Here is a 144,179-nt window from a genome sequence, read left to right on the forward strand (position 1 = left end):
TCCTAAAGCATGGTGCTAAGGCACACACACACACAAACTTACAATACCCCAAAGGCCACAGAATTGGGAACAGTAGCCAGAGCAAAGATTTTCCTGAGCATTTCAGTGATTGTTCATTTAAAGTTGTACTGTTATGTTACCATATGGAGGGGACAGAAGACCTGAAGTGAGTTTCCTCCTCAAACTCTTGACAGTTCAACTCAACTTCCCAGAGTTGAATGAAGACTGAATTAATGTCCTTTTTTATGGCCGATAGAAACAAGATAACTACAAGAAAGGCAGAAGGAAAACTACTGACTTCATGGACCTACTGAAGGTTCACTCCTCCCTGGAGTCAGACCAGGTGTGGTTCTAGAATCTTCTGCCCTTCCTGCCCCTTAGCATGTGCTTGGCAGAGTTTGCAAAAATCTACTGGTTACATATTTTGAATTACAGATTTTGAAATATGTAGTACTGTAACAGTAAACCAGTGAGATTGACTTCACGGAAATACCCTCTAATGGAAAGAATGTTTGTTTTCCTGGGCCCTGGAAATAGAACTGAAGGACTTGGTGGATTGTTAAGAAAGTGTAGGCGCTCCAGAGCCTGACCGTCATTAGCTATGTGATGTTGGGCAAGTTATTTAAGCCCTCCGGGTTTCTACTCATCTGGAAAATAAGAACAGTCTTCACATGTATTCATGAGAACAACTTGAGAGTGTTAACACAAAAGACCAGACCTGCAGCCAGGATTCACCAAATGTTAAGAAAGAAATAGGGTGCATATGTATTTTTCCAGAGTTCTGTACTTTCTGAATCTTCTCCAATGAAGACCCACTGCCTTTATAATCTAAAAAGTATGATAAACCACGGCTTTTTTTTTTTTTAAGGTTATGAGCCATAAAGAGAGAAAAAAACAGTGAAACAGATGCAATCATGGTCAGAGGAGTCTGCTTTTATTTGGAGTAATGACAATATATGACCCTGGGGGTATCCTAATCAGAGTACAGACTGCAGGAAGAGTAACATTTGAAGCATTATGAGTTCTATACTGGTATCTACCATGCCCTGGCTCGGCAAACTTAGATCCCAAAATAGAGCTGTTAGGTCACAAGGTTTCCTGCTTTCCCGCCCCTCTCCGAGGCTGTTCTCTTCCATCAGGTGCAAAGCCTGGATCTCCAGCATCAAATTAAAGAAATAGAACAAACCCATCCCAGGGCTTCTTTAAATATTCAGGTAAACCCATGTGCCCCTATGCCTTAAATTAAGCTTTCCTAAGAAAAAGTAAGTCAATTAGTTCAAAATGTGGGTTAGTGCTTCTGGGTATTTAAAAGGGGATTTTTTTTTTCTTTTTTAGTTCATTTGGAAACATAGCCACAGGGCAGGTATATACCCACTCCTCAGCACATCCTGTGAATTGCCATGATATATCTAGATACGAATTTCTGATATCTAGAGCTTTAAAATCCAGTTCTTAAACTTTCTCAAAGTTGTGAAGATATTAAAATATAAGCTTTAAATTTTATTTTGCTTTTCTCTTTTATTTTATAAGCTTTATCTTCACTGTCATTACCCATATTCATCCAAGGGTGCTTGACATCACCATAGAATATTGAGACGACACAATTTTACCCTAACTGGACTTCTTCCTTCCTTCAACAAATAATTACTCTCTAAAGTTTACAAACAAAAGTAGTCTCCAAGACATTATGCAATGTTGTTCTAGAGCAAACTTTGCGACAGGTACTGAAAATTCATTTATCCAAGTGGTCCGGATGCTGCAAACCAAACCTTACCAAAATATAAGTAAAATTACATATTTCCGAAGAAAATTCATCTTCTTCAGAAGCCATTTCTGGGTCATAGGACACGAATATTTCCATGGCTTTCGAGAAACTGCCTACCTGCTTTCTTAAAAGGCTATCTTAATTGAGGTTGACAATTAAAAAATTTGAGAATAATATTTTCATACCAACATTTGGGCATAAAGTGGTATTTTACATTTTTGTTGTTTGTTTTGCTTTGGGTTTAGTGAATAGGCTACTTTTTTGAAATGTAGCAAGTAGTTTTAGGAAAATTTTATGTTCTAAGACAACTTTAAATAGCTCCTCCATTATTTAAAATATATGTATTTGTGACATGATAATAACATGCAACTTTATCTCCCTTTCCACCTTAATTAGTATTGCAATGGCACAGAAATATATTTTATTAATAAGAGGACTTTAACTTCCACTTTACTCACAAATATCCTTTATTTTTTCTTTAAAAAAATTGTTTTTAATGTTTATTTATTTTTGAGAGACAGAGACAGAGCATGAGCAGGGGAGGGGGAGAGAGAGAGGGAGACACAGAATCTGAAGCAGGCTCTAGGCTCTGAGCTGTCAGCACAGAGCCTGATGTGGGGCTTGAACTCACGGACCATGAGATCATGACCTGATTCGAAGTCAACTGACTGAGCCTCCCAGGCGCCCCTCCCACATATCCTTTAAGGAGATATGACTAGAAGACAAAAAACAACTATCATTAATTTTATGTTTAACTTTGACAGGCTTTACATTTGATTTCTCTATTAATCAGGTGAAGTTTCATCATCACATTGTTATAACAAAGAGCAAACTTTTAAGCTCCACAAAAACCACAATTTACTTATGGAAAACTACATTCTCCACATACATTACTTGTTTTAAAAACAGCCTAGGGACTGGAGGTGATTATTAGGTAGAAAGATCAAGAAATACAGTTACCAGGCAGCACTTAGAAACTAAAAATTCTACTCCTGTCAATCACTGTGTTAAGTTCACTCTGACCTGTTTTTTGACAAAGCATCAAAGATAAAAATAGGTAGTACCCTCCTTGTCCCCAGGAGATTTATGCAGAACAGCCCAGGGTTTCAAGAGAAAACACCTCATTCTAGTCTGGTTGGGTTTGTGGGCATTCCTTCTGCCTCTAAAATTCTTGACTGTCATTTCTTCTAAGACCCAGATGGGTTGCTACCTCTAAAAGCCCAGGAAAATAGTGCTAGTGTTTTAGGTACCAAGTGACAAAGATGATTCCTAGGGCATGTCTGCTCTGCTCACAATCCAAGCTTAGGACTCCGCTTCAGTACTCTTCTGGCTTTGCAAAATTTGATTCCCAAATCAAATGACACACAGGAGTATTTTAATGGTACAAAACTGTTCCTCTGAAGACTTTTTTTTCTTTCATTCTTTGGTTCCTAGAGGCTGTATGTGGTCAAGTGACTAAGGTGTGAGCTGCAAAGCCAAGCTTTCGTGCCCTATAGAGGTCTGGGAGACATTGGGCAAGTGGCTTAACCTTTGTGAGCCCTTCTGGCCTTGCTTTCCTTTTTTACACTCAAACCTGGAAAATACAGCCTTAACAAATATGAGCTAACAGTTGAACACTTACTAGTGTTCCAGACACTGTATTATGTACTTCACTCATTTTAACTCATTTAATTCTTGGCAATAATCCTATGCAGTAGGGGCTATTAACTACAATCCAGATCATAAAATAATGAAAGAACCAACATATTTTTTAAAAAGGCAACTAGATGGGGCACCTGGCTGGCTCAGTGGGTAGAACATGCGACTCCTGATCTCAGGGTTGTAGGTCCGAGCTCCACGTTGGGTGTAGAGATTATGTAAAAGAAGTAGAATCTTCAGGGGCGCCTGGGTGGCGCAGTCGGTTAAGCGTCCGACTTCAGCCAGGTCACGATCTCGTGGTCCGTGAGTTCGAGCCCCGCGTCGGGCTCTGGGCTGATGGCTCGAAGCCTGGAGCCTGTTTCCGATTCTGTGTCTCCCTCTCTCTCTGCCCCTCCCCCGTTCATGCTCTGTCTCTCTCTGTCCCAAAAAAATAAATAAAAACCGTTGAAAAAAAATTTAAAAAAAAAATAAATAAAAGAAGTAGAATCTTCAAAAATAGTAAAAAAAAATTTAAAGGCAACTGGGAAGGGCAAACTAGGATTCAAACCCATGCAGTCCTGTTTCAAAGATGAAGTTTTAACCACTCCGCACCACAACCTTTTGTTGAGGTTAGCTTTCTCCCCACGTATAAATATTTGCGTGTTTACTGAATGTCTACTATGCGCCAACCACTCTGCTAAAATATACTACGGAACTGTATTAAAAATGAACCAGAGGGGCGCCTGGGTGGCGCAGTCGGTTAAGCGTCCGACTTCAGCCAGGTCACGATCTCGCGCTCCGTGAGTTCGAGCCCCGCGTCGGGCTCTGGGCTGATGGCTCAGAGCCTGGAGCCTGTTTCTGATTCTGTGTCTCCCTCTCTCTCTGCCCCTCCCCCGTTCATGCTCTGTCTCTCTCTGTCCCAAAAATAAATGTTGAAAAAAAAAAATTAAAAAAAAAAAAATGAACCAGAGATGCAGGAAGAAATAAGACATAGTTTCTGTGCTCTTGTGGAGTTATTTTTCTTTTCTTCCACTTTGTAGAGTTAGAGTACACGGGTTCTTGTTTCATTTGAATTCAAAACATATTGCTCAAGATGATTTTCAAGTGAATTCAACAGAAATTAACGGTGAAATTTTGAAACAAGGATATATCAGAATGGCTTCAATTTGAATTACTATTTAAACTCCATAGTATTTTATGAATTGTTAAGTAATCAAATCAAGAAAGCATGGCTTGAGAGTAATGAACTAAATGCTTTTTCTGGTCTCTGCCCCCAAGAGCCCACAAAACTTCTTGAATTTATCAATTTAAATCCTCCCAATCCACCTCTTTTAATACATGGATACCTCCAATCCTCTACTTCTGCAATAACTTCCTACAGTATGTTTGTACCAGAGGGTAAATTATGGCAGGAAAACATTAAACCAGAGCAGTCTTCACATATATTTTAAGTTGCAAATAATAATGTTTCCTTGCAGTTGCTGTTTCGTCCTGATTTTTTTGAAAAAAAAAATTTTATTACGTTTCTTTATTTTTGAGAGGCAGACAGAGACAGAGCATGAGCGAGGGAGGGGAAGAGAGAGAGGGAGACACAGAATCGGAAGCAGGCTCCAGGCTCTGAGCTGTCAGCACAGAGCCCGACACGGGGTTTGAAGCCACGAACCGTGAGATTATGACCTGAGCCGTTCAGACACTCAACCGACTGAGCCACCCAGGCGCCCCTCGTCCTGATTTTTAATGTAGAAATTCAGATCCATGATATTTTAAGATTTTTTACCAAGAAGTTTCTTGCTAAATATGGATTTAACTAGGGGCATCTGGGTGGCTCAGTCATTTAAGCATCACACTCTTGGTTTCAGCTCAGGTTGTGATCTTCATGGCTTGTGGGTTCAAGTCCCGCGTCAGGCTCTCTGCTGTCAATGTGGAGCCTGCTTTGGATCCTCTGCCTGCCTTGCTCTCTCTCTCTCTCTCAGAAATAAATAAACATTTTTTTAAAAAAGAGAACTATTTTAAGAAATAAATAAAAATAAATAAATATAGACTTAACTAAATGGAGATCTTCATTCATTGACTGGGGTGCTCACCATGGCCCAGGCTCCAGCCTAAACTACAAAGGTATATCAGTGTAGCAGAGGAAACAGGCAGATAAAAAGCAACTACACCAGTGATATAATAGATGCAGCTCAGTAGGTCGGAAGCAAAAAGGAGGAAGAGCAGAATGTGTGTCTCTATGGTATATAACCTTTCATCAAGTGGGACCATGAAATGGGAGTAGTGGGTTGTAAAATGAGGGGGAGACATTTGGAGTTTTTCCTTCCAAAATAATGTCACCACTTGCAAGTAATCTAAGAAATGGAGCAGCACAAATACATGGATGGTACTTTTTAATGATTATGAAAGAGAGAGAAAATGTGGAGTATCTTGGCGAAGATAGAAACATCTTACCATAGCTTTTAGAGTAATGAATTCTGACAGTGAAATAATTGCAATAAATGTTTCATACAATACTGGGATAATTTGATATAAAGAAGCTATGCATTCTGCACAAGAAATAAAGAAATCATCCTTATAAAGGAGCTATCCAGTTATAATTGGTGGGTGACTTCAATGGATTTTATGATAAGGCAGAATCTAAGTAGAGGAATCCCAACTGGGCTGATAGGCAGAAGACAGACCCTGTTGCCTCTTTACCAGAATAATAACAAAGCCTTTTTGATTCTCTCAGTTTGGTACTGAATGGATGGTGCCGCAGGATGTTTTTAAGGAATCATTTACTAAACCTGGAGTTGAACTACTTTATAAACTCAACTGTAGTTTTGTGTTACTGGGTTTTAAAAATTAAGCAACTTGTTTGTTTGTTTTTGGTGGCGGTTGAGAAGCGTTTTTCTGGATGTTCTTCCTAAAAAATACTGTAGATTCTAACCTGAAGAGGTCTTTCCCAATATTTGATGAAGAATCATTAATGGGCAAAGAATTTTGGTAGGTTTTCAGGAGCTGGTGCCACGAAGCAGATTCACAGTTGCCAGAAAATCAGGCCAAGGCATACTTTCCAAGGTGTGTTTTTCACACCTAAGGTCTGCGAGGGTCCTGCCCGTTGTTTGCAAACCCTTCAAGCAGCATCTGAAACTGTTGCTTTGCTAAGTCCGTTAAAAATTTATTTGCACTTGGGGTTTTTTGGTTCTGCTACTGCCCATCATCGCCCTCTCCCCTCTGGCTTTTGCCGGTAGAGACCTGCCCTGGGGGGTATTTTGTCCTGGGAGCACAAAACTATTTTCTTTTCTGGAAATAAGTTGACGTCAACTGGGAGCTGTTTTTGGTTGCTTTGTTTCCCGGAGCGTCCAACCCAGCACACCGCCTCCGGCAAACTGCGAGCAATTCAAAGCAGCTCGCCCAACAGGGAGGGGAGCTGGCGGAGGTGGGGGGTGGGGGGGTGAAGGGGGGCTCGACTGCAAAAGTGCTCTGCACCGGGGCTGGAACGTGGGCCAGTGTCCCCAGCTCAGCCCCTCGGCGCACTGCGCTCGCCGTGAGGGCCACGGGAGAGCAGCCCCTGGTAGGTAACTTGCTGGGCGCCCACCTGAGGTTTCAACACTGCTGAAATTCCCTAACCGATTGTTCTGGCGGCCGGAAAACTGGGAGCATCCCGGGACAAAGGGCCAGCCGTCCGGAAGTAGCGCAGTGCGACTGGTGTGTGCGCGGGTCGCGCGTGCAACTAACTTAGCTGCCTAGTGCCCTGAGCTCCGGGAAACAAACAAACGCCTTCCTACACATTTCCGGGGACGTTGAGCATTTTTGACAAAGCCGGCAGCACCTCGGGGATGATTCCCGAAGAGTGCAACCACCGAACTCCTCACCTCCCCGGACGGTTCTCTGCGGACAACAGGACGCATGAGAGCGTGTGTCGTGTGTCTGTTTGCCCGAGGAACGGGAGGGGGCCCGGGAGGCACGGACTTGCCCCAGCTTGTTCACACCTGGCGCAATTTCCCCAAAGCTCTGCCGCGTACAGGGTCGAGGAAACACGCGGAGGGCGAACACAGATTGCTGGAGAAGAGAGTCAATTCCCACTTAGACGCCCACGCGGCCCAGAGACCTAGTGCCCCTCCCTTCTTTTTTTTTTAAATTACAAGTTGACGGATGGGTTTCTATTGATGCGTAAAGTTATAAGCTGCCCAGAAAGCAAGACGGGGGAGTCCGGGAGGGGGGAACCGGCAATTGACAAGTCTACAGCCCTAGTGCCTAGAATTCGGTCTCGAGGGCAAATTCGAGGACGCCCGGGAGGGGACAGAGAGGCTGCCTCACAGCAGGGTCTGCGCGCTCTGGGGTCGCGCTGCTGGGACTCGTCTCCGTAGGTTCCCCTTAGCCCCCGGGACTTGGAGCTGGCGGAGCGCCAGGGGACACTTGGGCTGCCCGAGGAGGAGAAAATTAGGATGCCGTGCGAGCTCGACATGGAAGGGGTTGTGCCGCCAAAGAAAACAACCGAGGTCTCCCGCAGCTCTGGGGGCGCTGCCCCTGGGCCGGGAGAGAGGGAGGCGGGGACGCGAGGACGCGCCCGGAGTCTGGGCGCGCCGGGGGCGGGCGTTCGGCTGGAAGTGGGACAGTGTCTCCTATGGGAAAGCGGGACCCGGCGAGCTCTTTGGCCGCCTTTCCAGTTTCGGAGGTATCCGCCCCCGTGCGCCGGAGGCAGCGCAGCCCCGAGGGCGAAAGAATGGCGGTTGGCAAACTTGGAACAAGAGCGCGCTCGGGATCCAAATTGCCGGAATTGTGGCGGCGGCGGGGGCGGCCGAGACCCAAGTTCACTTTTTCCGCCCGCCCGCCGACGGGCCTTAGGGATCGGCATTGCTCTAGCTCCAACCAGGTGGAGCGCCTCGCCAGAGGGAGTTGTGTCAATGTGCTCCGAGGCCCGGAGGGCGGCGGCCTAAGCGTGCGGGGAGGGGTCCCTGGGGTCCGGAGCGCCTCTCCCCGAGTCTCCCCTCCCACCCGCCCCTCCCAGTCTTTCTTTCTTGCTCCTTCCCCAGGCTGGCGGGACCGGCGCAGACTTGCCCTAGACCTACGGGGAGCGCCCCGGGTCTTTAATGACAGCTTAAAAGAGGCTGTTGGAAAAGTCGAAAGGGATGAGGCTGACGTGGGGCGTGTTTCGCTCCTTTGCAAGAGTCGGAAAGGGAGCTGGGAGCCGTGCGGCTGGCCCCAGGCCCCCGCGCCTCGCCGCCAGCAAGTAGGTGGGGGAGCCGCCGCCGCCAGCCCCATCCCGCTCCCAAGCCTCGCCCGCTGCGCCCTGGCCGCGGGCGCAGAGAGGGTGCGGGGCCTCGCCGTGCCTCCTCCACCCTGCTCATTAACCTGCCTGCTCCGCTCCGGGCGGCCCCAGACCCGGCTTCTCCGAGCAGCACCCGCGGCCAGCCCGGCTCTGCCGCCTCCCCGAACCCCCGGCTCCGGGGGGCAATGAGGGGGCAGTGGAAGGGGCACTGCTCCTCGGGCATTACTTAGAGAAGCGAGACCGCCCCGCCCTCCCGCCGGCCCTCCCTCTCTCCCGCCCGGGCCCGCGCGCCACTCCGCCAGAGGGTAAGTTGGGAGTGTTTCACCCCCACCGACAGCTCTCCCTCCCCTTTCTTCACCCCCCCCCCGTTAAAGTTTTCTTAGGAGTGGGGAGAGGGGTGGGGGAGGAAGAGGGTCCAGCCAGCCTCCGTCCTTACCCTCTCCCTGCCTAACTTACCCCCGCCTCCCCTCCCCTCCATCCCCTGCGCGCCGCTGCCCCTCCGGAGTAGCGCTCCGAACTGACAATTGGAGCGCGGCTCCTTTAAGAGCCCGGCTTTGCCTCCCGGTAGCTGAAGGTCATTAAACACAAAAGCTCTCAGCGCTGCGGTCCAATATAGCGCATGCGCCCTGCCCGAGGACTGGCAGAGAGACGGCAATATGGCGAGAATGCCTGGCAGCGGGGACTGTAACACCAGCGCGGGCGGCAGCGCCAGCGCCGCCGCCGCCGCCGCCGAGAACAATGGGGAGCGGGGCGAGGGCGAGCGCGGTGCTGGGGGCCGCGGCCGCCGCCACGGCCGCCCGCACTACTGCAGCGCGGGCGAGGAGGAGGAGGAAGAGGAGGAGGACGACGAGATCCAAGAGGTGCAGATAACGGGGGACGAGGAGGAGGAGGACGGAGGTGGGGGGCTGGAGGAGGACGAGGAGGAGGAAGAGGAGGAGGAAGAGATGGGGCTGGACTGGGACGAGCCCCTGGAGCCCGAGGACTCGGCCGGGGAGGAGTTAGAGCCCGAGCCGGTCCATATGATCAATATGGACCAGAGCGCCGCGCTGGAGCCCGAGGCGCCGCCGCGACTGCTGGCGCCCCGGGCCCGCGGCGGGCCGCCCGGGGACAGCGCCGAGCTGGACCCCGACGTGCTGCAGCGCCCCGAGCGGGCCCGGCTGAGCGAGAACACCCGGCTGGCCACCCGCTACGCCGTGCGCATCTTCCGGGAGTACCTGAGCGAGAAGGCGCAGAGCCCGGACTTCGAGACCATGGACAAGGGGGCGCTGTGCCGCGTGCTGCGCTCCTTCTACGCCGAGGCCCGCTCCAAGAGCGGCCAGCTCTACAGCAAGTCGTCGCTCATCAGCATCCGCAGCTCCCTCAACCGCTACCTCAACGAGCCCCCGTACTGCCGCACGCTCGACCTCACCAAGGACCCCGAGCTGCGCAGCGCCAACCTGACGCTGGCTGCGGTCATCCGCAAGCTCGAGGAGCAGGGCGCCGGGCCCGTGGTGCAGAAGCAAGCCATCACGCGTGCCGACCTGCGCAAGCTCTACACCTCCAGCGTCTTCAGCACCAACACGCCCTTCGGGCTGCTCAACAAGGTCTGGTTCGAGACTTGCATGTACTTCTGCACGCGCGGCCGCGAGAACCAGCGCGAGCTGGAGGAGGACTCCTTTGGGCTGGCTATGGATGAGGACGGCCGCAAGTTCGTCTACTTTAAGTCCCTCGGGCCTTACCATAAGTCGCGCTCGTCGTCGTGGAGCAAGAAGCGTGCCGAGAGCAGCGACGAGGAGAACTTGCCCCGCATGTACGAGACGGGCACCGAGTTCTGCCCCTACGCCAGCTTCGTCAAGTACCTGTCGAAGCGCAACCCCCTCTGCAAGGCGTTCTTCCAGCGGCCCCGGGACCACTGCAGCGAGGGCGATGTGACCTGGTACGAGAACAAAGCCATCGGCAAGAACTTGCTGGGCACCAGGATGCAGATGCTCTCGAAGGCGGCCAAGCTCTCCAAGACCTACACCAACCACTGCATCGGCGCCGTCTCCATCGCCACGCTCAACAGCATCGCGGGCATCGGCACCAAACTGGGCTCGCCCGCCCCGCAGGGCTGCTACGCGGAGGCTCTAAACGGGGCGGCTCGCCACCACTCCCACCACCCCCCCCACCCATCCCTCCCACCACCACCGCCCCCAGCCGCCCTCGCTGGGGAACACCTATATCCTCCCCAAAGACAGCCAGGTCGGGCCCGACGTGAAATCTGAGGCTGCGCCCAAGCGCGCTCTGTACGAGTCGGTGTTCGGGTCTGGGGATATCTGCGGCCCCTCTTCCCCCAAAAGACTTTGTATCCGCCCCTCGGAGCCTGTGGATGCGGTGGTGGTGGTTTCCGTGAAACACGACCCCCTGCCTCTTCTTCCAGAAGCCAATGGGCACAGAAGCACCAATTCTCCCACAGTAGTTTCACCTGCTATTGTTTCCCCCACCCAGGTAACCAAACCAAACTCTATGCATGAAATGTTTCTTTGGTACCATTTCTAGACTAACTCCTGCTAACGCAGGTCTGGGTCCGGGCGGGGAGGAGTTTTAAAAAGTACTAAATATACTGAATCAGATTTGATTTGGTTGATTTCACCCTTAGGAGCTTAACTCTTGTGCTTTTCAGGAAAGTTTATGCCTAACCTTAAAAGATGTTGAGAAGCCAAGGTCCCTAACATTCAGTGCTGAGCTGTAAGGCTAAAACTTCAAAGTTCTCAGAACAAAAGGGTTGGAGGCACCCTGACTCTCCATTGAATGCATGAGTTTAATAAGGCACGGTGCAGGAATACCGCGCATATAAAGGAAATAATTACTTAAAATATATTTGAGTAAAGTAACCATTAAAATACTCTTGCATATTCGCCATAGCTTACAAAGATTAAAACAAAAACGGTTATAAAAAAGAAAACGTGCCAAGCCCACTTCCTGTAAGTGGGCGGGGAGTGGAGAAATTGGTAACCAGTGCCAGTTTATACTGTAATAGGTAGCTGAATGTAAAGTGATGTTTGGGGTGCGCTTTCCATAAAATAAAGTCACTTGTTAATAGAAGGAAGGGGGATCAGCACTACCAGCCAGGCTCCCTGCCCGGTAGTGGGTAGCACCTAGGCAACAAACTTCACTGCCTCTCCCTAGCCCCATGGGGCTCACTATCTAGGGGGCAGGTAACACTTAAGAATATAGGTATTTAATTAAGACAAACTGCGCAGTAGTGTGTCAAGGACATCCAAAGTTAAGAAGTTGTAGCCCAGAAGCTGAGCCCTTTGGGCAAATCAGTTTACCTCTCTGGACTTCAGAGTCCTCATCAAGGATTAGGGAACTGTTTCAATATTAATATTAGTTAATTCTCAGCAGTACCAAATTCTAGGTTGAGATTGAGGACTTGAACGGATGCTTATTATTATTTTTCCTAGAGGAATATATTCATATTACTAAAATTGTACTCATCTTTGGAATACTCTTCTCTGGGAGCCAGAAACGAGAGGTCTTTGGGGACTGTGCTCTATTCTGCAGGCAGGAGTAGCCACTGGAGGTTTTACAACTCTGACCTCCCTGCCATCATGCAGAAGTAGGAATTTCGACTGTAAGTCTGGAGGTGTAGTGCAGGCCCTTCAAGAAACAGATGTCAGGTACCTCTGTGCTTTTTCCAAAGTGGAAATTCCAGTTCTGGACAATCTGACCCTTTCAGAGGTTTACCAGCTAATCATCAAGGCCAACAGAGAAAGGGGCTGCGGATGAATTTAATATAAACAGCAAAGTTCTCTAAAATACACAAGACCTGCCGGCTATGTGTCTTTCTGTACTTCTATGTGCGTGGTACATTTCCGACAGACCAGGAGGTGGTTTTATGGAGTTGTAAGGGCGGAGAGGAGAATTCTTCTTTGGAGAATTTGGGTTTGCTTTTTCTTTGAGAGCAAAAATAAATGTTCACATTCTTCTGATAAAGTAAGACCCTTAAAATGTCCTGGTTTAGAGTGGCACCTGATTAATTGAGGAGTGAAAAGCCTGAGAAAGTTTAACATTAAAGTATATATCTGCTTGGAATAATAATGAAACAGTTTGCCTCCTGGCGTCAGTCTGCTAGTTTCTTGACATCAGTGTCCTATAGAATCGAGTTAAGATTCAAAAGATGGGAGGAGGGAGTTGTTCCGGTCGGTTTTGTTTTGGTCTAAGGAATGCAGTTGCTCTGTCACAGTCTTGTTTTAACTGAGTGAGATAAATCAGTTCTATAAACCTGAATACTGATTCATTTATTTTTCTTGAGTTACTGTCACGTAAATATAGATTACAATTAAAAATAGATTTGAGTGTCTATATGTTGGCTGATTGTTACTATGCAAAACATTATTATAGCTGAGTTCCTTGTAGTTAAAACACTACAAAAAGTTGTTCACGTATTAACACGCCTGCTTTTCACTTATGTTAAAGTAAGTTTTTAACCAGGATTAAGAAGTTTAAGGGAACTCTAGTGATTCCTATAGAAGTCACCTTATGCGGTCTGAGCATTCTAAGAATGATACAAATGTTGAGTTTCTGTAGAAAGCTGATGTTAAACTTTTTCCTCTTGTATTTATTAAAATCACTGTAACCTTGAGGTCCAGGGCATTTCCTGGGGATTAATGACCGGCTGGGGTTAGTGGCCCAAGGCACTGCTTTAGGCAGTCACCTCCTCTTGGCTGGTCATTAATCTTCAGGAAATGCTGTTAGGTCATTAATCTTCAGGAAATGTATGCCTTCAGCTTCAGTCACTATTACTTAATTATGAACACAGGCTATCTAACCTTAATATTGGCCAGACTCCTCAAGTGGTATTGCACAGAACTCCACCGTTGACCATCTTATTCTAGACTTCTTGAGAATACTCACACCCCGATGCTTTGATTCTCTTCTAACGTTGCAAGTTTCTCAACAAACAAAGAGCCTAGAACTTTAAATGCATTTACTCTTTTTACTTCTTGAGAGTGTTCATAAGTGGGTCATTGAAAAATGAATGCATCCAAGGATTAACAATCATGGAATTTGTGATTTTTACTCACGTGAAGTTCCTGATTTTTGTTGGTTTTGTGGGGTGGGGAGGGGTTATGGTAGCGGTTGTGATGGTTGCTTTAAGAAGTTCACTCTAATTCCCTGGAATGGCTGTGGTAAAAGCAAAGGGTAGTTTCCATCTCCCCTCCTCCTGCATAGCTGTTGTGATCTAAGATGATCCACTTACTGGTGCGGCTTCTTAGCGCTCATGGAGATCACATGGTACATTTTAAAAGGCTTAGTTTAGCACAGCCCCTCCTACATTTTCATAGCTGTTCTCTTTACATGAAAATACAGCATTCTTCCTGCCTCAGAGAACAGTTCTGCTTAGATGGATGATAGAGATTTGTAACTTTAGTCTTTTTTATTTGCACACAACATAGTAAGGTTTAGATTCTAAATGTCATAGTTTTGTTGCTAAAGCTTTTATAGACTGTGCCTCTCTCCAGTACCAAAGATGTGAGCATTAGCTCCCTAAAATACATACTCAGGCACCTTTGTGAGCTTGTGACAAAGGTGTCTTCAGTTGCGTGTGTTTGACTTTAACCCATATTACTTCTAGAAATACTTTTCAGGAATTCTGCAAGTAGGAAATCGAGTAGTGGAAAGAGTCTGGAGCTGGTGGTGCACATCCCCCGTGTCTGTTTCATTGACTTCACTAGGAGCCAGTCACACCTTATAGCGTCCCAGCTGAAAAGGAGAGCAGCCTGTCTGTGGGGCACATGCAGTTGTTCCTGACCTTGCCTTTGAGAAGTCAGATGTTGTTAGCACTGGGAAACCAGCTTTCGTTCAGGTGCTTAGTGTGGGAAGGGAGAAGGGATATTCAATCTGTCTGCTTAATAGAAAAAAACAAACAAACACAAGCATTTTATGCATTATTGAAAAAATCGCCAGTCTTATTTTTAATTTAGGAGGGCTACTCTCTTAAAGAGAGAATCCATCAAACTTCAATAAACGTGAAGGGAGTCGTGGGTTTAACAGCCAGAGCAACTGTAACAAGTCTTTTTTGTAATGGTTATCCGGAGCTATTAGGATTAACTGCCTTGTTTAAATCAGGATATTTCCCTGATTTTTAATGTTAGCTGTGGCTGCCTTCCTTTTTTCTACTGTAGGAGTAGTTGCTCTCCCGTTCAGATTGGTGGAAAAAGTAAATGTCAGTAACATTAAGTGTGTAACTTTTTTCATTCATTCAGGAAGCAGTTATTGAGCACCTACTATTTTGGCTTTGGTACCAGGAATCTTTATAAATTAATCCATTTTCCGCTTGGCAAGTAGTTGCATTGGCAAGATTTTGGCCTCATGAAGTATTAAAACCAGATCAAAATAAGGAAAGTTAAAAGGTGATATACTTAATGGTTTGCAGCAGTCATTTTGGGAAAGAAATCTGTATTCTTAACTCTTGCGTGTTATTATTGCAATCATTATGCAAATGAAGTGTTCTAAATTGCTGTAAACCCACATGTATGTCAGCTCACTATCTATTAAATCTGACCCAGGAAACAGGAAGAGAAGTATTTGCTGCCAAATGAGAAAGTGGTTCCCATTCATTTAAAACTTAAATCCTTTGGGGCGCCTGGGTGGCTCAGTCGGTTGAGCGTCCGACTTTGGCTCAGGTCATGATCTCACAGCTCGTGAGTTCGAGCCCCGCGTTGGGCTCTGTGCTGACAGCTCAGAGCCTGGAGCCTGCTTCTGCTTCTGTGTCTCCCTCTCTCTCTGCCCCTAACCCCCTCGCATTCTGTCTCTGTCTCTGTCAAAAATAAATAAACATTAAAAAAAAAAATTAAAAAAAAAACAACAAAAAAAATTTAAATCCTTGAATCATCTCGATTTTAGAATCTGGCTCCCCAAACAAATGTTACCTAACAGGCCACCCTCTTGTCACTGCAGGTAAGAGTCCCTTTTTCTAATAGGACTGCTTGTTGTATGTGAGACTGTTTAAAGCTGGCTCTGCCTTGGCCCAGGCCAGTCAAAACTCCAATTATTTAATAGAAAGTTAAGTTTCAGGTTACCTTGTGGCGTCTTAGCTGCCATTTCAAAAGCAGAATTGATGCAGGAATTGAGACGTGGTTCCCTGTGTTGCAAATCTTGGGAACAAACCTATAGGCTGGCAATCTGTGGGTTTGTCACATGCTAGAACTTTATTTGTTGAGCCTATTTTTACCTCTCTTGATTGATCCTTCACTGTATTATACTAGTTAATCAGGATGCCTTTCTAAAGACTTCTCTGGAGAATTTAGATAGGGTGAAGGTGGAGGAAATTAGTTGGTCCAGAAGGGCGTATCAACTGACCTTGATAAACTAAACTGAGAGAAAACGTAGCTTTCAGATTTGAAACATTGCATGCGCAAACTTTTTTAGTCACCACTAGTGGTGTTCCAAAGACCCTGAATTCAGTTCAAGAACCTCCTTTTACCTGCTAAGTGCTACCTCCAGGAGCAGGATTTGGCCTTTGCCCTCAGTCCTCCGTGGCAGGTGGGCAAGCCAGTGGGCTTCAAACTGGAGTGATTGCTTGATACACAGACACCACAGTGGAAGCAGATGAACTTTTAAATTTTAGGTTCTGTAAAATTTTAGACTCTAAACTTTAGGTTTTCAGATTTGTAAAATTTTCTCTTTGCCTGCTACTCCTCAAGAGAGGATAGACTGTGAATGGTGTTGAGTTTTTAGAACAGGGAATGAGCATAATCTAGAAACAGAGTGTTTAAGCCAGTTGAGATCCCTCATCACAGCAAGGGCTGTATTTCCTAACACCCATGGCTTTAAACTAGACAGCAGACCACAGTGTATCCACTATACTACAGAAGACCAAACCTAATTAGACATGTTTTAGGTTTTCAGCAATTCTCCCGTCCTTCTGGTCAACTTCCTTTACAGTCAGACTTCCTTTCAGCTTAGAGTTTAACAACCTGATGGAGCCATTTTTTTAATTTAATTTAATTTAGTTTAATTTAATTTAATTTTATTTATTTGGTTTTTACTTATATCCTATCCTAAACTCGGTCCAAGCCTGGGATAACCGAATTTTCAAGAACAACAAAGTGGGAGATCTCTTACAGGACTGTAAACAGTCCAGAGCACCTGAACTTTCATCGGGAGTTTTTGTCACAGCAGTTTGCTCTGCTTCGGGAACCCCAGTGGGAACTTCTTTCTTCTGGAAACCCACTGTATTCCGAGATCTGTGATTCCTGTTCAGTGACTACAAACAATTGGGCTCCTACTGGCTGTCCAGGCAGTGAGTTTGGTTGTGTTTCATATGGGGCGGGGGGCGGGGGGGGGGGTGGCAGGGAAGTCCTAAAGCATACTCCTCATACGGGGGGAGCGGTGTGAGGATGGCAGAGGGCTCCCAAGTTGTTTGAGTCCATGTGTATAACCCTGGAAAGCTGAGGGACTTGGGGAGACCTTGAAGGAGAGGATTCCCACATCACCAGCTGGGTTCTGTGCCTCCCACCCTTCTGCCCCTGCCTGCCCCAAGGTAGACATTTGAAAATCCCCTTTATCTTGCAAACCTTTCCTGGGAGGATCCAGCCTCATTCACACCTTGAATTCCTGCTTTCCCCTGATCTCCTGGCAGTGAACCCTGGAAGATGGGCGTTTTGATCCCGTCTGGGAGGAAGGAGGTACCTGCTACCTGAAAGGGCTGACAGATTTAAGAGAGCGTTAGGTTGTAGGCTTCTAGGAAAAGAGGAGAGGAATTCAGAAAGGAATGCTCAAGGATGGCAGAGATAAATGGCGCTTCCTTTGTGAGTAATGTCACAAATTGGAATGTCAGGATTAGTTTGGAAGCTTTTAATCATTATTTTCTAGTTTTACTCTGTGTCTCCAGCTCAGTCAGGTGCCTCACCATTCGGCACCAATCTTTCCTCTCAATCCAAGGAAAAGGGAACTATTATTTATAGCACCCATCTCTTTTGGGTGCTTTCCACCACGTGTCAGCGACCAAGCTAGTAGATATACTATAGATATATATGTATATTCATTTGGTATTTGTAATACATCCCCCCATATAGACAGCATGGTCATGGATAAATACATTTATACAGATATAAATATACACATAATCTGTATATAAACTTGATCCATGAGAAAATTGTCCATTTTGCTGTTGTAGTCAAAGAAAGAAGTGTTTAAGGCACGTTTCTTGAGCTTGTGGATTAGTTATGATACTTGAACTTGCTATGTTTTTTCCCATGTAGTTTGAAGGACTATAACTTAGAAGTGAGAAGTGTTCCCAGCCTTCTAGCTGTTCCCAGCCTCCTAGATGTTCTAGGTCAGCGATTGGATCTGATCCAGGCAGGAGTGAATGAGGGGCGGGCTCTGGCCATGGAGGTCTCATTCTGTTGGGCTGCAGTCTGCGGAGACCAAGGAGGCCACATCCTCTGACTGATTTTGTAGTTATGAAGTGGAGTGTAATTAATAATGACTAACATGCACCAAGGGCTTTACAGTGCTCTTCCGACTGGCAGTAGACCAACCCAGGGAGTTATTTCCATTTTATGAAGGAGGAGACTAAGGTCTAACTAACCTTTGTTGGCTAACTTGGTTAAGGTTTAACAACTGATAGGTAATATGCCTGGATTTGGATCCAGGCCTGTTTGATTCAAGAGTCTCTGCTTTTAAAACATTTTTTTTTAAGTTTATTTATTTTGAGAGAGAGTGTGTGAGCAGGGGAGGGGCAGAGAGAGAGAGAGAGAGAGAGAGAGAGAATCCCAAGCAGGCTCCGAGTTGTCAGCGCAGAGCCTGATGCAGGGCTTGAACTCACAAACCATGAGATCATGACCTGAGCCAAAACCAAGAGTTGGGCTCTTACCCAACTGAGCCACCCAGGCATCCCCAGAGTCTCTGTTTACATCCAGTCTATTGATTTCCAAAATTCTTACCAACTGTTCAAATAGAAAAATCCAGCCAATGAAGGGAAGGCGATGTAACATTGGATTCTTATCACTACCTTAGGTGCTTTCCCAGGCCAATTTACGAAGAGAGAACTTGTTACAGTCAAACAAATAAATAAAAGGCAGAGAGCACAAAATACTATTTCCAGTGAGTTCATGCTTCTGCTTTGCTGTATGGGGTCCCCCGACCATTGGTAGATTCTGGGACTGTAACAGCCTCTTTTGAGAAGCCCTGTCACTTAGCAGGTAAGAACAGATGCCAGTGCCAGATCCCCCGGACCAGATGTCCACTCGGCTCCCAGTCTCCCTATGTTCCAGTTTCCTCCTTGGTCAGTGGGGATGGTGGTCACACCTACCTTGCAGGGTCACCAGTATTAGGTGAATTACTGTACGAAAAGTGCCTAAAGCCGGAGCACTCAAGGAACATTTACTATCCTTTTATTACCTTAGCACAGAATCTCTTACATTTGAAGAACTGCTGATCTGGATGTTAAAGTCTCAGGCTTCAGTTTTCTCTTGTAAATAGCTTGTCGGGGTGCTGTGTGTGGGGTCTCTGCTGTTTCTTCTTCAGGGGTGTGCCTGGACTCCGGCCAGTAGCAGTTCCTCTGGTCTCCTAGTAGATAGGAAGTCTCCAGGTGGCCTCTTGCATGCCTGACTGGCTCAGTCAGAGGAGCCTGTGCGACTCTTGAACTTGAGGTTGTGAGTTCAAGCCCCACGTGGAGTGTAGAGATTACTTAAGTAAATAAAACTTGAAAACAAAAAACCCATCACATCCATGGGGATGCTTTACCCCTGAAGCCTGGTTTTCTCTCCTCTGCTTTTCTTTAAGATTTGCATTTGCTGTGACTCCAGGCGGGCTTGATCTCTACACCTTGTCGGAATAGGTATATTCCGCAGGCTGCTCCCATTTCTCTTTACGAAAGACTTGGAAATTTTCAAGCGCTAAAGAGGGTAGCAGAGAGCACTCTGCGGGGCATAATTGATGCCCAGACTCCATCAGGTTTGCAAAAGTTGGCCTAGGGGTGCTCACTGGGGCTTTTTTACAAGAGATGAAATTTTATCAAAACGGTTTGGGATTCTGGGAGTGATCATCATACTGGAGTTCTTAACGGTGTTAGGAGGGTCATTATAGCAATGACTTTCAGCGTTCCAGAAACAGGGCCTATAATTTGGCTAGTTCCTATGTTATGGCATTTGCATTTCCTTAATGCATAATTGGACTATAATTTTCTAAAACTTGACTCTGGTCTTGGAGATTCTATAAATCAATAGACATTCCACTTAAAGTTGAGGTGTACAAATACATGTTTTGAGCAGACTGCAAAATCAGAGTAATTGGTGGTTTGATGCGGTGTTGCTGACCAATTAATGACCTCTTGTGATTTGTTTTAAGTTTGACAAAGTGGTCTTATAAAATAGAAATGATTGATATGATGATGCAGGGATTTATTACCCCTAATTTAGTTTGCCCTTCAATTACTCACAGTATTCAGCCACCATAGTCCTTACAGGGATAAGTTTGTGGGCTTTTAGAATTATATTAATTCTGTTAATTAATACATACAATTAATCTATTAATTTTATTAAGCCATCTCGTATGAAATGTTGGCTTCTGTTTTATGACATTCTCTCTGACAAAACTAAATAGATTTTAGATAGTTTCTTCTATTGTGAACAAACATCTCATTGTTTTTTACTCCAGAAAAAAAAAAAAAAAAAGACTTGTAGGATGTTTATTTTTCAGTGGATTGAGGTAGCAGTTTAAAATCCTATTGCTGTAGAAACACACAGAACCAAATAAAAATGTAATAAGACCATGACAGAACTGAGTAAGGTAGCTTCATTTTCCTTTCCTTACTCAGTGTTCATTCACGTGTTAGTTTTTTATAATTAGTGGTAGGATCTTCATAAAACTGGTGATTTCACTGTTTTCTGGATCATTTTATTAGGGGAAGGAGAAATGATCAAATGATCTCTCCTCTGCTTTTCTTTAAGCTTTAACCAACTGAGCCACCCAGGCGCCCCCAGAATCTCTGCTTTAAATTCATAGTCTGCTGATTCCAAAATTCTTACCAACTGTTCAAGGCTTTTTCCACTTGCTTTTTTTCTTTTTTTCTTTTTTTTTTTTTTACACTTACAAAGAGGATCATGAGATCATAGATCCTTTCCCTCTGTTTAACTGTCATCTCAAGTGATATGGTTTGGAACCACCTGTGGGGATATGAATGATCTAAGAAGAGAAAAGTCAAGGTGAGGGAGCATGCTATACAGTAAAACTCTCAAAATCAAATTTATTTATAAAAGCATTTATTGAGCACTTGTTGTTTGCAAGGTGGGAATTTGGAGGTAAGGAATAACTTAGAAATAGTTAAGAGAAGATACTGGAGAACTAGAAAGGCAATACCTAGGTAAAGTCAAAAGGAGGACTAGTTGATGAGGAAGAGGGTCTGGCCTTAATGACTCTTCACAAGTAAACCCTGGAGAGTAAATTGTGTGTCTTACTGTCTAAGAAGTGGGACTGAAGGTGGCCTAACCAAACTGAAAGTGTGAACATTTAAATCTTAAAAATGTATAAGGAGAATATGAAAACTTGGAGAAAATAAAATCTTGTCAAAATGTAAGCCTTTTCTTTGCTATCACATTGAGACCTCTTGTGAAAGCCTTAGTACATGGCTAAATTTTAGATGTCCCAGCACGAAGGAAAGGTGCCACGTTTTGCCACGCATCAGCCCCTCCAAATGTTCACCCAGTTGTTCAAGCATGTATTTTAAGGTTGAGTATTCCAGCAGTAACCCAAAGAAATTCAGACCTGATACTTTGCCACAGTTTGCTTTTAATGACAACTTTTGCTGTCACTAGAAGCCTGGCTCCTTTGGTGCCTGGCATTATTTCTTTCACATCTCGGGGACTGTGGGACCACACTGTGAATAGCGTTATACTAAGGTGCACGTGAATTGTGCTTTACTGTTTGCAGAGGGCACTTTGTTCTAAGGAAGCTGTATACGGCTTCGAGTGGGTACAGTGTCAAGTGGGTACAGGGTTAGATAGATGGTGGGGACACAGATAAAGTCCTTGTATTTGGAGGACTGGTAGTCTTGTGGAGGAGGTAGACAAGGAACATGAAGAATAAACCCCAGTTGTGGGTTATGTCCTGTGATTCTCTGTGTACACGCGCAAGCTGACAGGAGAGGATAGGAATGGTCATTGTGCCCATTCTGGAAATGAGAGAAACCCTCAGAGAACTTAGGCAGTTTCTCAAGTTCACCTCCCAACAGAGGAGCAAAGTTAAAGTTCTGTTTCCAACTCTAGGTATAGGCCTCTTCTACAATGGTACTTTTTTAGCCTTAATTTTTTTAATGTTTGTTTATTTTTGAGAGACAGAGAGAGAGTATGAGCAGGGGAAGGGCAGAGAGAGAGTGACACAGAGAATCCCCAGTAGGCTCCAGGCTCTGAGCTGTCAGCAAAGAGCCCAACCCGGGGCTCGAACTCACCAGCAGTGAGATCATGACCTGAGCTGAAGTCGGACGCTTAACTGACTGAGCCACCTGGGCGCCCCTGAAAACTAAAAGAATCTTAATGTGATTTTGTGCTTTTGGAGTTGCAGGAAAATAAAAAGGAACATTCTGGATTAGGGTGAAATAGAATGGCTCCGTCTTCCAAATGTCAGCACACTCTCTCGATGACAGTGGCCGAAAGCTGTAGTTGGATGATTGACTTGGGGGTCTTCCGAGGAGCCCTTTGTGCAGCGGTGGAGGGCCGGCGGCGGCTGCTCATCAGGTCTGACACTCACTGGGGGCAGGGCGCGGGCTCTGTGACCTCCTTCACTGTTCTCTGTGGAGGTTGACTTGCCCCCCAAGGCCTTCAGTCTTTCCCACTTCACTCGGAGCACTTAATTAAAAGAAAAAGTGAGCCCAGTTCTGATGCAGAGTTATGACTAGTAAAAAGAACCAATAAAAATGACTATAAAGGGCCTGACAAATAGAAAATGTTTAATAATACTAAGGCGCTTTATGGAGCAAGGGTTTACCTCTTGGCACAGGATGACAGGCGTTCCTGCAGAGGCTTTTCCCTCGCTGCTGCTCTTGGCAGGCAGTTCTTGCCCGGCTGGAACAGGCGAGGGAGACGGGTTCTGTCAGCCTGGGGTCACCTGACTTCTTACTGCAAGAAGATCGCAGGGAAGTGACAGCCCGCTGACATGTGGCCCTTTTGTTGGTGACAACAGATAACATGAGGGATAAAGGACGCTTAGGTGACCCAGGAGCCGAAAGGAAAACAAGGAAGGGACACAGAAAAAGAAAAAAAAAGGGAAGGGAAGGGAAGGGCTAAGGAACCTGCAGTCTTACAGGAAGTTTGGGGCAGAACTAACATTCTCTATCAGTTAGAGATTATTAGACTTACCAAAGAATAGACCAAGTTAGAGTTAGGAGAATAACTATCCTGAATGGCCTTGGGAAAGTTACTTAGTTTCTCAACTGTTAGAGGGGTAATACTGTTGTGAGTAGTAAAAGCCCGTGGTATGTGCTCAATAACTGATAACTTTGTTTAAAAAAATTCTGTTGGTTAGAGATTATTGGAAAAGTAGAAGGATGGCAATAATTTACAGCTGATCCTCGATATTAATTTTTAATTTTTTGAAGATTTCATTTTTTAAGTAATCTCTATGCCCATTGTGGGGCTTGAACTTACAACCTGAGGGTCAAGAGTCACATGCTCTACCAACTGAGTCCGCTAGGTGCCCCCTCAATATTCTCTTTTAAAGCTAAGACAGAGGATCCAAAAAAAAATCACAAAGTATTTATAAACACAGGTGAAAGGATGCAAACACACAAAAAACCCAGTTGGAGAACCCACATCTGTGCTGGGAATAAAATAATGATCATCAAAATCATAAAAATGAATCATAAAAACTATAAAGTTCAGGGAGAGATAGATACTAAATTCTAGATATCCCTGTTTGAGCCAGTGTGTAACTCACTAAAATGTAAACATAAAATTAAACTTTCAAGCTTTTATTCTCTTTTCATTTATATCATGAAGAAGATAATTTAAATATACTTTGTATAATATGTCTAAAGGATTAATTTTGGACTAACTTTCAAGTAGGTTTTAAACAGAAAAGTTGAAATGAGTTGTAAGTATTGGCAATATGTCTTCTGTATTGAATACAGTTATCCATCTCATTAAAAAATACACCATTTGCACCATTTGATTTTTCCTAATTATAAGCATTGAATTTATAGAAACTGATCTTTTTTTTTTTAAAGTTGTTTTAAATGTTTATTTTTGAAAGAGAGAGAGAGAGAGAAAGACAACAGCAGTGGGGGAGGTGCAGAGAGAGAGGGAGACACAGAATCTGAAGCAGGCTCCAGGCTCTGGGCTATCAGCACAGAGCCTGACGTGGGGCTCGAGCCCACAAACTCTGTGATCATGACCTGAACCGAAGTTGGATGCTTAACCAACTGAGCCACCCAGGAGTCCCAGAAACTGATCTCTTTGAGAGGTTTATTTTATTTTTAGAGAGAGAGAGCGCATGAGCAGGGCAGAGGGGCACAGAAAGAGAGAAAGACAGGGAGAGACAGAGAGAATCTTAAGTAGGCTCCGTGCCCAGCATGGAATCTGACTTGGGGCTCAATCCCGCGACTATGAGATCATAACCTGAACTGAAATCAAGGGTCCGACGCTCAACTGACTGAGCCACCCAGATGCCCTGAAACTGATCTCTTTTTATTTATAATTTTCACACCAGTAAAGCATATTCTAAGTTTGTTTGGATAAACGAGTATCGTAATTCTCTAGAATATATAACTAGGCGGCGCCTGAGTGGCTCATTCAGTTGAGCATCTGACTCTTGATTTCGGCTCAGGTCATGATCTCACAGTATGTGAGTTCGAGACCCACATGGGACTGTGAGCTGACAATAGGGAGCCTGCTTGGGACTCTCTCCCACTCTCTGCCTCCCCTGCTCCTGCTCTCTCTCTCTTTCAAAATAAGTAAATAAATAAAATTTTTAAATGCTGCATTAAATGTTTTTTTAAAAAAGAGTATATAACTAGGATCTTTTAAACTTTTATCATTGAAAATAATACATATGACCAGATGATAAATTGCAGGTTTGTTTTTTTTTTTTTAATAGCTTAAAAAACGTTCTCATGGCCGCTTGACAACCAGAAAATATCTCCTCCAGATGCAATAAAGAATATGAAACTTTCTGGCAACATACTACATAGAACAGTGGCACTCTTTGTGTTAAAGTGCTAATTTGAGAGAGATTATGTCATTCTCTTAACTCTCTTTTCCTGCTTGACAAATAAAATCCTTGCTCAACTGACATAAATCATGAAATAATTCACATTTTACTCTGAATTTAGTTTAGGAATGAAGTCAGTAAATAGTGTCTACATCATGAAGTATGTGTTAGATAATTAGCCTTCAGAGCATTGCTTACTATCAGGCCAGACCTCTCATTCCTGAAGAATTTGTCGCCATGTTTGAACAGCTAATGTATATGAATAGCATGTTACTGTAAATACACAGTTACTCAGTGCACATTATCCCATCTAATCCTCATGACGGTGGTATAGCTAGAGAGATTCATGGCCTGCCCCAGGAAGGACAGGCAATAAATGGCAAACCCAGGACTGTATTCCAAGCGTCTCACTCGTCCATTTATTCAGCACATATTTACAGAGCACCTAGTATGTGCTGATCACGGACAACCCAGTAAAGAGCAAGACAGAAGGTTGGTCTCATTTTTCATGGACTTGACCTTCAAGTGGGAGTGACATCAAAACTAACGAAACTATCATGAATATAAACTGAAGTGACTGGGCAGCTACTGTCTCCCTCTGATGGGTCCCCTGCCCCCCATCAGCTGGGTTGCTCCCATACAGAAGCAGGCCACACATACTGGGCACTTGTGCGAACCTAATTGCAGGTGCGGCTTTGCGTGAACCCAGGGCAGATGGAGCTGTGACTGGCCGCGCCCACACTTCCAGATAAAGATGCTCACTGTTGGGGCGCCTGGGTGGCTCGGTCGGTTAAGCATCCGACTTCAGCTCAGGTCATGATCTCACAGCCCATGAGTTCGAGCCCCGCGTCGGGTTCTGTGCTAACCGCTCAGAGCCTGGAGCCTGTTTCGGATTCTGTGTCTCCCTCTCTCTCTGCCCCTCCCCTGTTCATGCTCTCTCTCTGTCTCAAAAATAAATAAACGTTAAAATTAAAAAAAAAAAAAAAAAGCTCACTGTTGGATGAGCCACATCAGACTTCAAGTTTCCCTAGTGAACTGTCAGGGGAAGGACACCTATAGCACAGGTGTTAGCATGGTCCATTTCCTAAGAACTCAGAGTGGATAACGCCTCTGACCACCTCAGCCTATTAGGTAGGATGAGGAAATGGAGGCCCAGGGAGATTGAACGGCACACTCTGGTCTCGAGTCAGGCATTAGTCCTGATTTATTTATTTTTAAAAATGTTTTTTACTTATTTTGAGACAGAGAGAGAGAGAGAGTGCGTGAGCATGGGAGGCGGATAGAGAAGGAAATACAGAATCCAAAGCAGGGTCCAGGCTCTGAGCTGTCAGTGCAGAGCTGAACGCGGGCTCAAACCCACAAACATGACCTGAGCTGAAGTCAGACGTTCAACTGACCTAGCTACCCAGGTGCCCCAGTCCTGATTTATAGGCTCAGAATCTCTTTCCTGGTGGACAAAGCCCCTTCTCCTCACTTGCTGTAACCTTTATGACATGATTGCTTCAGACTTTACTCGGTTCATACTGACGCTGGACATGGCTCTCCCATGTCACCCAGTGCGGCATCAGCTGCTGAGGGACTGAGGTCTCTCTTCCCCGGGCTACACACTCCCCCAGACTGCCTCTCAGAATAGGTCTGTCGGAAAATCTGCTTTTCTCCCCATCCTGCAAAAGAAAGCACCTAAGGTATCACTAATATTTCAAAAGAAAATATTAACACAAGTGGGCACTTGCCTGTGAAACCCTTAGTCCATACTTGTGGTGCTGAAGAATCCTGGGATTAGCACCTGAGAACGAGAGATGAGCTGGCCCAGCTGCTGGTTAAACTAAACCATATCCTAACCTCACTGGCCGTTAATCAGCTAACTCACCTAAACCAATTTACAAGAAGCCCTTCCTAATAAGACAGCTATTACAGGAACCCCTGGTCAGGTGACCCTTGGAATCCCTTCTCTCTCCTTCCTGTGATTGCACCCTTGCAAAAATACCTGCAAATCAAATTTTTACAAATCAGATGTTTGCAAATTAGATTGCAGTTTAAATGCATCGAGGGAAATTTTGTTTTAGAGCCTTCATTTCTCCTTGATGTGAATTTCAACATCGGGTCGGGCTGTTTAGACATACCTTGGTGTAGGGATAGTGCCTGTCGCCACTTCTGCTTTGGGGATTTATATTTTAAGGATGTGTGGATATATCTTTTTTACAATATCCAACCTAATGTGATGTATAAAGTCCTATATCTGACTTAATGTATTTCAACCTGCGTTTGAAATTTTCTAATTAGTTTTGGGTTATTTTATCTTTTATTTGCCGTATGCAGAGTAGCCCTTCAAAAAATATTGGCTGAATATTTTTAAGAGTGAGAGTTAATATTTTCATGATTTTTTAATTTGTTTTACTCTTTAAATAAGGTCCTTTCCTGGAACATTGTCTCATTTGCTCCCTGCTTTATTCCCAATGCTTGGTACAGTGGTTGGCATGTTCTACATACTCAAAAATATTCATAGAAATGAATAAAAATATTTTATGCTAACATTTTAAGGTTAATTGATAATCTTTGCTCTCTTAGCTTTGAGCAGAAAGGATTTAAATGTTTCACCTTCATTTGAAAAAATGAAGACAAATTCTTTAGCTGTGAAGGTTAGAAACAGAAAGTTCCTCCAATAGCACATTAAAAAACCACCTTTCTTTAAACATTTGTTGCACACCTACTGTGTGCCTCCCACTGTGCTCTGAGGATCAGATAGCTAAGACAGTGCCCCTGAAGGTTAAGTCACATTCTTTTGCTATGTTCCAAATTAATTAATTAATTTATTTATTTATTTATTTTGCTATGTTCCAAATTTAATTTGCCCTCTTGTATTGACTTCTTAGCACATTACGGGAATCACATACACCCAAATCATGAGCCAGGCAGTGCTGGCCTCACCGATGTGTGGGTCTAGCTGGCACCGTTGTGCTCTGTGGGGACGAGGGAGGGACAGCTTTGAGATGGACTTTGCCAAGGTCACCAAACCTGGACGTTGGCCTCTTCTTCCGTGCTTCCAGTCTGGACCAGCATCTTTCACGTCTGCACTTCTGGCCTACTCAGTTTGTCTTTTCTCTCCTTTTTTCCTTTCCCCATCTCCCTCTTGTCCCCTCTGCCTCTCCCTGGCTCAACCTCCAACCCCATAACAGATAAGAGAAACTCTTTTATGAAGGCACATAGTTGATTTCACAGAATCATGTCATCTACTGTGGGATTTGCTCACATTATAAAGATGACAGTAGCAAACTGAGAATTTCTTAATGGAACTCCAACTTCAGGGAGTCAGTGTTACAGTTCGGGTTTAGGGAGAAGAGTTGTATTCACTTGCTTCTCTGTCTGGCCAGCTACCTTGGGTTTTTTGGTTATTTACTCTCTTTTTGCTTTCCTAGTGTTAATTCTATTAATATTAGAATGTGTCATATACTGTATTAGGAAATACCAACGATCATTGTCGTTAGCCCGATTTTACTTTTATAAGATTTGCTCATGGGCTCCAGATGCTTTTTTTGAGTGTTCTCAGCTACAGAATATAAAATCAGCCCTCTCAAGGTTATTTGATATCATTTGGGAATTTTTATCTGTTCCGGTTTTAGGTACAACCTCCTTGGGTTTTATTTTCTTTCAAATTTAAAGAATGATCTTAGAGGATCAAGTACAGTTAATAAAAAGATACAAACCTACCTGTCTGTTTTAACTTTTCTTAGTACTGTTTTTCCACTGGTCTGTTACTTTTGGTTCTTCTTTGGGCTTTACTCTTTGTTTTCATTTCAAGGGGGCGCAGAGAGAACAGAGAAGGGAAGGAGAGACATGGTAGAGAGGGAAGTGCTTCGCAAAGGCCTTGAGGCAGGAAAGAGCATGGAACATTCCAGAATATTCTAGGACTGAAAGGAAATCTATGGGCTTTGACCATAGAGGGCTTTGAGATGGGGAGGGGTGAGAGAGAAAGCTGAAGTGTTCTTGGCAGGACCTTATGTGTCTGGGCCGTGTTAAAAGGTTTCAGACCTCATCTTATGGCCTGGGCAATTATGGAAGGGTTTTATGCAAAGGAGGACAGGATCGAACTTTTTTTTTTTTTTTTTTTTTAACAAGTTCTCTTCAGTCGAGATGTGGACCATGGATTGCAGAGGAAGTAGAACAAGGGTGGACAGAGGAGATGGTGCCTAAGAGCTAAAATAGTAGTAGTGGGGGGTGGAGAGAAGCAGTAGATGATATTTGAGAGGTAGAATCCACAGGGCATGGAGACTGATGGAGGGCCGGGGGACAGAAGGAGTTCCGGTAATGGACCAGGCTACCAGTGGTGCTATATCGGAAGAGGGCCCACAGCAGGAGGAGCCCTGGGGAATAGGGTGAGTTCTGCTTTGGAGATGTTGAGTTTGAGAGGCTCATGGAAATGTTGGATAAGTGGGTAGGTACCAGATCTGGCAAAAGTCTAGGCTGGGGGGGCAAAACTTCAAAGTTCGTCAGTTTATAGATGATAATTGAAGCCATTGGGGTGGGTTGTTTTGCTTAAAAAGAAATCTAGTGGGACAAGAGACAAGAGCCTCAAGACAGTCAAATATTCACCGGCAGAGCAGAGAAGGAATGGATGGCTGGCATAGAGCCACAAGGCTGTATCAGGAGCCAAGGGAGCCGGTGACTTTGTTAGTGTAGCTGTGATTTCAAGTACGATGGGGCTCTGGCTTCTCTACAGGGAGGCTGTCTCTGCAGAGCAGTTTTATGGGTGGTGAGCAGAAGCCCTGCTGGAGTGATGGGAGGGCGGGTGAGAGGCCAGGGGAGGGAAACAGCCCCTGCTTTCAGGTCTGACTGTCCAGGAGAGGGAGGGAGCGGGAGAGTCAGGGCTGGAGATCTGCTGGTGGACTTCAGATTTTGCATGTTTTTAAGATGGGAGAGACCCAAACATGTTTACATGCTGATGGGAAGGAGTCCACAGAGAGCAAGACGAATGACGGGGTGGCAGGATCCAGGATCCGCAGGATGGGTGGAGGGGCTGGCTGCCTTTCAGTTGTTTCGTTAATACTTCCATGTGCTTTTCTAAAATCCCTGACAGAAGTGACTGACCGAGGGAAGACTGCTGGGGAACTGTAGCCTCCCTTCCGCTCCCCTGCCCCCAGCCCTTAGAGCCCCCTCCTCCTGCAATGTGCTCCCTGGGGGGTGTGGATTCCTGGTGAGTTAAGGGTTCCAGCTTTCCACCTAAAGGGCAGTCCTCACTCACTTCCCCTTTAGGAGGAGAACTTGGACATCCTTTATCCTTTGTATTTGAATGGAGTAATTGATAAAGCAGAGGATCAAGTTCAAGATAAAGCCCCATTTTATTGAAAGGAAAGCTCCACAAAATAGGAACACTGTATGAAAATGTTTCTCAGACCAGGGAGGCACTGTAGGAGTTGCATTCTGTACGGCCAGTGTGCTGGGTCTCGAGTTTCTTGGAATTCAGATAGGCTCTCCTTAGCATGACTTTAACTGATTTTAAGTACTGTGCACGTATGCAGAGACAGACAAGTTTTAGACTCCAGTCTGAGTTGGGCCTGAATAAAGTAGGTGCCCAAAGAAAAAGACTTTATTTGCTGGCTTTTTCTGAGGGGCGGGGGGGAGAATTACTATTATTTGCCAGCAGTGTAATTTTTAAACTTACTTTTCTTAATTATTGAGCTTTATTTACTAGAGCCGTTTTAGGTTCCCAGCAAAATTAAGCAGAAAATCCAGAAAGTGCCCATAGATACACCCTGTCCCCAAGAAGCGTAGCCTCCCCGACTGTCAGCCTCCTGTATCACAGTGATGCATTGTTATAATTGATGACCCTGTAGCGGTACCTTCTTAGCACCCAAACCCCACGGTTTACACTTGTGCACATTCTATGGGTTTTGGCAAATGTCCAAGGACATGTATCCACTCTTGTGGTATCACACAGAGTAGCCTCACGGCCCTAAAAATCCTGTGCTGCACCTGTTCATCTCTCCCTCCCCTCCATTTATGTATTTATTTGTTGGCTTGCAGTAATCCTCTTCCACGTACACGTAAAAAATTTGTTTTTCAGTCTCTCCTTTCTGAAGATCTTGATAGAACCCTAATAATAGCTTTGTTTTGGTTTGAATACTTTTGTACACAACAGAAAAATTCAACCACTGACCTGGAATTTGAACTTTAAAGCAATAAGGCATCTAATTGCAGCTTTTTTCTTCTCTCTGTAAGTATTCCCTCCTCTGCACCGCCCCCCCCCCCCCCACTTCTGTAGTTACCATTTCAACAGAAGCTGTTTTTTTTCTTTTCTACTTTGAGGGAGGGATGGAGGAGAGGGCAGACCTGCCCTTGACCCTCGCCTCCCAGCTCACTGTGCTGGGCAGTCAGCTGAGCACGTGTTCTTTGTATTCCTATTTGGCCCCTCCTGGGCGTTGCAGAGTACCTAAAGAGCCTAGAAGGAGAAACTGTGGCTCTTAGAGGTGCTGACAACAGTGTTGTCAGCAGGAACTTTAAAAGAAAGAGGGAGAAAGGTACTTTGGAGATTAAGGGGTTAAAACATTAGCATTCTGGGCTCTGCTGTTTACTCATTGCTGCTTTGTACAGAAAATACGTTGCTTTAAAGCCTAGGAAAACTGGCAGTTGTAAATTCTGCTGTTTGAAAGTTGTTGGGAAAATCCCCATGCGTGCATGGTGGTTTGGATTGAATATACCAATTCTTCAGCCCCCTGCCCATCAGCTTTCCTCACGCATACTCTTCCCCATTTACCAAGCCTTTATCCCGCGTCTCCTTTCCAACATGTTTCTGGATGTCTTGAGGGAGACAGTAGGAAAGCAGGCATCCCTTTTCAGACTTTACTCTGCACCATTGTCCTGACCTTTTTCTCATTTCGCCAGTACTCATATTTACCTAGTATTTTTCTGTTGACTATTTTACACTCATCCCAAGTGATAGTCGCCAGGAAATCACAGGTTTGATGTGCTATCTATATTTTCTAATACTGTACTTACTAAAACACACTTGTAAGTATTTAGAAAAAAAATAGTCATCCCGATACCACCTGAAATAATCCTGCATCTCCATTGTGATGCGTGTCCTGCTGTTTGCTGTGTGGAACACCAATGTAGACCACAGCCTCACAGAGCTGGAAGGAAGCCCCTAGATTTCCTGAAGCTCGTGAATTGAGGCCCAGGGAGGTTTGTTGTACATTCGAGACCTCATTTCCTTCCTTCCTGGGTACCCAGAAATGTCAAGGCAGGATTGCTCCTTTGCTGGTCTCTTACAAGTTTTTTATGCATTTTTGTATTTTCTTTTTCTCCACCCAGAGGTAAATGCTGGTAAAGATGGGTCCCCTGCCTGCAGGATTGTGTAACCTGAGGGCTGCACCCTGGGGATGGGGGCTTAGAGAGATCTAAATAATTTGCATATCTCTCCATCACTCTTTAAACTCTCATAGCAGGTCCTGCGTATGCCCTGGAAGTGTGCTGTCCCCCAGCCTGGCAAGGTCCAGGCCCTTCTGGAGTTTACACTGGGGGGCAGGAGGGGGAGAATGAATGAGAGGAACAAAACAGGGAAATAGGTAACAACAAGGAAATGTCATATAGTAGTAAGTATTCTGCAGAAAATGGAAACACAGGGACCTGACAGGTGATTTTGGGAGAGTGGGGCTGCTTAGGTGTGGCCTTTAGGAAAAGAAACCTTAGGGCATGAAGGGGCCCAGCCTGGGAAGAACAGTCCAGGCAGAGGGAGCAGCTCATACAAAAGTTTTAGAAAATCTTTGGAAATCCCAAGTCAGTTCGGTTTAACTCTGGGGTGCAAAGAAAGGAATGAGGTGGTTGGTTGGACCACACCGAGGGCGATGGGGAGTTAGGACACATCACACTTGGCAATCCTGTCCCAGAATTTAGCCCCGGCATACCGGACCCAGTGCATTGTTACAGTTTGTCTGAGGCCTGAAACAGGTTACTTTTAATCTCTTAACTACATTTCACCTGTGAGGCAGCGATAATACTAGCAAGGGGAATGTGTACCACACCTAGCACAGTCCTGGGGTGCTGAAGCATCTGCAGGTATCTTCCTCCTAACCCCTAAGGCCTTCCTAGAAGGTCTTATCAGTGAAGAGAGTTCCATTATCAGGAATAAGCCAAATTTAAAAAAAAAAAATTTTTTTTTTTAATGTGTATTTTTGAGAGAGAGACAGAGCGTGAGCAGAGGAGGGGCAGAGAGAAAGACAAACAGAATCTGAGGCAGGCTCCAGACTCTGAGCTGTCAGCACAGAGCCCGATGTGGGGCTCAAACCCACAAGCAGCGAGATCATGACCTGAGCCAAAGTCGGACACTCAACCCACTGAGCCACCCTGGCGCCCCAATGAGCCAAAATTTTTTAAGTTGGTGTTTGGATAATTCTGCCCTTTGCTGGACTCATCAAAGGAAGGTGCTGGAAACTGGTTACTGGTATTGGCTGGGTTTTCTAGGAGAAAGATTTTAGGGAAGTGAACCCTTGATATTTAGCATTCTTTCCAGAGGACCTTTTTGGGTGCAGTTTATCCAGGTAGTGAGATCAAGGCATCATGTCACAAGAGAAGTAAAAGTTGCAGCTCGAACAAATACCCCTGGAAGGGCATTTGTGGTTTTGTGCCTTCAGATTTTTTCTTTTTCTTTTTTTGAAATACTTATTTTTGGAGACAGAGAGAGAGAGAGAGTGCACAAGCAGGGGAGGGGCAGAGAGGGGGCGGGCGCAGCGGATGGGAAGCGGGCTCTGGGCTGACAGCAGTGAGCCTGATGCAGGGCTCAAAATCACGAACTGTTAGATCATGACCTGAGCTGAAGTTGGATGCTCAACTGACTGAGCCACCCAGACACCCCTAGATTTTTTTCTAATTTAAATATCTTTTATAATTAACACATATGCATGTTAAAATTTTTAAATAGACCATTAAAAGGGACTTTCCCTCCTATTTCTGACTCCCAGTTCCATTTTCCTCCCTAGAGACAACCGCTATTACATTTTCTGATGAATTCTTTTGGATTCAGACATTTAATATGCATATTCAAATGAATTTCGTGCATCCCATATGATTTTTGGAAGGCAGAGTTTTCCTAAATGTTTGGGTATATGGTATGTGCTCCAAGGTTTGGTAAGACTAGGAGAGTATATAGGGATAAGGTGGGATATCATGGGGATATTGATCCCTGGATGTGAGTGAATTTGGGGGCTCACAGCACAAATCACTGCTAAGGGAAAAAAAAAATCGTATATGCTATTAAGCGTAGCTAATTCTGTCTGTAGGGACAGAGTGTTTTGGAAATAAAATGGGATCTTGAATATTCTCGTTCTGTGTACTTGAGGGGATTCTTTTGAAGTCTTTTCTTTTCTCTATGAAGCCTGAAAGTGATTGGGTTGTTTGTGGGCACCTTCTTCTTGGCGTGCCTGGTAGGCAGCTGTGGCCACGAGTGAGAGTGGGCACTCGCGGTCCTGGGAGCTGTCCCCCATCAGCAAGCAGGGCCCCCTGATGGAAAGCTGGCAGTTGCTGCCAGCGAGGTCCAGCATCCTGCTCGAGTTGTTAGAGTGGGCTCCTCACCTCCAGGTAGGTTCCTGAGTGCACCTCCTGGAGGGGCAGGGGCAGGGTACCCAACAAGGTGGTCTCGGGACATTTGCATTAGAAGCCCTAGGTCACAGCTGAGAAGCCCCTGAGTTAGCACCTCCCTACCCTACCCCTGAGCCACTGCTGCAGCCCCCAAATCCCGTTGGTTCAGTGTTCCTGGACTGCAGACTGCAGTCTGTTCTCTTCTTGGAGCCACTGGTACTGGCTGGGTTTTCTGGTGAGTGTGTCCAGACCGTGGGACCCAGGAGTGGTTCTGAATGGCGCCAGCCAGCATTTGACCACCTAAACCTTAATCCTTGCAACACAAATTGCATTTTCCAATTTGCAAGAAGCTGCTAGAAGCTTTCCTTAAGCGAGCAGAGAAGAATTCACAGTAGATTAAAGGAGGCTCTCCACCACTATTTTTCTAAACTCAAAAACTGTGTTAAACAATAAGATTTTTCACAAAACCATGCAAAGCTTGCCTTAAGGTTATGATTTTTCTGATTTCAACGTCCTTTCACAGATGTTTAACCCTTGCAACAACCGTTGAGATAGTAACTTTGATTATTATCCATATTTTATGGATGAAGCAGTTGAGTCTTGTAATACACAGATCCATGGCAAGTTCAAGCAGAAAGTCAGTCATTGTCAAGGGGCACCTGGGTGGCTCAGTCAGGTAAGCGCCTGACTTCGGCTCAGGGCATGATCTCACAGTTCGTGGGTTCGAGCCCCGTGTCGGGCTCTGTGCTGACAGCTCAGAGCCTGGAGCCTGCTTCGGATTCTGTGTCTCCCTGTCTCTCTGCCCCTCCCACCTCTCCCCCCTCCCCCCACCCGCTCATGCTCCCTCACTCCCTCTCTCAAAAATAAAAATAAACATTGTGCCCAGCTGACTTTCCCCAAAGTAAGTGAGGGGAAGGAAGCAGCAGTTCTGCAGTAATAGGTGTCCAAAAACTTGAGTTCCCACTCAAGTAAGTTTAGGGCTCAGTGCCATCGGTTGGAAGCCCAGATGAAGAAACCTGTTTAACTTGGTGTTTCTCGAATTTATTTGATCATTAACTTGCCACCTTCCCCCACTCGGTGATATTTCTCACAATATTTTAGGAACACAAGTCTACGGCAGTGTCAGGAAGAAATGTGATTTTTGAGGGGCTTTAAAAAAAGATACACCTCTGTAAGGTTACTTGTACTCTTGAAAAGAATTTTCGCTCTAATACAGAAACTGCAAAAGTTACCGACATGGCTGTCAGCCACTAATGCTATTTGCAGATTCATGGAGCCGTATACACGGCCCTGCGGGAGATGCTTAAAATCTGCTTTAGGTCTTGGCCATTCACTGGCATTGTGACTTGGCCAAATTAGTTAACCTCTATGAACCCGTTTCTCTCTCTGAAAACGAGGTTATATTAATTCTTTGTGGTCATGGCAGAGATTAAATGAGATGACTCACGTCAAGCACTTGGCACAGAGTCTGGCACACAGTAAGCGCTCAGAAAATACATTTATTATTAGTTCACGAATGCCACGCAGATTTGCTTTTCAGCAGACTTTGGTGGCCTCTGTCTTGGGGATAGACGTCCTCGAGATTTGATTAATGAGAAACTTGAAACTTGGCTGAAGTGTCCAATCCTAATGTAACTGGAGAAAAAAAGATGGGCCCTATTGTATTAGTTTCCTGGGGCGGCCAATAGCAAAGTACCGAAAACCAAGTGGTTTAAGCAATGGAAATGTATTGTCTCACAGCCCCAGGGGCCAGAAGTCCAAGATCAAGGTGTCCGCGGTTCGGTTCCTTCTGGGGGCTGTGAGGGAGGATCCGTTCCGTGCCTGTCCTTGCTCCTGAACGCTCTTCGGCCATCTTTGGCATTCCTTGGCTTGTAGATCCATCACCCTGATCTCTGCCACCATGGCCACATAGCATCCTCCCTGTGTGCAAGTCTCTCCTGTTGATAAGGACGCCATTTGTATTGGGTTAAGGCCCTCTCTACTCCCTTCCAACCTCATCTTAACCAGTTATGCATGCAGCCAACGATTGTCTCCAAATAAGGTCATGTTCTGGGGTACTGGAGGTTAGGACTTCAACCAATGAGTATTTGGGGGACACAACTCAACCCACAATAGTGATAAAGTAAATCAATCCAAATGGAAACATGCAAGAGAAAAGAGACTTGGTTAAACATCCAGTTGTAAAATTTTGTGCTTGTTTTTTTTTTTCTTGAAACTACTTTTTTTTCCCCCAATCACTTTTATGGAGATAATTTACATACAACAAAATGAATCAATTTTAGGTGTAGAGTACAGTGAGTTTTGACAAGCATGTATACCTATGTATCCACCACCCCAGTCAAGATCTAGATAATTTCCATCATCTTAGAAAGTTTCCTCCTGCCACTCCCCAGTCACCCCCTTCCCCGTCACCACCTTCACCCCCAGCTTCAGCCCATAGGCAGGTACTGGTCTGTACCCTCCCACTATAGATGAGTTGTAATGTATCTTTGCTAGCGTTTCAAACAAGTGAATACATATACTAATTATATAGCATATGTATTCTTATGTCTGCTTTTATGATTTTTTTAAATTTATTTCACTTTTTTAAAAAGTTTGTTTTGAGACATATTTGAGAGAGACAGAGACAGCACAAGTGAGGGAGGGGCAGAGAGAGGGAGAGAGAGAGAATCCTAAGCAGGCCCCGCACTGCCAGCACAGAGCCTAGAGCGGGGCTGGAACTCACGAAGCCGTGAGATCATGACCTGAGCTGAAACCAAGAGTCGGACGCCTAAGCGACTGAGCCATCCAGGAGCCCCTGTGTGTGTCTGCTTTTAAAGTGAACCATTAATCCACAGGAATCTAGTATAGAAGTTTTTAGTATTATAAATCCAGCTCTTAAAATCCTATAGCTAGATGGAGTACAATTTTGATATATCTTTTTATACTATTTTTTAAAGTTTATTTATTTATTGTGAGAGAAAGAGAGCAAGAGAGAGAGGGAGGAGTGAGGGGGACAGAACAGAGACAGGGGACAGCAGAGAGCCCCATGTGGAGCTCAGATTCACAAACCGTGAGATTCTATAACCTGTGCTGAAGTCAGATGCTCAACCGACTAAGCCACCCAGGCGCCCCGATAGATCTTTTAAAAAAAAAAAAAACAATTATTTCCTTACTATGCCTATAGCCCTATATTAGATACCTCATATCCTCATGAAATCCTGAGATCAGGTTTGTGAGGTAAGTATTCTTTTCACCACTTAATAAAAGAGGCAAGTTTTTTTGGGTATTTAAGTCGTTGATTACTGCTACCTGGAAAATGGGTTTCGCTGTGGGAAGGTGAACTTTTGCCAAGATGAGAGCTTTAGAAGACTGGAGTATGCTATAAAAATGGCATTGTTGGTGAAATGTTGCAAGGTCATTATAAAGATTAGATGAGATAGTGCATTTCAAGAGTTGAATGTGACTGGGGCCTGGCACAGCAGAAGGGCCCCCAAGACGTTACCTGTCATTGCTATCATTAGCAGACTCAGAGACTGTCCCAGCTGGAGCCCCTGGGTGATAATCCAGGCCCAAGCTCATCCCCCTTCCAGGTCCTGGGTGGCCCAGCCTCCTCTAGGGAGAGTGGCCCCGGCCCCTTCCTCCACCGCCTCCCCAGCACACTGCCACTAACGTATAAGCTCTCCTCTGAAAAGAAGAAGGTCCCACGGGAACTAATGTGGGCACTCTTCTGAAGGAGTTCAGCCTCCTCACCTTATGGCGGGAGAAGGTTTGACAACCTGCGGCAGCAGGCGTGTGCGGGAACACTCAAATCCAGCTTTCCAAACTCCCAGCCTTTGGGAAATTAAAACAGGGGAGATGCCAGCCCAACGCCGAGATGTTTTCATGTCGTGCCAGTTAGAAGTGGGGACTGTTTTCACCATCTCAATATTTCCAGTAGCAGCCAGGCAGGACTAAATTTTTACAGGCATAAATTGAAAGGTAACCACCTTGCAGTTTCGTGTTTGGGACACACTGAAAACATTTTAGAGCTAAAATATGGAATGGGCAGGCACCACCTTTCCAGTCATTAGTTTTCTCTTGTTTTCATTCTAATTTGTCATTATTTTTCTCATCCCGTATCCTTCATAACACTTTTGAAATACGTGTTGAGTTAAGGTCAGTTAGTGTCTGTGTTTGTTGACATCCACCCCAAACTAAATCTCCAAATTATCTTCATATAGCTCTTGAAGAGGTAGTCATTTTAGCCTAAGTGGCAATTAAAAAGCAAGAATTATAGTTAATAACCTCATGGGGGGGTGTACCTGAAGTCTTCTGTTTGGGAATCTTAACAAATGCTATTCATCATCAATAATTGAGGTGGGATATCATCTGACTTCCATTTAGTTTTACAAGGTGACACAGGACTCCAGGTCTCTCTGGGGAGGTGACAAAAAGAAAAGAGCTGGGCACATACATGCATTGAACCCGTGCTTTCCAGCTACTCCTCAGCGGGGCCCTGAGCAAGCCTCTGAGTCTCCCTTGAGCCTCAGTTTCCCTTTTTGGGGAAATAATCACAAACCAGTTCTTTTCCAGCCCTGAGTTCATCTGTTATTCATTACCAAAATATTAATGTGCAAATTCTGTTTTAGAGCTGCTAACTCAAATACGATCCTGTGTTGTGGGATTAACATTAATTTAGTTAAGTGTATTGTCAGATTTGACACGGAGGACATATTCATGCTAATTAGGACAGGTACAGTGAATAAGCTCCTGTTAGAGCTGTCTCATTAAGACTGAATTGAATTGATTTTGATGCTTTCTTACAGATTTTTAAATTAAGAGTAACAAACGACTGCAATTGGTTCCGAAAGTATAGGCTTTTTACCTAGAATTGCTATAGTCCCTTTCCGCAATTATTTTTTACATTTCAAATATGCTAATTCCTTGACACCTCCTATCTTTGTCTTTATTATCATCCAACTAAATTACATTAGTGCAGCTGAATATTGCTTAATATAGATTTAGAGAAGTGGTAATCGCTGCTTAATTTCTTTAACATTTCAATTTCCATATACCAACTATATGAAACAGGATATCAAGTACATTATTAGTAGATAAAATAATTCCAGGGATGGGATTTATTTTGAGTCTTAGTTTGTATAAATGGTTGAGTGAATATTATTAATACTGAAATCATCTTCTCCAAGTGATAATAGGCCAGGAAGGTAAGTGCCTTTATTCTTGATTTCAGTTGATTACCTTTTAGGATTTCCTTTAGAAGGCCAGTGCATTTTCAAATGTAAAGATTTAGAACTCATTTAGTTTGTTTCAATAAAAAACACTTTTCCAAGGAATGCTAGACTGACCTAGAAACAGGGAGCTAACATTTTTGTGTCAGTCACACACCAGAGTCTTTTCTGGCTTATTTGTCATATTTCAGAACTACAGAAAGGAGGCATGTTTTGGATCTCGAGGGCACTTCTGCTCACGTGGGGATTCTTTAAGCAGTGGCCCTCCAAGGCCATCATCAGGCTCAGGACCTTCTGAAGATGTGTGAAAAGCAGTGACCGTGAGATTTAATGTAATGGCCAGGCACATTTTCGTTCACCCAGTGTCTTCATCAAGATAGACGTTGTACTTCAAGAAATTTGAGAAGAATGTAAAAGCAGGACAGAAGGGAATTACTACTTATTTATTCTTGGTGGTCAGCAATACCAAAAGTTCTTTGATACACATTATGCGTTTCAGATAATGTGTATTATCTTTGCTAAGTTCCAGTTTCCGGATGTTTGTGCAGCCCTGCATAACACATAGTATAAAGTAGGCTGGGATTTCACAGCAAGGTGACAACCACTGGACAATAGAGAACAAATAAGAATGGTTATATAAGCAGCTTATGTGTAGACCTGCATTTTGTAAGTATACCTTAGAAATAATCATGAAATCCTTTAAAGACTGTTTTTAATGTGTATTCATTTTTGACAGAGAGAGATAGAGCATGAGTGGGGGAGGGGCAGAGAGAGAGGGAGACCCAGAATTCGAAGCAGGATCCAGGCTCCGAGCTGTCAGCACAGAGCCCGACGCGGGGCCCGAACTAATGGACTGCGAGATCATGACCTGAGCCGAAGTCGGACGCTCAACCGACCGAGCCACCCAGGCGCCCCATTCATGAAATCCTTTGAAACTAACAATCATCTTTTATAAAATCTTTAAAACCATTATTAGGAATAGTAGCTTGCGGGGCGCCTGGGTGGCACAGTCGGTTAAGCGTCCGACTTCAGCCAGGTCACGATCTCACGGTCCGTGAGTTTGAGCCCCGCGTCAGGCTCTGGGCTGATGGCTCGGAGCCTGGAGCCTGTTTCCGATTCTGTGTCTCCCTCTCTCTCTGCCCCTCCCCCATTCATGCTCTGTCTCTCTCTGTCCCAAAAATAAATAAAAAACGTTGAAAGGAATAGTAGCTTGCTATTTATTTATTTATTTATTTATTTATTTATTTATTTATTTATTTCAGGAACAAGGTAAATGCTTTTTATAACTTTCTACTCTTTATGTGAATTACGGATTTTTTCACAGTAATCACGAAAGGTGTTGTTAATACTATCTTAAAGACGGAGAAACCGAGGGGTCCCTCGGTGGCTCAAGCATCTGACTCGTCATTTCAGCCCAGGTCATGATCTCACTGTTCGTGAGTTTGAGTCTTGTGTCGGGCTCTGTGCTGACAGTGCGGAGCCGGCTTGGGATTCTCTCTCCCCCTTTCTCTGCCCGTCTCTTGCTTACATTCACCCATGTGTACTCTCTCTCTCTCTCTCTCTCTCTCTCTCTCAAAATAAATAAATATTTTAAAAATGGAGGGACTGAGGCATAGAGGGTTAAATCACACAGCAGGCATGTGGTGGACTGAAACCCAGCACGCTGGCCCTGGAGCTCACGATGCCATTCTGCCTCCGTATGCCATTGCTAAAGTGCTAGTAATATTCTTCCAAATAGAATTTATAAAGAGCGGCTGTCAAATTGTTAAGATTATACCATAAAATATTTTACTTCACTTAAAAACAGTATTACTTGTATTACAAAATAAATGTCCACTCAAGTTATTCTTAACGTCTCTCCTGGTCTCTGTGCTGAAGTGACATGTGGCTGTATTGGTGCATTGTGTTACTTGAAGGGTTCTGCCTGTTCCAGCCCCGGGTTAGCTTTCTGTTGTCTTCCCTTCTGCTCCCTATTCTAAGAAGGTGGTTTCTAACAGTTTAGATGGTTATTGGAGACAAGAGAGAGAAATCCGTGTGGAGGAAGGTGGAGGATGGAGGGGGCTTTTGTATACCCACCTTTTGCATCCTCTTCTGGAGTTCACTGTCCCGTTCTTCAGCAAATGTTTATTGAGTGCCTACTGAATGCCACGCTCTAGCTGCTGGAGACTAGGATGCAGTGAACAGAACACCGTTCTGGTCCTCACCAGCCTGCAGTCTGGTTGATTTCCAGGGGTAGTTCTGAACACATTTCATTTGTGAAAAGCACTTCACCCGGTTTGCTGCGGTTTGACGCTCTTGTCCCGGTCGGCCGCCTTTTCATCATTTTTTTTTAAACCTTGGCAACACCAACACCGCCAGCCCTGGCAGTTCCTTGGCAAGCCCTGAGCTGCTCAGTTCCTCGTGGCGCAGGTATTTTTACTGTGCAGTATGACCCCATCAGGCTTCTGTATTGGGAAGAATTATGCGTTTATTTCCACAAAATCCCTGTCACCTCATCAGCATTTAATGTTTCCTTAATTAAAATTTGTGCCTATTAATGCCACGAGATTGTGGGTTTTGTTTATTTTTTATTTGATGGATGGGATGAGTAGGTAACAAATCAGAAAAGCGTTTGAGGGCCACCTGCCCCAAAGGAAAAAAAATCAGTGAGGTCATTTACTGGAAGCTCAGCGCTCAGTTGTAGCACCTTATAGACTTGCTTTATCATCGTCAGTACTGTTAATTCATTTTCTACTGTGTGCAAAAATTTTTAAAAAAAGCATTTCATTAAGTACTGTGGGGGAGTTGATAGGAAAAATAACTGGGTAGCATTCACCCCCAATTTCATTCTGATGGTGTTTGCAGGGCTTTAATTGGTGCCTGGGATCTTCCATTCCATGGGCTAACCCATTTATCCATGGGCATGTGTATCAGTGAACTTTCCACGTGGGTGAAGGATCTACATGGTTCTCTAAAAATTAGGCTTCAGCCCCACAGTCTTCAGAAGGAAACAACACATAGAGGGATCCTTCCAGTTTGTTATAGAGAGGACCGCAGCAGATTGCCAGACCTGGAGAAAAGCCTTTAAACCCTCCCCAAATTTCCTGCACAGCTACCCACGTAGAGGGACCAAGTAAGGTCCTAATATGGAATCAATAAGAGGATAAACAAGATGGGCAGGTGTTAGAAACTGACCTCCTGTCTATAGATAAGTAGATTCCTGGTTGGGAAATGAGATAAAACCAGTCTGGTCCACTCCACTCCCCACGACACGCAGGCTTTTCTTCCTCCTCGATTTTCTTGTATCTCCTGTATTTTCCTTTCCATCAATTTCTCTTTCCATCTGCCTGCTGCATCACTGTCGCTTTCTCACCTCCTGCCCCTTTCTGTTCCTTCGAATCTTCTCATTTCTTCTCGGCCTGACCTCTGTCCCTGTCCTGCTTCCCTAATATGGACCGCTTTTCTTTATGCACAAAACTGCATTTACCCATCTCGCTCTGCCACCTCTGTGGTTGTCATAGCATTGCAGGCTGTGTCTTGTGGTTAAAGAACCATCTAATAAAATCAAGCTGGGGCTTTTAAGAATACCAAAGGCATTCTGCTGCCCGTTTCTCTTCCCTCTAGCGGAAATGCTCCAGTGTGTCTGCTGCCACAGGCAAATGAAAGGCCTGTTTTCAAAGTTGGATCCAGGTCCTAGTGGGTCAGACACTCCCAGATTGCCCCAGAAGGAGACAGCACATTTGAGACAGGAGAATGCAGGCTTAGAGCCCCAAATATTTTGCCTCTGACTTTGAATCAACTACTTTTCTTTTCTTTCTTTTTTTTTTTTTTTAACCTTGGGCAGTTAATGTAAATATTCCTACCTCAGCTTCCTTTACAGAAAACAGTATGGCCCTTACTCTCCTCCCCCTCTGGACCTTTTGGAAGGCTGTGGGTTATGATTGTTCATAAGGCCTTTGGAGTTCTAGGATCTCACAGATAACTGCTTCGTATGCATGGGGCACTAATGTAAATTCCAGGTATGATTTTTGTTTTTTCCTAACACATTTCCATTTTTGTACCAAACTTTTCTTGCCAATCAGGTTGATCTTTAAAAAAGTTGGTTTCTTGTTTTTTTTTTTTTTTTTTTACTCTTGTTGGTGTTTATTTTAAGATACTTCTCCAAGAACACAGATGTCTCCTTTTACAGTGTGAAAATTGTAAAGAATAGCTCATCGCAGTAAAGTAGCGAGGAGGATGACTGTTTGGCTGCTGTCTTTACTGCTCATTCGCCTTCTTCCTAATCTGTGTTTTCAATGCTATCTTCTCTCCCATCTGCTGCTAAGCAGGAAGTTTCATCAGCTGATGTCCCCTCAAAAATATCCTGAGACACGAGGGTGCTGTGCTCATACCAGGCTTAGTGGTTCAGCTATGGGCACGGTTGGGCCTCTTGGCCCCTTAGTTGGCTGCTGGCCGACCCATCGTTGGCCACCTCGCAGGGAGCAGAGCCAACCAAGGTAGCCCTTTGAGTCATCCCTACTTGTATTCAATACCAGTTCCCACTAGCAACTCGAACAGAATGACATGACTAACAACCAGGGTGACTCAAACATCTGGAAGGGGGTCAGTCTACATCTTCTCGTGGTAAAGATCCCACCTGCAGATTTCAACCAGGAGAAGCACTTCTGGCAAACCACTAGACCTCTGGAGTGCCTATCCACGTGATGCACCACCCTTTCGTCTTGGTGTGCACACAACGGGACTGCTTCCTTCCATCGCCCCCCATTTTTTTGTTTATCACCCAGTACATCTTTTTGAAAAGTTGACGCTGATTCTGCCTATAAAAGAGTGTTACTTTATTAAAAAACATCCATTTTCTATCACTAATACAGTTGTTTTCTCTTCCGGAAGGGGATCTCAAGCTGCTTTCAGACAGCTGTAGTATTTTAGAACAACACAAGATGTAAATAAATAAACAATAGCCCCATTAGATGGCACCAAGTAAAGAATCTCTGAAGTAGGCATTCTGTTCATTAAGCACCATATTTTATTGGCTATTTCCTCCTGTTGGTGGAGGCAAATAAAAAGCTGTAGTGATTAAAATTTAATCTTCCTAATCAGCCAGAGCAAATGCTGTGACTGTTAAGGAATCTCTCTGTGTTAGCTTCTTTTTTTTTTTTTTTTTCTTTTTTCTTTTGCATTCATGCTTTAGGAATGCCTTTCATTTCACGACCGGTTCTCCTTGATTTCAAAGAAGATTTGAATTCCAATTCTGACCTCCTAAAATGCTAGCCTCCTTAAGATACTTGAATCTCTATGGCGGATAGTTTTTAAAATTACAGCGTAGTAAGAAATCAGGAGTTAAAAAAGCATTCTAGGCCGTCTGGTCCAACAGTGTATATTATCAATGGGAAAACTGAAGCCAGGTAGGTGGCTTGCCACGGTCCCTGTCCCTCTCCAGTGACGTGGCTTGGGCTCTCCTTTGTCCCATCCTCTGAAATATGCTGAGTTAAGAAACATTTGTCAGCATGAGTAGAAGTACTGCAATGGTTCCCTCTTTTAAAAACTGATTGGGTTGGGGCCCCCGGGTGGCTCAGTCAGTTGAGTATCTGGCTCTTGATTTCAGCTCAGGTCATGATCCATGCTGGGTGTGGAGCCTGCTTAAGATTCTCTCTCCCCCTGCCCCTCCCTCCTGCTTGTGCTCTGTGTCTAAAATTTAAAAAAAAAAAAAAAAAAATTAAATTAAATTAAATAAAAATTAAAAATAATTGTGCCAGAACTTAGTATGATCCTCGTAACATGGAATTACTAAGTATAAGTGTTATTTAGCAGTAATATACTCTGGATTCATAAAGCCAAGTGCATGCCTTGCTGTACCAGAGTATTGCTTGCCCTCAAAAGGATTTGTTGAAGAGGGTCAATAACTCGTTTTCAGAGCATTTAAAGGATGATTTGATTTAAATTTTTTTTTATTTACACGGGGATCTCTTCTCTTCAGGAACTGCCTGTGCATATGGCTAATTCCCAGAGAAGACTGTCAACTCCCTGAAAAATTCAGTTCCACATTGCCCTAGCCTAGCTCCAAATAGAAGAGCCAGCCAACATTTTCTAAATGAATGAACAAGTGAGCAAATGAACTTTTTGAAACATCTGTTGTATAAGTTAGAGTAAGCTAGTATATTTTGAACGCCTTGTGTTCTAATTTTTTATTTTTTAATGCACAAAGGTCAAGCAAATAACCATCTAAGAATTTTAAGAGGAGGTTCCCAGGGATGCAATTAAGGTTAGAAGGAACACATTTAGCTTTTGACACTGCTAGACAAGGAATTTTTATGACCACATCCAAGAAGTCAGTACGTCAAGTTTATTGTCTATTTCGAGGCAGATGTGTCCTGTAGTTAAGATCTAGGACTAGCAGTTAGAGGAGTAAATAAAATGCCAGTTCTCTGTGGTGGGGGAAATACACAGTGTGTGGTGGGGGAGGAGGAGTCCAGTGCTGGGCCAGCTGGCTCCTGCCTTCTGCATGACCACTGACCATCCTCCTAACCCTCCAGCCAGTTGTGTTCATTTTCAAAACAGACTGCGTGGAAGACCATGGATGGAGCAAGGTAAATCTGTCCCTTCTCTTGTGAAAGCCGGAGCATGGATAGCCTAGTAATGGAGCGTGGTAACCTTATCCTGGTACACAGTGACTAGTGTGTCAAATATCGCTGTAAATTCATTACTAGATAATTATAGGCTAAGCCGCTTGACCCCACAGTCAACTTCCTTCTTCGTGAAATGGTGATAATACTTAACATTGTGCAGGGGTTTCTGATTTCAGACTAGGAGGCCCTCTGTGAGCGTTAGATACTGTTTCATTGCCAGCTTCTGCTGCCATTATGCATTTTCCTTCCAAGAGAACGCATGCAGAGCACCAACTTCTGGAAATGTGGGAGGCATGCAGGTACATCTTTCCTTGTCTTGCTCTTGCTGTCTTTTGGATCTGGGAATGGACGAACTTGAGGAGGGCGCAGATGACCAGATAGTTCCCAGGAGTGTGGAAACCATATATTCCTGCACCATTCTTTCAGGATCAAACTAAATAGACTTCTGTGTCAGCTAAATACGAGCTTACCATGACCTGAGGCCCATTTAATTTTTGGTTCCACACATTTCCTCCCTGGCAAGAAAATAAAGGGAAAGGAAGCATTATCCGAACATTTCTGTATTTCTTCATTCAGTCCTTTGTTTTAAAATGTCAGAAAAAAAGAAGAAATCCTGATTATGAAAGTAAAATATAGCAGCATGCCAAGAGTATGTACTAATTGATTTAATTGTACATTTTTTTCTTCTTAAAAATTGTTTTTTTTAAATTTCAAGAGTAATAAATGCTCTATGTCATAAAGCACAAGAGAATAAAAACAAAAATAAAACTTGTCTGGAACATCATTACGTAGTCCTAACCCCTACTAATATTTTGATGTTAATTCCAGAATTTTTTATTGCATACACATATCTTTGAAAAATAGTCTTTCCCTATGGAAAAGGGACACTTTTCCCTATGGAAAAGTCTTTCCCTATGAAAAAGGGACAGTAGGTTCTATTACAAAACCTACTTTTCCACTTGAATGCTATGTTTTTATTTTATTTATTTATTTATTTTTTTAATTAGTAACGTTCATGGGTGCTTGGTGGCTCATTTGAGAGCTTGACTCTTGATTTCGTCTCAGGTCATGATCTCATGGTTCCTGGGACTGAGCCCCATGTTGGGCTCTGTGCTGACAGCACGGAGCCTGCTTGGGATTCTCTCTCTCCTTCTCTCTGCCCACGGGCACACTCTCTCTCTCTCTCAAAATACATAAATATTAAAAAAAAAATAATTAGTGACATCCATAGTTGAGCTGTAATGTATATTTTAAAATACTCTGATGTTTTACATGCATTTAAAAATATCTAAGAAATCTAATTTAAAAAATAATCCAGCTATAATAAGCACAGCAAAGTTCTATCAAAATATTCTGTTTTTTCAAGTTCACTTTCCTTCTGGGGGGAACAAAAAGCAGAGAAATTTTGGCAAATAGTTGTTCTTTTCATGGTCCCAGCTCAGTAATCTAATAAGGGAGCTTCTCAGATACATGTTTCATTTGAAAAAGAAAAAAACAAAAAGGCATGTTGAGGGCACGTACCGCATATCTGGCAGAGATTGTGCATTGAAATAGATAAACATTAGGAGCCCCTCCTCTTGGCCAGCAGCAAGAGTAACATTTTGCTGTTTCAGATTAGGAAGCAATTGCAGATTAATTTAACACAGTTGCTAGTCATTTTGAAACAACTTTGAAGCCTCCTATTTTTGATTTCTGGGATTTTTTTAAATCTGTGAAATTAAGATTTTTGATCCGAAAAGGAAAATCGGTACAATTCAATTGCCATTTCATTTTATGAACATAACTGTGCCGATTTCATTCTCCACTTTCTTTCGTACACTTGTCCACGGCACATAACTAGCATCTTGTTATGCTCTGTCCTGTTTTCTTTTCACTTATCTGTACCCCACGATATAATCCTTTCATCACTGTAAAACGCTGTTTTTCTCACCTGTGGATCTTCCCTCCTCAACTGTCTCTAAAGTTCTCTGTATTTCTCCATTGCTCCATAGAAGTCTTCTCTGTACATCTGGTTTACTGCTCTGTGAGATTTCATTTTTCATGTGCAGAAGGAAAGAAACTTCCTTTGTCCTTCTCTATGCCAAGCCTTGTACTATACGCCCTCACAAACATGTCTCACCCGCTGCTGGCTTTATCTCTCTGTAGGGTGGGAAGATTTAGCCCTGTCTTAGAGATGAGGAAACGAGTCTGATAAGTTTGGAAACTTCTCCGAGATCACACAAAGGGTAAGGCCAGCTGAAAGCGGGTCTCCAGTTTCCAACACCAAGGCTCTTTCTCCTGTGCCTGTAGGGTGTTCTGTATAGGTTACTTTTCCAGCTGTATAAAGCTTTGAAAGTTGTCTTACCTTAAAAACATGTTTTTCTTTACTATTTTTGGGCAGGAATCTTTCTTCAGTATATTGTGTACTTTCCAGTCTAAGCTAGGGGGTTTTTTGGGGGATGATGTCATCTTGAATGATTTTTGTAAGTAGCTATTGTCCTATGGGCTAGAAAACCAATGACTACATCTGTTATAAATGCATGAATTAAGAGTAAATAGGTTCTGTGAAGTTGAAGAGGGCTCCTATGATAACGTGAATGGAAGATTTGATGTCAGATTTGGAGGCTTAGAAGGCTTTGGGGCCTAATTCTCAGGTGTCTTCAGAGATTGACAGAAACTGTCCTCTAAATAAGTTACATATACAATACTCACAGACTTTAAAGTGCTGGTGGGTTTTTGTTTTTATTTTTGTTTTTCTGTTTTTTAACTCGTGAAATTATAGGAGTTTTTTCTCTCTTTTCTCAGGTCATTCTCCTATTTAGTTAAAGTCAATAGAGGCCATAGAGATTGAACGTGGTAGGAACCCAATAAATATTTCTTGAATAAATGAAGAAACAAATGAGATCTCTCACAAAATACGTTGACATTATGGTTGAGAATCTTGTTATGCCATTAAGTAACTATGATCAGTAAACTGATGTTTTTCTACAAGAACCGTCATTATGAGTCCAATAGGATTGTGTCAGTTCTAAAATCACACTCTGAAGGCAACCATAGATTTCCATCCCAGGAACTGGCAACATCCATGCTTAAGATACGTTGAGTACAGTTTGGGTACCCTAAATGGTTGGCCAGCTATCAAAAAATAGAATTCATGAGAACACTCCAGTCTCCAGGCATTCCATTTCATGTAATATAGATGCTACTTGAGTCTCTCTCTCTCTCTCTCTCTCTTTGTGTGTGTGTGTGTGTGTGTGTGTGTGTGTGTGTGTGTTTGTGAGAGAGAGAGAGAGAGATACTAAGGTTGAAATTTGTGGAAAAGTTATGATTTGTGTTAAATTCCTTCACTCCTCTATAGAATGTTATGAATTACAATATCAAATAATATAGATAAGTATTTTACTATTGACATGCTTTTCTGGAAATGTCCCTAAGACACCTGTTTCTTTTCCCAGTGAAAGAGGTAGTGTAGTCCAACTTGATAGTGAAACGTGACATAAGACAGGGGCATACATTTTTAACAAAGTCAGTCATTCAAACTTTCAGTTTAAACTTCAGCTCATTTGTTCCAGGCAGTGCCCCTGGGGCTCCTGTTTGAACAGCACACAACTAGGTTAGATTTAGAAGGCAAATTTTTCATTAGCTTCTTTTGAAAGATGCCTGAAGTCAAATCCCTTGAAGGAGTCTCCTACCAAAAAAATTATTGCTGCTTTGTTGGGTAGGTGAGGTGGATGATTAAGCTAGGGAAGCCTCAGACTGAAAGCAGCCAAGAAATGGAAACTTTAAAGGTAAGCTGATCAACATGCCTGGAAAATCCAGGCATATGGGATAGAAAAGGGGAAAAGAGGAATTTGAAATACAATTTCAGATGGCTGTTTTATGTCAAAGTACCATAGTCAGATTTGGTTTATCCTAGGAGAGGAAATAATTAACATCTTTTTAGTTTTTAAAAAAGGTAATATTTCACAGAAATTTAGATGAGTATTTGAACAGCATGGTGTTTTGATTGGAGTTTTTCCCAAGATTATTTTCGGTTTATTTTCTTTTTAAGTAGAACTTAGAGTAAAGTGAATGAATAAATCTTAAATGTCCACGTGCATACAACTGTGAAACCACCCAGATCAAGATTTAGAACTTGTCTAACTGTCCAGAAGGCTCGTTCTTTACCCCTCCCAGTCAGTAACCCCCACAGGTGGCCAGTGTTCTGAGCTCTGTCTTCATGCATTCATTTTATAGTTCATAACTTCGTGTGAGTGGGCATACAGGACATGCCCTTGTGTCTGGTGCCTTTTCTCAGTGCTCTGTGAGAGCCATAGGTGTGTTTTCCTCACTGCGTGGCTATTAATTTATTTTCATAAAATCAGTAAATAGGGAGAAATAGTGCTGTGAAGTCATGAACTGTCTGTATTCACTTCTGAAGTAACTCTGCTTCTCCATTTAAACATGGCTGCGGGGCGCCTGGCTGGCTCAGTTGGTAGGGCGTGCAACTCTTGATCTCGGGGTTTGTAAGTTCAAGTCCCACGTTGGGTGTCGAGATTACTTAAAAGTAAAATCTTAAAAAAAAAAAAAAAAAACCTTGTAAAAAATAAATAAACGTGGCTGATAGGTTCAGGTCTGTCATGATTTGGGCTTCCATATATTAAGAAAAATTCAAGGTAAGCCTTTACTGTGCTGTCCAGTGGTACAGCCGCTACCAATGTGTGGCTATGTACATTACAGTTTAAATTAATTACAATAACATTTAAATTTTCGTTTTTTAGTTCCACTAGCCACACTTCAAATGCTCAAATAGCCACATGTAGCTGGTGGCCACCCTACCAAATGGAGCAGATCTAGAACATTTCCATTCTTGTAGAAAGTTCTGTTGGACAGTGCTGTTTAGAAAGCTGGCTGTTGGCTGACTTCCTCTTTCCTTTCCTCTTTTCCAGACATAGGATGTTGTAGTGGGTTTTATTTATTTTTTTCATTGTAAGTTGTCATTTACTTCTGTGGTTCTCAGGCCATCATCTTACAAGCTTCTGTTTCCTACATTGTCCCTCTAGACCTTGGGGAAAAGGTAAGTGGGAGAATTCTCACAACGTGCTATACTTTTAATTTCTACAAACTACCGGGTGCTCTCCTACTTCAGGGCCTTGGCGATACTGCTTGGAACCCTTCCCAGCAACCTGCTCGCTGTGTGTTGATTTCTCATCTATCAGATTTCAGCTTAGACTGTCTCCAGGGGACCTTCCCCATCCCTCCTCCCAGCCCCCAAGCCTAGGTTACCGGCCCCCTTGATTCAGCTGCCACAGTAACATGGCCTTTCCCTGCCTGGTAGCAGTTGCTTGTTTCCTGACTTCTGTCTCCCACCAAACAGCGAGCCTGGTAAGGTCAGGGACCAGTGTGTCACGTTCCCTGTTGTATATCCATTTCTTGGTCGAGTGCCTGGCACTCAGGAGAGGTTAGTAAATATCGTGGAAGGAGGGAACAATGGGCTGCACAAGAAAGGGCCAATAACCAAATAGCTTAATGTTAGGGTTCTTCTCTCCTAGGTAGAGTCCGTTCCAGGTGGGAGTTTATCAGAGACAGCTTTCTGTCTGGGCACCTTACAGAACGCTGGGCTGTTTCGTCAGGAGTGATGATGGCACAGCCAAGGCATTTGCGCCCTTTCTGGTTAAAGTTTTTGGTTTGCCTTTCACCGGAAATAATTCTAAGAGATATCCAAACTGAGATGATGATGGGTGAACAATCAAAGGGAAAGGCAGATGGGGAAGTGGAGTTGAAAAGTGGCCATAATACGGTAGAAAATTCTGCATCTGTCAGCAGGCAGCTGTTCACGGCATCACAGGCGGCGTCTCACCAAGCCAGATGACCTCACAGGGAGCCGCGTCAAGGAAGGGTATTCTGTCAGGATAGGTATCAGAAACCCCAACTCAAACTTGCTTTAAAAAGAAAGAGATTTATTTCTCCAAGTAGCAGGAAGTCTTGAGATGGGCTCAGAGTTGGTCGTTTCGGTGTGCCAGCAATGTCCGTGAGAACCCAGTTCTTTCCAGCTCGGCGTGGCCACCCTGGGCATGGGCTTCGTCCTGAGGCTGGAAGGGAAATGGGGGCTGCAGGTACAGGCCTCCCATCTGGGCCTCAGAGACTAGAGAAAGAAGAGAAAGCCATTGGCAAGGGAAGGGGTTGCCAGAATGTGTCAGAGGAAGCATCTGGAGTAACTGCAGTAGCTACAGAGTATCCACTGGAAACGCCAAGACCTTCCAGCCCCAAACATCCTCTTCCCCCATCCCAGCCTATGCATTTTAGAAGTTCTTTCAGTCTGCACCAGTACAGAAAGTAGTGAATGAAAACCCTTTACTCTGTTAGCAAATACCACTTAATGCCTTAGAAGTCATCTAATGGGGACACACCCAGACCAGGGAAGATTCCCAGAATGGAGAAAGAGAGCAGAGGAAGTAGTCAGGGGGCTCAGGGAAGCCCAGTTCTGAAACTTGGGAGCCCTGCCAGAGTGAGCCTGAGCGTGGCAGTCAGAAACCCCCTCCTGGCCCTTAAGGGTTAATCCCCCGCCCACCCGCCGCTGAAGAAACACTGGCTTAATTTTAAATTCAGCAATATCCATACATTTATGATTTACAATGTAAATGGTATATATTCTGGGAAATCTGGAATCCTTCAACCGATCGGTTATGCTTTAATTTTTTTTCTCCTTCTTCTATAGACCTCGCAGTGTTGGAGCTGTGCTGAATGAGGTCACAGTCTAACTACAGTATTAACCCTGCAAATCTGTTCATTTTCGCCTGAGCACCCTCAGGCAGGATACAGAATGTGTCCAATTGAAAGACTATTACAGGCGCTGCAGTCCATGATGGGATGAATTGTAACAGGGTGGAAGGTACTGGGGGGGGGGGGGAAGGGGGTGTCTTTAGCCAGGTAGGAAGCATCTCTCAAAAGCAGAGGTTATGTGATTGCATTTTGAAAGGAAAAATCTTGTTCTCTCTCACTCAAATTTTAAAACGCAACTTTTAATATTCTCAGATCTTAACTGTTTTATATTTTCTACCAACCGTGTCTGTCTTTGTATTTCCCCCCATCCGATACCTCTTCAATTTCTCTTCTCTGTGTGCTACAAACATCCTTTTGTGTTTTTTTAATACCTTTTGCATTATTAAAAATACAGAGGAACATCTAAAGAATAATAGAGTGAACACCCGTGAACCGACCACCCCATTTAAGAAATAAAACACTAGCTCTTTTCCTAGGACTGTTTCTGGGCCCTGTTTAATTCAGCATGGAGAAAAGCACAACACAGATGGTCAGCGTTTTGTGTAAAGGCTCAATCGCCACCGCATTCATGGTAGCTGCAGAGTTTCAGAAAGTATGTGCATTCGCTGTCTTGCCTAGACATGTGGTTAATGCTAAGTAGTCTAACAGTTGTGCCCCAGGTAGCTCCTAAAGCTGTTTCAGATCATAAAATCTATGATGTTTTGCAAATTTATATTTTATCATGCTGGGTTTTATGCACAAAAACTAGATGACTTCCCCTTTATAATCTCCATCAAAGGCATTTTTCAAAATCCCTTTATTATGCCTTGTCACTGGCTTTGCCACGCATTGTTTGCATGTTTGAAAACAATCTCTGGCTAAATTATAAATCTGAGAGTATTGTTGTGGCGTTAGCCTTGCAGAACTGAGGGATAAATGCTATTTTAACTTATTCCTCAATTGTAGACTCTAAATATTTGACCTCTTCATTGAGTGCCAGAGACGTGACTTGACTTGTCTGTGGTTTGGGCCCTATCACTAAGAGAGTGATAGACCATGTTTAGATAGTGTTTGAAATATTTATATTGTATCAATGGAAAGGATGTAATATTTTATTTCCTCAAGAGTACAGTTCCTTCAACATGTTCTCGCCGCCCCCGTGTGATGTCCTCCATCTGCTCTGTTTGCTCACATTGTACCTTTAAAAAAAAGTTTTTTTTAATGTTTATTTATTTTTGAGAGAAAGGGAGAGACAGAGTTGAGTGGGGGAGGGGCAGAGAGAGAGGGAGACACAGAATCCCAAGAGGCTCCAGGCTCTGAGCTGCCAGCACAGAGCCCGATGGCGGAGCTGGAACTCGTGAACTGCAAGATCATGACCTGAGCCGAAGTCAGAGGCTTAACCGACCGAGCCACCCGGGCGCCCCTGCTCACATTGTACCTTTGCCTGTGGGGCTTCTCCATTGACACCTGCCCCATTTCTACCTTGGGAGCTTGATCACTTCAAGAAGTCTGGCATAGAGAAGAGCAACTTGCTCATGCTCACAAGCACATACTTACCACTGAAGGGTACAGTCTTTTCCAAGTGTCCCCAGACCTTTAGTCTTGTACAGAGTGAAGCAGGGAACAAATGGGTAGAGTGTGTGTTGATTTTTTTTTTTTGATCTCTTGACTGATGAACTTGGGGTGCCTGTTTACAAAGTTGCTTTGAGAATGTGTGCTGAAGGCCAGGTTCGTCATACCCTCATTTTCCTGATTTAAAAAATAGAAATCGAGCATAGTTGCAGAACACAAGTGCTGAAAGACCTGTATTTATCCCAACTGCATAGCAATAGGGAAGTTTCCAAAGAGAAGGATAAAGCTTATGTATTTTATTTAGATATGGGTTGTTTTAAGTGTTGATTGTCTTTTCATTTGGAATGAGGGTAACTCTCCATGTGCCATTTAGCAGTTGTTAAATGTGAGAATTCATTAGTAAAATAGGCCGTCATAGAGCTCAGGATGATTGGAAGTGAACATTAGTTCGGCTCCTTGATTCGGAGCTTGGGAAGTTTTCCTTTTCTTTGTTACGGATTTTGTGTTTCTAATGTTCATTACAACAAGAGTGAGAGCCTACTGATTTTTCAAGATTTTATTACCGAAAGAATATCAACACTAGTCTCTGGCTTATTCTTTATGATGCGTGTGTTTCCTTTCTCTCTACCGAAAACGTGTCTAAACTTGCTTATCTCTCTGTAGGACAGTCGGCCCAATATGTCAAGACCTCTGATCACTAGATCTCCTGCATCTCCACTGAACAACCAAGGCATTCCTACTCCAGCACAGCTCACAAAATCCAATGCGCCCGTCCACATTGATGTGGGCGGCCACATGTACACCAGCAGCCTGGCCACCCTCACCAAATACCCCGAATCAAGGTAATCCGAAAAACGGAAAAGTCACACTCGGAAGTGCATGTATTTGATGATCTAACTGTTTTTCCTTTGACCAGCACAGCAGCGTGGACTTACTGGGGCCGGGGCTAGAGCACGAGGGTGCCGTGTGGGCCCCCCGGCTACCCACGCTGCTCTTGGACGTGGCTGTCAGTCTTGTCCGAGTCAGGGCTCGACCCACAGCTTAATCAGGTCTATGTAGACATGTCACATAGGAATGGAGTTCTAGGATATTTTGCCCTGCAGAGATCTTCAGGTTTCTCAATGTAGTACAAAAGGAAGGATGATTTCTATTGCTACTGGCTTTTCTTCTGTCCTTTTCTAAAACACTTTCTGATCAGTTCTTAAGAATTTTCTAGGAGGTCATTTGGTGCACCAACTTGTGAGCTAGAGAAAAAAAAGAGAGGCTCTTATCAATGGGGCAGTATATTTACAACACAATGCAAAAGTCCAGGAAGCCAAGATAGTCTTGTTTAAAAAAAAAAAAAAAGGCCAGTGGGACTTCTGAGGGATCAAGGCAGATAAATAAATATAGAAAGTGTCTGAAGAGGGAGCATGGTTTACAAACAGGCACTATACAGTTCTGCTTTTTTTAGTCTTTCTCTGTTACCTGATATTTTATGAAAGGTTGAGAAGAAAGATAAAATTTTCTCTCTCAGTTTCCAGATTGAATTTCTACAGCCAAAGTGAAATGATTTTTTTAAAAAACAGATGACCATGGGGCACCTGGGTGGCTCAGTCGGTTAAGCGTCCAACTTCAGCTCAGTCTCACAGTCTGTGAGTTCGAGCCCTGCGTCGGGCTCTGCTGACAGCTCAGAGCCTGGAGCCTGCTTCAGATTCTGTGTCTCCCTCTCTCTCTGCCCCTCCTCTGCTCATGCTCTGTCTCTCTCTGTCTCAAAAATAAATAAAAAACATTAAAAAAAAATTTTTAAAAAACAGATGACCATTAATTCAATGACCAAAAAGCTTTATATTTTTAAATGAAATGATTATATCATTCAGTTATTAATATTATTGAGTCCCCACTTTCCCTAAGTTCATTGTGACAGGTGCTACAAGATCATGCTACATGATGGCTATATTTTTAAAGAATATCATATAAGGAAGTAAGGTTTCTTTTTTAAAAAAATACTTATTTCCATTCATTCCTTCTAATCTAATACCAACATCAAAGAAAGAAAATCACCACGCCTCTTCAGATGAACACTTAATTCTAGGGGGCAAGCCACAAAACGTACACGAGCCAAAAAGCAAATCCTTAGCTGTAGCAAAATTCACTGATCTGATCTGGTGGCCTTTTGTTTCATTCAGTCCAATTTTTAAACTCTGATTCAGGAGGGAAGTTAACAATGACCCATGTGCACACGACATAAGTAGTAGGTTTTCTTCCAAGGCTCATTGCAGCTGGGGGGGGGGGGGTCTCTTCCTACTGACTAAAGCCGCACGGGGGTTTGGCATCCGTGAAGCTCCCCCGTATCACTTAGCCCGTTGCAAGGGTGTTGGAGGTGCTGTTTATTCAGTTCCTCTCTCCAGTGATTTGCCACTTTAGAGACCTCGAATAGGTGTCTTACTTGGAGAGTCTTCCTCTGGCCCCTCTGCGTGGGCATTTCTAACAGTCTACTTTCAGTCCCTCGTCCACACCCTGAGACAGGCATCGCATTCCACGATCTCAGTACTCCGGATACACCATCTCATATGGCAGCCACTAGCCACATGCAGCCTTTGAGCACTTGAAATGTGGCTGGTCCAAATCAGAATGTCCTCTAAGTGTAAAATTGCACTGGACTGTAAAGAATTAGTGCCTACCAAAAAAAGTAAAATATCGCAGGCAGACAGTCTCTCCTTTGCTGTCCTGCCCACTGTTCCCTTGCTGTGTATTCAACAAACTTCTGTCTCTTAAAAAAAAAAAAAAAAAAAAAAAGCAACTCAATAGTTTTTTATTATTGATTTCATGTTGGAATGAGAATATACTGAATTAAATATGTCATTAAAATTAATTTCACCCGTTTCCTTTTACTCTTTCAATGTGGCTACTAACAAACCCAAAGTTGCATACATGTCTTGTGTTTTATGTCTGTTGGACAGTGCTGACCTATACACAGATTTTTTAAAACTCTAAGCAAACCCACTTCTTCCCCAACCTGATACGTACATACATGATAACTTGAATTTCTCTTTCACCAACTTCATTAGAAAAGGTGAAATTGTTCGTCTTCCTTTCCCGATCTTTCCCCACACATCCTCGCCACCACTGGGCCACAGTGTCATGGGAGAAACATCAGAAATACTTCATGGTTCATTAGTCCCCACATTTAAATGCTGATGCTGCCATTTAGTACTTGTTTCGCCATGGATAGGTCCAATTTCTAAGCGTCTGTCTTCTCAGTTGTAAAATAGACACGGATAGGTCTTCTTGCAAGGTTATTGAGAGGATTAAATGTGATTACTAAAAGCACGCCATGGCCCTGTGCCCAACACATAGTATTGCCTTTATGCTTAATCTTCTGCCAAACCCAGCAATTGTTTCTTTTCAAACTGCCTTCCAAATTCCAAATATATCCCCTTCCTTCATTTCCTAGACCATGGAAACAGGCTCACTTTTGGGTTCTTGCCTGAATGACTGCAGGCTCAGGGGAGCCCTCGCCTGCACCTTCTGGTCTTTTATCTTGACGCACCTACCTGTCCCAGAACTGCTGAGCTGTTCTAACATCATCTTGATCGTTAGGAGATATTCTTAAGCATATGTTAAGACTCGGAAACAAGCCTTATAAAGTGACTTCTCTGTTGCTTACACCTAAAGCAGATGATGCTGGTTTAGATGTTGAACTGACGATTCTGCTCCCTCTTATAGTGTGTGTGTATATGTGTGTGTGTGTGTGTGTGTGTGTGTGTGCGCGCGCGCATGCATTTGGTAAATAATCCAGTGTTCATTTCAAGGCAGCAGTCAGTCTAAGGGGACCCATACATAAATTTTTGTAGTCAAAGATACAGGGAAGGAAGGGTTTCATGCTTTTCTTATACATGTCAGTTACTCCTCCCACCTTCTGGGAAAATCTCTTGCATATCTTCACCCCTTTGGGGATAAATCCTAGGAGATTAGGTTGCCTGTGACCATAGAGTTACAAATAGCTCCAACTCGAGTTCTCTAGATTCTAGGGTAGTCCGAGCCCTTCTCCCACTGTGGAACCATTCCCTGCCCCCTCGCCCGTCAGCACACCCTGGTTCCTCTCTCACTTGCCTTTTCCTTGGTGTAGCCCAGAGGAGTGGACGACTTTTTCCTTGGTTTTATTTTCTAGAATTTCAAGAAGAGACTTGTAGTATAAAAGCCTTAATTTGTTTATAACAAGTGATCATAAAAAATGTAATGTCTTTCTACAATTTCAAAGGTTCTACATAGAGCCTTTATTCCATTTTGAAATGTTTTATATGACTTTTCATCCTGTCTCTATTTATCGCCTTCTTGGCTAAAGACCACCCTTAGAACATGGTCCCCAGAAAGTGGTACAATGGACCGCACAGCCAAACATTAGAAGCACCTGGGAAGCATTAAAAAGCCATACATGGTCCTGCCCCAGACCAATAAAATCAGAATCTCCACGAGTTTCCTAAGAGATTCTGACTTTCACCATCTGGCTTTGAACAACACCAATGTGGATGGTCCCTCCAAGTGAACATAGGCTTCTTCCTCAATGAATATTTCATGCTATATCATAATGGCTATTAAAATAAAATACGTTTTGATCTTTCTTTAATTACCAAGGTTACCTGTTCCACTGTGTGTGGATACCCCTATGCTTTGGTGTTTTGGGTGGGGGGAGGCTTCTAAGCCCTGAGTTGGGATTCAATAAGCAAGTTGACTTTTTACATTTTACAGCAGAGCTCCACACACACATCATTATTCACATTCATTGTCAGGTGGTTTCTAGCTAAAGGGACTGAAGGTTTCAAATTAACTGGAGCAGGTGCATACATCAGTGATGTGCTGTGTTTTACCGATGTTTTGTGTAAGATGCAGAACAGCTCTTTGGAGGGGTTTATGAGACCGAGGCTAATCCACACCCCCTCAGGGATCAAGGAGATAGATCCCTTGCAGAGTTGCTGACAAGTCTCCAGTTCCAGTTGCTGTTCTGAATTGTAATCACCGAGAAAAACACCTAGTTCAGATCTGCAAGAACAGTACATCAAATAAGTAAAACAACAAAAAAAGTCAAAAAATACATCACTGTCATGAAAAGATTTTTAATGGATTTTATAAAGATAGAACATATCTTACCTGACAGTTTGCTAGCTTGATTGATAAATTATAAGCATCTAGACATGGGAGGTGGGCCTCACCTGTGCTCTTGCCCTGGGCCCTGCAGATTTTAAGGACAGACCTGATAATGTCCGATTTAAAAATTTAAGGCACCCATTATCAACATCATTGATAACAACAAAGTCTAGGTATCTAAATAATTTGTTATAAATAATTAAGATTGGTACCAAATTACATGACATCTTTAAAATCTCCTGTATTGCCACTGAAATATCTTCATGGCTGTGTGTGTGTGTGCGTGTGTGTGTGTGTGTGATATTAAATAAACTTTCTTTGCTTTAGAAGACAGTCTGGGTGGCTTGGTTGGGCATCCGACTTCGGCTCAGGTCATGATCTCACAGTTTGTGGATTCGAGCCCCGCATCAGGCTCTGTGCTGACAGTTTAGAGCCTGGAGCCTGCTTCGGATTCTGTGTCTCCCTCTCTCTCTGCCCCTCCCCTACTCGCACTCTGTCTGTTTCTCTCAACAATAAATAAAACATTGAAAAGTTTTTTTCAAAAAAAAGAAGACGCAAGTCTGAGTTCAAAGTTAGGTCCATTTCATCCTTTATTATCACCTTGCACAAAATGGAAGCTCACTATTAATAGCAGCTATATTGATGGTTGTTCACATGTGGACTTTTTAAAACTGGGAAGTGGGCTGTTATTGCTAATGAGTGAAACCTACCGGGCGGTAATAAGGCAGGGAGGGGTCTTGATTAAAGAGAGCCCTTCAGCCACTGACCCAGAGGTGCAAGACAAGATCTCATGTTACAGTCCTGAGCCATCCGATCTGACCGCTTGACGGAGCTTTTGTGTATTTTAAACCCAGTACATGAGTTGACTCCCACATAAGTAGATTATGCTAAATTGGTCTCTCCTAAATAGCAGCAGAGTTACTAAGCGCACTGGCATATGTAGGTAATTGCAAAACTCAAGAGACCGGGCTTTCAGCCTCACAGTCAACACCCATGGCCACCCAAGGGGTGTGTGTATTTGGAGCTTTAGAATGGAGATGCCAAACACATGTGCCTTGCCAGTACTGCTCTAGCTTCTGGCATGCTTCACTCTCGACATGTTAGCCATTAAGGCATGGTTCATGTGGAGCTGCCCTGAAAGCAACGTCAGATGAGCTCGACATTAAGGGATTGGTGCATCCACTCTCAGGACGGCTGAATTCTAATGTTCGGATTTCCGTGTCATTGCTGTATGCCAACCTAGGGAGTTTTCTGCAATCCTGCATTAGGGCTGGGCATTCTGTGCCGCGAGTCTGTGACTTCACGATTCCAATTTCACATGACAGGCCCTAGACACGAGTCCAGTCCTGTTATCATGCAGGCCCACGATTCAGGATTCCAGCAGAAATGCCAAGAAATCAATGCATCTTCCTTGCCACACAGTTCACTGAGCTTTCTTTCAGAATTCTTGCAGGGCACTGAGTAGAAGGCTTTTTATTATAACCTACCCTTTAGACCAGAGTGATTTAAATATTTTTTAGGTTAATTTATTTTGACAGACAGCACGAGTGGGGAGGGGCAGAGAGAGGGAAAGAGAGAATGCACACCATTAGTGCAGAGCCCGAATTGGAGCTCAAACCCATAAAGCCATGAGATCATGACCTGAGCTGAAACCAAGAGTCAGACACTTAACCCACTGATATACCCAGGCACCACAGATCAGCATGATTTATAATGCAATGTCTATCTCAAGTTTAAAAAAACTCACAGTGGGGCGCTTGGGTGACTCAGTTAAGCATCGGGCTTTGGCTCAGGTCATGAGCTCACAGTTCCCAAGTTCGAGCCCCACGTCGGGCTCTGTGCTGACAGCTCAGAGCCTGGAGCCTGCTTTGGATTCTGTGTCTCCCTCTCTCTGCCCCTCCCCTGCTCATACTCTGTTTTTCTCTGTCTCTCCCTCCCTCCCTCTCTCTCTCTCTCTTTCTCTCTCTCAAAAATAAATAAAAATTAAAAAAAAAATTTTTAAACTCACAGAACAAGTTTTTTGGGGAGAGTGGAAGTCATCCTGAGATAATGTAGCCCCAGCACAGGTGGAAAGAGGGGGCACATCCCTGCCTTTAAAACCCCTATGGAAATGCACGAAATGAGGACAGTCTCTAACCAGTGGTGAACAGTGTTCAGTGTTAAGATTGGATGATCTTTTAAAAAAGGAAATTAGTTTATGGGGAGGGGGGTGATTGAAAAGGAGGGAAAGCATCTGGCAAAGGAAAAATGGAAAGTTTCTCCAGGGTGATAGGGGCAGTTTTCCTCTTCTCTGTCTCTTGCCATGTTATAATATTGCTTTTTCAGAATTGCTCTTCAGTTATATAGGCAAAGACTAAATGAAATCAGCTTCAAAAGACTTTTTTTTAAAAATTTCTTTTAGGGGCGCCTGGGTGGCGCAGTCGGTTAAGTATCCGACTTCAGCCAGGTCACGATCTCGCGGTCCGTGAGTTCGAGCCCCGCGCTGGGCTCTGGGCTGATGGCTCAGAGCCTGGAGCCTGTTTCCGATTCTGTGTCTCCCTCTCTCTCTGCCCCTCCCCCGTTCATGCTCTGTCTCTCTCTGTCCCAAAAATAAATAAACGTTGAAAAAAAAAAATTAAAAAAAAAAATTTCTTTTAATGTTTATTTATTTTTGAGAGAGAGAGAGAGAGACAGAGTGTGAGCAGGGAAGGCAGAGAGAGAGGGAGACCCAGAATCCGAAGCAGGTTCCAGGCTCTGAGCTGTCACCACAGAGCCTGACTTGGGGCTCAAACTCACGAACTGCAAGATCATGACCTGAGCTGAGGTTGGACACTTAAGCGACCGAGCCACTCAGGTGCCCCAAAAGACATTTTTTTTTTTTTTTTTTTTTTAAACCGTGAAGCTGGATTTTCTCTTTAGTGTCGAAAAGCCAGTAACTTCTACTACTGGCGAATTCAGCAAACTTCCTTCGCCACTTGGGAACAGAACCGACCTGGCTTTCCTAGTAACCTAACTCATAAAGTCTTGTCTTAGAGGATAACTCACAGACAAATGTAGCCATGCTATAGTACCTGTATTTTTCCCTGTCCTTGTGTCCACTAGAAGATTTCTTCTTTGCTCCCCAGTGTGCGGGGCATGTACTGGCCAACAGAAGTCCTTGCTCTCTTGAAGTTTACGTAGGGGAGCTGGGAGGACAGATGATAAGTGAACAGTCACTAAATGGTATTTGGGTTGGTACCAAGTGACGTCGTAAGTAAGAACACCACCCGGGACAAATACGCCCACTTTGGGATATAGTTTACCCCCTGTGTTGAGCCAAAAGATAACTTTATTCCTACCTATTTGCTCATCTAAATTTTCAAGACAAAATCTGGCTTACGTGTGAGTGTAGATTTAGAAGTAGATTTTTGTCACTTCGGTGTTCCGGGTCGCCCTGATGGAGGCTCGGTTTGCCTATTCTGAGTTCTGTGATGCGTCTCCTGCTACGTGGTGTGCGGTGAATATGTGTGTTCACCCCTCATCTCCGGGGGAGGGAGATGCAGAGTGAAGTCTACTCTCTGGGCCGTGGCCGTGGCACAGCTCCAGGCCAGGTCATGTTCCGATCGCCGCGCGGGTGCACTGAGCCTGGCTCCGTTCCTGACACATTCTATTTCATTTTCCATTTGTTGGACACTGAAGTTATACTTGATTTTGACCAAAATAGAATTAAAAAAAAAAAAATGTGGGCAGAAGCCCCTTGGTGGCAAATAATTAGCCTGCTCCTGGTGTGGACCGTGGAGAAGGCGAGGGCCGCCCTCCCGCGTCAGACCTGTCGCGGCCGCCGTGCGTCAGATAGCAGAGCGGTGAGGTGGGGGCGCGCGCTGGGTGTCTAGCTTGAAGCATCTCAGGGCCAGACTGTGGGTCACGTTCTTGATTTCTTCTGAACTTCTACTTGCCAGGAACTCAACCCTATTGGAGAGAAACGCTGTCCTTGGAAAGCTGTCTCTCACTTAGTCTCCATCCTCGTATTCTTGTGCTTTACGGCACCTGCCACAGAGTGGGCGTTCAGAAGTTTGCCTGATGCACGAATTTTTGGGTGAAATGCTGTGTACGGAAGCCAGGCCCTCAAAACAATGAAGGGCACATAACTGAGTAAAGCTGTTCGAAATAGTCAAGTGTAAAGGGCTCATTATCTATATTTCTCATCTAACGCGCCGCAAGTAATCTCAGAGTTGAGACTGTTACTTACTCCAGTTTATAGATAAAAACACTGCAAGTCTGAGAGGTCAAGTGACTGACCAAGATTCTCGCTCCCACTCTGACTCCAGGCCCTTTGTGGCTTCCTCTTTTATAGCCTTGCTTTCAACCCTAGGGGCATGTTAGAATCAGCAGGAGCTTGAACAAACAAACCTGGCCCTGCCCACAGCGATTCTGGTTTCATTGGTCTGGAGCAGGGCAGGGGACATCCTGATGTTTCCCACGGCCAGATATGTAATCCTTCTCACCACCTGCCAGAACTATGTTATAAAGGTGGTCGTGAGCCAAGAGGGCAGGTCATTCTGGAGTAACCTCAAGCCACTTATTCTTAAGGTGGCCTTCACTAGGGTAACGTTAGGACTTAATGGTAGGTCTAGTCCAGTCGGAGCAGCAAAAACGTACATGTCTTTTTCTTCAAGGCAGAGCCTAGAAAGGGATTTTCTAGTCTAGTTACCTGAAGGGAAAGAGTAAAGAGAGGGGAATAAATCAACCAGTCAACCACCCAGATGCCAGTGAACCAGAGGAACAGAAGGGGGACACCTGCCTTCCGAATGTGTTCCTCCAGCTGATACCTCCTCCCTGATAACCCCCATGCCAGAGTCAAACATGCAGATATCTGGGCCCTGGTCACCACTCAAGTGACCCGTATGTCAGGGTGTGAGGGGAATCTGCAGTTTTTGTCAACATCAGGCAGTCCACCCACAGCTCAGAGTTCAGGTACCAGGTCTACAGTGAAGCAGCGTGGGGCTGGTGGTGATATGGCAGGAGACGGGGTCGTTAAAGAGAGACTTTGTTTATTGATTCTGGCTTGATTCTTGGGACAATAATACTGACTACTCCTTTTGGTACATCGTCATGAATAATGTCATTGAGAAATGCCAAGGTCATTTTTGCTCTGTGTTTTTTATTGTATTTTCCTTCTCCCCTCATCATACAAGAAAGTACTTTATGATGATAAACTCTGTGTTCTATGTCCTTGTTTGAAAAGTTCATTAGTAGATAACTCATAGAAGATTCTGGTAATCTTTCACAAGGTTACACTCCACTCTACTGTGTCTTGAGAACAATTCCATTAAAGGGCTTAGAATTAACACTGTTAGGTCACACAACCCATCTTGTGAATCTCCTATGACTTTGACTCCTCAAACGATGTACTTTCTAAACAAACAAAAAAAATATGTGGTTTCTGTCAGTCATATAAAAATGCTTTGAGACCTTTGAGTCTCTTCCTTTGAGACCTTCTTTATGGCAAATGAGGACCAGCATTGAAACATTTTAGGTTAATTTCCAAAAGACAAACTGCATTTTGGTCCCATAGAGAGCTCTGTGGGCAGGAGAATTACACCCCCGTAATTCGTGTGTCCACCCTATAGCCCTTGACCTTCACAGAGATGTGGAAAATCTTTGTATCAGAAAGGAAACACCCCTGTGTCAGAACACCTCACACAGTAAGTGTCTATGCTGTGTGTATTCATGACTGAAATAAAACAATGAAAGTTATTCTCAAGTTGGGGGGAGTCTTCTTTCTTAAGCCAGTGCAGAAAATACCCCCTCCCCCCCGCATAACTTCCAAGCAGAAGCATCTATGATTCAAAACCAAAGTACTTGATGTTGTAAGTCGCATTTGAACTTTGAGAACTTTAAAATAATAGAAGGGGCACCCATGTGGCTCAATCGGTTAAGCATCCGACTTCAGCTCAGGTCATGATTTCACAACTCGTGAGTTCGAGCCCCACGTCGGGCTCTGTGGTGACAGCTCAGAGCCTGGAGCCTGCTTCGGATTCGGTGTCTCTTTCTGTCTCTCTGCCCCTCCCTGGCTCATACTCTGTCTCTGTCTCTCTCTCTCTCAAAAATAAATAAACATTAAAAAAATAATAATAATAGTAAGCCTCAGAAAGTCACGCTGAAGGCTCCTTTATGGGTCCACTGAGCATACAAATGCTCTCTACTGAAACCTGAGGTATGTTAATAGAAAAGTCTACTCCACTGTATCTGCCAGTTTGTTCTATTATCATTATATAAATAACCCATTAAAATGTCATTTCTTTTCAGTAAAAAATGCGGGATTTATAGCTTCAGCTAGATGGATTATCAATATTCTGCCCCTGAAAGATTACTCTCAGGATGCTTGGAGGTAGAAAGTACCTTTATAATAATAAACTCTGTGTTCTATGTACTTGTTTGAATAATTGTTTGCAATAACTGGTCCCTAAAGGAGCAAGCTGAAGTGGGTGCATAATGCCTTGCATGGCAGGCCTCTGTGTGTGCCCAGGGTGGCCCCGGTGCAAGAAGGAGGGGAATGTGAGAGGCAGGGGGTCGAGAAATCAGTTGTACTCTTACGACTGTATGCGTGTCGTGTATTCATATTCCAAAGGCAGACACCCAGAAGCTCCAATCTGGTGGCAATCCCATTTGCAAAAGAACCTGTTAAAAAAAAAAAAAAAATCCGTGTCTCAGTCCCTCAATTATATCAGCTGTTTGCTGGACCATCTGAATCTAATCAAGATACAGTGTCAGTAGAAATGACACTGTCACTGGATAATGGCTTCCTGCTGCTACATAAATGCCATGTGTCAGTTTGCTTAGTAATGACATTGCTGCTTATCTTTTTTGGTGGTAATGATTATTTTTACTTCTGTGCAGTTTTTCTTATTGTGTCCCCATATTCAGACGATAAATCACAGCTGTGCGTTAACAGCTAACCACCACTTTCGAACAGCGGCGGACCTTGCCAGGCCAAGGGCTTCGTCCCTGGAAGGTGGATTTGAGCACGCCCAAACTTGCTTCCGCGAGCTGAGCTGACTGTGTTCCAGAGCTCCTGCCCAGCTTGTCAAAGCCCCTGCCATCCCTCCAAAAATTGATTTTTTTAAGAAACCGTTTAGAAGGCCCTCGGGGCTTGAGAGCTTACCTAAAAAATGAAAACTCTCCTAGTCTCAAAGCAGTGCAAACAGTCAATATCAAAGCAGAAAAGAAGGATCTTTTAAGTGTGTCCCACCAATCCATAATCTTAGGGGCCCCGAGGAAGGTACTTCATCAGTACATCACCATCTCGATGATACACTGCAGAAGGAACAAGACGGCACGAAGGGTGGACTTCAGAGAAAATTGTGGCACACGCGAATGTGGACTGGAATAAAGACTGTAACAACCAAGCAAACCTAGGGAACCGTGTGAAATACGGACAAAGCGCTGTTCTCCACCTTGGCTAGATTTCCGTGACAGAAACACCGAGCAGTGACAGTACGGTTTGTATTTCCAAGTGCCCGTTCTGCCGGGCTCCTCAAGAGCCCATTTGTAACCCTTTATGCAGATTTTAAAACTGAGCCAGAGTATTTATTTGAAACATAAGCTCTGGCTTCAGTGCCCTCCTCACTCAGGACTTTCAAATGGAACAGCGAGGATGAGAAGCAGAGGCGTCAAATGACTGCTAAACACGTGTCAGCTTCTGTTTGATGAGCATCTGGAAAGGAAGAGAAAAATGGAGAGATTCGTAGCTGGGAACTTCCATTTCTTTGAGTGTTTTGCAGGTTAGGGCTTGGTTCTGTTTTGTTGGAAGGGAAAGGGAGAACTACGGAGAAAACACCCCCAGCTCAGGTGCGTATGGACCAGCTTGGTGCCTGTGGGTAAATTCTTGAACCGTGATCAACCAGACCTGAGCCCCAGAAGGGTGGAGATGGTTACACAAGACGCACGCACACCCACAACAGCGCTTTGTTGACCGTGGTGTAGCCGAAGGCAGGATGCTGTCAGCGCGTGTTCCTTGTTTCCCAACTACGCACACCCCGGAGTGTTGTCTTTGAATCAGGGGCTGATAGAAACTTAGTATTTTTCATATGTCATTCCAACTTGGTGACCATTTCAATAATCTTGCGACATAAATTCAACATCTTGACCTTCTCGGGGTAAAAACCCCACCGGGCATGTTGGCCACTGTGATGTAAAGAAGGCATTGGACTTTTTTTTTTTTTTAACAAAAGGTAGTGTGGACATTTTATATTTTCTTTACAATGTTTGTGTACTTTTGAAGCTGTGTAAATAGTACTCTTGTCCAATTTGCAGCTTTCTTTCCTTCTGTAGAGGTGTAACTCACAGTCCTGAGGCTAAATCTCCTCCCTTTGGCCTTGTCAACTTAAAGCCTAGTTTCTGACAGGGGTTTCAAGCTTCCTCGTCACTCTGAAGTCATGCAGGGATGGAATAATTTGGTCATTTTCATTCATCTACCCACCTCACCATACTCCTTTTTTGTTTGTTTATTTAGTTTTGAGAAACAGAGAGAAAATGGGGTAGGGGCAGAGAGGGAGGGAGGGAAGGAATCCCAAGTAGGCTCTGTGCTGTCCGCACGGAGCCCAACATGGGGCTCGAACTCATGAACCATGAGATCGTGACCTGAGCCAAAATCAAGAGCCAGATGCTTGACCGACTGAACCACCCAGACACCCCTTGCTCTTTTTTATTAAGCACTGCGTTAAGCCTCTGGCTTTTCACTTACGGGTACTAAACAGAATATTGTACTACTTCATTGTAAACTGCTGTTTTGCTGGCCCCATTACAAGCAGGAAAAAATTGTTAAATTGAAAATGGAAACAGCTGGCTTTGTCATAGTGCTCTGATAGTAGCATATAATTAATACGATGCTTTTATTTGAAGTGACCGCTATGACGTATTGTAAGGCAGCTCCAATAGTGTGGGACAGGTTCCTCTCCGTACTCTGTTGTCACTGATAATCTCAAAGTGTGGCAGAGAGAGTGGGGCTACAGTCACATGGGAGGGGCCAAGTCCGGTCTGTTTATTAGGAGATCGATGCACAGAGGGACGAATCTGGAATGTGTCGTCATACAGGAAAGCACTAGTTCAGTCGTTAGGTGTGCTAATATCCGGAAGCCCGGGAAAAAGAATAGTCCTTCAAAAACATTAAAGTCAGTGGGAACACATGCAGGAGAGTTTGCTTGTATAACAAGAAACTAGAAACAAAATCAGAATGGAACTACAAGGTGAGCGAAGGCTGGCAGGAGGTGCCAGAGCGGGAAGGGGGATGAATTTTCTGGGACAGACAGCCCCTGAGGGTCAGGGACAGCACCTAGCGTGGGCTGGCCCTCGGGCCGCAGGGACAAGAGCCTGCAGAGCACAGCGACCCTCGGCGAGTTATCTGATGGCTCTGGCCTCCCATTTCTCCATCAGTAAAATAAAAATACTACTTGTGAGTACTTTATGGAGTTGTCGTGAGGTTTAAATCAGATAATGCATAAAGTTTTTAGCAGTGTGTCTAACAAACTCAAAGAACATCAGCTATTATGACATTCTTTTCTCTGGATCGTAATTATTATTATAAAATGGAAAACATATTCTAGAAGAAAGGAGTGTCAAAAATACCTCCCAATATAGAACAGACTGTTGGCAGGAGGGCGGGGTGGGCTGTGGGGGCAGGCTCGTGTGCACATGTGCATGCTTGCCTGCCCAAATTACAAGCAGGAGGAAACCTAAACAGAAACCGTGTGAGCCGAAAATACCCAAGCGGGCTCCCGAGGGAGGGGAGGCTATGATGATCTGATCCTGGGCCGATCTTAGACAAATAGCAGATCGGTCTAGAAATCATTTGTAAGCAGGCATTTGCTCAAACCAGCGAACGGGACCAGGTGACCGCAAAGGTTTTCTTCCAGTTCCAGATGCACAACAGGATTTCACGTACAGTCGGAATCCTGCTTTGGCCCACGTAGCACACTACCGCCGAAGGACAAAAATCTGTCCGCGTCTCCTGAGCACATGCCAGGTGGGCCCAGCGCTCTGCCAAGGAGTGGAGCAACCACCAGGCGGTCGGAGCAGCTCCGAGCTGGGGTCCGCAGTCCGGCTGCCCGAGTGTGAATTCTGGCCTCAGCGCCGAGAAGCCGGCTGCAGTGTCCTTGTCCGTTAAGGCCGGCGATAATATCCACCTTGCTTGCTTGCTTGAGGGCCTGCCGTGAGCCCTCAATACCGTGTCCTGCACCTAGTGAGCACTCAGGAAGTGTAGTTCTTATCAGACACCAGAGTTCTTAGGCTCATGAGAGTTCTTTGGGCTAGGTACTATCCCATTTCTCAGATGAAGAAATCAAAACCTCATTGATTTAGTCTGAAAGAGGGCAAAGTCATGATTCAAACCCAGGTCTGTGAGTTTAAAGCTGAACGTGCCGGGGGCTCCTGAAACATTACTGAAAGCACCCATGCTGAAACTTGTGAAGAACGGCGCCCTTACGTGCTCTACTCAGCTCCACACTTGGAGAGAGGTGCTCCTCATTTGCTGGGTTCCCACCTCACCCCTCATGTTCCTTCTTGCCTGAAATCCCTTTTCTAAGCACTCGTGCCCTTCTCCTCATACCTAGTAATCCCTAGAACTCTACACCGCCATTGCCTCCTACAGGAAGCCTTCCCTGCTTGCCCCAGGTTGGCTAGATCCCTCTCTGCCCTTCCTTGACTCCCAGTGGGACTGCATCCTGCTCATTTTAAGAGGACTGGCAGAGCACCAGGAATATGGTAGGCAGTCAATAAATGCAGAAATAAAAAGCCTACTTATGTAAATTCTGGTGGGTTTTTAAATTGGGTTTTAAAATTGTAATAATACATTTTTCATAATTAGCAGTCAGTGTAACTCAGAATTTAAAGAAATCTCTAGTTAGAGTCCTGGAGGGCACTCGTGAGAGTTTTATAGGATTAGCAGCCCCTTGAGTGGCCCCGAGCTCCCCCTCGACCCTCAGCATTACCATCAATGATCAGTTCTCCGAAATGCCGGCTTGTCAGTTGTTTTGCTCTTAAGCTTTTTCTTACATTTTAAACTGGCCTTTCCTTTCTCTCCTGCTTTCTTCAGTTCTGTGTATCATTTAAGAAAATGATGCTGCCTCAGGGAACCGTACTGGAAACATTACTTCCCCATAAGTAGATACAATTTGTTTTGTTTGTTCTTACCAAGAAGGTATTTTCTCCCCTCTCTTAAATTACTTCTGTCCATTTCTATAACAAGCTCTGAATTAATTTGTATCTGTGTTCATGAAATATAGACGAAATTTCCCACGTGTGGGAACTATAAACAACTCTTCCTAGAATTTTTTTTTAACAGTTATAATACTTTAAGCAAATTAAACACTGTTTATGATAATTCAGGCTTCTAAAACAGTAAGTGGACTGGTGTTTCTTTTCCTTCTTTTTAAACGTAATAATACCCAGCATCGTCCCCCACCCCCATGCCTTTTTCTTAAAGAGAAACTTTTTTTTTTTTAATGGACATTTAAAAATGTATACAAAAAAGAGCACCTGGGTGGCTCAGTCAGTTAAGCATCAGACTTTGAGTCAGGCCCCGATCTCTACCCTTTGTGAGATCGAGCCCCACATCAGGCTATGTGCTGACAGTGGGGAGCCTGCTTGGGATTTTCTCTGTCCCTCTGTCTCTGCCCCTTCCCCCGTCTCTCCCTCTTTCTCTGTCTCTAAAATAAATAAACTTAAAAAAAAAATTTTAAGGGGCGCCTGGGTGGCGCAGTCGGTTAAGCGTCCGACTTCAGCCAGGTCACGATCTCGCGGTCCGTGAGTTCGAGCCCCGCGCCGGGCTCTGGGCTGATGGCTCAGAGCCTGGAGCCTGTTTCCGATTCTGTGTCTCCCTCTCTCTCTGCCCCTCGCCCGTTCATGCTCTGTCTCTCTCTGTCCCAAAAATAAATAAACGTTGAAAAAAAAAAAAAAACTTAAAAAAAAATTTTAAGGGCGCCTGGGTGGCGCAGTCGGTTAAGCGTCCGACTTCAGCCAGGTTACGATCTCGCGGTCCGTGAGTTCGAGCCCCGCGCCGGGCTCTGGGCTGATGGCTCAGAGCCTGGAGCCTGTTTCCGATTCTGTGTCTCCCTCTCTCTCTGCCCCTCCCCCGTTCATGCTCTGTCTCTCTCTGTCCCAAAAATAAATAAACGTTGAAAAAAAATAAAATAAAAAAAAATTTTAAGTATCTATATCTATCTATATCTATATCTATATCTATATCTATATCTATATCTATATCTATATCTACCTATATAGAGAATACAGGATTGAACTCCCAAGGTCCAGACGTCAGATATCAACCTAGCATGTCTCTTCCCTTGCACCATTGTTTCCCTGCTTTCCCATCTCAGCAAAAGAGAGGAAGAGGCCTCACTGGTTGCAGTGCCGGCCCCTCTCTCCATGTGCCCTTCCCCCTCTGCTGTCCTGAGTCTCGGTTTCACCTGCAGTGACGCACCCATACGTTCAGGATCGCGTGCGCACAAACACACACACCCTCACCCAGCCCTCCACCACATTTGCCGTCTTCCTTTGTTTTCAAGTATTGGGACAGAAACTTGGTTGGGAATGTAACTCGGAGTAGTTAGACACTACCTACTAACATAACAGACTAACTTGGAATAGTAGATATAAAAAAGTATGCAGGTACAAGTGCTTCTGGAAACAAAATCACTCAAAGAAAAATAATCTTTAAATCAAGTTATTAAAAAGTAATGGCCTACGAATTGGTAGACTAGTGGCAGATTGTTTTTCTGTTTTGCTGCTTCTTCGTCCTCTACTCTTTTCGGGTTTTCAACAATGAGTAGGCATCACTGTTATCATTTAAAAATACCACCCCCCCAGCCCCCCCATGCTAAAAGGGGTAATTTGCAAGTTGCCTCTGAATCTCTTACCGAGCAAAATAAATCTGGACCAGAAACCAAATGAAATCTTTTCCTCAAGCCCAAACCATATTTTCCATGGCTTGGAAGCCCAGGAGTGGAGGGAAAAAAGGCATTTCTTGGCGGAGGGGGGTGCTTAGTGGGTGAAATCGCCCAACAACCTCTGTCCTGCCCTTTTCGCACCAGCTTTACCCCTTGGTCTGTCTTCGGCGCTTTGTTCTCACCCTGGGTGGGGTCTCCTCCACCCTCCCTGGGCAAGCTGACCCACCGCCACTGCAGAGGAATGCTTTTACCGCCTCCCTGTCTGTGTAATTACCATGTGTGTTCTGGGTCCAGAGAGTAGAAGGGATTAGTCCGCTCGCCTCTGGTAAAGCAGGGCCCGGTGTCGCATTACACGCCCTGGTGCTTGATGTGACATGATGTTCACCAGGCGGCACGAGGAGGATTGGCTGTGTGGAGCCTTGGAAGGGCTGGAACCCCCTCCTTAGCTGTGAAGTGACAAATCCCGCAGGGGTGTGTCGGAATTAGATACAGGGACACAGCACATAAGGGAACACAAGAGTTGCAAGCTGAATGGAGTTGGAACCTCAGGCGTAATTCTTCTTCCTACAAGTTTCCATAGTCCTAAGAATCCTCACTTTCCCATCCCTTTGAATGCCCCCTCGTGTCGTACATGAGTTTGGACATCATCTCTGAAGCCTTGCAGTCTTGTGATTTGGTTCGATTGAGTTTAAGGTACCCACTCCGTAGGTCTACACCAAGCCCCTGAGCCTCAACTTTTTGCAGCATGGCTACTAAATAAATTAGCGTCTCTGCAAAGTTGATAATCACCAAATTTTCTTGGAATAACATGCAGCATGAGCAAACCATTGAACTATAAAAAATTATGCATTTCTCAAGGAAAGTGGTTGAGTTATTGTCATTTTGTTTGTTTATTTGAAATTACACATGGAAAGGCATTATAATTTAGTGGTCGAGAACACAGACTTTAGAATCAGACCTAGGTTGTAACTTAAGCCAAGTGACAACCATTCTGAGCTTCAGATTCCTCATCTGTGAAATGAGAATAATATGGCTATCTCATAGGATCATTGTAAAATCAAATGAGATAAAGCCCGTAAAACAGCAAGCTCACTCTTTGGCACATAGTACAATTCAATAAATAGTAACTACCACTAGAGCAGCTGTCCTCCACAGGCTTGGATGTGACCTCTGCCTATTACCCCAGGGACAGTATGGTGGGTTCGGCTCTGTGTCTAGCCAGCTGTGCATCCTTGAGCATTAATGTATTTGAGACTCTGTTTCTCCATTTGTAAAATGGGATGTTGATCTAGGTCACCCTGGAGATCTTTCACTTTTTTTTTTTTTTTTACATTTATTTATTTTTGATAGAGACAGAGCATAAGTGGGGGAGGGGCAGAGAGAGAAGGAGACATAGAATCCAAAGCAGGCTCCAGGCTCTGAGCTGTCAGTATAGAGCCCGACCCGTGGCTCAGACTCACAAACCCCGAGACCATAACCTGAGCTGAAGTCGGACGCTTAACCGACTGAGCCACCCAGGCGCCCCAAGAGATCTTTCCCTTCTAAAAGGGTGGTTGGCTGTTTAAGAAGAGGTGCTGTGACAGTTCAAATTGACAGAATGACTCACTGGAAGCCTCTTGAGTCGACAACATTGACTTGTTGCTCTTTAGCCTCTGCTCATCCTCCTTCGTACTGGTTCTCAACTTTGCTGTTCATCAGACCGACTTGGGGAGATGCCTGGGCCCCAACTCTAAGCAGAAATTACATCAGAATAGCTGGCAATATTTTTTAAAAGCTCCTTGGGTGATCGCAGTGTGCAGCCAGGGTTAAGAACCACTGCTATATGCAAATAACAGAGTCAAAAGCAAGGCAGAGGAGAAAGGATTTGGATAAGCCCCAAGCTGCATCTTTGAGGAGATGTGACTTCAGGTAGTGTTTCTTTCATTCAGTCTTACTTATAAATTTGCTCTTTTCCTTAACGTTGCTGGAGAGCATAGCTTGACATCCGTCCCCATCAACCTCAGAACCGAATTGAAACTCCTTGACCTGGCTTATACGGCTTTTCACGATCTAACTCTGCCATTCCAGCCTCATTTTTCAGTCGGTCGGACTCTGCCCCAGTGGAAAGCAATCACATGCCAGGTTTCTTCTAGTTTCAAGCCTTTGTATCTTCCCTGACCCTCTCTCCTTTCTTATCTGACCTTACCTGCCACCCCAGTACTTGGCCCACTTCTGCTTGTCCTTCAGGTCTCCAGTAAACTTTCTTTCTCCTCCATGCCTCCCCCAAGTTTGAGTTGGATGCACCTCCTGTGTCCTCCCCACAGCCCACTCTGCACCCCCAGTGACACACTGCACTTGATCTGCATTCCCAGCCCCACAGACTGTTAACATTCCACAAAAGGAAAGAATGTGTGGTTTATTTACCACTGCTTTCCCTATATTTCACATGGTCAAGCTCAGTGAACACGGGTAGAATAAATGAGTAACTGAATGACTGAACAATAAAAGGAAATTCTTAAGGAGCCAAGTCACAGTAAATTAAAGAAACCAGGTCCTATGAATGAATGCACAAAAAATAAATTCTTAGTGACTGATTCACACTAAGTCAGGTATATTAGGCCTTATCTCTATACCTATACACTCGACCATTCGTTAATTCCAGAGAGAGGGGGAGCCATACGGGGGAACCAGACTGACTTTGTTTTTTTTTTTTTTTTCAACGTTTATTTATTTTTGGGACAGAGAGAGACAGAGCATGAACGGGGGAGGGGCAGAGAGAGAGGGAGACACAGAATCGGAAACAGGCTCCAGGCTCTGAGCCATCAGCCCAGAGCCCGACGCGGGGCTCGAACTCACGGACCGCGAGATCGTGACCTGGCTGAAGTCGGACGCTTAACCGACTGCGCCACCCAGGCGCCCCGAGACTGACTTTTTACCAAAAGGAGCTTAATTTCCTTGGAGATTGGATCCTACATTATTGGTTCCATAAATAATAATCAACAGAATGTTAATATTAAAAAGCAAGATAAATAGATTTCATTTTAATGCATATTTTTAGTGAAACTTTATCATCTTACTAGTTAATGAAATATTTACAGATAAATTGATAGGATGTTTGAAATTTACTATAAAATTTCTGGTGGGGGAGAGGGAGCAATAGAAGTATAGGTGAAACAAGCTTGATCAAGAATTGATAGCTTTTTGAAGCTGGATGGATATATGGGGGTTCATTATATAATTTTCTCTGCTTTGCCCTACATTTGAAATTGTCCAAAACAAAATGTTAAAACAGAAATGTAAAAAAATACAATTGTGGAAGGAAGTTTTTCTCTGCATTGCTATTTGGTTCAGTGGGTGTTTTAAACACACACATACACACACACACACACACACACACACAGGGCGGCCATACATCACCTGGAGCCAACTTGGTCTTGGTCAGTTGGAAAACAGGAATGTTCTCTAAGGTTAGTAAACTGTAATCAGTTCCACATAGTTTTCAGGCACCAGAGTTTACAAATCACTGCAGTTTGATTTGTAACTCCATTCATACGTCCACAAGAAATACAGCCTGTGCCGATTTCCCCCTCATTTGCTTAGCCAAACAATGCTTTTCCACCGCACGTTCAAACCCAACCCGGGGACGCCATTTTATGATCTCTGGCACCGCCCTGCCCTTCCACATTGTTTTCACAACTCAGAACGTGCTTCCTTTCAAAGTTAGCAAAAGTCAACAGTATAACGTTGCCCTTTACTACTCCTAACATTTGGTGCATCACCTACGGGACTCTCTTATCGGAGAGGCCTTGCTCCTCAGACAGGAATGTGCCTTGGTGCGGCTCAGGGCCTCTTCCAGGCCACAAACCTGCCCCTGCTCTCCACAGCCCCTTCCCTCTCAGCTCGCTCCCAGACCACACGGCTTGTGCCATAAGCGGGGACGGGCGGGCTTTACTACAGTCTTCGGGCCTCTCCCTTCCCTCTTCCGGGTCCGCCATGCGCACCCTCCCGGGTCCGGCGCCAGCTGGCGGCCAAGTTTCTGGGCCACTGGGCCGCCATAGGTTCCACCGGCCTGCTGGGGGCGCTCTCACCCGCCTGGTGGAGGCCAGCCCTCCCTCCTCCGCTTTCACCCTTTTTCCGTCTTGAGTAATTAGGCCTGGAGACCCTGCTTTTCCCACTGCGTCGCCCAGGGGCCGCGGCCACCTCCCTAGACTACACTGGGCCACTGTTCAGATTTCCCTCCAGCTCTTTCCTTTGCGTCTCCTGTTTCGGCCACGTCCAATGCGAAGGTGCTTCTGATCGCACCTGTGTCCAGTTTTCTGTATCTGCCAGAGGTGGCGGGTTTTTACAACCTAAAAGCCTTTTTTTTGGATGGCGCGTCTCTCCCACCTGGCTAAGGTCTATAACGAGACCTTTCAGCCCAGATTGGTTCTTTGGCTCCGCGAATCCTGTGCCTTGTAGCACCTGCTGTCTTCCGCGATCTGCATTCGTAGAAATTTTTGTTTGCTAGTTTAGGATACCTTCTCTTGGTGAGTTCTTTTTGAGTGGGCCATAACTCCACTTGATTTTCTCATCAACCCCGAGAAAAGGGGCAATTTTATAAAAGAAACACATTTTATAAGAGAAATGGAGACACAGAGAAGTCGATACAGGCAGATTACAGTTATTAAAGGACCGAGCCAAATTCCCCTCACCACTCTGTTCTTCCTTTTACTCATTCACTTGGTGGAGACTTACAGATTACACATTCTGTGCCTGGGTACATCCAGGTCTAGATTTTGAAAATGAACACTTAAGAAAAAAAAAAAAAAGCATAGGATTTACTTAAGAATAAAATATTAACTTTTCATTTCTTACTAAAGTGGCTTGCAGCCATTGATACTAATATATTTCAGGCCACAAAAATAATATACACACTTAGATTTCATTGCAAAGCTCTTGCTGAACAAACAAGATAGAAAATAAAAACTCTAGACTAAAAGCTTTCCTTCGATAGTGGTAATTCTTTTCATTCCAGTCATTGTAGGGAGGCCCCTTTAAGATCAAACAGACAGTGTGCAAATCCCCCAATGCTACTTAACTAGTTGGGCCAGTTACTCATCATTTTGAGTCTATTTCTTCATCTGTAAAAGGAGGATAATGGATTCATTACATAAAGTGCTAAGGATAGTGCAAGCTACCTGGACAGCAGTTAATAAATATAACTCCCTTTTCTTCCCCTTGTCAACTGTAAATTTATCACGTTAACAATAAAGAATAAATCTTCTGATAATAAGCAAACAAGTTTCGTTCATTCCCATCCTACACCAAACTGTCCCAGAAACACTATAAAAAAATCGACTAAGTATATTTGAGTTTCAGTGCCTCTTTATGTAGCCTGTTTGATTGATGTGTTAATGGGAAATGAATGACAAGGTTGCATGCAGTCAGAGCCCTGGGATGCTTGCGATCCACGCCCTGGATAAAATTGTGGAAGGAAGAAACTGTGAATCACCCTCTATTCATGGAAAGTTGGACAAAAACATTAGCTGAGAAAAATATAGTGAGTTTTAGAAATATGACCTGAGTGTGATTAGTTGCTTTCTTCTTTGCACTTACTACCGCCAGGTAGGACATGAGTTTTCTAATTATCTTCAAAAGATTTGTATTGAAACGAATTCCCGAGCTTTCTTTTTTGGGAGGGAGGGGGAACAGCTTTTCCATTTGTTGATTGGTTTGTTGTAATGTAGGAGGGGTGAAATTATTGATTCACCCTTACCTGTGTCACATTTCAGCATAAGATTAGAAAATTTATGATTTCAAAATTGTCTTCAAAGCAGTAAGATGATATTCCAAATCAGAGGTAGAGTTTGAGTTCCAAAAAAGCTTTTCATTAAAAACTGGAGCCATTTGCCTGCCTACACTGTTAATGAAAAGTACAATGCACCTATTGGTCAAGGAAGTGATTTCTAGTGTGTAAGTTCTATTTTCTGATACAGGATATTTGTTTATCATTAGCCAGCCATCTACTTGTTCATGGTCCAGATGTGGCCACTTTCTACTAACTGAATATATACCAAAGTATGTAGATTCAGCCATCCTTAAAGGGATAAATGATAATGAATGGATGCAGATTGTTTTAACTGTAGCACACTGTTCAAATGTTAACTCTGTAAATGGGGGAAATAGATCATGGATTCCTGTGTTTAAAAATTACCCATAGCCACTCATGTTCCAGAACTAGGTCATATTTGGGGGATGGTCAACTATTTATTTTTTATAATGATGCCTGGCTGTTACAAATGATTTTTGCTGAGACTTAAGAAACTAGACTGTATATTGTTAATGGAAAACATATTCTCCTGGATGAGTGATATTTTCTATGATTCCTTTCTATAATGTAGGTGTTCACATATAGGCGTTGCTTTCTTTTTGGAGAGTTTGTGATTTGTGGGTGGGGAAAGCTCAGAAAACAGGTTTCTTAAAAACAAAATTGCTTTCCTCGTAGAATCTGTTTAAAAGACACTTTGGAGCAATGACATTTTTTAAAAGTAGCCGAGAAGGTGGTTTTAAGTAACCTAGGGGAAAGACATGCTGTTCCATCACAGTGACAGCACTTAGCCATAATCACCATGTCAGGGACATTTTCTTTACAGGTAACAGACAGTGAATAAAAGGATTTACTTGAGAAAGCCTGAAACTATTTTGAATTGTCTGGTCCTGAAATATTTATCAAGCAAGGACCAGCACCTCTCAGAGAACCATAACTACATAACGGGTGATTTTTCCTGACTGCCATCTTTGAAACTGCTACCTTTGACAGTGACACAAAACGGGAGCTCTTAGTTTTAGTGGCCAAACAATTGATTCTAATTGTTTTCACTGTTCCCTCTTTTCTACCACAGAATCGGAAGACTTTTTGATGGCACAGAGCCCATTGTTTTGGACAGTCTCAAACAGCATTATTTCATTGACAGAGATGGACAGATGTTCAGATATATCTTGAATTTTCTACGAACATCAAAACTCCTCATTCCTGATGATTTCAAGGTGAGGGATTCACATTAAATTACCAATAGCATAAATATGTGATTTGTTTTGATGCGCTCCCCAAAAAATATTTCAGCTTTTACATCTTAAACATATACCAACTCTAATGGCATCACAGGTCTCTGACATGGTTATACTGTCTTCGTGAAATAGAGTATATGGTCATTAAAGTTTTCTGTGACCAAAGGAGGACTGATTTTATTTAAAGATTGAATTATAATTTATTTTAACACATTGAAAATAAGTTGATTAAATTCCAAGCTTACTTCTGATAAGACTTAGTGAGGTAGAAAATAAAAGGAAACCTCCTTATCTTAATAGACTTTTTGTCTCAGATGTTTAAAGCGAGCGTCATACTTAACAGTAAAATTTTCAAATTGTTCTCTCTGAAGTTAGTAACAAGTGTTATTGTTAGTCTCACATAGTGCTGGCAACTGTAGACAATGGAATCAGACAAGAAGAACAAATAGAAAGTATTAATATTAAAAGGAAATACACAAAAATGTAATCTTTACAGCCATTAATTTCTCTAAATATATCTCTAAAAATATCTCCACTAAATACTGTTGGGATTAATGAAGAACTCATTAAGGCATCTACACTCAGGGTCAGTATTTCCTAATCAAAACCAATAGTTTTCCTACAGAAGAGCAGGAGCCGATCATAAGATATAATAGACAAATGTACCACTCACAAAGCAACAAAATTTATAATATCTAGAAATAAACCTAACAAGAAATGGGCAAAGTCTAATTAAGAAAACTGTAAATCTCTACATACAAGTCTCAAAGAAGAGTTGAGTAAATGAAGGGAAATTCTGTGTTCCTGGATGGGAAGCCTCAATACTGTTAAGATGTCACCTGTCCCCAAATTATAAATTCAACACAAACCCACTTAAGTCACAGATTTTTTTTTCAATGAGATTTGATCCATTTTTATAAAGTTTATGTAGAAGAAACAAAGCTTAAGAATAGCTAAATAGGGGCACCTGGGTGGTTCAGTCCGTTAAGCATCAGACTCTTGATTTCAGCTCAGGTCTCACAGTTCATGAGTTCGAGTTCCGAATTTGACTCTGTGCTGACAGCTTGGGATTCTGTCTCTCCCTTTCTCTCTGCCCCTCCTTAGCTCACGCGAGCGTCCACCCTACCTCTCTCTGTCTCTGTCTCTGTCTCTCTCAAAAATAAATAAGCGTTTGAAAAAAAAGAATAGCCAAGTAAATTATTGCAGGTGATAATAATGGTAGTAATGGTGGACTGTGGTGGGTGGGTCCTTCCAGACATCAGAACCTACTAGAGTAATTACAAAGTGTGATCCTGAAATTAAAAAGTAATTAAAAAGTGGGCTGAAATTGACAAAAAGATCAATGGAGAAGAACAGGTCTGGAAACAGATGTGTGTATAAAGGAGTTTGATGTATTCCAAAGGTGGTATTTCGATCAGTGGGAAAACAAAGGAATAATCAGTAACTGGCCCTGAGGTAGTTGTCACAGAGACATTTGATAAAAAGGTAAAGTCAAAGCCCTGTCTCATAAGTTCACAAAAGTTCCAGAAATAAAAATTATAATATCAGAAAAAAAACATAAACGAATTTCTGAAAATATACTTTTGAGGCAGAGAGGGCCTACCTAAGAAGACTGAGTACCCACAATGTAGCCTTAAACATTTTTTGTTTTGAATTAAAAACACCATATACAAATAAAAGACAAGCGTTAGGGGCGCCTGGGTGGCGCAGTCGGTTAAGCGTCCGACTTCAGCCAGGTCACGATCTCGCGGTCCGTGAGTTCGAGCCCCGCGTCGGGCTCTGTGCTGATAGCTCAGAGCCTGGAGCCTGTTTCCGATTCTGTGTCTCCCTCTCTCTCTGCCCCTCCCCCGTTCATGCTCTGTCTCTCTCTGTCCCAAAAATAAATAAACGTTAAAAAAAAAAAAAAAAAAAAAAAAAGACAAGCGTTAGACTACCGGAAATATTTGCCATAAAAGATTAATATCATTAATAAGAGTTCCTAAAATCTATAAGAAACATACAAACAGCCCAATGGAAAAACATTTTTACATATAAACAAAATATCCCAAAGGGGAAAAAAAAATAGAAATTGCCAATAAACAGTTGCAAAGAAAAGGTATTTAATCTCTGTTGTATCAAAGGAACAAAAATTCAGATACCCCTTTTTATCCGTCAGAATGGCAAAATGGAAATATACACTGTGGTTGGGAATAAACACTTTTGGAGGGTAATTCAGCAGTTTTTAAAATTTCAATCATACATACTCTTGATCTAGCAATTCCAAATCTATTTGTTTATTTTCTAGAAATAGTCACATAAATATGCAAAATTACATGTACATAGAATGTTTATTTGTAGTCATGTTTGTAATAGCAGAAACTCAACACAGCTAAAAAAATGTTCGGCAATGGCAGATGCTTACACAAATAGCTCTATTATCTGATGTGGGGGGGAGAAAATCACCAGGATTTTATCATTCAGTGAAAATACTAAGTTGCATAATATGAATAGCCTTACTCATTATTTATGCAAAACATTATGTGTATATGTGTATAAATACACAGAAAAAAGATTTAGAAGATTAGATCCTAAATTGAGAGGGGTTCAGGGGGCCTTTCGTCCATCCTCTCCTTCAGGGTTTTGAACAGTGGGACACCTGCCAAGTATCCATTGAGTGAGAAAATGAGAGAGAAAGAGTAAGAATATCAACCAGCGTGTGCAGTTCCCGGCAGCCCTGGAATAAGCCGAGGACGAGCATGTCCCTGTGGCAACAGCAGTGTCCAGGGGCCTCCGATAGACTGTGCCTCTGACCACACTGAACGTGATTCAGGATTTAAAGACATAGGAAGTTGGTTTCTGCAACATGGATCCTTATGAAAGTAAGCTACTTTGTCAGTGATGATCTCTTCCAACTCAGGAAGGAAAACATATTGAGAGTCTGTTTCTCATATGGCACCTTCCTAGAGGGTTTTCAAGGGTAATTTTCAATGTGTCAGTTTTTCTTCCTGTGCCAGCTTTCGAACCTCTTTCCTGTCTTCCCCGCACACCACCTCATTCGCTGGCAAGCATCTTACACGGAGGCCAAAGTGAAGTCTCCTGCCCGCAGCCCTCAGTGTAAACCCAGGGACGCCTCTGCTCGGAGAGCAGAGAGAGCTGGCCGGCTTTAGGCAGCCGGCCCCACACCAGCTGCAGGCGGAACAGAGAGCTAGGACAAGTGTCAGGTCTGCTTCTAGAAAGCAGGCACTGGCCCCGTGCAGAGACAGGAGGTAGAGTTGAGTTCTGCGCCAGACTCAGGGAGTGAGGGGAGTCAGGAGAAGGAGGGGGCCCTGCTGAACATGGGCACAGACTTCAGCAGTGGCCACAGCTGGTAACCAGACATGGCACCTTGGACGTCAGGTGTTCACCAACAAGCATCTTGGAGAGCAAGTAAGTGAGTAGAGGAAGAAGGACTGAAAGTGTGATACAGCAGCAGTGGGCAGCGGTTTCTTACTCACTCATGTTTTCCTAGAAGGAATGCAGTGGACTCGGGGAAGAGAAATACCCCTTTAGTTCTGTTTTCAGAGGATTGCGTTTCTAGATGCCCACTCAGAAATCTCTACCTGGATAGTTCTTTGGGTCCTTACACTGCCCAGTCACAAGATGGCCATCCCCGCCTCCACCTCCCGCCCCCCCCCCGTTCCTCTCCCCCCACCGTGGAACCTGCTCCCTTGTTTTGTGTCCCATCTCCATAAAAAAAAAAAAAAAAAAAAATCAGAATCCGGGGCACCTGATGGCTTAGCACCATGTTGGTTAAGCATCTGACTTTGGCTCGGATCATGATCTCACAGCTCGTGAGTTTGAGCCCAACATTGAGCTCTGTGCTGACAGCCTGGAGCCTGCTTCAGATTCTGTGTTTCCCTCACTTTCTGCCCCTTCCGCACTCACACTCTGTGTGTCTCTCTCTCAAAAAAAAAAAAACAACAACAACAACAACAAAAAACCACTAAAAAAGCATGTCAGAATCTATCTGCCTGCTCTAGGCAGGAACCTGGGAGTCATTCTGCACTGTTTCCTCTTCTTCACTGCCCACACATGATCCATCAGTGAGCCGGTCCGTAGTACCTTCCAGATAGTTCTCCAATCAGTTCACCTCTCTCATCCCACCTCCCTATCCAAGGCTCAGCTTTCTGGATGACTGGGAGTGCCTTCATAATTGGTTTCCCTCTCCCACCATTTCCCCCTCTTGTCCACTCTCCATGTTGAAACCCAGAGACGCTTTTTCTCATTAGACTTTTTTTTTAATGTTTATTTATTTTTGAGAGAGAGTGTGCATGCATGCAAGCTGGGAAGGGGCAGAGAGAGAGGGAGAGGGAAAATCCTATGCAGTGTCAGGACCTTTTATTTTGAGATCACTGTAGACTCTCATGCAGTTATAAGAAATAATACAGAGGTCCTTGGTTACCCAGGTCCCCCCGAGAGTGACATCTTGGAAAATGGTAGCATAGCAACACAACCGGGATGTTGACATTGATACAGTCAAGGCACGTGATAATTTACATCATGGCAACCATCCCTCTTGTTGCCCTTTTATAGCCATACCCTCTCCCTCTCCCCATCCTCCACTGTCTCCAGCCCCATCCCTCACCGAGGGATACTTTTGGGGGAAAATGGTGTATCATATAAGCTCCCGCTTACAGCTGTGCAGAGGTTTCCCGTTCGTTGTTCACGCAGCAAAGCAGCATATCCTTGTCAGAGCCACGAGGCCCAGAAGGCTCTGGCCCCTGCTCCCCTCGACTCTTACCCTACACATACGCCCTACAGGACTTCTCTTAGTTCTGCAAACATACCATCTTCTTGTTCCCTTCAAAGAGACCGTTCTGCCTGCCTAATGCTCTTCTCCTGGCCTTTGTCACTTAGGGCTCATTGTTTTCATCACTGAGCCATCCGTGCCTAATCCAGCCTAGGTTCGCCTACGCCCTGTGATTCTCTGTGGTCACACACAGTACATTTGCAATCATTCATCTCCACTGTTGAGCGCTGTGTACCCAACTGTAAGTCACACATGCTTTTGGCTGCAGATGTGGGAATACCCAATCAGCAGTGCCTTAAAAACTCATGGAGATTAGTTTTGTTCTCACATAAGAAGTCAGAGGTCCATGGTTACGGACGGTGGTATCTGCTCTGTGGTGTCATCGAGGACCAGAACTGTCTTTTTGTTTTGCCGTCCTCAGTGTTGATGTTTCGGCCTCACGCTTGTCACCTCAAGGTCGTACGTTGCCTGCCCCAGGTCCAGGCATCACCTCCTCATTCACGGCAGGAAAATGGGGCAAGAGACTCTTTACCTCAGAAGATTGTGTCCTTGTCAGAAGATTCCTCAGTAGACTTTCCCTTTATAGGTCATTGGCTAGAACTGAGCCTCCCCGAGATGTAAAGGAAGCTAAGAAAGTAATTTTTTTCTCTTCTAGCCTCTACAGTGAGAGAGAAGTGAGCAAGGGATAGGGGCCGGGAATAGTTGTTGGCAAAGTTGGCCAGCAGTGGCTGTCGCTCTGGTGCAGCTTTGGCACATACTAAGCATGTAAATATTTGTGGCGTGAGTGAGTGAGTGCGTGGATGGATCAATAAATGAATGAAGTGAGTCCCACGTTCAAACCAGATTCTGGTTCATACCTCATCATATACTTTTATTATATTCGAACTCTGGATGTTTTATGTATGTATCAGGACTCTCTACTTTGTAAAACACTCTCACAGGCAGGAACATTTTTATGTTTTTCTAAAGGACATTGTGTGCTGGGCACATAGAATTACTCAGTATTAATTAACTTAACTACAACAGAAAAGGGTCTAAACAGTCACAGGAGACCAGAAGCTAAGTAGGCAATATACTATTTAATTTATAGGACTAAATGGGAGGTATAAAACGTGTATAATGTCATCATCCTGAGCAACTTATGAGGGTAAAATATTAATTTGTAATCCCATGTTGAAAAGAGATGCAGACTCCAGGAGTACAAAACAACTGATGGGGAATTACGTTTAGAACATGATAACAGCCACTTGTTTTCAGTTGGACGATGTTCCAGAAATGGAGCTCGGTATTGAACACATTTAAACGTGGCAGGTGTTATTTTCTTTTTCAAGAGCATTCAAGTTAGACGCTGAGAGACAGACTTCCTCATGGGAGTTAAGCTGTGGCCGGTCCCTGAGGTCAGTCCTGAGGGGGGCTAGGTTGGGACGGCTGCTTCTCCGCACCTTGCAAGCTCCCTCAGGATTCCGGGGCCCTGAAAGGCGCGCTGTTCATCAATTCTAAGTGCAAAACACACCCTTTAATTGGCTAAGGCTTTAGCTGTGGCCCACACTTGGGGGAAAAGACAAAAAGTTTGGCAGATGAAGCGCACGTCTCGCAGGGCCCTGAAATGTTTTCCACAGAGCCTCTGGGCGACAGGCTGTAAATTACAGGGTGTTCTGGAACCTGGAGGAACAGCAGGAGGAGAGGGGAAGCTGAGGTGGCCATTTGCTCCTGTGGCGGACGAAAAAACCGCAGCAGTTCACGGGAGTCACAAACGCAGATGCGCACGCAGATGAGCTCTCAGTCTGTCCGTCCCTGAATCACACAGTAGGTGCTTTCCTCCTCATCGGAGTCTATTTCCTGATCTTGGAGAAGGAGCACAGCGTGAGACGAGACGGTCCGGACTGGGTTTGCCGGGAGAAGTGTTCCTTGACTTCCTGCTTCCCTCTCCAGCTGTTTGCTGCTGGGTTGAGTGAATGCATGAAACGTTGACATCACGGCATCCTGCACCCCTTAAAACCCCATTCTGCAAATACACTGTATGAGCTAGATACCCACTTAACAATTCAGATAATTTCATATTTCAGAACATCACTTAAGTGGCAGCTGCTTGTGCTCTGCTTCCACTGAAAGCCACTGGAATGTGTTCTCTTAAATAAGTGACTATAGAGCTTCTCTGCCCTGTTTTATTACAGAGATGACTGTCCTTCTTCCCTTCACTACCCCCCCCCCCCCATCATACTGACTGGTTCATCGTTGCTTCATCTTCTGCTTAGGTACATGTGTTGTACAGGGCGTGCACACACAGTTGTATTTCCTGGAACACCATGAGTCCAGATCTTTGGTTCCCTTTTTGATTGGGAACCACAAAATTGCCTCTCTCTAGCCTTTTATTCTGAACATCTTTGGTAAGGGTCCCTCATGTTGCTGACATCTTTTGTGGTCGCTGATGAATGCCCACCCTTCCTAGATAAAGAAAAACTTGCTATCAGACAGCCCACAACTTACCTATCCCTGGCTTAAGTTTAAAAATGTATTAGTTACTTGTAATAACCTTTTAAGATTATAGAAAAAGTATATGTACATTGTAGAAGATTTGAAATTGTAGACAGGCAAAAAAACTTTAAACCCCGTATTCCCAACTCTCAGAGACTACCAGCGTCAAAACCTTAGTGCATGGCCTTCTGGATCTTTTTCTATCCTTATTTCAGACAACAATCTCTACCTTCCTATTTCAATAAAATCTCATTTCCTCTAATACTGGAACCATATTCAGATTTCCCAGGTTGACCCCAAAATGTCCTTTACAAGTGTTTTTCCCAGACGGTATCTGATCTAAGAGCACATGTTGGATCCACTATGTCCCTTCCCTTTATTACCTAGCCTAGTCCATCGCTTTTTATGTGATGCTAACTCACTGAAGAAACAGGGCCAGGTGCCCCACAGAATGCCCCCCCGTCTGGATTTGTCTGGCTGCCTCGTCATGCGTACTTTAGTTCTTTACTCTAGCCTCTAATTTCCTGTAAACTGCAAGTTTCATCTGAAGGCCTGATAGTCTAAGCTAAACATTTCAGTGAGGATACATCTCTGGTGATGCTGTGTACTTCACATTACATTATGTTAGCAAACGTAGGTGTCTGAATGCTGGCCCACTCGTTAATGATGCCAGGACTGACCATCAATCAGAGGGAGTTATGTCTTCCTTAGGTTGCAACAAAAATGATCTCGGTCAAGCTGAGTTTCTCACCTTGCCCTATTAGCATTTTGAACCAGCTAATTTTCTGTGGTAGGGCTGTCTTTTTTTTTTTTTCTTTAATATACATCCGAATTAGCATATAGTACAACAATGATTTCAAGAGTAGATTCCTTAATGCCCCTTACCCACTTAGCCCATCCTCCCTCCCACAACCCCTCCAGTAACCCTCTGTTTGTTCTCCATATGTAAGAGTCTCTTCTGTTTTGTCCCTCTCCCTGTTTTTATATTATTTTTGCCTCCCTTCCCTTGTGTTCATCTGTTCTGTGTCTTAAAGTCCTCATATGAGTGAAGTCATATGATATTTGTCTTTCTCTGACTAATTTTGCTTAGCATAATACCCTCTAGTTCCATCCACGTAGTTGCAAATGGCAAGATTTCATTCTTTTTGATTGCCGAGTACTACTCCAGCGTATATGTGTGTGTGTGTGTGTGTGTGTGTGTGTGTGTGTGTGTCTTTACACCATGTCTTCTTTATCCATTCGTCTGTTGATGGACATTTGGGCTCTTTCCATACTTTGGCTATTGTGGATAGTGCTGCTATAAACATTGGGGTGCATGTGTCCCTTCGAAACAGCACACCTGTATGGTAGGGCTGTCTTTTGAGCAGTATCCCTGGCTTCCACCCACTATATGCCAGTAATACCCACCTCCTTCCCAGTTATGACAACCCAGAATGTCTCCGGACATTGGCAAATGTCCTCTAGGGTCAAAATCAGCCCCAGGTGAGAACCAGAAAGAATGAGAGGAAGGAAGTTTTTATGGGAAGGATACTGGCTTACCTCATAGAATTAGCAGGAGCATTCTCTCAGGGCTGGAACTTGCAGGGCAGCTCTGAGGACCTCAGTCATGAGAGTTTGTGGGCTTCTAGAGTGATGCCCATGGCTCCGCTGCAATACTGCCCGGGGTTTCTTTCCCCTTCCTTGGTTCTACAGAGACCATCTGGCTCAGGTGGCTCCGATGCTTACGCTTTAGCCAATCAACTGTGGTAACCCAGACACGCGTTCTAGTCACCCTCTCCTGAGAGTCGGACATTCTCAAAGAAGGCACGCTCAAAGAGTGGTGAGCTGGGTAGACCCCCAAGAAGTCTCTTCTTCAGTACTTAAGAGAGCGCCCACTTAGGATGGCTGCCCCAGCCCCTAGTCTCAGCTGTTGCCTCCCTGTTTTTATGTCCCTGGTGCAGAAACTGTTACTCCTGGCACCCCTGCCCAGGGCCACTTCTGTCCCTCTCCCAAGGACACTCCCTCAGAAGCAGGGCCAGCTGCAACTACCGAGGAGGAGGAGGAGTGGGAGGCAGGCAGAACCGCCAGCCCGCAGCCCTGGCACCATCTCGGATCGCATCTCTAGCCCCTGCCCTCACCCCGCCCTACACATGAGCCCTAACTCCTGCAGTTAGTATGCAGCTGACTCGCCAAGCCAGGGTGTGGCTGCAGAATGCAGATGGGTCTGCCTCTGCTCTGCCTCACGCACCCCGTCTTGATCAGCTGTGTATACGTGGCCTTTCTCCGGGAGATCCGGAGGTGGTGGGGGATGAGACAGTGGCCGGGTACAGAAGGGACTCTTGCCGCCACTTCTGTGTCCTTTAATGGCCATCAGGATGAATCTCAGGCTGGGTGTCCTCCACCACCTTCCCCCCACCCCGGCTTGCGAGAAAAACGAGAGTAGTCAGGAGAAACTGGAAGCTGGTGCTGCTGGCCAGAAGTATCAGTTGGTAGCAGGGGAAAAGGAGCAAGGGAGCCAGTCTTTCTAGGTTTTGAAGAAAAGAAAGGGGATTGAGGGGTGGGAGGAGTGAACAGGTGGACACATGTCATTGCATGTCACATTGTCCAAACCCATGGAATGTACAAGGGCAAACGTGAACCCTAGTATAAACTGTGGACTTTGGGTGATGTAGGTCCATCGGTTGTAACAGATGCACCACTCAGGTGGGAGATGTTGAAAATGGCGGAGGCTGTGCATGTGTGGGGACAGGGGTATAGGGGGAAACCTCTGTATTTTCCCCTCAATTTTAACTGTGAACCTAAAACTGCTGTAAAAATAGTAAGTCCTTTTAAAGGAAAAAAAAAGGAAAAAAGTATTGCAGAACTAGGTGAATAAAGAATTTTAGACACCCCAAACCTGAAATACTGAAAAAATTATGGTGGCCCACCTCCCACCTAAAAAGAAGAGAAGGAAGGAAGGAAGGAAGGAAGGAAAGAAAGAAGAGGAAGAGAGGGAGGGAGAGAGAAAGAGGAGGGAGGGAGAGAGAGAGAAGAGAAAGAAAGGAATGAGGGAAATAAGGAAGGAGGGAGAAAGAAAAAGAAAGGAAAGAAAGAAAGAAAGAAAGAAAAGGGAGGGAGAGAGAGAAAGAAAGAGGAGGGAGGGAGGGAGAGTGGGAGAGAGAGAAGAGAAAGAAAGGAAGGAAAGAAAAAAAATCTTTGAAACTAAAGGAAATTAAGTCCCGCAAAGATTTTTTTTATTTTCCTTATGACTACTACCTGGATGCTATTTTTGAAATGTAAACTATAAAATCCTTCATTTCCTCTCATCTTCTTGGTGTCCCTGCTTTGTGGGTCCCCTGATATTTACATGCCCTGCCTTCTAGGGAGCCAAGTGCATCCTGGGAGGCCCCAGGGCAGTGAAGAGGAGCTCCCGGGACGAACTGGACGCATTCCCCAGAACCCACAGTGCCTAGCATGGCATCCGGCACGTTTAACAGATTTTAAAATGAATAAGTGACTGATTTGCCTTTGGAGTTTAAGGATGTGCCAACTGCTGTGTAAAATTTCAAGGCCATTAGGAGTTAAATGAATTTCTGAACTGTTTGGTGGAATCAGTAAGTGTGTGTGGCAAGCTGAATAATGGTCCCCAAGGGGGTCCACATCCTAATCCCCAGAATATATTACCTTACACGGCAAAAGAGACTTTGCAGCTGTGATTAAGTTAAGGGTCTTGAAATGGGGAGAATATCTTGGATAATCCAGGTGGGCAGAGTGGAATCACAAAGGTCCTTATAACTGAAAGAGGGAGTGGGGAGGGTCAAAGTCAGAGAAGATGTGATGAAGGAAGGAATGTGATTGTTGGCCAGGAGCCAAGGAATGCAGGTAGCCCTAGGAGCTGGAAAGGGCAAGGGAACGCATTGTCCCCTGGAGCCTTTTGAAGGAAGGCAGCCCCACCGGCTAGCTAGCCCTGCCTAAGACCCATTCCAGACTTCTGACCTCCACAACTGTATGAGAGTGAATCTGTATTGTTTTCAACCACCAAATCTGTGGTAAGTTCTTACAGCAGCAATTGGAAACTAATACACGGTGTAAATTACTTTCCTCCCCCTAGGGAGAATGTTTTCTGAATTCCAAATATTTAATCAAGAAATAAGCTTTTGAGACATGGGTCTATTTGCATTTTGAAGTCCACCCATACCTATGTACCGTGTACCTATCTCCAAGGTCCTAGAAAAGCTCAATTTATTCGTTGTAAAATGGGATCTTGATCTTTCTGTGCCTCGAAAAACTATCGTAAATCTCAAAAAATTTTTTATTTTAAAAATATGTATTCTAGGATTTTAAAATTCTTTAAATGTGATAATAGGTCTGTGAATAATCTGTTTCCCTCTACCTGAATGTGAGGCTACACAAGAAATATGGATGATACTTTCCTAATTAGGGAAGATAAAATTGGCATAGAAGCAGGGCAGACGAGTGACAGCATCTAGTACCTTCTGCAGTTGCTTTGCTGAAAAGCAAATGTAGTTTTGGGTTTCATTTTCTTCAAAAGGAAATCTGGGGCCACACCTGCTGCTGCCCCATAAACTCCTGCCCGTTTCCACCTCATACCTTAGGGATAAGAGACAGCGTTGTCTAGAGGAACAACCAAAGAAAGGAACAGTGGGTGTTGCCAGATAGGAACCAAGGTATAAGGAAAGAAGATTTCAAAAGATTCAGAGAGCAGAAGGAAATGAACACAAGGTCAGGGGGTCTAAAGAGAAACTTGGTAGACTCTAAAAAATACGGGATTTAGACAGTAGAATTAAATGATCCCAATTGAGGAAGGAAAGGAGGATGAGGTTCCTAAGAAAAGCAGCTGTGGGTATGAGTCGGCTCCAAGGGGCGATCTCCGACGAGCTGAGACTGGAAACGTGTGTTAGGAAGTAGAGAAAGACGACTATAAAGGAGCCTGCCAAGAAAGCGAATGGCCAGTGTGAGCTTAACCGTGCAGAAAATGATAACAAAAACAAGAAGGGCCTTTTTAGTTCTTGAGCTGGCAGACGCTTAGAGGCAAGTCAGCGTGGGGGGCCGATGGCCAAGGGGAGCCCGGCGCTCGGCTGTTCTCCAGCGTCCGCTGCGCCGGTGCAGACGGCGCTCCACCCCAGAGACCGGAAGGAACAGCACAGTAAAGGAAGAGATGAAGCCAGATGGTCAAGAGAGAGTAAAAGAACACCTGGTGGCCTGAAGGAGTTCAAGACCGGGCCCCGTGAGATACATCCCAGGGTACAAGATGGTCTTCAGGGGACCCCTTTAAACTTCGCTTCAGTAACCACTGGCAGAATCCTTGAGAAATCACTGAGCAGGGCCAAAAGTCTAATAACGGCCAGTGTTTCCCTCATTGTTCAGGAGCAGAGAACAAGGAACACGAGCAGCATCGTATAGGGAGGCACTCTGTCAGGCCATGGCCAGACCTCAGAGTGGATTACCCATGTGGCTCGTGAACTCAGGGGGGAAAGAGGGTGAAGATTCAGAGTCAGCATTGGAGGAGCTGTAACCCCAAGTCCTGTTAGCCCCATTACCTTCAGGTTATGGTAGACAAACTGGTGGGTCAGGACATTGTCATGGATATAGACTCGGATATCAGGGCTGGAAGCAACTTCGAAGGAATTGATTCCTCTCATTTTATAGATAAGGAGACTGGAGCCCAAAATAGTGAAGGAGAATCTCCGGGCAGTACAGAGACTTGGGCCCTCCCACGTGTCCAGCCTTCCCCTTGGAGTCCCACCCAAACACATGGCATTTCAACAAGACACCCAGCAAATGCCACAGTTATGGGCTGACTGATCTCCGAATTCTAGGTTTTATAACTATTTGAACAGCCAGAATCCAGAGTCTTCGTTTACTACCTGAGCATCAACCTGAACCAAGGTCTGCATGTAGCCGTGTCATTACTCCATCTAGAAACACACAACACCTGGCTCAAAATGATAGAGAGAGAGCGCAGAACATTGGATGAAAGAATCCACATTTTCTCAGTATGTTGGGACAAATTCCAACAATTTGAAGAGGGATACATAATGGAGGGTTTAAAATTTTTCACAAATGCTGAAAGAGAAGGGCCTAGCTCAGTAGCAGCTCTTAGGAAAAGGTATGGGGACGCCACAGTAAGCAAACTATAAACTAACAGGGTAATAGGACAGCCAAGAAAGTTAATACAGGCTGATGCCGTGTGATAGAATGATGCCCCTCTCCGAAGATGTGCACGTCGTAATTCCTGGAATCCAGGAATATATCACTTAACATGGCAGAAGGGACTTTGCAGATGTGATTAATTAAGTTAAGGGTCTTGAGATTGGGAGATTATTGTGGATAATCCAGGTGAGCCCAGTGCACTCACAAGGGTCCAAGTGAAAGAAGGAGGCAGGAGGGTCACAGAAGAGATGTGACAATAGCAGAGGTCAGAGTGATGTGAGACCACAGGCCAAGGAATGTGGGCTGCCTCTGCAAGCTGAAAAAGGCAAGGATACGAATTCTCCTCTAGAGTGTCCAGACCCCTTTAGACCTCTTACCTTAATGACCCATTTTAGACCTCTGACTTCCAGAACTGTAAGAGAATAAATTTCTGTGGTTTTAAGCCACTAAATGTGTGGTGATTGTTACAGCAGCCATAGGAAATGAATGCAGGCTGCTTTAATAGTGGTTAGAATGTCCGGCCAAGCGAAGGTTTCACAGTGTGCTCATCAGATCGCATCTGAAATGTTAGGTCCAGTTTGGGTTTGGGTTTTCAGAAGTATGTTGACAAAGTCAAGCACACATCAGATATTGAAGGACCTCTAAGTCATAACGAATGAAAAAGAGCTGGAAAGATGGGGTGTTTTCAGCCTGAATAATACTAAAATGTAACAGTTGTGTTCAGATGTTTGAAGGTTTAACAGGTCAAAGAAAGTTTAGGATCATATAACCCCAGATGGCAGAGTCTGAACAAGTAAGTTGGAACTACAGGGAAATTAAGGTCCTTCTAACTGAAAAACTTACAACCATCAGAGCGGCCAACTAAGTCAGTGCTGTGCCTTGTTAGATAGTAAGCTTCCCATCACTGGAAGCATTTAATCAAAGGCTAATGGTCACTATTCAGCAGTGTTTGAAAGGATCCCTCCAGAGGGTCAAAGTTGGTCATTAAGACTGCTTTAAGCAGTCTCAGATTTGAAGACTTGACACATTTTCACTGGAGTCCAGATTCTTTCTTGTGTTATCATTTTTTTTAATGTTTATTTATTTTTGAGAGAGAGAGAGGGAGACAGAGCGTGAGCAGGGGAGGGGCAGAGAGAGATGGAGACACAGAATCCGAAGCAGGATCCAGGCTCTGAGCCATCAGCACAGAGCCCGATGCGGAGCTCGAACTCACAAACCGCGAGATGATGACCTGAGCCGAAGTCAGACACTTAGCCAACTGAGCCACCCAGGCACACCTTGTGCTAAAATTTTTAATTCTCATAGGAAAATAAAAAGTTAGTAGCAGAAGTTCTCATTTCTACTGCTTGTCAACTGTCAATGCTGTTCTTAAATCTCCTTGAGAGCCGTCATCTGGATAAGTAAGTAAAAGATTGAGTTCAGCATCTCATGGTTGATGTACTTCAGTGGGGGTCCCAGGTATCCAGGAGGAACTGGCCATCTCCCCACTCCCGCCCTCAGGCTGTGTGAGGGGGCCTCACTTCTGTCCTTTCCTAAGCGTGGCCACACCTCAGCTTTATTCTCCTCTCCTCCAACCAAACAGAACCTCCTGTGGGTCAGGTGCCAGGATGTGCAAGGAAGATGATGAGGGCAGTGGGCTCCTCTCCAGCAGGGAACCGGGACTCCTGCAATAATGGCATTGCTGGGAGAAGACAGAGCACCGAAGCGGTCCGTTCTGCTGAGGGGCATCTGGGGCAGCGTCTTCACCTGGCCCAGGTGCCCCGCCATAGAAAGCGGAAGACCCGGCTGGAGGCCCGCTGGGACTTTCTCACCTGTCCATGCTTCTTTCTCTGGAAGCCCTGCATGATGCTACTGCCGCTGCTGCCTTTGCCACTTGATTTGCAAGAAAAAGAGCAGAGTGCCAAATAGAACCCGTTTTCCTGTGGTCATCCTCTCCGTGCGCCATCCCATCCAGATGGCCGAGGCCTCAGGCCGCACTCGGGCCCTGGGCTCTCAGGGCGGCTCTGCCGCGGGCACGAGGCACCGCCTGCCAGCTCCAGCCCGAGGAGGGACGGCAGACACGCCTGTGTCAGCTCATTAAAATGTTCTCAGTCAACGTGTCCGGACAAGTGTCCCACTTGCCTCACACCCGGAGATGATCGTGGTCATAGCTACGCGTAGACCGTATTGACCTGCTTGATAACATCATTCCTGCATTGCTGCCTCCCTTTTCCTCCTTTCCCTCCCTTTTCCTGCGTCACTGCCTCCCAAGGCCTCCCATTCAGTGACACGTGTGTGTGTTAATACCTGCTTGCCAGATTTCTGTTCTAATTCAGTAGATTTTGTTTTAAGGTAAGAGTCAAAGAGTGGGTGGCTGTGGTTTCAGAAAGGGACAGGTTTCCTTTCGTGCACATCTGTCCGGCAGAGATCGTGGACTGATGTCTGCCTCCGTCCCTTGACCATGGCAGCGTCGAGGGCAGTGCCTCCGCCTCCCCCAGACCATCCCAGATCAGCACCCACGCTTAGGTCAAAGCTGCACCCGGCGTGTGCCCTGCAGGCGCCCACCCGCCGCCGTCTCCGGCCGCCCTCCCGCCTCGTGCTGCCCCCTGCCTCCCACGAATTCTGAGCTGCCAGCGAAGGTGACGGGGAGCGTGGGCTTCCCGTGAATAGTGCGCCTGCGCCTCCCTCACTGCGACCTATATGTGGCTCCTTCTGGAGGAAGTAAAGTGGATTCTCACCGCACGAATTTTAAATGCCCAGAGGCACTCCTTACTGAAAGAGAAAAGTCGTGGCTTCAGCCTTTCTCACCTCTGTTTTCTCATCTGCACAGTGGGAATAATAATGGTTCCAAATCCACAGGGCTGTTGGGGGGGGGGGCTACAGGGTTTAATTTATGGGGAGCATTTAGAAGAGGGCCTGCCTGGCCCTTAATACTCTTATCTCTTTTTATCATCGCTGAATGCATTAATGAAGGAATGAATGAATGCACGTGGAGTTGTGTTGTGAGTGAAAAATTCACATGCAGATTTGATTATCAAAGTAACAGAGGTGGAAAAAAATCACCTCTTACCTGTGGACATCTTCAGCGCTTCGTGTTTGTATTTTGCGCTATGAAACGCCTTTTTTGTTTGTTTTGCCAGGACTACACTTTGTTATATGAAGAGGCAAAATATTTTCAGCTTCAGCCCATGTTGTTGGAGATGGAAAGATGGAAGCAGGACAGAGAAACTGGTCGCTTTTCAAGGCCCTGTGAGTGCCTAGTGGTGCGTGTCGCCCCAGACCTCGGAGAAAGGATCACGCTCAGCGGTGACAAATCCTTGATAGAAGAAGTGTTTCCAGAGATCGGCGATGTGATGTGTAACTCTGTCAACGCAGGCTGGAATCATGACTCGACACACGTCATTAGGTTTCCACTGAATGGCTACTGTCACCTCAACTCGGTCCAGGTACAGCCTTGTCGTATACCGTGTGGAATCGAATGTCGCTCTTAATGCTGTTACTTAACCTTGCCTTCACACAGTGCCTTCCGTCCAGAGAGCTGGGAAACTCTCATGTGGCATCACTTCTGGGTAGGTAGCCCTGTTCACCCTCTGGGCACTCAATCATTGCACAGGTGTTTGTTGAACATACACTACAAGCCGGTGCCCGTGTGAGCACTGGAACGCTAGGAGACAAAGAAATAGACAATAGCTGTATTTTCAGGGAACTTCCATTCTGGGAAAGACGAGGGAGCCAAACAGTAACCAACAGAAATGGTGGCCAGGTAGTGAGAAGAGAGAGTAGCTGGGATGGGGCGTCCCAGGCAGAGGGCCCAGCAAGTTGTGAAGATCCTGAGGTAGGAGTCGGCATGGTGTGAGGAGGGGTATCAAGGAGAGCCTGCGCAGCTTGAAGAAAGTGAGAGACAGGGAGTCCTGAGACCTGAGGCCAGCAGGTGGCTGGGAACAGATCACGGATTGCCTCCTGGGCGGCGGGAAGCACCCTGAGATTTTTTGTTTGTTTTGTTTCTTTTGGTTTTCATTCATTTGCTTGTGTAAGAGCCATTTGAGGATTTTGAGCAAAAGCGTGGCATGATGTAACTCAGCTCCGAACATGAATCCTCCGGCAGCAGAGGGAAGCAAAGGGAGAACAGCGGAAGCAAAGGGACCAGTTAGCAACAGTTGAGAAGCGTCCGATTCTGAATGTCAGGAACGTAGTAGAGCTAACAAGGTTTCTGACAGTGGCTGTGGGTTCTAAGACAGAAGCCAAGGATGACTACGATTTTTGACCCAGGAACTGGATGGATGGGATTCCTGTTTTCTGAGATGGAGAAGTCTATGGGAGGAGACGGGTGGAATTCAGAAGGTGGGTTTACACGTGAGGTGCTGAGTCCCTTAGACGCTGGTTGGTCTGCTGATCATCGTAACTAACGTGTGGCAGCCCCGCGCCAAGGGTTGTTTGTGCCTTGTCTACTTGTAACAGTCTTCACGGGTCAGCGCTGTTAGCCCCCCTGTCTTGTTGATGAGAAAGCAGAGGCACATCTGGGTCTTAACTCCAGGTCTAGGTCACTCAAAACGATTTGAAGTCAATGGAGTAAGGGCTTGGGGTTTCTCCCACCCACCCCCTTTTTTTAAAATTCATTTTATTTGTGAGAGAGAGACAGAGTGTGAGCAGGGGAGGGGTAGAGAGAAAGGGAGACACAGAATCTGGAGCAGGCTCCAGGCTCTGAGCTGTCAGCACAGAGCCCGACGCAGAGCTCGAACTCACAAACCAGCGAGATCATGACCTGAGCCGAAGTTGGACACCCAACCATCTGAGCCACCCAGGCACCCCCTCCCGACCTCTTTTTAATTGGAGTGGGCCTATGCCTTTATTGACCCAATAAAACCCCTCCCACAGCTCAAAGACTAGAAGCACCCACTCTACTATTCTGCCTCTTGAAGATTGTTCCACAACTATTTATAATTTTTGTAAATGTTTATTTTATTTTTGAGAGAGAGAGAGCAAGTGAGGGAGGGGCAGAGAGGGGGGGGGGAGACAGAGGATCCGAAGCAGGCTCTGCGTTAGAACTCATGAACCATAAGATGATGACCAAAGTCAGACGCTCAACTGACCGAGCCACTCAGGCACCCCACTACTTACAGTTTTTTAAAATTTACGAACAGGCGTCCGAGAACAAAACAACAGGAGATGCTGGCAGGAGCTGTGTCTTGGGAGGGCTAGAGAAAGGCACACGCTGGCAGGCAGTGTGGTGGCCGCTGGGTTGGATGGGGCCAGAGGTGCACCTGCAAGGCCCGGTGTTAATTGAAGCTCTGAAAGCCGTTTGCCTCCTACACACGCTCCCTGCCCCAGCCCCCCTCCAGATGGAGGGAGGAGGCAGTGCCCATCAGAGCCAGGACAGCATTGCTTCTCTAGGGCCCCATGTCTCACACAAAACCCCAGCCCACCACTCAGGCTGTGGGACAAATTCATATGCCTGACAAGTTTCCCAGTCATTCAAGTCTGATCAGATGTGGACATTTTCATCTGGATTAACATCATCAGTGACACAGCCATGACACGACCACGACGTAATCGATGACTCCAGCTTCCTGCTCCACCGACCAAGAAATAGGCACCGTCCTCTAGGCATTCACAGGTTTTGGGATAAGACACACAAGACCTGATACCTCCAGCCCAGCCCTGGAGTGATTTAATATTCCCAAGTGATCACTAACTTTAAGGAATTTTGTTATTAACAAATTGATGTTTAAAAAGAAATGGCAGGGGCGCCTGGGTGGCGCAGTCGGTTAGGCGTCCGACTTCAGCCAGGTCACGATCTCGCGGTCCGTGAGTTCGAGCCCCGCGTCGGGCTCTGGGCTGATGGCTCAGAGCCTGGAGCCTGTTTCGATTCTGTGTCTCCCTCTCTCTCTGCCCCTCCCCCGTTCATGCTCTGTCTCTCTCTGTCCCAAAAATAAATAAACGTTGAAAAAAAAAAAAAATTTAAAAAGAAATGGCCAAGGAGCATAGCTGTTTGCATTACTTTGAAATAAGCTTTGAGCACATTCAAGGTACTGCTGGGTCATATGGAATAATTATCATATTAGATATATGATATCCCCCTAGGGAGGAAGCTTGGGGATTTCCACATTTAACAGTTTAGCAACCTTCCATCACTGCAAGACAAACAATATCAGAGTTAGGTTCTTTATTGCTCACAGGTTCTACCTTTTCAATTCCTCTCCCAGTGAAGGCAAAGAATCCTTTCTGGTGCAGTGGTTTGGCCAGGCAGACTGGGGTTTTTCTTGCTGAAAGGCTACATTCCTGCCTCTGCTGGAGAAGTCTTAGCTCTTGGGTCCTCACCTTTTTATTTAACTACCACCAAAGCACATCTTGACTTTGAACATAGGGATTGTTTTCTTTGTTCTGTCCCTTGCTGACTGGTGTGCATATGCATTGTGAATATATCTACGGAAATAAGAGCACTGTGGGTTAGAATGTTCATTTTGTTCTCATAAAGACTTGGGTTTTTTTTTTATTAAAAAAAATTTTTTTAATGTTTATTTGTTTTTGAGACAGAGAGAGTCATACACAATGAGCAGGGCAGGGGTAAAGAGAAAGGGAGACACAGAACTCAAAGCAGGCTCCAGGCTCTGCCCTGTCAGCACAGAGCCTGACATGGGGCTTGAACTCACGAACTGTGAGATCGTGACCTGAGCTGAAGTCAGATGTTCAACCAACTGAGCCAACCAGGCGCCCCTTGGTTTTTTTTTTTTATTGGCCAGCATTAGAAGTTGTAGTTTTCTGAAAGTTTACTCTATTGTTTTCTAATCTCTAGTTAGCTCTTTTGCAAAATAGCAAATTATATTCCACATAAAAGTAGGCAACCAAAAAATAATAATAATTTAAGAGGAAACAGTAAGGGTTTGCTTTATGTTGAGTACATTTTAAAAGTTAATAACATCCCACTTCATTTCCCCCCAAAATTTTAAACCAGAATTTTTTTAAAGTTATGATTGAGTCATCTTGCCTTTAGAGTGGTGTAGAAGTAATTTAATTATAGCCAGAATCCCAGGGAACATTTGCAAGTCCAGTGTTTGTTGGATTCCTAAGGAAACAATGCTGTAGATCAACTTTCTGTATTTTTGCCTAAGAGCATAGGAATTGTCTCCTACATTTAAGACCATCGGACATGTCGGTGACCAACCCAGGGATCTTTCTGGCACTAGGTATTTGATTTCAAAACTGAAGAGCTTATGAGAAGTTACTATTATATGAGAAGTTTAGAATATCTTTATTTTGGATATGTTTTCTAACATCTAACCATTGCAATTACTCTTGCCTCCCTGAATGCACCCAAGGCAATAAATCTATTTCAAATGCCACAAACTCAAAAACTTCTAGATAAACCTCAGCTGTCTTCAGCAGTCCATTGGTTCTGCCATTGAAATTACATCCGTCTTCCAAACTGAAATATATGAAGTTAGTACAGGCAGACTTCAGCAGTGGTGGGGCTGAGAGTGAATGGGTTGAGAATGACTCACTGGCTGAGTAGATTCAGATCAGATCATTGTCTGGCCATATCATTTATCATCTCATAGAAGATATTTTAGTGATGAGATTTGAAAGGTAAACCCTCTCTTTTTGCAGAGAAGGGAGTGTTGCATGTTACAAGAAACGTGGCATCTGAGGCCAAATGGAGCTGAGCTGGAAACCCACTTCCATCACTTATAGGCTGTGAGCCTCAGTTTTCCCGGGTATGAAATGGGCTGACCACCCATTAATAAGCAAGGTGGTTGTAACTATTCAATGAACCGGCACGTGAGCGGCAAGCATGTGAAGGTGTATTTTGGGTGTTGGACACAACCGTTCCATCCCTCCTGCCCTTTAGTGCAGGGCCTTCCTCTGAAAGCAGAAATTCAGAGAGACTCGGGGGGTGGGTAAGAATGACCAGGGCTGCACAAGATCTCAAACTTCAGGACACCTCTTTGGGCTGTTCGTGTGGCCAGAGGACCTGTGTCCCCCTAACCAGATGCTTGTCTTGGCCCTGTGCAGGTCCTCGAGAGGTTGCAGCAGAGAGGATTTGAAATCGTGGCCTCCTGTGGAGGAGGAGTGGACTCGTCCCAGTTCAGCGAGTACGTCCTGCGGCGGGAACTGAGGCGGACGCCCCGCGGGCCCTCTGTCATCCGGATAAAGCAAGAGCCTCTGGACTAAACGGACAGATTTCTTATGCAGAAAGGAAAAACAAAAACAAAAAACGTACACAACAAATAACGCAAACAAAAAAGGGACATTTATGTGCAGCTGGGACAACAAAACCAAGTCCTGGACCTAAAATTGAATAAACAGACACATTGATATCCAATAGAGACCACACCTGTATTCATACGGGAACAATTGGAATAGTGATATCCTCAAGGTGTAAAAAAATATATAAATATATATATATATGTCAAAAGGTAGGAAATGCAAAAAGAAAGGAAAAAAAAAAGTTTCAAAAAGGTGGTAGCTACAGTTGGTGCTGTGATGGCCGTGAAGTGTCCTGGGCCTCCCAAGGCCTCTGACCGATAAACAAGCCATGAGCAGTGAGGATGCATCTCCTTACGGTTTTCATTGCCAACAGCCATCCATTGTTTCCTTTTCCTTTGTCTTTCTTTTTCCTTTTTTTTTTTTTTTAAAAAAAACAAAACAAAAAAAACACCTTGAATAGAGTTTATTTGCAGGATGGAGGTTTCCTGTCCTCTGTTTAGGCGGGACGGGCAGGACTTCAGAAAAACTCTTCATGAGCACACTGCATTCGAAAGACATTAGACATGAAATTTTAAATGTAGTTTGTACAGAAGTCACACTTCTTTGCCCGCCTCACAGATGTGAACATGACTTTGTTTTTAAACTGATCAGTTTTGCAAAGGGGCCAGAATTATTACTTGTTAGACTTGCTCCAGTTTGAGTCTGCTGCTTTCCTACAATTTTTCAAATTTTATAATGTATTAAATACAATAAACTCTGTTTAAAAAATAAGGTCTGTGTGAAACGCGCATGTCAGGATGAAGCTGTATTTGAATGAGATTTTTCTTTTTCTGAATTTTCTGTGTTGGACACCAGAAGACATCAGCTGAGGCTGGTTTTGAGGTCAAAGCCACTAAAAGATAAAGGATGTTATCGTGTGTTCAAAACAGTTCTGTTCCCACCCGGCAAGTGTTCTGACCTGTGCTTTGTTAGCAAGATGATCTTCCTTCTGGTGAAACTTTTCGTTTATAAATTTGAGGTATCTGTTGCTGCAGGGCAAACCACACCGAAAGTTTGCAGCTTAAGGCAACATCTTATTCTCTGTCAGGATTCTGCGGTTCTTTTGAGCAGCCTACCCTTTGCTGGCCCGCTTCTGCGGCAGGGGGTGACGAGGGTGTCACGGGGCAAGATTGGGCTGAAATGTCCGTCCTACGTGGCTTTCCCATGAGTTGCCAGTCCATACTGGCTCAGGACCTCCGTGCCATGTGCTTGACCCCGTCCCAGCATGGGAGCTGGGGTCTAAGAGGGAGGGTCCCCTGCTGCTGGCAAAAGTGTTCTAAGAGGGAGGAAGTGGAAGCCTCAGTGCTCTGAAAGGCCAGGCCTGGAATTGCTCAGTGCACCTCTGGCACAGTCTCTTGGCTCAACAGAGAGCCCAGATTCAAGGGGGGGGGATAAAATCTACCCCCTGCTGGGGAGAGTGACAAAAGAATTTGTAGCCAACTTGAATCTACCATAACACCTGTCCAAAAAAATCCAAAAAGTGGGACATTATGGCTTTGGAGGAAGTAGGGAAGTTCTAAGCCAGAATGGTCGCTTTCTTATTAGCCCCAAGAGGTAAGAAACCTGAAGTCTCAAAACCACTTTGGAATTAAGCCTTCAGCTTTTCTGAGGTATTAGCGATTCCAGAGGCCCTTCTGTGTACCCCGCCTCACCTGTCTTCCCTGCTGCTGCTTCCTCATTCCAGACACAATAAAGCCGACACGATGGTGAGATTGACAGGTAAACCATCATGTGTTTCTGCTGCAAAGACATTCCTGTAGTGATAGGCGATTTCCATCCTGAACTTACTTTCTTTTTTTTAAATTAAAAAGTCTATGCCTGAGGATACCAGTAATGAAAACATCTCTGGCTTCTGAAACTAAAAGTAAGCTGTTAATGCTCCTATCCCCCCCTGAAACACAGAGGCCCAAACACTGGATGTCTCTAATGACTGCCAGCCAGTCTTGCACATGGTTGGTTGATTTCCCCGTATTTGAGGCTAATACGGCACTGGCTCACGCCAGACAGCCAGGGACGCTCGCGCCAGCTGCCTCATCCCCGCTGCCGTACCAAAAGGACAATGAAATCGCACTCTGATTTTCCCAGCAATCCATTCTCATTAGGCAACATTTCCTGCAAGCTCGAAATAAAGCAAGCGCCCTGCTTTGGGACTTTTTGTCCCGCTGGTTGTCATCCGGGAACTTTTCCCCAGCACTCTCTGTGCAGTTCGTAGACAACCCACAAACACTGCAACTGCATGGTGGGCGTGATTAGCATCTACATTCTTCTTCGCTGAGTTCTTATACCCATTTATACAACTGCAACCCAGAAGCACATTCTTTCTACAAAAACTCTAATCCTCTAATCCAATCCAATGCAGCAAACCTGTATCACATGTAATTTTCACACTGCGAGGCTTTATAACAGATTCCCGGACTCTTTAGGAAAGAGCTGGTCATTGAAAATATAATTGAGTCACAGTTGCCTTTTGCCCTGTTTTTATTATCTAATCCGCAGCGTGTATCCAAACGTCACTGGTCATCCCGATAAGGATCTTTGTGGCTGTGCTCATTTTTCCTAAAGAGGATCTGATCAAGACCTATGTGCTATATTTATTAATGTCTCTGGATTTCTCTGGTTGGTCTCTCATTGGTAGAGTCAGGTTAATTTTTTTTTTTTTTTTTTGCAAGTATACTATGTAGGTGATGTTATCTCCTTATTACACCACTTCAGAAGGGTCTATCTGACCCATAATGGTGATGGTAATTTTTTTATTTCTATTTTTTTGTTTTTGTTTTTATTTTTGGCTTTTATAAATCATATTGCATGTGAGTTATGGTTTTGCTTTTGTGATGGTAATTTTGACCACTTAGTTTAAGTGACATCCACCAGATTTCTCCAATGGAAAAGGAGCTTTCTCTCTTTGGGATTAATAAATACTCTCTGGGTTGAAATTGTGAGACTATCAATATCCTGTTCAACACACTTTTGCCCACCAGTTTGCACACTGATGGGTGATCTTTTTCCTGAATCAAGCATCACCGTGGTGGCTATAGAAGCATACTTTTAAGAAAGCTACTATTGCCTGAACCCTGATATTTTAAATAACCTTTTACTTTGTTTTATTGAGCAAAATGCATTTCTTTAGCCAGGCACACAAACTATAATCTTCCACCTGCTTTCTCCTAAGAAGTATTTTAGAAAAATAGAATGAAGGAAGACACTTCCAAACTGGTTTCTAAATACTAGGTGGGTTTCTACATAGTAATGATAATAGCCACGCCCTTCATGTTTGCTGCGCTAAGCACTTTCTCTGCAGCTAACTCACTGAATCCTTCTGACCACACTAGAGGTTGTATTATCCCCATTTCTCAGTTAAAGAATTAATACTCTTAGACACTAGGTAAATGGTATGATAAAGGCTAATGTTCGGTTGAGCTTTATCAGGAGGGCTGAAACGCACTATTTGATGAAAAATAAGGTTTCATGTTGTAGTAGGATGAGGAAGCAGACTATTAATTAGAAGCATTTCCTCCTTAAAATGGAAATGTGTTCCTGTATTTAAATATTGAGAGCATACCTTGCAATATGTCAGGAACTCCATCTCGGTGATACTATGATGACCACGACGTGGTTTCTGCTGGGGAGTGCTGGGGGGGGGAGGGGGCAGAGACCTGTACGCCCAGGGGCAGAATTAGGGCACGTGCTTAGGCCTTACAGGATACTGTCATTCTTACTTACAAAGCAAGGACTATCAAGGTGGATTTGAAAGATGGGTAGCCTTTTGAGGGCAGAGGCCCCGAGTGGGGCAACATAAGGCAGGTTTGCAGAGTGGTGTGGGATGCAGCTGGGTCAGCTGCAGAAGAGTGAAACAGGGCTGGCAAAGGAAGGTGGAACTGGACAGGAGTGGAAGTTGACCTTGGGTGCCCGGCTGGGGGCAGACTGTGTTCAGGAGCTTTGGGGGCATCATGGAAACCGGGACCCATGCATATTCAGCTGGGAGTTTGCAGGCTTGACAGGCTGAAACAGTCTGTTGGTGTGAAGGACAGTTAAGTTGCTGTTTTTCCCATTTGTCCACTCATGACCTACTAACCAGTCTGAGAGAGCTGACGATCCGCAGATGTATGAGAAAATAAGACACCATCCTGGGTACAGAGATGACAAACTCAGATGCCTACAAGGGCCAGGTGAGTCGTATAAATTAGGGGACAGGCAAGAGCATGTGTGCCCCATTCAAAGGGGCAGCCTACTCAACGCCAGCAGGTTCTCCAACAGGAGAACAAAGGGCCCGTGTGCTTAAATGCCTCGTTTTCCTCAGAAAACCTGGAAATCTAGATTTTTGTGTAATCTCTAGATGCGCGAATGTTAGAACTGATTCATTTTTTTCAAATGTACAGATCAAACAAATCTGCAGGATTTGTAGCTCTGAGAATTATGAAATAATAAAGCAGTTTTAGGCATTCTAGAAAAATTCCATTTGGGTAAAATCGCATGTGATGGCACAGAACTAAGTTGTCTGAAGATATAACTTATAAAAAGTATGAAAATTTAAGGCAAACTTTTAGTCGTAATATCATTTGATCATAAAGATTTAAATCCTAGTGTATAACTGACAATAGCGATAATAAGTTTTCATGAAATGCTTACTACGTGCCAAGCACTGTGCTAAGTGGTTTACAGATGCTCTTCCCTTCAGTCCTCATGGAAACCCTCTGAAGTTGGCATTATTAGCCCAATTTTGCAGATGAGGACATTGGTATGTCGAAAAAATGTTTACCAAAGTCCACTAGAAACTTGGAACCACACACACACACACACACACACACACACACACACCATGTTTGATTAATATCTTGTACTCAACTCTTTCTGGTTTTCTAACTCATGCAAAAAAATATTTTGCTCTGTCCTTGGCAAGTTTAGTAGGCTCCATTAGAAAGCCACTAGACAAAAATGTCACTGCAGTGATTAACTGGTTAGATTAGGAATTACTAAACCCTGATAAGGCGTGGTGTCTCTGAGAAGAGCCACCAATGAGTTCTTCATTGATCATATCAGCGTTCTGCAAACTTGCCCATTCTTAAGACACACAAAAAGCACTTGGTAAAGTAATAGGTTTCAGTCTTCTACCATCCCCTTCACCCCATGTCCCCACAGATGTCCTGAATCTCAATCTCTAAGTAAAGAGTTTGTGAATCAATGTCCACCATTTGTGATGCTTTGATCAGGCAAGTTTGGAAAATACTTGGTGATATCACTGTGCTCCCTCGATCTAGGTAGGAATAGAGGGTGATAACCCCCCTCTCCCTGGGATGCTTTTGTTATGTGCCTTTTTTATTGCTTCACTGATGTTTATTAAAAATAGTTGCCTTCTATTCTTTTGAAAGACAGAATGGATACTTCAAATGGAGTTAGTGGGGCGGGGAAATTCTTAACTGAAATTTAACCCAAGGGCCCTCATCCTTTCTTAATTAGAGAATTGCCCGGTCTGTGGAAATAGTCCACCAGCTACAGAATTCTCCCACCTCATCTTAAAAAGCTATCGGAGGCTTGAATGAACAGAAGTTACAACACAGGAAATAATTACAGTAGCACCTACCACTTGTAACAATAGCTGACTCCAGGTGTGCGGGAATCTGCTTTTTCCCATATGCTTTAATGTGTGCGGGTTTCTTCGAAACTTAAATACTGATCTTAGACCTTAATTTGAAAAGGTATGTAAATCTATACTCCTAACCATTTACCATGAAACTCCTTTGTGCGTGCTTTGATCTATGTTAGGTTCAGAGAGCTCAATCCCACTGTATTTCACATGACTCCAAGTTCACCCTCTCTCTCCTTCCCCTTCCCGGCCCTCAGTTTCTCCTTCTCCTTCACTCAATGTGAAACCCAGTATTTCAGCACTCCTCCCAATCCATCTATCAGATTGTGCTTGCAGAATAAGGAACAGATAGTACAGGTATTAAATTATCCTCTTGACTAACAGGACTGGAAAAAACCAGAGAAACACTTGCTGTGCATTCCATTCAAACTCTAGAACTTGACTCAGAAAGCCTGTTCTGGAAGGTTAAGGCCAAATCCTAGTCAAGGATGCATCACCTCAGTTGGAGAAGAAGAAAGACCAGTAGGGACAGTTGATTAAATCCAGCTTGAGGAGGCTTTAAAGGATCACTTAAAGGTCTGCAACTTGAGTGACCTATTTGATGCAGCTGGTTTGTGTGTTGGTGGTAATGGGCAACAGGATTGGCAAGAGAAAGTGGCGGCAGGTGGATTGCTTGTGGCCCTAAAACTGAAATAGATCATCCATTATTGCTCTTTATTTGAAATGATACTGTATTCTTTAAAATATTGTTGTTCTGAGTCATATTATCAAATATGTGGTCTCTTAACACATATGAATACCAGAAAATTTGGAATTCTGTTAAGTAAACTGCATATTTCTAAAAATAATTCAGTTATAGCTCTTAATTTAAGCAGAGTAGAGATATTTGTACAATAGAACACTGACCTATGTAATCGTTTCCCTACTGCCATTGTAATTTCAAAATCTGACTTCCCATAGCCCCAGAGGGTGCAACTACAGCCACACCCCCAAATCCTTCCAATAGCTTTCTGCCTCTGTGTTAACCACCCTCCAACTCCTACCCTCACACCCACCCATTATTTCTTACAACTTTTCTTCCAAGCAAAGCTAGTCAGGCGATGGATCAAAAGGATTTCTGCATAATCAGTAAAAGCCTTTGTGTTAATCTGAAAAATACATGAGGGCAAAACCAAAAACCAAAACCACTGACAAAGCAGCTCAGCTGTATCTGGATGGTATTTCACAGGGCCCATCGATGACCCAAGGCCACCAGATCTCACATTTCTCAAATTCTCACCCCAAGGCGTGAACACCTCTTTCTTGCGTGTCATTGCTCTTCTCAGTCTCCCTGTGCGATCTCATCCATCGATGGCTTCCCAATCACCTGTGCTTCAGGGCCAATCTCTCCCAGATCCCCAGGCAGGGTAGCCAGCTCTGAGAATACAGTGACAAATAAGACATAGTTCTGCCATTTGACTTTGAGTTATGCAAGTGGGTAAGATGCAATCTTATTTAAAATAATCTTATCAAAATGATTTATTTCAATATATTCTGTCATCAGCAATGACAGATGCAGAGTCTGCAAAATATTTCCATTGGACTATCCAGAACTGAACTTACTTTGACCCCTAGCTCTATCCCTTCTCTTTCTAAATATCCTATCTCAGTTCAAGACACCACCTCCCACCCAAACCAGGAATCCGTTTCCCACCCTCCCCACTTTGGCGGGTCACCAAATTTGACATAAAGTATCTCCTAAGCATTTCTCAACCCAGTCTCTTCCTCTCCATCCCTACTACCCCTTCTCAATGTCATATTATCAACTCTTCCTCTGTGGACTCTTTCCATGAGATCTTAATTCGTTTTTCTGCTGAGAATTGGAAGGGGCATCCGAAATTTACACCCCCCCACCCCGCCCCAGTAGCCTGCTGACTCAGCTGTTAAAAGCCCCACGTGGTTCCTCATTGCTTTCAGAATCATCTCAGATCCTTAGGGTGGCATCCAAGGCCCTCCTTGCTCTAACTCTGCCTACCTCTCAACCTCATTTGTGGCCATCCTCGGCCTCCTGCATACTGTTTTCAGCTCCGATGTGTCATATTGTTTTAAGTCTCCCTGCTTTGGAATATATTTACCCTTTTACTTCCTTAATGACCTGCCACTCATCTTTTAAGACACCCTTTACCTATCACCACCTTCCCATATGCCCGTCAGCTGGGTGACCCCTCTCTATGGTTCTAAAGCACCCTATTTTATTATTGCACTTACCATATGATATTGAAAAATATATTTACATGTCTACATCTAAGGGCCAAACTTAAGATCTGACTTATTTATATTTATGTCACACCTGGTAGGTGCTAAAGAAATGCCTATTGGTGACAGATAAAATAAACAAATGAAGTCTACTATTCCTAAAACATGCAGAGTATGGGTTTCATGTTACCAACTCCACCAGTTGGAGAGCTTGTTAATACTCATAAACACTAGATTAAATGAAAATATGTGTAAAGCAACTGGTATACATTAGGGCATTAATTATTAATAATATTAAAGCCCTTAAGCACTATGGGTTATTAAATGTTTACTTTGGATTTTGCCCAATTAAAAGTTGTGTTGGACCGGGGCACCTATGTGGCTCAGTCAGTTGAGCATCTGACTCTTGATTTTGGCTCAGGTCATGATCTCATAGTTTGTGAGATTGAGTCCCGCATTTGGCTCTGCACTGATATTGCAGAGCCTGATTGGGATTCTCTTTTTCCTTCTGTCTCTCTGTCCCTCCCCTGCTTGCTCTCCCTGTCTCAAAAATAAATAAACATTTTTTAAAAAGTCATGGTGGACTTCCACATTTGACCAATATGGAATAATAGATGTACTTTCCCAGCTGAAACAACTAAAAAAACTAGACAAACTATATGAAACAATGGCTTTCAAGAGATTGGATACTAGGCAACAGAGAACAGTGAACCCTAAGGTTGCCCTGGGTAACTACCTTGAGGAAATTTCCAGACATGGTGCAGGGAAGGGTAACCCAGGCAGAAGCCAGTGGTTTCCCTTAGTTGGAGAGACAGAGCTGGCAATCTACAGAAGCCAAGGCAACTAGGGTAGGGTAATGGAGAGGAGAGAGCTACACACACAGGAAGAAGAGCAATGAACTGAGGAGGGTCTTCCTAGAGTCTTCTGCTGAGTGCTGATCAGTGCATGTGTCTGAGGAAACTACCCAAGGCTAGGCAAAGAACTATGTAGAAAGATATAAAAACTATTGCTCAGACAGAGCCAGTAATAGTTCCAATTCCCACCAGCCAGAGTGGAAAACTTTATAATTAAGGGAGCATTGGCTAGAATACTGAGAATGCCTCGGTGGTAGGGAAATATTAGCCCTAGACTAAACATAGCTCTGAGCTCACCTAGCAAAGCTTAAAAGCAAATCCCAAAGGGATCAAACTATTTCCAAGTAACTCAACCTCATGCTAAAACAAAGTTCAAGAATATTTATAGAAATACAAATATATCCAGCACCCAACAAGGTAAAATCCACCATATGTGGCATCTAATAAAAAATTACCAGGCATGCAAAGAAGCAGGAAAATACAACCTCTAGTAAGAAGAAAAACAAATCAATCTAAACCAACGTAGTAATTATAGAGATTACAGAATTTGTTGACAAAAACATTAAAACAGTTACTAATCTTTTTTTTAAAAAGTTATTTTAAAAAAATGTTTACTTATTTTGAGAGAGAGGAAGAGAGAATCCCAAACAGGATCCTTACTATCAGAACAGAGCCCTAAGCAGGGGCTCGATCCCATGTCCCTGGGATCATGACCTGAGCCAAGACCAAGAGTCAGATGCTGAACCAAAAGAGCTCCCCAGGAGTCCCCGAAAAAGTTATTAATCTATATTCCTATGTCCAAGGAGCTAAAGACTGAACACATTTGTTGCACCATGGAAAATATGAAAAAGAACAAAATAAAATTTCTAGAAATGAAAATTACAATGTCTGAAAAATATTCCTGACATGATTGACAGCAAATTACATATTAGAGAAGAAAAAATTAGTGAACTTGAAGATATAGTAATAGAAACTAAAATTAAACACAGATTTTTTTAAAAGGCTGAAACAAAATGAACAGAGCATCACTGAGCTGTGGGACAACTTCACGTAATTGAAGTTTCTCTCAAGCAATGTGTGTAGAAGGTGGGGGACAGAAAAATATTTGAATAAATAATGGTTGAATATTTTCCAAACTTGAAGATGATGATCAACCCACAGATCCTAGGGGCTCAATGAACTCTGAGCAAAAGAGACTTGAAGAAAAACATACCAATGCACATCATAATCAAATTGCTTAAAAACAGTGATAAAGAAAAAAAATCTTAAAAGCAGCCATGGGGGGAGGGAAAAGTTTTAAACAGAAAAAAACATAAAAATGATAGAAAAGATAAAAATGATAGAAAATTTCTTGTCAGAAATAATACAAGCCAGAGGACATTGGAGCAACTTTATTTTTTATTGTTTATTTTTAATTTTTTTAAGTTTATTTCAAGAGAGAGAGGGAGGGAGACAGAGCACGTGTGTAAGCAGGGGAGGGACAGAAAGAGAATCCCAAGCAGGCTTCGTACTGTCAGTGTGGAGCCCAATGTGGGGCTCAAACTCACAAACTGCGAGATCATGACCTGAGCCAAAATCAAGAGTTGGAGGCTTAAATGATTGAGCCACCCAGGCACCCATGGAGCAACAACTTTAAAGTACTGACAGACAAAAACTGTCAGCTTACATTTCTATACCCAGTAAAAATATCTTTCAAAAAACAAAGACTTTTCCCGACATACAAAGGCTAAAAGATTTCATCACCAGTAGATCTCTCTACAAAATGTTGAAGGAAGTCCTTCAGACAGAAGGAAAATGATACCAGATGGAAACCTGCATCTATACAAAGAATTAAGAGCACTGGAAATGATAACTACACAGGTAAGCACAAAAGGCTTTATTTCTTATAACTTAAATATATTTAAAGGATAATTAACTGTTGGGGCACCTGGATGCCTCAGTCAGGTAAGCATCTGACTCTTGATTTTGGCTCAGGCCATAATCTCATGGTTCATGGGTTTGAGTCCCGTGTCAGACTCCACACTGACAGCACAGAGCCTGCCTAGGATTCTCTCTCTCTTTCTCTCTCTCTGCCCCTCCCTGCTGTGAGCTCTCTCTCTCTCTCTCTCTCTCTCAAAATAAATAGGCATAAAAAAAAAAAAGAAATCAACAACCGAAGGATCTCTCGAAAATCCCCAAATATTTGAAAACTAAACACACATTTCTAAATAACACATGAATCAAAGAAGAAATCAAAAGGGCATTTAGAAAGTATTTTGAACGTAATTAAAATGAAAATATAACATATCAAAATGTATGGGATTTTGCTAAAGCAGTACTCAGAAGGTAATTATAGCACTAAATATCCATATGAGAAAAGAAGGAAGTCTTCCAGTCAATGACCCCTCACTCCCACCTTAAGAAACTAGAAATTGAAGAGCAAATGAAATCCAAAGAAGCAGAAGAACAAAAATGATAAAGATCAGGATGGAAATCAATAAAACAAAAACAGAAGATACAATAGAGGAAAGCAATGAAATCAGCATTGGTTCTTTGAGAAAATCAACAACATTGATAAAACTAGCCAAGACTCATCAGGGAAATAAAGCAAGAAGACACAAATAGTTAATATTAGAGATGAGCCAAAGAGTAAATCAATGAAGGAGCCCAGATCCTAAGTCAGCTCTGGCCAACTATTGCACCCAGGCCCTATGGACCCCTTTGGGTTCCGGGAGGAACAGCAGATTGACAAACAGGTTGAACCTGCCTTGTGTAAAATTTTCCTGGGTCCACAAAAGTGTCTGTAACAAGTGTAATAACTTTCCAAATTACACATTCGCAACCCAAACACTTCCCAGCAACACTTTTATGTAAAAGATGTATTTTGTTACTCTCTAGATGAATTTGTAAGGAATTTTTTTAAACGTCACTTCTTTTACTTGGCAAATTATCTGACTTTCAATATTAATTTTAAAGATAGATTCTTAAATTCTGTACTTATTTAAACTAAGAGTATTTGCCAGAAAAGCAAAAGTAGCAATGGCTTCTAGTTCAAAGATGCTGTATGCGTGGCAACATACTGGAATCCTGGTTATATTAGCATTTTAGGTGGGGCTGCCTTCTCTTCTTATAAGCATCAGGAAGTAACTATAGGGTTAATCAGAGCGATAGAATAGGGGTGGAGAAAAGAAACTTAAACAGTCTGATCTTTCCCTCTGCCTCTCCAGTCCGAATGCGGCTGATAAATGAGTTCATCTCCCACACAAAACAGTCTTTGTTTTATTCTGTGGCTTCCTGGCTTTCCACTGCTAAGAAAAGACAAAAGGTAACACGGTTTGCCTCAACTTGCCTACTTACCACTCACTGGAGCTTTTCATTTTTAGGCTCACAATACAGTAGAAACGTTTCTTGAAATCTGCCTTTATTTCAGGGTTAACTACTTTTGCCCTATATTTCATTTGAAAACATTCAAACCTTCAGAAAAGCAGAAACACAAGTACAAATTCCACCACATACCCTTTACTTAGATTCATCGGTTGTTAACATTTTACCATATTTGCTCTCCCACTTCTCTCTGTGTTGTTCTGGCTGAACCATGTGAAAATAAACTGCACCTATCCTGACAGTTCACCCCTAAGTACTTCCGCATGAAATCTCCTGAGAGAAAGAACATACTTCTACGTAACTCTCAGGAAACTTAACACTGATTTGATACTCTCCCTCCCTCACCCCTTTCTCTCTGTCTGTCTCTCTGTCTCTCTCTCTCATACACACACACACACACACACACACACACACACACACACCACTCCCAAGAATTTTTTTTAGAACTGTTTTGTTTTGTTTGCTCATCCTGGGATGAGTCAAGAATCACACGTTGCATTTAGTTGTCATATTGCCCAGTGCTTTTTAACCCACACTAAATGTGTCTGATTGCCACTCCCACCAATTAGGAAGTCTCAGACAAATGAAAGCTTGATTCTGCAATTAATTCAGAATTTGGGGCACCTGGGTGGCTCAATCGGTTAAGCGTCTGACTTTGGCTCAGGTCATGGTCTCATGGTTCGTGACTTGGAGCTCTGCGTGGGGCTCTCCACTCAGCACAGAGCCCACTTTGGATCCTGACTCCTCTCTCTCTACCCCTACCCCACTTGCATGAGCTAGCTCGTTTTCTATCCCCACCCCCCCCATCAAAAATAAATATTTTTTTTAAAAAATTCAGAACTCATAAACCTTGAAGTAAAGCCCCAAGTATTAGACACATGGTTCCAAAAGGCAGAAGCAGCAATTTCCTTAAATCATCCTTTAGAATAAATGACGTAACTCGTTTTTAAATGGTAGAGGGCACAAAGTCAGGGAAAGCACCATCTCAGCTTTCATGTTGAACATTCCCCTCACAAGCCTGGTGTTCACCAGGTGGCTGGTGGGGGACACCTGCACAGTGACAAACATAGGCAATTTGCAGCAAAGCCTAACATCCTTCATAGGGCATCCTCACCATCACAGACACACAGATCTGGGGGGCTTTTCTTTCTTTTAATTATTTTTTAAATAGTTCTCACACCTAGCGTGAAGCCCAGGGGGGGCTCGAACTCACTATCCCGAGATTAAGAGCTGAGTTTAACTGACAGAGCTACCCAGGTGCCCCAAGAGCTGGGGGTCTTCAAGGCAGCCCTTCTCTCTCCCATGGAAGGACTCACCTCCACGACATCCCTGCCATGGTCTTCTGGCTTCTCTTTCAACACCTTGATCATGGGAAGCTTGAAGTGTCCTTCACACTGGAAACCAGAACATCTGGATTCCTGCCTTAGCCTTGCCACTTGTGAATGTATGACCTTGAACAGGTCACTTAAATGTTCTGTCTTTAGACGTACAGTTTCTCTAGCTATAATGAGGGCACATCGTCTGCCTCAACTCTGCCTAAAGGCTGTGTGGGGAGCAAGTAAGAGAGAATGGAGAATGGCAAATCCCTGCACAAATGTAGGCTTTTACTACCATTATGGGGAGCTCACTGCCATCAGATGCAACAGGCCTTGGTTACCCTTTGACCTCCCATGGGCCACTGGCCCCCACTGTTTGAAGAAAGACATTGCATCGGCCCTTAAAACTTCCTTCACCAGATTAAGCAGCCCCCATTTCTTCAACTAAAATGCCCCTAATCTTGACATTATACCCAATTTAGTACAGCGCAAGAAGCAGACACCACTCTGAGCTTGACTTCGATCAAGGCAGGTATCCCATACTCCTTATATAATTGGTCCCTTTTAGCCACATGAAGAACTTGCTGTTAGTCCTGGTGAAATTCCAGAGAATTGGGTGTTTTTCCTTCATTCCGGCCTCTTGGGTGCTTTGGGAACCTCCATCTGTTCCCAGGAGGCTATCTCACCCTCTTTCTAGCTTCCAGTCATGTGAGAGTTCTGTAAGCATGGCCTGTCTGCCCCCAAATCACTGACGTAATTGTCCTACCAAAGCTCACTGTCAAAGTTTTCTCTCCAGGATGACCCCAGTCCATTGATCAGTATTCTGTGGGTACAGGTGCCCTCAACAGCCATGACCTCACAGGACTATGCTGTCATTCAGCATAGTTCGTTCATTCATTCATTCATTCATTCATTCATTCATCCTTCAGTTATTGAGGACTTTCTGTGTACCAGCCCTGCTCTATGCACCAGCCACTCAAAGATGAAGAAGACAAAGGTGATGCCCTTACAGCTTTTCATAAGATTATCCTGATTATTTTGTCTATGCCATTCTTACTGACCCTTTCAGTAAGTCTATCAAAAGGGAAATGACAGGGCACCTGGATGGCTCAGTTGGTTAAGCGTCTGACTCTTGATCTCGGCTCAGGTCATGATCTCACAGTTCGTGAGTTCGAGCCCTGCATCAGGCTCTGTGCTGATGGCATGGAGCCTGCTTGGGATTTTTGTCTCTCCTTCTCTCTGCCCCTCCCCGACTTGTGCTCTCTTTCTCTCAAAAAAAAAGTGGGGGGGAGGGTAGAATTAGATCTTCTGAGGGGTTCAGAGGAGTCTGCTTTCTTGGAAAACTATTTATGAACATATTCCAGAATTTGGTGAGAAATTTGGGTATCAGTGTAGACACCCTCCTCCCACCTAAGTACAGTTCCCTGCCCCTCTGCACAATTCCCTGTGAACTGACACCCGCACCTCCCCCTGTCCACCTCCATTAGCCATTGTACATAGAGCAGCTCTGTTTACCCAGGACTCTCCCCCACCACTGATCAGCCCAGAGTCCTTTACCCAGGAATACATCACTGGGTCCTAGAGACTCTGGTCTCAGGCTGACTAGCTCTTCAAAAGAGGAACCATCAACCTGGACTCTGTGGGCCCCCAAGTTCACAGCCACAGGAAAATTCAGAGGCAAATGTACAGCAGAAGCAACAGTGATTCTCTGGTTCTGGTTCAGTCCTGAGGCCTAATCCATCCCTACCCTTGCTTCTGTAACACAGCTCTGTGTCCTTACAGAGCTTTAAATTGGCTTATGCTATTCAACATTTTATTGAAAAAAAATTTTTTTTAAGATTTTATTTTTAAGTCATCTCTATACCCAATGTGGAGCTCAAATTCACAACCCTGAGATCAACAGTCACATGCTCTACTGATAGAGCCAGCCAGGCGCCCTGTTACTTGCAATTTTAAAATCCTAATACATAATGTGGAAAAGATGCCATTAACATAGCCCATTTTTAGATCCTTTTTGATAACGGGAACACTTACTGACTTTCAGTTTTTACCCCCATGCCGCTTCCTCTAGGAAATCTACAAGTCCTTTCCTTATCCAGGATTGTGTTTCATCTAGACCAGGAGACTTAAATTCATGCCAGCTCAGTCTGCCTCAGTCTTAAAGTCTAGTCCCTTCCTTGTTGTGTTTGATTTACTCCTTCCAATTCAAAGTCCATTCTCTCAGATCAGGAAGGCAGAAATAAAACAGCAGTGAAGTAGATCTGTTTTCTCTTGGCCCCAGTCGGCACCAGCCTCTCCCTCCTTCTTGCCTTGAGAAGCTCTGTGGCACGATGGATACCAGTGTAGGTACAGATCCTGCTCACTGGCTGTGTGACCTTGGGAAAATTTAGGCAACCTCTCTGTGTCTCAGAGTCCTCATTTAAAACCTAGGGGTAATGGCAGTGTCTAATGCATAGGAGTTTTGTGAGACTTTGAATAAACGCATTAACACATACAGAGGACAGGGCTCAGTGCATGTTCACCATTATTTTTTTCTCTTCTTATTCTGACTAAAGCAAAGAGCCTCCTTTTGGGTGTACAAAGTCCCTATAAGCTTCACTTTTAGTCTTGCCATGTTTCATGTATCTTATCTTTCCTTAGGGTTTTCTTGTGAATGAGAAAATAAAACCAAGGCTGACTGCTAACTCAACGAGTCTAGCCCACCAATAGGAAAAATTCACTCCTGGAATGTCCCAGAGCACCCTCCAGATGAGTGCTTTGCCCTACATTTGTCTCTGTAGGCAGCTCTGTTTCCCAGATGTCACCCTCGCCAGGCCTCAGATCCCCCCCCCCCAACCCCCCGCCCCTGCCCTGTGCTGTGAGGCCTCTCCACGCTGCAAAAGCTGGGCAAGAAGGCAGTGCCCTGCTGCTTGAAGAAATGCACGTTACTCCCCAGGAACCAGGAAACCCACCTCAGCGGGGCTCTACAGCCTGGAAGTTCTTTACAATGAAATAAGCGAGTCTCTTATTACACTCAAATCAAACAGGTTTCAGAGTTGAGAAGGCTCTTTCCTGTCGTCCCCTCCTCCATCCCTCTATAATTTTCTTCTTTTGAAATAAAAGGCATCAGTGAAATAAAACGTTCCAAAACTGACTCAGAGAAACTGGAGGTCCTAACTAAGGCAGCATTTACAAAACCACACTCAATTCTTGTCAGCTATTTACACTGCCAATGGCACCATCTGACAAGCAGTGCTGGAAATAAGGAAGGAAGAAGGGAGGTTCATCCATTCACTCATGGGCCAAGCGCTAAGTGGGGCCAGCGTGCCAGGCGCTGTGCTAGCCACCAAGGATGCAGGCGGGAGAAGATTGCTGAGGGAGATCCCAGCAAAGGCAGGCAGGTAGCCTTGTAATAGATCAGCAGAGTCAATCGATGCCCTGACAGGTATGTGCAGATGAGCCAGGGAACACAGGCGAAGGAACAAACACTTCTAGGGAACCCATCCTAGGGAAGCCAGAGAAGCCCTGACACAGCTGGGGAGGAGGAGAATCTTGCAGGATGACCCCACCAGAAACACAAAGAAGGAAATGTGGAGCAAAGAGGGTTTCATGTAGAGACAATAGCCTGGGCTGAGCCAGAGCACTGAGGCTTGAAGAAGCGTGATGCCAGGATGCTGAGAATAGCAAGGTCCCTGTAGAGCGGAACAGGGGCAGGGAAGGGAACTCTTTGCAGAAATCTAGGCCCCAAAACTAACTCAGCATCCCTGAGGTGGGAGCCCTACCTCCAGCGACCCCGAGGCCAGGCAGGCCCAGTGGGGGAGCCAGCCATGGCCAACAAGGAATCATTATATTTCTAAGCAGAAGAGTGATGTAATTAGATTTGCTTTTACGAATTTTTGTGGCAGAATGGAGTAGGAAGCAGAGCAGACAGAGACTGAAGAGGTAAATTGGGAGATTGTTCCAGCTGTCTTACAGAGCTATTATGATAAATAAAAGCAGTTGGGAGGTAGAAGGGGTGAACTCATGAGACATCTCCAAGGTAGGAACAGCAGAACTTGATGAGCTGTTGGATGTGGGTGGTGAAGGAGAGAAAAGAATCAAGAATGATTCCAAAGTGTCTACCTCAGGCTTCCAGATGGTTGGGGAGCCCTTGAGAGAAAGAGGGAAGGGAGGCAGGAAGGAGCTTGCATTTGTAGGGCATGTAAAGAGGACTCTCAACAGTTTGGTGCTGAGCATACAGCAGGGAGGTGGCTGTGGGCAACTAGGTGAGCAGAGATGGGGACAGTTAGAGTGGACACCAGGGGAGGAGCTGAGCTTACACATGTGGTTTTGGAGTGATGACTGACAAGAAATTGCCTGAAGCCCAGGGAGTGTATAGGGGTGGGCGGGTTGGGGGGGGCATGCACCTGGAGACCCACCAGCTCAGATGTGGGTAGAGACCCAGAATGAGTGGCCCAGGGGGTAGGAATCAAATGGGGCGGGAAATTGGGGTGGAGGGGATGTTTCAAAGGGAGTATGAAAGTGTCCAGTGCCCGAAAGAGGTTAAACAGGGACAGGACTGAAACCCGTTTATCAGGTGTGGCAATAACAAGGCCATTGCTGCCCCGAGAGGAAGAGATTGTGATGAGCTCGGATTCAGAGGCAGACCACAGCAAGCTCAGAAGGGAATCAGAGGCGAGGAGGTAAAGACAGTGATTGCACATGATTCCTTTAAGATCTTCCAGAGGAAAGGAGAGGCAGGCCAGTAGCTAGAAGGAAATGGCAGAGGAAAATACACAATTCCCTCCCCCCAAAAAAACTTTTTACTTTATTAAAATGGCACATCTTAACATGAATGATTGGATATAGCTATTATTTTCTACACTCTATAAACCAAGAATTATTCGGAATATTTTCTACTTCAAAAATTCCTAATAGTGTATTTGCCAAGGGTAGAGGCTCAGCAAGTTAGGTTGATAATACTTTTTCAGTTTGAATATTTGAGAACCGTATCTATTTCATATCATCTAATATTCTTTCAGTAAAAATAAAATTAACACCAGGGTTACAAGTGAGCTTACATGATGTTTATAAGAAGGGATGTGAGTGATGAGAATGAGGTTCAAAATCTACACTCCTCATATAATGCCTGAACCACAGATGTGTTTCCAAGAATAGAATGTCACCCATATCCTCAAGACAGCTCAATAATAACACAAATAACAGCAAATATTTATACAGTGCTTACTATATTCTAGGCAATATCCTAAGTGATTGAATATATGAACCTAATCATTATAATGTGGCTACATATTTATATGAATATATAAAATATTTTTTTCTTGGTTTTTACTGTTTTGGTAATAGGAATTGAAAGAAGAATTATTAATACCACATATGGAGAACCCCAACCAAAGAAATCTAAAATATGTAGCAAATGCTTTTTTTCCCTTTTTTAAAAATTTATTTTGGATGCTGGTGCTAAACTTCCAAGTTTCATGATTTTTTTAAAAAATTTTTTACGCCCTTCTTTATTTCTAGGATGAGGGAAGGATACATTTTTGCTTTCTTACATGACTGTGTGAAATGTGCAATATGGGGCGCCTGGGTGGCTCAGTCGGTTGAGCATTACTCAGGTCATGACCTTGTGGTTCATGAGTTCAAGTCCTGCATTGGGCTCACTGCTGTCAGTGCAGAGCCTGCTTTGAATTTTCTGTCCTCCTCTCTCTCTGCCCCTCCCCTGCTTATGCTCTCTCTCTCAAATAAACATAAAAAAAAAAAAATAGAAAATGTGCAGCATGATGTTCTTCAAATATAAAAATTTTACCTTAGAAAGGGAAAAAAATAACCAAAACAATCTTATGGCAAAACTACTATCATTATCCCATTTTGCAAATAAGGAAATTAGCTCAGAGCGTCTAAGTAACCCACTCATGGTCACGTAGCTAGTAAGTGAGAGGTGACATTTTTTAAATGATTTTATTACATTTAGAAATTAAAGTGAAGCAAATATAAAAGGAGTTAAAAACACAAAAAGACCAAAAAAACCAAAACTAAAACGAAACAAACAAAAAACACAAAAAAGACCAAAGCCAGAAACGATCCAAATGTCCTCCAACAATAGAGAATCAGTAAACAAATTGTGGTTTATTCAACCAACAGAATACTACTCAGTGATTTAAAAGAATGAACTACTGACATATGCAACAACATGAACGGATCTCAAGAAAGTTATGTGGAATCAAGTGTCAAGCAACCACAGGAATACTTGCTACGCAGTTCCATTTATATGATGTTCCAGAACAGGCAAGACTAAAGCAGTGGTTACCTCTAGGGTAGAGGTGGGGGAGTGGGGGCCAGTGGCTAGAAAGGGACTTGAGGGAATTTTGGCGGGGGTGTGAAAATGTTTTCTATGAGGGTGATTGTCCCAAATGTAGTCGTATATAAACACATTGTAGAAAACAGTAAAAGGTCCAGAGAGAATTGATGGCACAAAGCTGAGGAGGAGGCTGGTAACAACCAGTGTGGCAAGCAGTGCTCCGGACAAGCCTCAGTGTGAGAAGGAGGGAGAGGCAGCCTAGCGGCCTAGCGATAGGGGCCAGTGGAGGGAATTAGCACCAGAAAGCTCATGTGTCATTCAGCTTGACGAGTGAGCGTATGGGAGGGAGGATTCTTTTCCAAGGGCAGAGGTTCTTGGGGTTAAGGACATTAGGGCTGGAAGAGAATCCCCCCTTTATTGATAAGTACTCAGTGTTAATGACTTATTCACGGTTACACAGCTAATTAGCCACAGAGCTGGGATTAGCACCTAGTTCTTTTACAATAGGATAAGTCATTTGGGGGTAATGTCAGGCCTGCTTCACCTCCCACTGCTAATGAGGGGTCTTACCCTTGCTTACACAAAGTGAGGAATGACTTCCAGTTGCCTTTGTCTTTTGTTTTTATGTTTTTTAATGACATTTATTAATCACCTACCATTGGCCAGGTGCTGTTAGGTGTTGACAATTGAAAACTAAAAAGCCACTGCCCCTGTTCTCAGATAACGTTAGGGGGAGACCCACGTGAGTAGTCAACGCACTTGTATGAAGAGCATAATGGGAGGGGCGGGGGATAAGGTTTACTGGCCAAGCAATTCTGCCATAATGGGGAGTGGAGAAGGCTTCATAGAGAGATGGGGCAGGCTGAACTTAGGGAACTGAGTTTTAGGATAAAATAATTGCATTAAAAGCACAGAGAAGCACATGTCAAGACACAAGAAACCGCCCGCACTCAGGCAGAGGCCCAAGGTCCCAAAGGTATACAGCTGGCCCTCAGCCAAGTACACCAGCCAAACAGACCCCTCATGTCAATCAGCACCAAGAGTCCACGAAGGGCTTGACTTATGTACACCCCTGAAAAGAAATGCAACAAACCCCAACATGTGCTACAAAGAGAATTTCCATAATAGAGTTACGATTGAGTTTTGGTGTTTTTAAGCACATTCCAACCAACAGGATGGTCACAAAACAGTCACCTACACCAGCTGCGCAGGCAGTAGTCCTGGGCAGTGACCTGCTGGCTTTATCAAGCAGTAACTCCTGAAGCCAAGAGGCATGCACACTCACTGACGCAGGCTGCAGCTCTGCGGGTGATGGATAGCAAAACAAAGGCAGCACTAATGAAAAATTAATGAAAATGGTTACTTCCGTAAGAAAAATGATCTGTTCTCTCCCACCTTTGTATTGATTTTTGACCAGCCCTGTAATTGGAAATGTATAATTTTATCCTGAGGCAAAGGCAGGCAGAGGGGCAGAGCGTGGGATCCAGTCAGATGTGGGCAGGCTTCTAGCCACACAGCCAAGCTGCACCCCGGGGGGTGTAGCCCCTACCCACTCTCTTCTCTCCACACCTGACACCTGTTCCTCCCAAGCTCCGAAGCCTGAGTCACGCGCGGGTTACTGATAATGAGGACACCCCAATGTTCGCATGCCCACTAGCTTTTTGGGATGACTCTTATAGCATTCAATTAAAACAAATATGGCTTCAACCTATGTGATGCAGGAAGTCCCATCTCTCCTCCAATTCTTTTTTTTTTTTTAATTTTTTTTTCAACGTTTATTTATTTTTGGGACAGAGAGAGACAGAGCATGAACGGGGGAGGGGCAGAGAGAGAGGGAGACACAGAATCTGAAACAGGCTCCAGGCTCTGAGCCATCAGCCCAGAGCCCGACGCGGGGCTCGAACTCCCGGACCGCGAGATCGTGACCTGGCTGAAGTCGGACGCTCAACCGACTGCGCCACCCAGGCACCCCTCTCCTTCAATTCTTTAGGAATTCTGTGGGAAGGTATTTCCCTTTTATCCAGTAGTCACCTGTCACACCTCTCTCAATTTCAGCCTCACCTCCCCCATCCCTTCTCATCTCACCTGCCCTGTATTCCGCACTTGGCCACCAGCTTGGATATAGCCCATCTCCTGGGCTCTCCAAAGATGCTAATCTAAAATAGAGCTAGGTTAGGTAAGTTTAGTTCATTAAAGCAGACTTTATTGGAGGTCGGAGGGTGGGAATTTCATTTGCTTTGCTCACCTCTGAATCTCATGTGCCAAACCACCACCTGAGTCATCATAGGAGCTTAAAAATAATTATTGACTTGGAGTAGTCAAATTCATAAAAGCAAAACATAGAATGGTGATTATCAGGGCCTGGAGAATGGGGAGTCATTGTTTAATGGGGGCAGAGTTTCACTTTGGGGAGATGAAAAAGTTCTAGAAATGCCTCCATTTCTAGATGACTAGTGATGACTGTATAACAAGGTGAATGTTCTTAATACCACTGACCTGTACAATTAAAGGTGGCTAAGATGGTAAATTTTATGTGCTGCATATTTTACCACAATAAAAAACTGAATGAAGTAATGATATTATTATGGCAGTGGGGTGGGGGGGTGGTGCTTAGAATAAAAAACCACCTAAAACTGAACATCCGACCTCAGGTTCCTAAATTACCCAGCTCATAGGGAGGCTGGTCCAGAGATCTCCAAAGTGAGTGCTCCAAATTTATCCTTAACACAACCCAACTGGGGAGAGGAGAAAAATAGTAGAATTTCTAGGTGTATATTTTATTTCATTCTTTAATTTTTTAAATTTGGGGATAGATTTAAATATGCATAATATAGAACAGTACTGACAGCCAGGTATGTAACTTATAAATGAACAGACTTATACTCAAGGAACATTATTGAAAACTTTGTACTCCCAGGTGGCATGGTCAGCACTGGCACGTGACTTTCTCCTCTTCCTCTGTTGTCACTCCAAGTACAGTAAGGACTTTGGATCAGATGCTCCCAAAGGGCTTAGCCTGCTCTACTGCCAAGTCCCCCCCAAGTGCCAGCTTCCAGGCGGAAGTCACTCTAAGCGACAATGCAGTTTATGTGTCAGGGACCGAGGCCTGGCATCCCTGCTGCTCCAGCTTCAGGGACTTTGGGGATGTGGCCTGACTTACTTCTCAGTCACAGATAAACTGCCAACCCCTCCTTTAGGACACCAAGAGCCACAGACCAGTCAGGGCCCTTCCACTGTTCAAAGCAGGCATCATGAAAGGTGCCCTTTGAGGGACAGAAAAACAAATCTACCTCAAGTTTCCATCAAGGTCTTGTCCCTGCAGAGTATGGGTCTAGTGGGAAATGTGTGTTTTTGAAGGCTTAGCCCAGGGCTGGCTTTGCAGCCAGACAGTCCTGGACATTAGTCCCTTGTCCCTCCATGCATTTCTTTAAGTGACTTCAGGCAAGTTGCTTAATCATCCCGAGTCTCAAGTTCCTGTTCTGATGATCCGAGAAAATAACACACGTATCTTGTGGGGCTGTTGGGAGAATAAAAAGATGAGTGTAAAGTGAGAGCACAATGAAATGTAACCATGATCACTGCTATTATGTCCCGTTTGCCCACAGATGAAGTAAGAGATTACGTCAGAATTCCAGATTTTGTAACAACCAGCTGCCAGAACTGCGGGCAAGGCAAGGAGCTCCAGGTAGCTCATCCTCCAAGATGCCTCTTTTTCCTAACTCTGCTTTTCTCAGATTTACGTATTTTATTTCATTTGAAGAAAGGATCTTGCAGGTTTTAAAAAGTGCTTTAGAAATACTGGCCCTAGAGGGGCACCTGGGTGGCTCAGTTGGTTGAGCATCCGACTTCGGCACAGGCCGCGACCTCAGGATTCGTGAGTTTGAGCCCCGCGTTGGGCTCGCTACTGTCAGTGCAGAGCCGCTTTAGATCTTCTGTCTCCCTCTCTCATTGTCCCTCCCCCGCGCATGCTCTTTCTCTCAAAAATAAATAAGTATATATTTTTTTAATACTGCAGCTAGAGCAGCAGATAATTTTTAATCTTTTGACTCTAACTGAATTATAGTAAGACAACTGAACCCTAATCAAAGGGGCGGGGATCTCTCCTGACAGAGACGGTGAGATGGCTTGGCCCAGAATTCCAGACCCCAAACTTCCCAAATTTCCTTCACTCGGCTGTGGAAGGACTGGTTCTCTGTTAAAGCCACCTCGAGGACGAGCTGCTCATCTCCTAGACAGGTGGTTAAACACCCCCTCTGTGAAATATCTCACACTGCCATCTCTGCTTATGACTGCTCATTTCCTAACTTCTCACATTCAAGGAAGGGAGGAGGGGAGAGAGAGCTACTTATTAAGAAATACTTCTGAGTACACTTAGGACTGCTGTCTCTCACATCTTTTTAATTCCATTTCGGCCTTGGGCATAGATTTAAAACAAAGCTATGTTGGAGGTGATCTTCAAAAGCAACAGATGATGATTAATGCTCATACTGTTCTTTAAGGCCATGGGTGAATTTTGCACTGTCCTCCATGAGCAGTCTGCTAATCTCAGCTCAGAACCTAGTAGAAACAGCCTGGTCTAGCTCTCCATTTGTTGGCTTAAAAACCTTGGGTAACTTGGATTCTTAAGCCTTGGTTTCCACATCTGAAAAATAAAGGTAACTAATGCTCTCCTCGACCACCTCACAGGACCTTTGTAAAGATCTCATGAAAGAATGGAGGCAAGAAGGGGTGCCTGGGTGGCTCAGTCAACTGAGTGTCTGATTTTGGCTCAGGTCATGATCTCATGGTTCATGAGTTCGAGCCCCACTTCCGGCTCTGTGCTGACAGCTCAGAGCCCGGAGCCTGCTTCAGATTCTGCATCTCCTCTCTCTCTCTGCCCCTCCCCCCCTAAAAAATAAGTAAATGTTAAAAAAAAAAATTTAAAGAATGGAGGCAAGAACTATGTAGAACCAGACAGATATGGGGCACATGTTTGGCTCAACTGGTTTAAGCATCTGCCTTTTGATATCAGCTCAGGTCATGATTTCATGGTTTGTGAGGTCAAGCCCCATGTCAGGTTCTGCATTGACACCACGGAGCCCACCAGGGATTCTCTCTCTCCTTCTCTCTCTCTGTCCCTCCCCTACTTGCGCACATGCTCTCTAAACAAACATTTTAAAAAAGGGAAAAAAAAGAACCAGACAAAAGGGAGGCTCCAAGGTACCAGAGATCATCTGAGCCTACCCCTCGCTGAAATGGTCCAGCCTGGCCGGGAGGGGCCACGTTTGATGCACTTGTGCATTTCTCGGCATGAGGTCATCTGGAGAAAGCAAGGTCACGGGGCTGCAGGTTACTACATGATCTGTCCTCCTATCTGACCTCAGCATTTCACTTTCACAGCTTGCCCAATGCTGCACAGGTTAGGATGAGAGTGTCCTGGCTGAGCTTCCATCCAGATACCACTGGTGATTAAACAGATAGTGGATCTTACTCCCACAGCCTCTTGAAGTCAGAGCTGGCCTTTGGCTCAGTGGGGCTCAAGGCAAGAACGGGTGGAGCCCCTCCTCCTCCTCCTGCCACTCCCACTCAGCCCCTGCAGAAAACGGGATGAGGTATCCAGAGACTCAGCCTCTTGTTTTGGAAACATCCAGGACGTGGAAAGCCAAAGAAAGCCAAGGACCAGGGAACATGTGTGGCTAAAACAACTTGGTAAGTAAATGATTTAGGAAGTGAAACAAGGTAAATTCAAGCTCAATGCAAAGTACGTTTGGAGGCTAATCCTGTTGTCCTGAACTGGGACACAGGAAATCTGGCTCTGCTGTTTGCTGTGGGTGGCCTTGGGCAAGTCACCTCACAGCTCAGGTTTCTATAAGTCTGTATATTAATGGGGTTGGACTAGAGTCTCCATTCTCAAATGGGTGCATTTAGCCGCTGCTCACGCAGTGGGGAAAAGCTACAACTGCATCTTCCCAGAATGCCAGTTTTCCTTGAAGATTGGGAGGGACAGCTTTTTTTTTTTTTTTAACAGATTCATGAGATAAAATTCACATCCCATACAATCCACCCATTTAAAGCATACAATTCAATGGCTTTTAATATATTCACAGATTGTACAACAATCACACAATTAATTTGAGATCTTTCCATCACCCCCAAAACCAACTCTGTATGCCTTAGCCATCACTCTCACAGCCCCAACCCTCACAGCCCTGGGCAACAGCTAATCTACTGTCTGCCTCTGGATTTGCCGATTCTGGGCATTTCATATAAATGGAATCATCCAATATGTGATCTTGAGAGGATAATTTTTATATTAAAACAAACAGCTATGTTATGAAAAGCATGCAAAAAATACATTAATTTTTAAATCACAAAAGATATTTCAGAGAAATTTCCCATGTGTCTGGCGGCTTCATGCTAAAGAGTCCAGGCATCTTTCAGGGACAGTGATTCATGTTGCTCTGCCCCAGGGCCACTTTGTGAAAATTCTGGGGAGCACTATGCTGAATGATCTCTTATCCCTGTGGCAGCTCCAACCTTTGAAGATGCCAAGGCTCACTGTGATAAACCTACAGAGAGATGGCTTTTCCAGGAGAAACTGTAAGTGACCTTCTGTTATCATTTTTCTCCTTCATCTCTACCATAGGTTTACATTCAGAACAACTGAAAAAATAATAAGATGACACCAATATTTCAGCTTTCCATATAGAAGAATAATAGGTTGGGATGTCCACCCTACCCACTTCTATCATTCCCATAGCTTTGGGGAGAAGCATCTGGATCTGTTTTATTCACTGAACCCTCTTCGGTGCCTAGTGCAAGCAACAGGGAATATCATAGGGGCTCAATAAATATTTGCTGGAAGAAAGAAATGAAAGAAAGGATGAAAGAAGAAGAGAAGGGATGGGAGGAGAGAAGAAAGAAAGGAGGTGGGAGGGAGGAAAGCAAGGAGAGAGGCACGGTGGGCCTTGTTTAGTACAACCTCACACGTGGAGGTTAGGCTGTAAGACGCTCTCACTGTTAGTGTTAGAAAGGTTGGTTTGTCTTCCAGATTTTACACTATGAAGGAACTGACTCTGTCCTTTCAGTTTCATCAAATAGGAAAGAAAGAAAAAGTAATCACGGGTAAAGAAAAGAAATAGGAAGATGAGACAGAGGGAGTCAGGGGTGTCCCACAGAGAAGGACTCTGATGGGTGACTTGGGGTAAAGGTAGACAAGCAGAAGCATCTTCAGAACCCAATTCAGGATTGTATAATAGGAATAATTTATTTCCAATATAAAGTCCTCACCCAACATGAGTGACAAATATCCCCCGGATCCTACCCTACAAATGTGGGCAGAAAAGCAGCTTGGGGCTATTTCAACACAAAGAACCAACCACTTGCCAGAAACAGTGATAAAGAAATATTCAAGCATAGGACCCAACACCAAGGCCAGAGGCAAAGGGGCAGCAAAGTTGTTCTGTGGATTTGGCCTGTCCTGGTTGCCCAGACCCCTGGCTGCCTAGACTCAATGGCTCTGAAGACAAGAAATGAATAAAATAGGTTTTTGAGCCACATAAAATCTATTAATTTAGACACAAGGATTACCATTCTTATCTCCAAACTGATGCAAACAAGGGGACAGAAACACAGAGCCTACTTCTTTCCTTTTGTATCGCTCAGCTTTTGCTAAGTTAAGCTGCATAACAACTATCCCCCAAATCTCAGTCTTACAACCACAACAGTAAAAGGTTTATTTCTTGCTCATGATTCACATCTTCTGTGGGTTAAGTATAGCTTTTCTTTTATTCCAGAACCAAGGACAAAGTGTAGCCCATCTCTGGGCCACACTGGTCTTGTAGCAGAGAAGAAAAGGTAAGAGAACTGGTGGAGACATGCATTGGCTCAGATGTGGTGTATGCCACTTTGACTTGCATTCATTGGCCAGTGTAAGTCATATGCCCAAGCCAATGTCATTAAGGCAGAGAAAAACAATCCCCTCACAGAAAAAGCAGCAAATAATGACAAAGTGTGGTCTACCACACTTTTCTAAACATTGCCAGAAAGACTAGGCTGTGCTTCTTGAAGGCAAAAATTGAGACTTTTTTTTCCTGCACCCGCATTGCCCAGCACAGAATCTGGTTACAGTAGAGTACTCAATAATGAAAGGATGGTGCCCACATGTTCAGGTGCAAAATAAGGACAATGACATTATCAAGACTAGAAGTCAGATATCCTGATATCAGCCTGCTATCTTCCTATCACTACACCCTACTGAAATGTAGTCACCTAAAGGGCTTTGACCTTGTGCATGTCAATAATTTTGCTTTTCAGGATCATCAGAGCCCCAAATCAAGAACAAAACCAACTGAAGACTAAGCAATTTGAAGATGAAGAGGGGTGAGTATTAAACTAGGAAGCACAGAACTTTTGTATACATTGTCTCATTTGGCCTTCCCAGGAACCCTGTGAGAAAGCCAGGGCAGGAACTATTTAGGCTTTTTTGTTTGTTTTTGTTTTTGTTTTTAAAGCTGTTTTTGATGAAAAAGGAGCACTTAGATAGAATGCAGTGGTTTAGAACACAGGCTCTACAATTATTCAGCCTGGGTTTAGTCCTGGCTCTGCCCCTTGCCTTGCTAGCTATGTGACGTTGGGAACACTGCTTGACCTTGGTTATGCTCATGAACATAGGCAACTGCAGGGTGTTGCTGGGACAGGATGAATCTCACAGGGAGAAGGGTCAGCTGGTGCCTGCAGAGCTGGCTGCGTCCTCTCAGCACGGTGGGCCATGCTTGTGCTCCCGTGGAGGAAAGCTCTCTCTTTCTACTGGGCATGAAAGGAGTTTTAGAGGGTGAGGGACAAATCATGCTGGGGTACTAGGAAGTCTCAGCGTAAACACAGGCTATTCAAGGAGGTGCTGGGAACGCCAGTGCCCAGGATCTGGAGACAGCGAGCGAGAAAAGACCATGCACGGCCCCTCCCACCTCAGTCCCAGAGACCCTGTTGCCAGGCCACTTGAGGGTTATCCATTGAACAGTTCATCTTGTCTCTCGGTATCCTCTCTACCCTTCAGTTTCCTCATCTGTAAAATGGGTGCAACAGCATCTCCCTGAGACGACTGTTGTGAGGTTAAAATGGGAAGTCCTGTAGTCTTTTGCCCAGAATCTGGCATACCGTCAGCTAGGAGCACTGAAGCTGGCACCTTGGTCTAGGTTGACCACATGCTCATTCAGACCCCCTGAAGTCACACAAGGCCGCCCCCCTAAGCCCGCTGCACTGTCAGCTCCATGCAGCTGACCGCATGGGAGCTCTGTGACTTACCTGTGTGTATCCCAAGGCTCCTGCTGCCCTAGGACAGTGGGGGCAATGAATTTATCAGAGAGGCGTGGAGAACCTTTACTGTTTCCTCACACGTTTCTCGCTCCTCCCCAGATCCAGGAGTTCAAAGAAATTTTCCTTAAAAGATAAATGTACAAATTAGGCTTTCCTGATAGGCGTCTACTCCAGTAAAGATTCCTGGGTGCTGCCTCGGTCCCCAGGATACCAGAGGGCATTCATCCATGGGAAGACAGCTGGCAGTGTGTGCTCCACACCTCACCAGGAGGGTGTTTACCAGAGAAGTGGTGCCCAGTCACGGCCTCGGCGACGAGTCAGCTCGGTGCCCTTGACAGGAAAGAGAGTCACAGCGGCCCATGATCATGGGCTGTGTTCCCTTAGGGCTGACCGCCCTGGGAAACAAGCACCGTGGAGTGCTTGTCCCGCCTACTCTTACCAAACCTTCAAAATGGCCTGGCTTACCTTCTTGCTGCCGATAGAACCAGAGGGCGAGGGTGGAAGTTGTGAGGTGTCCGATGACACAGGTAATGCCAAACATGCAGGGCTGTACCGTGCCTTCTGGGGGCCCCTTCCTCATAAAAAAATATATTTTTAATGTTTATTTTTGAGAGAGAGAGAGACAGAGACACAGAGACAGAGTGTGAGTGTGAGAGAGGCAGAGAGTGAGAGGGAGACACAGAATCTGAAGCAGGCTCCAGGCTCTGAGCGGCCAGCACGGAGCCCGACGCGGGGCTCAAACCCACAAACTGTGAGATCATGACCTGAGCCAAAGTTGGACGCTTAACCGACTGAGCCACCCAGGTACCCCATAAAGTTTAAAAAATGAAATTTTATGACTGCATTGAAGACAAATATAATCCACACTGGATTTATAGGTTACATGTTGTATGTTTATTATTATTATTTCTTCAGATTTTAAAAGAAATTAAGACATTTTTGTAGGCCCCAGGTCCTGTCTGTGCGTTACCTAGTGGAGAAGTTGACCCTGAAACCAGGACAACTGAAGAACCTGGTAATGCCCATGGCCCAGTGCCCATTCTCCTTACACTGAGCCAACTACCCCTTGCCACCCAGCTGCTAAGTTAGTTGAATGAAAGAACCTTCCATGTAAAAGTCTGCATGTGCTAAACTAAGAAACTAGAGACCAGCTTCTTTTAACAGAAACAGAAACCACACTACATGAATAATGCCAGAAGAAATGAAAGAAGAAAGCAGGTTTAAACAAAGTGTTATAGGGGCACCTGGGTGGCTCAGTCGTTTAAATGTCCAGCTCGGTTTCTGCTCAGGTCATGATCTCAGGGTTTATGGGCTCAAGCCCTACATCAGGCTCTGTGCTGACAGCATGGAACTTGCTTGGGATTCTTTCTCCCTCTCCCTCTGCCCTTCCCCTGCTCGCTCTCTCTCTCTGTCTCAAAAATAAATAAATAAACATTAAACAAAGTGTTTTAAGTCCATTGGTAGCCTCGTTATGCACACTCATACACACACACACACACACACACACACACACACACACACACGCACACACACAGAACTAATTGGTGAGCCCCCAGTGTTTGACATTTGTTTCCAGATAGGAAATGAGCTTGGTTTGAAAAAGGGATATTTGGGGAGGACAGAAAGAGCTTCCATCTTATCTGGAGAACAAGTCCTCTGTGGCGTCTCCTAAGACTGCTCCCCATAGACCGGAGCTTCCTTAGTCATTTCAATGCCAGCTGACTCCTGCTGCCTGACACTGCGGTGGGGATGGCCTGCCAGCCCTAGTGCTCGCCTGGAAGGGTTTCCTGAGTGCTGGGGGACAGACATGTATGTAGAATGTTGGTGCAGCATGGCGCATGTGCTGTAAGGCTGCACCTAGACGAGCGCTGAAGCCAGGCCAGAGGTAGGGAGGGGAGGCTCCAGGAGGGTGCAGGTAGAGGAGGGGCTCCCTGGCCAAGGTAGGGACTGCAGGAGCAAAGCCAGAGGCCAGAACCTGCCTGGGGAGTGCTGAGGATTTGTGCAGGGGAGGAGGCACCCTGAGAGGCCTTGGAGACCAGTGAGGAGAGGTGGGAAGGGGTGCTGGGGCTTGGCCCGAGAGCTTTACCAAGCCCGACCTTCATTCTGCAGGGATGGGGAACCAGTGAGGCAGGACTGGCTGCATAGGTCACGGTGCCCAGTGTGAAATGAAAACACGGGGCCCCTGTTGACAGAGGGTTCAGAATTTGAAGACTGTAGGAACACAGCATTAAGCCAAGTGCAGGTCTTGAGCAGGGGTCCTGTGCAACCCAGATGGGCCATATACCTGGGAATTAGGCCATGGGTGTGGTTTGCGGGGAGGAATCCAACCCCAAGAGATTTCTAGTCTTGGCCAGGAAAGTCTTTATATTTGTATTGTCTTTGTATTATTGCTATATTCCTTTTTCTTCAAATACAGGATTTAAAAATGTATATTTTAGGGGCGCCTGGGTGACTCAGTCATTTAAGCATCTGACTTCGGCTCAGGTCATGATCTCGCAGTTCACAAGTTCGAGCCCCACATCGGACTCTGTGCGGACAGCTCGGAGCCTGGAGCTCGCTTCAGATTCTGTCTCCCTTTCTATCTGCCCCTCCCCTGCTTGCACTCTGTCCCTCTCTCCCTCTGTCTTTCTCAAAAATAAATAAACATTAAAAAATAAATAAATAAAATAAAAATGTATGTTTTAATCTTTCATGGGATATTGACAGTGGTTTTTTTAAATGTTATATACCATTAAATATGCAAATTATTCTATTAATAGAAACTTACTTCAGAGACAACTTTTCCAGAACTTCTCTTCTCCAACAGTAAGGCCTACTGTGGAGGCCCGAGGAAATTACTGAGCTTTCCCCACTATGGCTGGCATGCAGCTAAGTCCCTGCTAGGGTCAGGAGCCAGCACTGCCTTGATAACCACAGTGACAACAGAGGTTTAAGTTGTGAAAACAGCGGGATTTTGAAACTCTCCCTCCACATAGTTTACAGATAAGCCAGGCAAATTCTGAAACTCTCTAAGAATTTCTCTCGCTACATCTCTAGGAGAAGGCAGGGTTGCCAAGAAAGAAAGCGCATCTTAAAAGAGTAGGTGAGGACCCTCCTTTGGGGAGCACTCCCACCTCCCCTTTGCTCTTTGCTCTGGGCTTGTCCAGCTCCATGTGGCCCCAGGGGGTCTGCAGCGTTCCATCAGGATTCAGGGTCAGACTCCACAGCCACAGGAGGGCCAAGACCTTGACGGAGTCCCCTTCTCCCCCTGGAAGCCCTGCAGGGAGCAGCTCTGCGTGTTGCAGCCCCACTGATAAGCGAGCCAGGCCCCCTCCAGGTGGGCAGCGCAGAAGGCAGCAGCCTTGCATTGAGGTGATTTCTGAAGCTCTTATTTCTCTAGTGTTTCAATTCCTTCCTGGAATGTGAGGAAGTGTCCCCTGCAGACTCCACACTGTATCCGGAAGCAAAGGCACGCAGAGAGCGGGAGCCTTGTGCTTCCTCCTTAGCCTCACGGAGGGTGTAACTTAGCCCCACGACACCTGACTTCTCTCATCTATAAAGTGGGTAGAAGAGTAGTCCGTTGCCAGGAGTCACAGCAGGGCCGTAAGTATGAAATGGGAAGATGGACATGAAGCACAGAGTGAGAGTCTCATAAATGTGGTCTAAGTGTCATGATTTCTGCCCGGTTCCCTAAAGCAAACATCCTCAACCTAGAGGGTTCATAGCAGTCAAATGGTTAGAAGCAGTCTGGGCGGTAGGCTGATTTTTCATAAAATTACTGTCTTCACCTGTCCCCCCTATAACTGCTATGGAATGCCTGCCCAGTAGCCCATTTTCCTTGTGAACCCACTGCCCTAGATTTTATCCGTGCGCTTTGGCCTCTAGTCATAGACGGGAATTCTTCTGAGTTTATCTACACCCCCCTCCCCCCACTACTCCATGCCTGCTGTAAACCGGCAAATGTCTTTAGTTGCCATAACGATACAAGCTGCTCTCAAAAACATGGCTTCAAGTTTTCACATCCCTAATCCATACTTTACATGTTTAAACTAGCAACGGAATATCTATTAGCACACACAAGCGCATTTCCCCCCCTTCTCCTGGAGAGAAGAACGAACGGAGAAATTATTTAAATTGTTATGTAAGGACCTGTTGGTCCTGCGCAGGCTGGAAGGTGAGACTCCGTTCCCCCTTCCCCGTGTGCTCTGACCAGTGGCTAGCAAGCTGCTGCCAAAAAAATAATGGAAACGGTGGAAGTCTCTGGAGGTGTGAGAGTTTCTGTAACATCCTAAGCCCCACTGTTGCAGGGCATGACTTAGGCCCTGGGATCAACTCAAGCCCCGTAAACCTGGCTCTGAGGGCCATTAGCTAAAAAAATCGTCTTAATTACTACTGTCGAGGTTCACTGTGAATCTCCAGAAGGGGAAAATAACATGCAGCACTTCCCAAACAGAATTCACCGCAAAATGCTTTAATTTCGGGAGTTCTAAAGGAATAGTTCCTTCAAGCCATGGATCTAGGGGCATGAGGCAGAGGGGGAAGACACAGCTCCTTGGCTCAGGGAGAGGGCAAGCAAGTCAAGGCCGCCCTCTTGCCGTGAGGAAGGAGCAAGATGCACCACCCAGAGCAGCCAGGCGAAGGGGGCGTTTGTGGGCGGAGGTGCAGTCCCCTTCCCCTTCCTCTCCCTCCTTCTGTTCCTCCACCACAGCACTACTTCCCAGAGAAGCGCCCACATGGGAGGCTCCAGGCCCTCACATGGTGCCAGATGCCTGACCCCAGCCCACAACCAGGACTGAGGCAGAAGTGAGGATCTGCGCTTTGTTTTGGTGTTTTCTAGGACTGCACTTTCCACCATCAAATGGCATTTTCAAAGCAGTCCTTCTCATTGTTTTAAAGGATAAAATTTATGGTTTGAAAGGAATGGCCACCAACCTCATAAAATGGCCACAGGCCTCATAAAATAAGCTTTAATATTACCACAGACATTCTCACAATTGGCCAAATCCCCAAGACCCCTATGAAGAGTGACTTGCCCTTGGCAGAAAAGGATTAAATTTACTCAACACCATAAAAATACACAATGACCTTTCTCATTTTCCAGCAAAGGTCACGCTGGGCAGGGGTTCTTCGGACATGACCTTCTCTCACCTCACCGTGTCTCCATCCCAGCATCCACATGCATCGGCCTCCACACTAATCCCACTCAGCCTTGTCTTCCATTTCTGGTCTCAACTCTGATATCAACCTGGACTCGCTCCAGCCCTGTCAAAGCCAATGTCTTCTCTTGGATCCTGAAGAACCAGGTTAATCTAGAATTTGTTTCCAGTTACTACGGATGTGGACTCATTGATTAATATAGACCAATCAATGGCTTATATTCACCTTGACCTTGAGATGTGTGAAAAATCTCTTTATAGACTGTGCTCTGCTTTATAGACCACGATCTTGGGAAAAGTACTTAACTGTTCTGAAACTGCTTATTTCTCTGTTGAATTTTTTTAATATGGAAATGTAACTTTATCATATCATCTCACTTAATAATCACTAAAACCCAAAGTGATGAGTGATATTACTCTCACAGAAATTGAGGAACTGACATTCCAGCCAGTAAATAGTGGACTTAGGATTCTAATCCTGGGTTTGTCTGATTCTAAAACCCATAGTACTTTTTTTTTTCTTTAAGGAAAACGCCCTCTCAGTGCTGGGCCTTTTTTTTTTTTAATTTTATTTATTTATTTGTGGGGGGGGGAGGGAAGAGAGAGAGAGAGAAGGAGGAAGGGCCGGAGAGGGGAGAGAGAATCCCAAGCAGGCTCTGCACTGTTAGAGCAGAGCCTGGCGTGGAGCTTAATTTCAGGAACCATGAGATCATGACTTGAGCCAAAATCAAGAGTGGGACACTTAACCAACTGAGCCACCCAGGTGCCCCAAACCCATACTACTCTTTTGGGGGCACCTGGCTGGCCCAGTGGGTGGAGCATGAGACTCTTGATCTTGGGGTTGTGAATTCGAGCCTCACACTGAGTGTAGAGATTACTTAAAAATAAAATCTTAAAAAAAAAACCCACAAACAAATTCATACTACTCTTTCTATAGACCTCCATCGTAACCTGGGGGAATTTTTGGAATACTAGGTGATGATGTACACGATGGCTGAGAAAGGAAAGAGACTGACAGCAGAGGCATCAGCAGGGAGCCTGACATACCAATCCAGAGGATGAGGTCCTAAACCAGAGGAGAGGCAACTGGAAAGGAAAGAGGTATTGGGAAGGTTGAACCAAGTTGATGGGAGGGGAGGGAAAGAGGAATAAGAAAGTGGGAGGGACCAAACTAAAAAGATTTTTGAGCCTAAATGACCCAAAAAGTGATGGAAGAGGTGAATGCAAGAAAAAAAAAATTAGGAAAGACAGCCATTTGGAGCATAGGGATGCTAAATGAAAACGTCTGGGAGGAATTCAGGGATGTGAGATTTTAGATTTTAAAGATATTAAGGACAGAGAATCAAGATGTGAAAAGCAGCCACATTAACAAAAACTAGTCATAAAGGCAGTGGGATTCCCCCGAACAGAGAGGAAATGCTGTGAGCTGAGAACAGGTCTGGATGAAGGGGTGGGCAGGAAAGAAGAGCAGTCAGGGGGCAGAAGGAACAGGCACTGCTGGGTAACCTGGGGCAGAGAACACTTTCCCAGCAGGAGTGCTCAGATGCATGTACAAAAAGCGGAGGAGAGGTCGTGGCAATAGAAGGGAAGCTTTCATTTTTAAGAGTGTAATCTCAATAGAGTGGTGAGGGTGGAGGTCAGACTACAGATGGCTAGAGAAAGACTCAGGGCAAAGAGAGAAGACAGAAGTCATAGACCATATGTTTAAGATATTTAGAAGGGAAAAGATAAAAAAGGGAACAGCAGGACCAAGTAAAGATATTTTCCTTTCCCTTCACTGTCAAATACTCGAGTGTGTCTGACCATAGAAGGGAAAGATGAAGATAGACATTGAGTATGGGAAAGGGATCACCGAAAAAGCTGATTTCTAGGGAAGGCAAGAAGGGATTCAATTGTTAATCCAACAGTATTTGCAGTGAGCCACTATATGCAAAATATTGTGCTCAGCACAGTAAGAAATAGAAGGAGAAAACAAAAACCAGTGTCTTCTCTAAGTAGCTCACAACTTAGTAGGAGAAATGAGTTATGCAAATTGTAATATTGCATGGCAGTGTAAGCCCTGTGTTCATGTTGACAATAAAGTGCTATCGGGGTCAGAGAGGAAATGTGGGACTAAGTGGGAAGGGACATCTACAAAGACATCACAGAAGAGGCAGTACTATCCTCAGCCTTGGAAGATTAGCAACAATATGACTGGCAAAAGATGCAGTGGAAGAATGTGGAAAAGGAGGAATTCAGGGGCAAGGACAGAGGAGTTGACCTTGAAAAGGAGGGATAGTTCTGCAAGTGGTACTTCAGGGAAGAATGCACAGGAAGAAGAAGTTGGATAAAGAGGTACTGTGAAGTAGAGACAACAGAGTACAAGACCTCATACCTGATGGGCTCACTGTACTATGTAAAGTGGACAAGCAGAAGAGCCTCTGAAAGAACCCTGAAAATCAGGGTTCAAGGTCAAGAGGGAAATGTGAATCTGAAAGAGATAGAGACAGAAACTGCAAAGAAACCAGATGGGCTTGCTCTGTTGATGTTAGAAACTTGCAAAATTTTATCTAACAAAAATTAGCACTCTGGAAATAGGGATCAGAAAAGTAACTGTTGAGAGGAATTTTGTACCTGGAAGCATGATGAAAAAAGTATCCTGGCCTGTCCTCCTGTGGAAATTTTATATATAAATATGTATATTTATTTACATATAAGGCATTGTTTATTTAATTTTATTATAGTTTGTTTATTAAATTTTTTCAATGTTTATTTTATTTTATTTATTTATTTTTTTAATGCAAATATGTCACTTTTTCTTTTTTTTTTTTTAATTTTTTTTTTCAACGTTTATTTATTTTTGCGACAGAGAGAGACAGAGCATGAACGGGGGAGGGGCAGAGAGAGAGGGAGACACAGAATCGGAAACAGGCTCCAGGCTCTGAGCCATCAGCCCAGAGCCCGACGCGGGGCTCGAACTCACGGACCGCGAGATCGTGACCTGGCTGAAGTCGGATGCTTAACCGACTGCGCCACCCAGGCGCCCCTCAATGTTTATTTTAGAGAGAGAGAGAGAGAGAGCACATGAGTGAGCATGACTAGGGGGTGGGAGAGAGGGAGAGAGAGAGAACCTTAAGCAGGCTCCACACTCACTGTGGAGCCCAATGCAGGGCTTGATTCCACGACCTGAGCTGAAATCAAGAGTCAGATATTTAATGATATGAAACAATTACTATTTTTAAAAGATGTAATCATGGTAATGTGCTTTTGTTTTACAAAAGACCTCTTAAATATTATAGACACACACTGAAGATTTTGTGAATGAAATTATATGATGGCTTGGTTTTGCTTAAAAACAATCCAGGGGCGCCTGGTGGCTCAGTCAGTTGAGTGTCCGACTTTGGCTCAGGTCATATCTCATGGTTCATGGGTTTGAGCCCCGTGTTGGGCTCTGTGCTGACAGCTTGGAGCCTGGAGCCTGCTTTGGATTCTGTGTCTCCCTCTCTCTCTCTGTCCCTCCCCTGCTTGTGCTCTTGTCTCCTCTCAAAAAAAAAAAAAAATAAATAAATAAATAAATAAATAAATAAACAAACATTTAAAAAAAAAACAAAACAAACAAAAACAATCCAGTGTTGGGTTGTGGGAGGGTATAGAGAGCAGATAAAATGTTTTGATCTTTGGTGAAGCTGAAAGGTGATTTCTTCATTTTTATATGTGTTTAAAATTTTCTGTGGTGGTAAGGTAAAATAAGAAAACAAATGTTAGAAAAATAAAAGAATGCAAGAAAGGAGAGAAAAAGAAACAGAGAAGTTAAGATAAATAGAAAGCGTTTAATAAAATGACAAATATATCAGTAATTATAATCAATATAAATTGAGAAAGTTTCAGTTAAAAAAAATCCATCTATATGCTATGTACAGGTAACAGATTTAAAACTTAGGAACATAAAAGGTTGAAAGTAAAAGGAACTGAAAATGATACTCCAGGAAAATCCTAATGAAAGAAGCTGATGTCCCTAAATTTATAGCAGAAAATAGACTGTAAGGCAAGAAGCATCACTAGAAATAAATAAAACTATCATATGATAAATAAAGTTTGAGTTCACTGAGAAAATATAGCAGTTTTAACATAGTTAGCAATAATATAGCCTCTACACATATAGAGCAAAAATATACACAATTACAAAGGTAAATAAATAAATAAATAAATAAATAAATAAATAAATTCTTATGGTGGGAGAATTTATTATGTTTGTCCTAGTAAATGAAATATCAAGAAGACCCAAATACAAAAAAGTAAGAATATAGATTCAACAGCATAAGATTGGTCTAAGATATATTTTGAGAAAACTGTACCCAACAACTATAAAATATAAATTGTTCTCAGCAACAAAACACTGAGCCAAAAGAAGTCTCAATTCAACAGATATTACAGTACCAGCATCAGACAGACTACATTCTCTGACTACACTACAGTTAAAGCAGCAATCAATAACAAAAGGATAATTTCCTAATGATTAGAAATTTTAAAATGTTCTTATAACCATAAGGCTCAAAGAAGCTAACGTATATAACTTATAATAGAAATAATGAGCTTAGGATACAACTTAAGATAGAAAAAAAAATAGAATTAACCCAAAAAAAGATAAAAGAAAGAGAAGAAATTACTGATATAGAGGACAAAAGTAAAATATAATCAACACAGCCAGAAGTTGTTTCTTTGGCAAAATTAATAAAATTGATAAATTGCTGGTAAGGTCAATTAAGTAAAGGAGAAGATAAAAATAACAATATCAGAAATGAAAAATGAGACATAATCACAGATGCTACTGACATTACAAAGATTTAAGAGCTTACTATAAACAACCTTTTGCCAATAAGTTTTAAAATGTAGATGAAATGGGCAAATTACCAGACAAATATAACTTTCTATTACTGACTCAAGAAAAAATAGAACATTCAAATAGTCCCTATCATTAAACAAATAGAAGCAACAGTTTAAAATCTTTCTACAATGAAAATACCAGGCTCAATGGTTTTACCAGCAAGTTCTACCAACATTCAAGAAATGAAACTAAGTCTTAAATTATTTTAAAATAGAGAAAAGTAGGTAAGACACAGCAACCCATTTTAAATGAAGCTAGCTTATCTTTGGTATCAAAACCAGAGAAGCACAGAAAGGAAAGTTTCGATCTCACTTAGGAAATATAGATATAGAAATCATAAACTACTAGCTAACACATGGCAGATGAAAGTTGACTGCACATTCTTTGCTACTTCTCCCACTGAGAGGTAGAGTCCAATTCCTTCCCCCTTGAATCTAGGCAGTTATAGAAAAGTGTTTCTTGGAATAAAATAGAATGTGGTAGAAGTATGACTGCATGACTTCCTAGGGTAATAAGAAGAAGTGTATAGGTTCTTCCATAGACTCTCAGAACACTCTAGGAGCCCGGAGCTGCAAATAAGAAGACTGCCTTGAGAATGCCAGCTGGAGAGAAAACAAGAAGGCACCGCTATAGACAATCTCAGGAGAACCCAGTTTTCAGCCATGTCTATCAAGGTGCCAGACACATGCATGAGGCTGTCTCGAACCTACAAGACCAGCTCATTTGCCAGCGTAATTCCACCAAATGACCTCCAGGAGTCCCTGTGGAGCAGAAAAAGCCCTGAGCTGAGTTCTGTCCAAATTCCTGGTTTGCAAAATTGAGATAAAAGAGATGTTGTTTTCAAAAACTAAGTTGTGAGGCTAGTTTGTTATACAACAAGAGATAACTAGAACACTAACAAACTTGAGTGTTGTTTAAAATCATCATGACCTAGTTGGTCGTAAACATTAGAAAATCAATTCATGTAATTTACTCGATTAACAGATTAAAGGAGAAAAGTCATGTTATCCTCTCAATTAAAGCAGAAAAAAATTAGCTGTTAAAATATTACATGCATGCATGATTTCAAAACAAAACAAAAAACTCATAACAATCTCAGGATATAAAGGAACTTCCTCAGCCTATATATCATTCTATAGACCTCATCATTAATGGTGAAACATAATGTATTCCCTTTAATACCAGGTATAAGGTGAATGTGTCCACTCTCACTATTCTAATTCATTTTTTTATTAAAGTGTTTTGTCGCTTTGTTTTTTGTTTTGTTTTGTTTTGAGAGAGAGAGAGAGAGAGAGAGAGAGCGCGAGCAAGCAGGGGGAGGGGCAAAGAAGAGAGAGAAGGACAGAATCCCAAGCAGGCTCCATGCTGTCAGCATACAGCCCGATGTGGGGCTCCATCTCATGAGCCGTGAGATCATGTCCTGAGCCAAACTGAAGTCGGTTGCTTAACTGACTCAGCCACACAGGTGCTCCAGTTCTAATCCATTTTGGACTTGAGATTTAAGCCAACAGTGCAGGGAAGGAAAGAAAGAGACAGAGAGAGAAAGAGAGAAGGAAGGAAGGAAGGAAGTGCAAAGATTGCAAAAGAAAAAATAAAGCTGTTATTATTTGCAAATGATACAATTATCTTCAAAAACAACCCTAAAGGAGCGCCTGGGTGGCTCAGTCAGTTAAGTGTCTGACTTTCGCTCAGGTCATGATCTCACAGTTCGTGAGTTCGAGCCCCATGTCAAGCTCTGCGCTGACAGCTTGGAGCCTGGAGCCTGCTCTGGATTCTGTGTCTCCCTCGCTCTCTGCCCCTCCCCTGCTCATGCTCTGTCTCTCTCTCTCTCTCTTTCTCTCAAAAATAAATATTTAAAAAATTATTTTAAAAAAAATCCTAAAAAATCTATAGAAAGTAGTATTAGTATTGATGGGATTTTAGTAAGGTGCTGGATATAAAGTTAATAAACTAAGTTCAGTTGCATTTTCATCTGACAAAAACAAACGCTGGAAACTCTGTTTTAAAAATACAACTTAAGGGGCGTCTAGGTTTTGGGTGAGGTCATGATTCCCAGAATGTGCCTGGGATTCTCTCTCTCTGCTCCTCCCCAACTTATGCTCATGTGTACTCTCTCTCAAAATAAATAAATAAATATTGAAAAATACACTTTAAAGTAGTGTCAAAAATTTGTAATCAGTAAAGATACCAACTTTTCCCAAATTTATCTACAGATTCCATTTAATCCTAGTCAACATACCAACAGAGTTTTCGTGGAACTTGACAAGCTGGTTCTAAAATTTATAAGGAAGTGCAAGGGGACCAGAACAGCTTGGTAGCCAAGACACTCTTGAAGGAGACCAGCAGGGAGGGGTGCAGAATTTGCATCAAAAAGTATCAATATTTACTTGAGCCATAGTAAATAAAACAGTGAAGGAATGGAGCAGGCAAATTGACCAACAGAATTGAGAGCCTCATAGAAACCAATACATATATATGAAATTGGCAGCATTACAGATCAATGGGAATGGATGAATTATTCAATAGATTTGTAGAACAACAGTTTATCCATATAAGGGAAAAATGAAAATTGAACTATTCAACTCACACCATTTAAAAAAACCAATTTCAAAAAAAAAAATCAATTTCAGGTGGGCTTTAGAGCTAAGTATGAAGATAAAACTAAAACTTTCAGAAGACGAGATAGAAGACTCTCTTTATGAACTTGTATGTAGTAGAGAAGGATTCTAAAACGAGACACAATTATACGTTTTTTAAAAAATTTTTTTCTAACGTTTTCATTTATTTTTGAGAGAGACAGAGTGCAAGCAGGGGAGGGGCAGAGAGAGAGGGAGACACAGAATCCAGAGCAGGCTCGAGGCTCCGAGCTGTCAGCGCAGAGCCTGACGTGGGGCTCGAACTCACAAGCTGGGAGATCATGACCTGAGCCGAAGTCAGACACTTAACTGACTGAGCCACCCAGGCGCCCCACAATTATACAATTTCTAAAGGGAAATATTTAAGAATTGAACAGTTAAAATTAACAACTTCCGTTCATCAAAAGACACCATAGAGTGGAAATAATAAGTCAAAAGTGGGAGTATATATTTGCAACATACATAATTGCTTAAAGATTGATATCCAAAATATATAAAGAACACCTATAAATCCTTTAAGAAAAAGAGGCAAAATATTTGAAGACATGTGGCACAATGGCTAATTTGCATATTAAAAGATACCCATCTTCATTAAACAACAGAATTCAACTCAAAACCACAGCCAGCGATCACTTCCTGCCCATCAGACTGGCAAACATTTAAAACAGAATCAAGTGTTGGAAGGAAACAAATGAATGATACTCATTTACACTCTGGGGTAGACTGGAAACTGACCTAGCCACTTTGGAAAACTGAAAATGTACATATCCTGGAAGTCAGTAATTTCACTTCCAGAGAAAGTCTTGCTTGGGTAAGGAGACATTTCTAGGATGTACATAGCATAGCAGAGAAGTCTGTAAGAGTAAAAATCTGAAAACCAGGTAAATGGCCATCAGAATCAGTATCTCCACACAATGGGACTCCATGCAGGAGAGAAACTGAATGAATCCCAGCAGCAGCCACAATGATCCTTCTCAGGAGCCTGATGTTGGCTCCTGAGCCAAAATGTAGAAGACTATTATTCCATCATGTAAAGTCCAGAAACATACAAACTGACTCTTCTAGTTAGAAATATCAGTATATGTGAAAATATATAGAAACCCAAGGAAATGGTGAACACACAACTCAGGATGATTAATTACGTCTAAGAGGAGAGAGGAGATGGAACAAGAAGGGCACACAAGAGAGCTCAAAGGTAAGAGCAATGACCTTTTATTGTATTTATTTTATTTTATTTTAAGTCTATTTATTTATTTTGAGAGAGAGAGGCAGAGAGAGAATCCCACACAGGCTCCATACCGTCAGTGCGAAGCCTGATGCGGGGCTTGAACTCACAGAACCGTGAGATCATGACCTGAGCCAAAGCTGAGTCAGATGTTTAACCGACTGAGCCACCCAGGTGTCCTGTGATCTTTCATTTTAAGTAGGTGTTGGGTACATGAGTGTTTCCTGAATCATTAGACTTTTTATTCTCTTCAATCTAATGAACAA

At 44.0% G+C, this 144,179-nt stretch overlaps 1 protein-coding gene across 1 annotated transcript; it reads left to right on the forward strand.

Moving 5' to 3' along the window:
• Positions 1–9,286: 9,286 nt before the first annotated feature.
• KCTD1 (potassium channel tetramerization domain containing 1) lies at positions 9,287–101,849 on the forward strand. Its single transcript, XM_047087066.1, is given in 6 exon segments — positions 9,287–10,768; positions 10,770–11,096; positions 55,144–55,322; positions 79,370–79,514; positions 96,030–96,335; positions 100,900–101,849. Coding segments are annotated over 6 exon segments (2,598 nt in total). The 3' UTR covers positions 101,059–101,849.
• The last annotated feature ends 42,330 nt before the right edge of the window (positions 101,850–144,179 follow it).

This window comes from Lynx rufus, unplaced genomic scaffold, assembly GCF_022079265.1.
Source record: "Lynx rufus isolate CCGP_SWC_20201006 ecotype Redwood Valley unplaced genomic scaffold, mLynRuf1.p SCAF_22, whole genome shotgun sequence".
Lineage (NCBI taxonomy): Eukaryota > Metazoa > Chordata > Mammalia > Carnivora > Felidae > Lynx > Lynx rufus.